The 119,585-nt window shown below is 30.8% G+C and overlaps 6 protein-coding genes and 1 long non-coding RNA gene across 8 annotated transcripts; 6 read left to right on the top strand and 1 right to left on the bottom strand.

Moving 5' to 3' along the window:
- The first annotated feature begins 19,396 nt into the window (after nucleotides 1–19,396).
- On the top strand, nucleotides 19,397–38,760 carry LOC119687224 (protein pinocchio). The gene is made up of 4 exons (XM_038101480.1): nucleotides 19,397–19,436; nucleotides 32,730–32,793; nucleotides 37,671–37,920; nucleotides 37,985–38,760. The coding sequence occupies exons 2-4, from the start codon at nucleotides 32,747–32,749 to the stop codon at nucleotides 38,294–38,296; spliced, it is 609 nt and encodes a 202-aa protein (XP_037957408.1). The 5' UTR covers nucleotides 19,397–19,436; nucleotides 32,730–32,746; the 3' UTR covers nucleotides 38,297–38,760.
- A 3,130-nt stretch (nucleotides 38,761–41,890) lies between these two features.
- Nucleotides 41,891–42,581, top strand: LOC119687223. The gene is made up of 2 exons (XR_005253117.1): nucleotides 41,891–42,253; nucleotides 42,321–42,581. It is a non-coding gene; the product is annotated as an uncharacterized LOC119687223 (long non-coding RNA).
- A 1,221-nt stretch (nucleotides 42,582–43,802) lies between these two features.
- Nucleotides 43,803–44,573, top strand: LOC119688220. Its single transcript, XM_038102902.1, has one exon. The coding sequence runs from the start codon at nucleotides 43,803–43,805 to the stop codon at nucleotides 44,571–44,573; it is 771 nt and encodes a 256-aa protein (XP_037958830.1).
- Nucleotides 44,574–47,235: 2,662 nt separating this feature from the next.
- LOC119687222 (antigen 5 like allergen Cul n 1-like) lies at nucleotides 47,236–52,188 on the top strand. Its single transcript, XM_038101478.1, has 4 exons — nucleotides 47,236–47,427; nucleotides 49,187–49,563; nucleotides 51,645–51,737; nucleotides 51,836–52,188. Exons 1-4 carry the CDS (start codon nucleotides 47,278–47,280, stop codon nucleotides 51,996–51,998), a joined length of 783 nt encoding a protein of 260 aa, XP_037957406.1. The 5' UTR covers nucleotides 47,236–47,277; the 3' UTR covers nucleotides 51,999–52,188.
- A 908-nt stretch (nucleotides 52,189–53,096) lies between these two features.
- LOC119688219 lies at nucleotides 53,097–53,483 on the bottom strand. Its single transcript, XM_038102901.1, has one exon. It carries the CDS (start codon nucleotides 53,481–53,483, stop codon nucleotides 53,097–53,099), a length of 387 nt encoding a protein of 128 aa, XP_037958829.1.
- A 1,872-nt stretch (nucleotides 53,484–55,355) lies between these two features.
- On the top strand, nucleotides 55,356–57,346 carry LOC119690054 (major centromere autoantigen B-like). Of its 2 annotated transcripts, XM_038105038.1 has the most exons (4): nucleotides 55,356–55,497; nucleotides 56,461–56,528; nucleotides 56,597–57,002; nucleotides 57,075–57,346. In XM_038105038.1, exons 2-3 carry the CDS (start codon nucleotides 56,505–56,507, stop codon nucleotides 56,969–56,971), a joined length of 399 nt encoding a protein of 132 aa, XP_037960966.1. In that variant the 5' UTR covers nucleotides 55,356–55,497; nucleotides 56,461–56,504; the 3' UTR covers nucleotides 56,972–57,002; nucleotides 57,075–57,346. The 2 variants fall into 2 exon arrangements, with proteins under 2 accessions (XP_037960966.1, XP_037960967.1); XM_038105039.1 differs by lacking the exon at nucleotides 56,461–56,528.
- An 11,255-nt stretch (nucleotides 57,347–68,601) lies between these two features.
- LOC119662362 lies at nucleotides 68,602–111,503 on the top strand. Its single transcript, XM_038071968.1, has 5 exons — nucleotides 68,602–68,688; nucleotides 87,227–87,393; nucleotides 99,424–99,560; nucleotides 106,443–106,619; nucleotides 111,073–111,503. Exons 1-5 carry the CDS (start codon nucleotides 68,602–68,604, stop codon nucleotides 111,183–111,185), a joined length of 681 nt encoding a protein of 226 aa, XP_037927896.1. The 3' UTR covers nucleotides 111,186–111,503.
- The last annotated feature ends 8,082 nt before the right edge of the window (nucleotides 111,504–119,585 follow it).

The following is a 119,585-nucleotide window of genomic DNA, read 5'->3' as shown; positions in this document are numbered from 1 at the left end:
ATTCGCTAATTAATATAATTAAATTCATATTTTGTGCGATTTCATGTTATAAAATATGTTATAATTGTTTGTTGTTGATATTGACTCAAAACGGTCTAATTTAAAATATTTACAGTTCATTGATTTTATATCAAAAATAAAATCAACATAATATAAAAATAAATAATATTATTGTAAAAAAACTATAAAAAAACGAAAAGCCTTTTAGACTTCAGCAAACCTTCAGTTAGTCTACTTACTGGAATCCTAACGGGGCACTGTGCCATTGCGCCTATGCTCCAACGGTGGCGAGTTCCAACAAGTGGATTATGTAGGAGTTTCTAAGATGAGGAGGAGGTAGAATCCATCAACCACTTCCTGTGTCTCTGTCCAGGAGTGCAGACAAGGCGACTTCAATGTCTTGGGGATCGCTTTTTCACTGGTTTGGAAGAGATAACGAGCGCAACCTTATCGGATCTCCTCAACTTCATCTGGAAAACCAAATGCTTTAACAATGATCACAAAAGTTAGCAACTCGCCTCTCACGGCAAAAAATTTGAGGGCATCACAATGGGGATTATATGCCCCCGACTGGAAGTGCTGACAACTGTCAGCACGCGCCTTCTGAACCTAATCTAACCTAAAAAAACTTAAAAATGAAGTCGATAATTGTTTACCAAAATATCTATTATTGTTTTTAGCAGAATATTGAACTGTGATTGACTTAACAGTACAAGTATATATGAGGAATTGTATATATTCTATATATACATATAAGACTATATAATATGATAATTACTCTGGTCTCAAATGGCTCATATTGGTCAAAAATCAAAAATGAGAAAAATGAGAAGCAAATGACTCATTTTTGCATACAAAATCTTAAGCTCAAATGAGATCCATTAGATCTCATTCTGTATAAATAAGTTCCAATGAAGTTAGGATGAGTTCCAAATATGTTCCAAATGCAAATGAATACATTGAGCTTTTCATGGCATTTTGACAGTTTGACAAAGCTGTTTTTGCTATATTCACAAAAAAAAATGTAAATAAATATTTGGTGGTTGCATTTCCTTCAAAACGATGCACCTCTTTTTGGAGCTTCTACTTCCCAAAACGTACTTAATCGAAGCCAAAAACAAGTTTTTAGCTTTTATTGTAACGTGTATTTTACCTTAATCTAACTTTTTTTGGCATAGGCCAAAAATCATATTAACAGGCACGTTTGTAAATCAGCTGTTTGAAATGAGAACAAGTTAATAACAACGAATGGAAACACTTTCAAATGACTGATTTGAAATGAGTCATTTTCGGCCAGTGTAAACGCCATATAAGAGTCTATTTTATTCTTTGTTACAATTGTATATTTTGTCTTTTTTTTCTTAACTCTTTTTATTTTATAATTTACCTCCTATCTCTCTGTTTAATTTTTCACTATCTCTGAGTATTTGTTCTTTCATAAAAGAATTTTTTTTTTGCTAAATATCTGTTTATTTCACTACGTTCATATTTTTTCTAATTCGTTTTGTGTGTTAAGTTTGCGTTTTTTTCTATATATCCACAATGAAAGTATATATTTGACAGCAAGTGAAGTGAAGGAGCTTGACTCGTAATTTATATAAATTTTCAATGTATGGTTTAATTATTATGTTAAGAGTTTTTCTTAAAAATCGGAAATCTGTTTTCAATTGCTGTACATGATTGCTTAAACGATCACACGTCAAGACCATAGCCATGGGCCATATTTTTATTTTAAAATATTGACATGGGGTAGGGGGCCGTTACCAATATATCCTACGTCTATGATTTTATTGGAAAATTATAGTTTTTGAAAATTGTTATGCTATATAAAAAACGTAAAATTAATATACGAAAATATATGTATATTTGTCAGGCATATATATTATATCAGCTTAGTAAAGTTGAAGTTGTGTCCTTCAAGCTACAAAAGATTCATATTATAAATATTAAACCAAACTTTAATATCCTGTGAATGGGACGGACAGACGGATATAAGGATAGGCATAAAATCTGCATAAGCACGGTATAACATTAAATAAAGGAATCTACATTCGAAGATTATATATAAAATATTTCATATTTAAAATCTATATATATATGTTCATATGTTTCGGAGAAAGTTTTTTAAGTAAATCAGCGACGTTAACTGATTACTGATTGCTATCAATTACTAAATAACATATAGTTTGCCGTGCAATTCGCAAAGCTCACCGTCAGTTTTAACACTTCAACATATCAGCGTTGTTTTCTGTATTACTGTTGACATATTTAGCTAATGGTCAAATAATTATTTCGTCTATTGTTGTCCTTTTATGCATCGATTCGTGATCTTTTTTCTTTCCTTATCCTTGTCGTTGGTCGGTATAAAGCCTAAATATTTATCTAACAGCATCCACGTTTGCATTGAAAACCTCCTTCACACTTCCTTCCTTAAGTGGACCTGTCCACAATATCAATGACGTCTATGTAAACTATGATTTGTGTAGATTTGTGGGTTATTGTATTTCATCCATGAATGCAGTACACACGTTCAAACCCAATGAGATGAATCTTAGTGTATAAGCCTTCAATTTAAAATATTAATTTTTCTTGTTTTTGTATCTATATACAAAATTGTATACTATTTCACATAATGAAGATCAAATAATTAAATAAATAAATAAGAAACTTGAGAATTAATCATATTTAAACTCTAAAAAGACAACATTAACTCCTTAATTTTATATTGGATAAATTATGACTTGATTGAAATGCTTGTCATATAGATTTTAACCAAAAGAAAGAATTTCAATAAAGCTTCAGACCTTACAAAAAAAAAAGAAAATTTATCATTGTTTTTATTGTGAATTACTTACAAATTTTTCAAAAGAGACCAAAAAAATATAATTCATACGTTCTTATAGACGTAGGAAGTTATCTTCTTCTGCTAGGTGCCTTGTCTCCGCTTCGAACGTTGGCTAACATGAATGCGACTTTGACTTCATCTACAGTCTCTTGAAAAAGTGATCTTGTACTTTAATTGAACCTCTGATGCAAATTTTTTATTCATGATTAATGATTAATCTCAGTAGTCTGTACTCTTTTCCGGATGCCTCATAATATGACTAAATAACTCTAACTTTCGTCGTTTTATTTTCTTTAGTATTTTTGTATCTTTGTTCACACACCGAAGTACCACTGCATTTATATATCTTTCAGAATCTCTATGAGTTTACCATGTTCCGCAGTATCGAAAGCTTTTTCGAAATCAATAAAACATAAAAAGACATCTCTGGTATAAGCTCGGCATCCTTCTATTAGGACTCGTATTCCATACAAGGCTTCCTTTGTACAAAGTCCTTTGCGAAAACTTAACTGAGTATCATAAGTGTGCTTCTCTTTCTTCTTCAGGAATGATTTATTGGAGATTGCAAATGGGAATTGTTACCACCTTGGAAACGGTCACTAACGAAATGTTGATTTCGTTAGCAGTGGACTCGGTATGAGTAATATTATCTCTGTGTAATTATCAGCTAACCATTGATTTACTAACGAAATGTAGACTCTGTTTCTTCTTCTATCGTCGCCACTGCAGTACACATCATAATTGTCTATAGTACAGCTTCCACGGTCTGGCCATCGCTTTTAACTTACTCCCAAAATACCATACCATTTATGTTTTTGCATTTTTCGTATTGTATTATTAATTTTACCGCTTTAAAGCATACTCCTGACACTCCAAGTGCCAATTTTATAGGATTTATTATTTTTGAATACCATCTGAACTGAACGGGAGATTCTTAGCACCCCTGCCCCATTTAAGGGGCGTCCGTACTCGGAGCCGTTGTTTTGATTCACAGACATGTTAGATAGCTTAATTCATGTTAAACCTGGAAAAATTAATTGTTGTGGTTTTCCGTTGTCTTCCACTGCTGTGCAGATACCATTTATATAGATACCACTGCGCTATCTGCTGATTTATGTATAATCAACTTTTGCCTACACATGACACTGAGAAACCAGCTGCCATTTCCCAGCACCATCTGTTACTTTCTATCGATACTACCTTCTAAAAGCTTACAGCGGTGGTTTGTAATGAAGTTTACCATCTCCCAGCACTTTTGTCTGTGGGAGATATTTCCCTTCTACCACCCATTACTGGGAGGCTTTCGCTACCCGTCACCTACGACGCACCCTCTAGGTGTTACAACCTCTCCTCGAATGAAATTATAACCATTGAAAAGAAGAGCTCCTAATATTCACATAAACGTAAAATTGTCCATTATTTTATTAATTTTATTTACGATTTTACAAATGCCACACAATGTTTTTCAAATTTGAGACTTCACCAGATTATTGAGCTCATATCCGACTGTTGATACCGTCGACATTGATTAAAAAAGGTATAATCATTAAGATTTTATGTTTTATTGCTTTAAATGCATCTGATTTCTAAACAATCAATAATTTCTTAAAATAAGAATAACTTTATCAATTTTGAATCAAAAAGAATACAAATCCTTAGTAGAGATTTCAATAAACTATCCCCCATATGGTTGGGAAGAACTACTTCTATAAGACTAAATTATTTGAGGTTGAGGTAAAAAACAAATGGTTTTTTATATAATAAAATTGCAACATATCACTAATATTTTATAATATTTAAAAAAATTGTTCAATTTCCTCTTTCAACTTGCAATCCACTAAATCCATTACAGCGTCTGGCTTAAGCGGACTATTCGTATTTATTTTTTAAGATTTTTGCTTGAGGCTGTCATATTCGAATGGACACCTTTTCATGTTGGCGTTGAAACTAATTTAAAATGATAATATCATTGAAATGTTCAAAATGTGCAGTTTGATATTTTGACTTCCCTTCTTGATGAATCTAAATTGAAACATAAAAGAGAGGAAATCTGTTTTGTATGCGGTCATTGCTGTTCAATTATGAAGGTGTCACCCCGGTTCGGTCTGTTTTCGCTTCAGTCTGGCCGCGCAGTTCAGTGCACGTAAGCAAGATTGTACACTTTTGCTTTTTGAAGGTTAAGGAAGAACAAACACATCAAGAATTTTTTGCTGAAAATAAATGAAATAAATAAGTTTTGAAAAGTTATTCACTCAATTAAAATACAATATACATCAATAAACTGGAGAAATAGATAAAAATAAATACTATAAATTAACTAAATAGTTTTTAAAAGTCTTGATAGTTACTCTAAAAACAAACTAATAGAGACGGAAATATGCGATAAGTGACATATGTAGAAAAGGCTCAAAAAGAGGGGAAAATCTATATTCATTCTTTACGATTTTAGTTTGTCGTAGATATAATAATAATAATAATACGAATAACATTTTAAACTATAAATATTAACTCATGTGTACAATAGAAATAGGAATAAACGGGGTACCAGCTCCCAACGAAGCGGAGCACTGCGACAATGGTGCAACAGACTAACCGAACAGAAGACATTCCGCCTTCCGGATTAAAGCCAGAATGTCGGCAGTTGAGGACCTCCTAATATCATAAGCTCTCTGTTTTCGACCCAGTGACATTCTCCTGGCCCAGTTCAAGGCTGGGTAGTCAGAGAGAAAGTGACTGGAAGTCTCGTCTGCTTCTAAGCAGAGTCGATAATCTATCTCTTCGAACAGACCCATTTTGTTAAGGTGATAACACAGTTCATGGTGACCCGTTAAATATCCCACCAGCAACCAACTCATATGTACAATATATATAATAAAATAAATTTAACTGATTGAAGTGGTACCAGAGATGATTTGTTTAATTTTTATTTCTTAACAATTATTTATATTATTTGTTTAATGTACCTAACAAGAGATACGAGAATAAAAAGCGATCGAATCGATTTCGAATGTGTGAATAGTTGTGCATAAAAATGAGTACCAATGATTCTGCATAAAATATGACGCGAATAAAAGGAACACAAAATGCACAAAGCTAGTTAAAGTTTTTTACTTTGTGATATTTTCTACTCTGCAAAACTTCTATTCATTTTCAATATTACCAGACCAAAGCAAAGTACATTTCTTTTTATAAAATCATTTTTATTTCTCAATTCTATATTCTTAACACTATATTCTTAATAAAAACTACGGAGCGCCATCTATTCTCTAATATTAGACATCATTTTTATATTTTATTCTTCGTAGGATCAATTCAATTTAATTTTATTTGGAATTGTCAATTCATTCTTTGTTTGCAAGCTATTTAAAGTTGCTATGTCAGTGTATTTTTAAACAATAAAAAAATTGGACAATGGGTCGGTCGTCACTGTAAATAAACATTAACTAATAATGAAACTTTATACCGAATTGTTCAGTATGATACATTTGTCCTTCATTACAAATTGCTTGTAAGAAGCTTCTTCAAAAGTGGACAAGCTATGGTTTCGGAAGGTGATCAATTGATCGAAAACGACATAGTGAGCAATATGTTAAGCCAAGTTTTGTATTTCAAACCCTACAACCCTACCTGTAACGGTGATTCACTAATGGTGTAACAAAAGCACATTCGTATGTCACATTGTTAGCAATATCTCAAGCATTCTATATAGGATATGCAAGATTGTGTGCATCATTTCATTGCATTAAAACTTGATTTAAAATCATAATCCAAAACAAAACAGAAAGCTAAGAAATACTGTGGACTTGGTTTCTCGTCCATAAGCAAGTTCGATCCCCACAAATCGATTAAGAAAGTGTTAGTTTCAGATTTTGAAATATAAAAGACCTTTTTGTTTGGAATATATCCTGCAAACAGGTAAAAGAATAAATTTGTGTTATTGTTGTTGATTTAAAAGTCAATTGACTTCACCAAGTCGTTGAGGAAAAACCGGCTAGCTCAAACCAGAAGGCTTAACTATGTATTGGTGCCAAAAACCGATGGGTTGCTAAGCTTAATAGTAATGTATAAAATTCATGCCGCATGTGTTCCAAGAAAATGTGATCATTACATTTCTGCGGTATTTGATCTCTTCGAAGTTATTTTGTCTCATCAGTGAAGTCAATTGCTTTGACTGTTCTTTATCTCAGGCATGTGGAATAGATTCATGTTTCGTTTATTGCATAAACTGACAACTGTATTACGTTCATAAATCGTTACATGATTGTTCTTATCGACTACAGTAAACAAACAGCACGCATTACACATAGTTTTTTCGTACTCAATTGTATGTGCAAAATTAATATCGCTATACTATGTGAGACTACATTCTTTGGCGATATTGTATGACTTTCATATACTTTTCTGCTATTCAAGTCTCAAAGTCTCTTAATTCATGATCTGAAAACATGAAACCTGCATTTAAGCTTGGCCTTGAGTGTCGCGAGTCAAAACCTCGCCGGGAATGATGGCGCGACTAAAAAGTTTTAAAGCATCTCTCAATCACAGTACAAAAACTTTCACATTTGATCTCAAACAAATTCATTCGATTAATAGAGCGATAATTTGTCAATTCTGAAGCGTAATTCTATCTACAAAATATTTCATAAATTTAGAAATTTAACAGTCATCCATAATACGAAGTGATTATTGAAATTATTGAAACATCTTTGATTCCCACTCAATTAAAATAAACCTTGAATCACTCTTAGTATTGAAAACATTTATAAACAATTTAGCATTTGCACTTTATTTTTAATGTTATGTTGAAAAATTGAACTATTAAATCAGTGGAAATAAAATTAAAAAAATAAAATAAAAAATGAAAAATTTTAATAAAACTCTAAGTACATTTTGGTACCGGCTGATCTCTTATCACTTTCTCAGACATCTTTTGAGAACCATGCGGTCAAGTTTCTAAAAGCGTTTGTCGTGTGATTGCGGGAGCTTTCGGCTGTCCATTCAAAAAAAACAAAAAAGCTATAAATAATAAAAATTTATTAAAAATATTATTAATCAAAATAAACAATTTGAGACTCGTGGCCCAATTTATAATATACGCCCGCTAAATTGTTGCCAACCAAAAAAAATTGCCTAATTAAATTCATAATATTTGAGCAATTTTTTTTTCGAGGTGATAAATACCGCTGCTGTTCAGCAAAAAAACGAAACGTTTTTAATTGACATTAATTAATTTTAAACTAATTTCATAAATTAATAAAATTTAATTTGTTTCATAATGTTAATGTAAGTTTTTTTCAATTAATTTAATACTCGTATGCATACTCTGTAATAGTTGGACTCAATAAAAATTTTTGCCAAGATAACACAAATATAACCATAATACTCTGTAATAGTTGGACTCAATAAAAATCTTCTCAAGTTACTACAAGCAGACTAAAATATATGAATCATGCTTCTTTCTTTTCTGTTGAATGAATAAAGTGGCTTCTAAAATCTGGACTTTACTGAAACTAGTAAAAAATCATAGCCCAATTTAGAAAAAGCTTTCTTTTGTAGAGGCATACAAAGAATTTTAACTAGCCTTGATCCTTCATCTTAAAACCGTGATATCATTGTCCTAATGCAACAACAATTTATTTCGAGTTTCCATGATTGCGCTTTCGAATAGCTTCCTATCGATTTGTGTTTCGATTACGTTCCCCAACTATGAAAGTGCTTTGTTTTTTTTTTTAAATTTTTTATTATGTCACTCTCTATGAATATATATAACTTATCACCTTCACCTATAATACTGCTCACCTTCTTTTCTGTCAATTGCTATATTTCACTCCCATATATAGCTGACAGCTGTATATGTTCTATTGGTCTTTCTAAATATCATTTTGAACATAAAGTTACTTTCAAACTATAAAAGGTTACATGAAATTCTTTGGAACCTTGTATTGGTTCTGCATATATTGTTAAATGCCGCATTAATAATACCGCATAATAAAACTTTGTATGTAACAATCATATGTTTTGTGATATTGTATATCGGATGGATATTGTAAGACTCCTGGCGTAACTAGGAATTTAACGAATATACGAGGAAAATTATTATGTTAATATCTTAACAAATTTGTATGTATTGCATAAGGTTAGAATAGTGATCTTAAAAATATTTAAATGCATGTGTAGGTTAATGTTATTCATAGTAATTTAAAACTCTTATTTAATATCTGAAAAATCCCAATACTCATACTGTCAATTACGTTTGTTATCTGTTCTAAATTTTTGTTAAATTTTTATCTTAAATTTTTTTATCTTTTACAAATTTATTTACTCTCCAAGTGAGCCACCTGACAGCATCTCAAGTTTAAGGTACTACTATCTTCTATCTGCTAGATGTTCCTGCGGCAACGTTTTTAGAAGACACGTTTCTTTCGAAATATTAGCAAATATTGTCTGATAAATCTCAACTTGATAAATATTTTGAATACCTAAAAGCTTATGAATACTTAAAAACTTGAGGTTTTAAATATATTGTGTCGCCTTAAATTTAATAAGAGTTAAACAAAATTTTACAATATAACATATGTGACGTTATTTTACTTATATTTCATTCCGAGAATTACTAAAAAAATAAAACAGTTTTTTTAAAAAATTAAACAGATTCTCTTAAAAAATTGAAGTATAATAAGTATAGAATTTTATTTAGTTCGGGTAATAAATAAAAAATAACAGAACTTCAATTACATGTTTTGTAGAAAATTTTTTTAGTTTAATATTCAAATCACTCTATATGTATTTATATTCATTTATATTCATTTATATTGGTGTATAAATTTTTAATTTATATGACTTGACCAAAAAATTAATTTTAAATATAAATGTACTAAACTGTAAAATTTTTCCCGAATAAAATATTTTTCCTGTGATGTAGCGCCACCACAAGAATAATCACTAGAATTTGACAAATCAACTTTTCAAAATCATCAACAGATGTCTTCGGATAATTCTGGGTATTTGGTGGCCGAGAGTGATCTCAAATGTGCGACTAGGGCGTGTAATTATACAGGAGCCCCTCGAAAAAGAAATTCTACAACGGAAATATAGGTGACGTAGCACATGCGGTTCTAACCTGGAATCCGCAAGGCAGTAGAACCCGTGGACGACCAGGCAATTCTTGACGTAGAACCATAAACAATAAAACGAATAAATCGATAGCTGAAATGAGATATATCGCTCGAAATAGGAAAAATGGGAAAACTTTTACAAAGTCTTTGTGAATAGGCCAAGTTATTGTACAGAACATGCATGACATATTAATAATACGAACTCTTTAAAATATATTATTTTTTGAAATAGAATAATTTATGCACATCCCGTATGTCGACAAAATGAACAATTTCATCTAATTAAAAGAAACAGTTCCCTTCGCGATAATTCGAACTGTCAATAAAAATAGGAATCAATAGATTATTAAAAGCAGAAAAGATGAATATTTCACCTGACTCATGATCGTTTACGGATGAAATGGTTTCTTATCGTTCTGTTCTTAAAATATCTTAATTAAAACTTTTAAAACAGATGTTTCTATCTTCAGAATTAGTGTAGTATTAACTTTACTTGTATAATAAGTTAATATTCGTCATCTGAATTTCGTAATACCAGCATTGCATTTATCCGACCTTTATCCGACAAGATAAAAGGTGATAACTGAATGTTCGCCTGGTTTTCAGATTTATTCTTTAACATTTTTTTCTAATTTTCTAATTTGATGTTCATATTTACAATGAAATCACGCCAAGTATCGGTTTCGTAATGCTTGAATAATATATGATAGTACTTAATAATATGAAAGATAAGTATGTATCATGTGTGCAATAGGTTGCATTCTAAAATTTCGCATTTATTGTTTTGATTTTTTAGGTAAAGTATAATTTTTTTTTTGTTCAAAATGCTGAACAATTGTTAAGAATTTTATATATTTTTTTATCACTTAGGGCTTGCCCAAACTGTAATAAAAATCAACTATTAAATTCTTATTATTTGTGGACTGTAAAACAATTTACAAGTAGAATTTTTTATAGGCGTAGCACCGCAAAGTAGCATCTCTGTGGCCGCAAAGCATCTCTTGACTCCCATTCTACCATTCTATCATTCTACAATTCATCCAACGAACAGACGAATCTATCATATTTGTAGAAAATTGCCAAATATCATGGTGATTATGGTGATCAACGGAAAAATATGGGTGAAGTCTTCTACTTCTATTGATGCGGAATAGCTAGTTTTCTTTCTTTCTAGTAAAAACTCTTATTACAACAACACATCGCTGCACAACACCGAAAACAACAGCAAGCATCATACCATGTATGCAAAAAATGTTTCTCATACTCATGCTGAGAAGACGCTTTGGTTGACTTCATTGGATTTCAGTTGTGTTTTGGGTTTCTGTTTTTCGTTTTACTGTCGCACACTTATCAGCAGCAAAACCGTCACAGGCGTCGCTTGCCGTCGCCGTCGCCATTCCATTTACCACCACAAACGTATGCGCACAACTGAATAGCATTTCTATCACACATTTGAATGCTTGACAGCGATACGCTAATCGGCTAGTTACTCATACGCAGGGGTGAAACGCAAGTGCAAATGCAAACGCAAACGCCAATTCCACTAAGCAAATGCATTGCATTTCTACAATCATAAGAGAGAAATCATTTCATGTCAACCAAACAATATATTGGGGTTCCATATGTTGATTGCGATTCGGTCACAAGTTTTATTTAAAGATATCGTTTATGATATATTAGAGTTGTTACAAGAAGCATCTCTCATAACAACAACTGATTAAAATGAAGAAGGTCATGACGCATAAACCCGGCGAAAATGTCAACAATATTCATTGAATGAATTTAGTTTGCACTGCATGAATGCGCAGTGCATTAATGTCATTATTTTGAAATGCATATTTCATATATGGTAGCTTGTTTATTTATCATAGAGTTTACCTAACGCGAACATTTTTTCAACACCCGCTCGATTTTACAGACATAACATAAATCACAATATTAACTGAAATCATGATCAAGTTACCAATTTTGTCAGCTTAAATCTTACTTAATTCAGTACCTTCAACTTCAGGTACGACTAAAATTGTCATTGAGTGTGTTTAGTACAATTTTATTGATTAAAAACAAAAATGCGTTGTGTATGCATTATTTTATATATTATTTTATTTTATTTTTTATTTTTATGATAAGTATTGTATATTTCTTATGTATATTTTCATATATTATAAAGCATATTCTTGTCTTGTTCCATGCATACAGTTGTTAAAATATTTCTGTATTGAGCAATTTATTACTAATTTAGATTTAAAGAGTTAACAATATGTTGACATCCGTGCGAAGGTGATTTATAATAAAAAAAAAATTTTTTTTAATCTCATTGAAAACTGTTGTAAAGATATCAATCTTATAGTATGTTTGTTTATGAGTCACTATACGTTAGGTGATCATGCTGTGAGTTTAAATCTTTCCTACAATGATTTTTGTCGCATATTTAGGAAGGACAAAGAATGTGCGTCATATTTGCTCTGTTAGCATCTAGCACATGCGTATAGTAGATAAAAAAGGTTCGAAAAAGTTGTAAATTCTTTGACTTTTACAAAACAGCAATAATGGACCTATATGCATAAGTGGAGTCTTGAGATCACTATTACTTCTAGTATATAAGGTAATGATTTTTTGGTTAAAGAAGTATGAAAAATCTCATGAATTCATTTTAAACATTAATCAAAATATATATGGTGTTAAACTAATAAATTACAAAAAACGAATAAAAATATTTTTTTTGGGTCACTAAAAAATATAAAAAATAAACAAGAATCACGTAAAGAACCATTTGACATATTAAAAGTTTATGTATAAAGTAAGCTATTCTAATTGGTTTTATTTAAAGCATTGATATTTTCATAATTAATAATTTTTTTCTGAAGAATTTTCCTTTGCCGCACAATAAATCTATTAACATTTCATTCAAATAAAATATAATGTGAATAAAGCTAAACAACTTGTCAGTTTTTTTTTATTGATGAAATTTAAAAAAAAGAAATAAAAATCAGTCTTAATTATAAGTTTAAAAACTTTTTGGAGACACATCATTTTCCATACAAAGAAATAAACTATGCATTTGTATGTAGAAATAAAATCAAGTACATTATAATTTATTATTAATAATATAATTTTTGAGAAATTAATTTCATTAGTTGTTAGGGTTCTCCATGAAATATACACCCTAAAATTACGGTTTCACTTTGTATGGCTCTATGACAATTACTCACAATTTGCTCAGTGCGCTTGTACTCTATTTACAAAAACAAACTGTTGCCCGTTAACCTATACAAAACGAACATGTCTAACGGGGCAAGGGCGGAAGTATATCAGCTTCGTGTTGGATAGTTCGTATTTTCTTTGGCTTTGCTGTGGATTGCTTGTGCCATAAAAGTAGCGCGTCAGTTGAAAAAAGTTTCAAAAAAAAAATCAAAAAAAATGAAAAATGACGGAAGGATCATAAAAGACACTTCATTCAAGTCGTTGTTAAGTACGGTTGTGTTTTTTTAGTGCTCGTGCTAATTTTCAACTCGCAAATCATTCATTCGGCAATTATAGTGTAAAGTGAAATTAAATTCAAACTCGCGGTAGAGATATGTTAGTGAAATTCAAAATAACAAAATAAGTTAATAAAAAAATAAAAAAATTTTGTACCTGAATTTAAAGTGCAGTGCATATCGTTTACCTGTAGTGTGGTTTATTAAATAAGCAAACAATCGCCAAAGACGATTCAATTATTGTGTATACCTGCAAGGGAAAAAATAAAAATAAAATAAGGTTAATAAGTCATTACAAAATCGAAAGAGACAATAGTAATAAAGAAAGGAAAATAAAAACAAAACTAATTATTTAAAAAAAAACAAAAGAAAAAAGTGTGTCTTTAAAACTATATTTTTATAACAAGCAGTCAAAGGAAGTTTTGTGCATACCTGTTAAAAAAAGGTATCCAATCAAAAATAAAAAATTTTTTTTTTAAAAATTGCTTACTGGTGAGTGATTCATTTTTGTGAACTTATTAAACAAATTGAACATTAATTTTGAACATTATTAAATTTTGTATTTTGTGCTTATTTATATATATTATATATATATTTTTATGCACACTTGTATATGGTATTATATCTTTTAATTATATTTTAAATTAATTTTCTTGTATTTTCGTTCTGTCCGTCTGCATACCTCCTGTTCCTATGGATGTGGAGGGTGTAGGTTCAAATAGCGCCAGTAGCTCTGAATCGGAGCCTGACTCCACTATTAAACGGCGCAAAACATCTTCGCCTAAAAAAGATGAAAAAAACATTAGCTACAAAAAAAAATTTTTAGTCCTTTCTAAAAGGTTCAATGAAATTGAAAAGCTTTATCAAGCTATTTTGCATGAAAATGCATCTCTAAAACAAATGCTTCACGCTGATTACTCTAGCGATCTAGAAGTTGATCCTCAAGAAGAAGAGATCAGTACTCCATCTAGCCTATCGGCTACTACAGCCACTCCCGCCTCTTCTGATGCTGCTTTCGCAGCAAATTTCCCAGCTCTTCCAGTGCCCAAATCTAATGGTATTTTAACTAATGCTCCCATTCATACTACTACGACATCTGCCGTTCGTCTTACTTCCTCGCGCCCTTTGCCAGCGGCTGCCAAAGATAGTGGCAACACGGCCATTCCTCTCCCTTCAAGTATGCCAACTAGTGGCAAAACTCCCCCAGCTATCACTGTTCGTGATGTTAATATCAAAGAACTTCGCAGCAGCATCAAAGCTGCTCTTCCCAACTCTGCATACGAGTTCAAAGCCATTAATGGTAAAACTTTTCGTATCCTTACTAAATGTAAAGATACATTTTACAAAATAAACGCGGTCCTTAAAGACCTCAAAATTCCGAGTTTCGCTCCCATTCCTTCAGAAGACAAGATAACCCCTGTTCTTTTGAAAAATTTCCCTTCCTCATTTGATGAGGAAGATCTCAAGGCAGCATTAGCTACGGATTTACCTCAGTTCAGCTTCACTCGTGTTGCTAAATTTAGGCCTCCAGGGCGCTTCATAGCTAAGAATCCTGAGAGATATAACTCCACAATTTGGGAACTTCACCCAGCCCCTAATATGGACCTTCTTATGCTGCTTAGCATCACCAAGCTTCCATCATTAAATCTTATTGTTAAATTTGAGCGCAAAGCTCATCTTGAAGCGCCTCAGTGCTCAAACTGCCAGCGGTACTTCCATACCGCCAAATTCTGCAACTTTCCCTCTCGTTGCGTCCGTTGTGGTGGCTCGCATTCTAAAGGGGCTTGCACCCTTCCGCCTAAAGCCTTTGATCCAGTAACAAAGCAACAAATCCCGGAGACCCTTCCCAAATGCTGTAACTGTGGTCAGACTGGCCACCCAGCAAATTACAGGTGCTCTAAATTTAAGGAGCTTCGTGCTTCTCGCAATGCCAAATCTAAAGCCTCAACGGCTGAAACCCCTAACCGTCTTCCGACTAATTTTGTCAAGCCTGGTTCCTCTTTTGCTTCTATGGCTGCGATTTCTAGTGCTCCTCCGCGCACTGTTGCGTCCTCTGCGTCCGCTGCTCAGCCTCTCAATCCAAAAAAAATTGTCCACCCTGCTCCAATTAATAGCTCTCATAAATCCTCTGGCACTTCAGGCGCAAATATTGGCTCTCATATGCCTGATATTGAATCATTGTTTTCGTTTGCTTTAAGTATTAAGCAACAATTTTCCACTCTCACCTCACAAGTAGAGCGTAAGGCCTTCCTCACTCGTAAAGTATTTGAGTTCGTTTTATATGAATAATCTTAAGATTATTCTTATAAACGTAAACTCTCTCCGCTCAGAGCTTAAGCGTGAAGTTTTTCAAAACTTTCTTACGCATAGTAAGCCTGATGTTCTCCTTGCTGTTGAAACCAGAATCAATCCTGGTTTCACTCTTACTTTCTCTGGTTACAATGTCGTCCGTTTCGATAGGGTTGGTCCTGGTGGAGGGGTTGCAATCCTTCTTAAGGCAACATACGCTTTTTCCGAACTTCGTATTCCTCAACTCTCCTCATTTGAAGCTTGCGGTATCACTCTTCTCCTCGAAAATAACTTTAATCTTGATTTATTCTGCGTGTATTACACGCCCTCTATATCCCAATCTATTGACCCTAATGACCTCACTAAATTAATAAACCTTTCTTCAAATCCATTTGTTATTGGAGGTGACTTCAATAGTAAACACTACTTTTGGAATAACGCTCAAAACTGCATTAATGGTACCAGATTATACAACTGGTATATAAACAATTGTATTAACCTCAATATTAATCTTGTTGCCCCCAACGAGCCAACACGCTTCAATGCGACACTCGACTTTTTCTTCACTGACAACTGTCTCTCCGACATGATTGGAAATACTTCAGTCGTTGATGGCGTTGCTGACCATCAGGCTGTTGTTTTACCTCTCACAGGCTGTAGAGCCCTCCTATCTGCCCCTCGTACGTATTTAAATTTCGCTGCCACCTGCTGGGACAGCTTCAATTCCACTCTTGACAGAATGATTTCCTCCCTTGACCTTCCTGTAAATAGGAACCTATCACCTAATGAAATTGACTGTGTCACTTCACAACTTGAGAGCATTCTTTCTGCAACTATCGAAGAGCATGTCCCACTGACCCTTCTTAAAAAGTGCCACCAGGTTCCTCTTGATCCTCTTACTGTTGATCTAATCCAACGTCGCAAAGTTCTTCGCCGTAGGCTATATCGCCTCAGGCAAACTAACTCTCCTCGATTTCAGCTCATGCGAGCTATAATTTCCACTCTTGATAATATCCTTACCCAAAGGATCAAGTTGGCTAGAAATAATCATTTCAATGCCTTAGTTCGTTCTGCTAAATGCGACTCTGATGTCTTCAAAAAAGTTAAGCAGATCTGTGGCATTAAAAAAGTCACTCCTGACATCACCATCAATAACAGAAGTTTTTCTGATGACTCAACCAAAGCCAATATATTTGGCGAAACCTTTGAGCTTTATCATAAGGTCTCCCTCGGTGATGGAAATCCAAATTTCAATACAACGGTCTGCAATTTTGTCCGAGACCATTACGAAAACTTCGGACAAAGCATTACTAACTTCAGCACCAGCTACCCAGCCAACAGTGCTAATACTCTTGACCCAAACGGGTTCATTACTCCATCAGGTCTCTTCACCATCCTTAAGTCAAAAAGACCTAAAAAATCTTCTGGACTGGATAGAATCTCCAACCACGCTATGCGAAATCTGTCTCCTCTCTTTTTTTGCACATGTGCGATTATCTTTAATCACTCTTACAACATTGGTCACTTTCCCAGGCCTTGGAAGAGAGCCATTGTCATACCTGTCCATAAAAGCGGTAAGCCTCATACTCTCCCCTCAAGCTACCGTCCCATTTCCTTACTTAGCTCACTAAGTAAACTTTATGAATCATTCATTGCTAGTCAACTTAAGTCCCACATAACAGAAAAACGACTTCTCCCGAACTTCCAATTTGGTTTTCGTAACAAAACCTCAACCACAGACGCGCTTAGTATTTTCCAAAGTGATATCTGTGTAGGTCTCTATAACTCTCAACCCACCGTGGCTGTGAGCCTAGATATTGAGAAAGCTTTTGATACTGTTTGGATTGAAGGCCTTGTCTACAAGCTCCACCAATACAATTTCCCCCCGCTCCTTTGTAGCATTGTCTACCAATTTGTGTCAGGAAGAAAATTTATGGTTCGTGTTGGTTCTAGCCTTTCTAGGGAATTCCTTGTAGCAGCTGGTGTCCCTCAGGGTTCTGTACTTGGTCCCATACTCTTTAACATCTACACTTCAGACATTCCTATCCCTCCCCCAAATGTCAAGCAGCTCTGCTTTGCAGATGACTGTCTAATATACTCCAAATCGTCTTATACTCCCAGGGTCTCTAACTCCTTAAACCAGCATTTAGGAAATCTTTCTTGCTTTTACCATAAGTGGAAGCTCAAATTAAACCCCCTCAAAGTCTCTGCCATTGCCTTCACTGGCTATGCACGAAATCGTCCAAGCAGTTATAACCCCTCTAACATTAAGCTTAAACTTAATGGGACCCCCATTAAACTTGTTGACAAGTTTAAGTACCTTGGAGTTATGTTCTCTCCCAAACATAACTTCATTCCCCACATCGATTATATTGTCAAGAATGTGTCCTTCCGCCATATGAGCCTTAAAAATGCGTTAAGACGCCACAACCAGCTAAATATTCAAGCAAAACTCTTGTGCTATAAACAACTCATTCGCCCTCTTTCCACCTACTCCTTTCCCATCTGGTCAGGCATCTCCTCGGCTCAAATGGAACGCCTACGTGCGTTAGAAAGAAAAATTCTCCGCGACTGTATAAATTACAAGCGCAAGCCTAATGGCAAACATCACCGTATAAATTTTGTTTACAAATCCGCCAATATCGAGCGGCTTGACGATTATCTATTGTCCCAAGCTCGTCGATACTTTACTAGGGCCCATAACCTCCCCCCCGACGTTCTGAGATCTGATCAGCTACCAACTGATCTGTTACTCGCTATGAGGCATAAACCTCCCCAGTTCCTATCCCTCCTCCTGGACGACATTGCCCAATCTCCCCCTGTAATCCCGTTTTACAACCGTGGTTACAGTAATCCCCTTCAACGTGTGTACTTATAAATAGCCTCCTCAAACTCAATTTAAGTAGTATTCCGTCTCACCGTTTTCATTCTTCAAATTTCATGGCTTAGATATATTTACTATTGTAAATGTTAAGCCTTACTAGTAATTGTTTTCACTCCAATCGTTGAAACTGGAATGGGGTTCCTAGTCCTGGACCTTCACGGTCCCTTGCTTGGAATCTATTCTCTATGCATTCCTAAGAGGTGGTTTTAGTGGGTTCAAGTCTCACACTGTGGCTTTTGATGCTTTCCACCTACTGCAAAAAAAAAAAAAAAAAAAAAAAGAAAAAAGTTTCAGTCTTTTGAGTTAAATCGTCTATGCCACTTCTGGTGTAAAACGTAAAGCAGAAGCAGGAAAAGTGCGAATATCAAACAAAACAAAAGCGGCAAAAAATCATAACAAAGAAAACAGTGCAATTTAATAATAATAAAAATAAATAAATTGTAGGATTTAAAAATTTAAAAGAATTTAAAAATATTTAAATTAATAAAAAACTTGAAAGTGAAAAAAAAATTTTTATGCAAGAATTTGTTTTTGTTAAAAATATTTCATTGTGAAAAAATTTCAATTAAAAATTTTACCAAAAAAGTTAAACAATAGCAAAAAAATTGACTTCAAAAAAACTTAAGTTCATTTAAAACAAATTCAATAAAAAAAGTTCCAGTGCTCAGTAACTAAGTGATTTTTATGCAAATACAAATTTTATTAATATTTGTATTCGAAATAAAATATTAAAAGAATACTATATATATATTAATATATTTTAAAAAAGGCGGCAATTTTTTCTAAATTTAATTAATTTTTGTCTTCTCAATTTAATAAAATATGTAAGTATATTAATAATTGTTTTTATAAAATTTCGATCTTGTTATAAAGAATTAAATTGATCAAGCTCGAAATAAAAAAAAATATTTTTGCTGAAGAAGTTAATTTATTAAAAAATTTATCGAAATAATTAAAATCAAAAACAAATTCCCACTCCTACTAAACTGATACTCAATTATTTCAAAATACTGCTATGTAATTGTTATATTAATTGCTTAACAAAAACAAAAATTTATTTAAAATCATTACGAACTCATTTAAGAAATTATTATTTTTATTTTAAGATAAGCATAAATATGTTTTTTAATTTATTTGTTGTAAATTATACATTATATAAAACTTAAAGAAAATAAATTATCTTTGTTTAAATTTGTAAAAGCAGAACTAAAAAATAAATATTATTATTAATTAGTTTTGAATTGGCTTTATTAAAATCTGTTCGATAAATATTCACAAAAAACATGTTTTTTAATAGCGGACTCAAGAAATTCTTTAAAGAAACCCATATTCTGCTCTATTCCTGATTCCTTGAAACAAGTGGTAAAAATAAAATCCTCAATGAGGTTTTATTGTTTTTATTCCCAAGTCTCAGTACTCATCCACTGTTTATACAAGTAAAACAATGAGAAATCCGACTTCTGAAATATAATCAAAATATATTATATAAGCTTATATATTAATGTAATATACATATATATAAATACACTTACCATTAAAGTGGAAGCGCATTTACAAAACTTTCTTATCATTGTTATATATTAATATAACTAACATATAATAACTATATATTAATTATAATAATCTTACTTTGATATCGATAAAAATTTATATTATTAGTTCTCCATTTTTATATAAACACTTGTCCTTCCTATATCCAAATGTTGTCTTATATAATTAAATTGAAATTAATATAATATATTGTTTATTACTTTCTAAGTTTTTAATATTTAGTTGATTATTTTTTCTAATTTTAATTGTAAATTTCTTCAAAACAGTTTTCAATTAAATTAAATTATGGCTTTCATAAAATTTTATTTTTAATAACTTTAGACTAATACAAAATTATATTTTTAAATTTAATTATAATAATATTTATTACAAGTCTCAGTATAATTAATATTTTAATTAAAATTTCGGTTTACATAAATGTTAATTTCATTTCTAATAATTATTAATTTAATTTATTTCTTAAATGAACTTTTTTTTTAAATTAATTTTCTATTTATTTATAATAATTTTTGGTCTTTTACTTTTTTGTTTAATTATTCTTTTCAGTTGTTACATATAAATTGTTTTGTTTTACATAATATTTACAAACATTAATTGCATATATTTTACTACTTTTTCTTTTTTTTTTGTATAAGTAATATTTTAATTAATATTTTTAATAATTTATTTAACAATTTTAAAACAATTTTTTTTATAATTAATTTTTTAATTATTTTTTTAATTAATTTTGTTAATATTGTCATTAAAAAAGTAATTATTTTTCTCAATATTTTCAAAATTTTTTTCAATTTTAATTTTAATAAGAACGTTACAATAATTTTTGTTAATATTTTTATTATTATTTTCATTACTATAAATTTTTGTTATATTTTATTCTTAGGAATGCATATGTTTTTAAATGTTTCTTTATATCATTAGTATTCTGTTATGTCTTTTATGAAGATAATGTTTATAATTATTTTAATATAACACAATATAGAATTGCAAGATACAATAAATAATATAAGACGGTTTTATATCTTTCTTAAACGTTTTGAGAACTAGCTGAATATCTATACCTGTTCATCATTAAATAATAAATTGCATTTGTGCGTCAAAGATTTAACAGGAAACAGAAAAAGTTAATAGCATAATATGAATATAAATTACTGCATCTATAGGCTTTAATTATATAATATTAAACATATGTATAGAGTTTTTAATAAAAGCAAATTGAGAGGAAACACTTTTTTTATTAACTTTGTTTAATTATATATTAATTCTATCTATTTCTTGCCATAGACGTAGACACCTTTTTTAAATTTTCAGTACAAAAAAATTTAATTAAGGCTGAAATTAATTATTAATCAAAATAATTACTAAAATGATTGTGTATAGTATTGAGATTTTCATTTTATTTTATTTTGTTTTTTTTGTTGGTATTTTGTAACAATAAATTCATCTCTGTAAATAATAACTATTATAATTATTTTATTATTCTCATATATACGTTACTCTAAAGTTAATACCATTGGCTACTATTTTTATTAATTCATGAATTCATTAATTAATTAGTTCAGTGTATAAACTATTATATGTAGATTCTTGGTAGTAATTAATAATATTCAAGAGTGTTATTATTTACGACTTTTTTTAATCTGTTAATATGATATAATATAAAATGATATCCAATAATGATTCCTACATTAATAAAGAAATAATGACTAAAAATAATTTAAATGGTATTTAACTTGACTAAATATTAGTTAAGTTTTATTAACATATATTGCCAACAATAGACTTGGAGTAACAGAATAGCAGAATATATGGAAAATCGAAATATGATTGGCAACAGTTTGGCCTGGTGGCCTTGCATTATCGTCCATAGTAAACCTTAGCGCCCATGTGTATACGCTTCCAAAGAAACAATATAATTCATACTGTTCATATCTTTATCTTAAATTTTTTTTTTAATTTTATATTCACAATTTTGGAGTAAATATGTGTATGAGTTTCTTAATCATAAGACACAAAGCGGAAATTGTGGGTATTTGATTCATGTACTTACCACCTACACGCGTATTTTACTCATTTGTTTAAAAACATCTATTCTTATCTCGGAAGCAATATTCTTTTTTATTAAAAATCGATTGAAAATTATTACAGAAGTCAATAAACTCATAATTAAATAAAAAAAAATAAAATTAAAAATAAAATATCTCACCCTTAAAAATGAAAAAAATTTAAAAATGCATTTATTATTCAATATAAAAGTAATTTTTGTTTATTCTTTGTATAATTTAGGTTAATACAGTCTTAATTGTATAAATGAAATGAAATGATTTTGGTATATTTAAAATAATTATGCTGGCAATAATTACAAAAAAAAAAAAAACTAAGTTTAATCAATTATAATAATATAATAAATATTAATATAAAAAGTGTATTACATATAGAATATATCGGTTGAAATAAGTTGTAAATAAAAAATGTAAAGTACTATTAAAAAAATATATACATATATAAAAAAGTAAAAGCCTATACAGAAACAAAAAATATATAAAAAAAAATTACATAAATAAAAAATTAACTAAATATAAAATAGACCTAAAGAAGAGATAAAATATATCTAAAAAATATTAATATATATAAAATAAACTGAAACTAAATATAAATGAACGTATACCTTTGTACGTACGTATATTTTACATTTAAAAGCAGATTAATAAAAAATAAAAGCACAATTTAGAAATCTTCTTAGTATATTTATATATGAAGAAAAGTGTATAAATATAAAATGAGAAAAAACTATTAAAACCTGTCCTCACCTCAAACTCTCTGGACTTTTATAGCAAATTCTTTTTTCTGTCATGTATTGTATTAAGAATGCAAGCAACATTATTTCCGCGCTTGTCTCCAGCGCCACACTCCTTTACTTCCACCTTTGCAATACCGAGTGATATGCAGTAGTAGTACAGCATGTGTGTGTGCCCCGATGCGTTTCCGTTCACGTTGGTGTTGAAAACTTTTTTTTCATTTCCCTTACAGATTTAAATTTTCTGTTTTTTGTTTTTTTTTGTATTTTTGTTTTTCTTTTTGTTTTAATAAAACTTTTTAGTTTCTGTTTTTCATTCTTATTGCTCTTTTTTTATTGTCTAGCTTCATTGTCATGCCACAATTTTTGCAACACCACCTTCTGTGCTGTTTTGTCATCGGCTTCATGTGTTTTATGCGTACATACATACGAGTATGCCTTGCGTATATCAAATATATCATCACATGCATTATATGTACATTTGCATATACGTATGTACGTACGTATGCATATGTTTATACAATAGTTAATATTTCTTTATTTCTATGGTCTATTAAAATGATCAACTAATTTGTTGTAGTGCATAAATGTGCGGTTAGTATGAGTAGTAAGTGAGCAGTGTTTGTCTGTTAGTCTGTTTGTCAGTTTGTCAGTTTGTCATGTAATTTGTGTGATGTGCAATGATGGGGGCTGTGGTGTGTATAGATACAAGTGGTGTGGTGAATTTTTTTCGCGTATGTGTTTATTTAGGTCAATAAATATTTTTATATATTTATATTTGTAAGCTTTTGCACTTGTGCGTATAATTTGATTTTATGCAAGCGAGAAGGAATTAAATTAGTCGTTAATGTCCCAAACATAGACGTATGCCTTCCTTCCTTCTATGTATATTGTTTTTAAAAATTAATAGTGTTTTATATATTACATACAAAAATATGTACATATGTACATATGTACATACTTGTAGTTTACATATATTGCATTATTTTATAGTTGATTTTAATTTAATATCACTTTTATTTTTATTTTTATTGCATTGAAATTTTCTTTTAAAAGCATTTTCTGAAATCTAAAAAGTTAAATGCACTTTTTGATTTCTATTTAATTCATGATTTTCTGATGGAAATGTTTATATTTGTTTTGGTTCTATAAATGTCAACAGGATCATTTGATATTCTTATCAAACAATAATTTAAATCAAAAATAATTAATTTTTCCCCTGTTGCGATATGATTTATTTTTCAATCCCAAAAAAAAAATTTTTAAATATATGCACGATAACCTTTTCACTTGTCGCTCTTATTCTGTGCTCAACAACTATGGTACGAATAAATGAGATTGATTTTGAAGTTTTCATCATATTTAAGTAATCCACCGCTGAGGCGTAGGTTTAACCCCTAAATTGCATAAAACAATAGCAACTCAAAAATGCATGAACTCTCGTATTTGTGCATTTTTAAAATAGCAACTAGTAATGCCATACTTAATTAACTTCAATGCCACTCTTCAACCTTTGACCTTAAAATTTTTTGGCTCCACAACAGGTAGTCAAATATGTACACGTGTACGAGCTTAAATGCGGGGTCTGCGAAAGGTTATTGGTTTGTTAGTGGGTACTACCATCCAAAACTGTGGTTTGCAGTAAAGTTGCTCTGTTTAATTATGAAATTTTCTGAATAATTGAGTGTTGTTTTCATCAAACTTCAAACCATAGACAGATTTAATACATGAACTGTTGAACATTTTGTTGCTATTCGTATCTACGTTTAATAACCAATGACATTATCCTTCGATACAAACTAACAATATATGTATCCATACAAATTTACAGTGAATTGAACATTTTGTGAGAGGATAACTTCGTTTTTATATTATATTCAATTATATGTTTGCTATTATTACTAATTCCTTATGTTTGGCACACTAATACTAATGCAATACGAATGCAGCTTTAAGCATCAAGCGTATCAACTATTTACTATTGCCATTACTTTATTTTACTTTGGTGTTGGTACGTATATTGTGGGCCCACTATATGTTGCGCAGCCTAGCAAATGATAGTCGTGCTTTTTCAATGCGGCTATTGATGTCCTTTTTCGCACCTCCATCCACCGATAGAATATTCACTAAGCATGCGTCAAATCGGTATGCCTATATGGATCGGAAACCTGGCTTGCTAACTTCGAAAACTAAAGAAGATTGCAATCATTTATCAGTCGATACCTGCGCAACATGTTAGGCATGTGGTGGCCTGGAATAATTTGAAATGAAGAATTATGGAGAATAACAGAACAGTCTAGGCACAGAGGCAGATCAGCAATGACCTGGAGAAGGATAGTTCAGCAGGAGAAGGGCAATTCGTTTAACGAGTTGAGAGCAATATTACAAAATAGAAACCAGTGGAAAACTTTTGTGGACTGCTTAAGCTTCTAATGGAGTATGGAAATAATAGTAATAAATTACTTAATTATGTTGCTTATTCATATGTTGGTATTGAAAGCAGAGAAGAAATTTTATTATTACAAAAAAAAACAATTAACATTTAAAATTTTTAAAGCTTTAATGTTTATAAACGATTTTATTTATGAGCAAAAATTATATAATTATATTAAAATAAATAAATCAATAGGGCTAATTTTTGTTTAGTTGATTGGTTTTTACATCTTTCTTAAGTGGTATAATAATTATATTTTTAATTAAAATTATTTTTTTATATTGTTCATGTCATTTTTATTTATATTATTTTGTATCATATTATTTTTAATTATATTTTATTGTATTAATTGTCTTAATGATCAAACATTTTTAATAATAATTTTGTTTTTTTAATTGGCTAATTGCTCAGTTGTTAAATAATACACTTTTTTAAAAATCTATTACATGATTTTTTTTTTTGATTTTATGATTTTTGTTTGCTTCCATTTGCTTTAGTGTTTCTTTTACGATTCTGTTGCGATTTACGATAGTCACACTTTAAAATTTGAATTACTCCCTGACCTGAGCGGTTGCAATTTAGATGTCATATTCGGCGGAAGGAATACCAATTCTATGCATTTGCACAAATACCAGAAGCAACATAAGAAAGAAAAAATTAAACATTTTGTTTGGAAAAAGGGACTTCCCTCAACACAAAAATGCATTCATATCTATAACAGAAATTCGACTTATAGAATGCACTTTTCTATATTCCTATTAGTACGTCACAATGTTTTTATTCGAGTTATAGAGAAATTCGAGTTATAGAAGTTCGAGTTATGGAAGTTTGACTGCATTTGCATCTCTTAAAGTAACATTCAATCTTTGCTGCGCATTCTAAGCAATAAATACCATATGTGGTTAGTATTAATGGCCATACATCGGTTAAAAGATACATACGAGTAAATCAATTTGTATGGGAAGACAATCTTGATATAACGAGCATTTTCAATGCTACAAATTAAACAATTGTAAAAATAATAGAAGATTATTTAATTGTTTAAAATGTGTTTTTTTTAAATTTTACTGGGCTTAGGTCGTTCATTTCTAGAATAATAATTAAAAATGTTTTTTTAAATAACAATCAGACTTATAAATTTGGATTAAGTATTTAATTATACTTTCTTTATTTTTATCTTAAGTATTATTATTACTTAAATAAATATAAAAGTCTACATAATTATTCTATAAAAATATGTTTCAAATCTTATTATTAAAATTATACATATGTATGTATATTATCCATCAATATACATAGTATGTATGTATGTCAACTTTATTTCACTTTTTGTCTATTACAAAAAATAAATATTTATTATTATTAATTTATTAATATTTTCGGTTTGGTTTAGGAGTAATATTTTTCTTTCTATGAGTTTCTCTTTCGAATTGTATATGTATGTTGTATATTATTGTTTTTAATACCTGTTATTATATTTATTATGTTATTGTTTTTATTTTCTGTTTTGATTATTTCTTTATAACACATTTATAATTTTTTTTATCTTTGTGCCAAGGTTAGTCAGTAAAAATTGTCTTGACTTTTTTTTTTATTATTATTATTATTATTATTATTATTATTATTATTATTATTGTTTTGTTATTGCACGCAGTTTTATTAAAAACGTCTTGCATTTTTTATCTTTTTTTCTCTTTAGTTCATTATGTTTTTAGTTTTTTGTTTATTGTTTTGAGTTTCTTGTTTTTTGTTTCGTTCGTGAACAAAAATATTTAAATAAAAAATAAAAAAGTTTGAATGCCTCGTAAACTGATTAAACACCCAGCAGTAAAAAAGTTGGACTATGTACATATATTCAATAATAGCAAAATGTAGATAGGAAAAATTTGAGAATATACAGTGGCTCACAGCTTATTTCGTGCAAACAATATTTTTGTAGATTTACACGTAAAAATCTAAGATTTTATTTAAGACAAAAAAATTTAAATATGCAACTTTAAAGAATGTTTCATTTTTAATTATAAAACAAAAAAAAATTTAGCAAAAATATCAATATCCAAGAAGTTAAGCGAACAAAAACAACACACATCAAATTCTGACCTCACAGCTTATTTCGTGCATAAAAAAAGTTACAGAATAAGGCGATATTCATGAGACCGCAATAAAAAGCCAGTTGTAATACACTTAAAACAATTTAGAATAAAACTGGTCGGACTAATTGCTAGTTTCTAATAAATAAATAGTTAACTAATTATAAATAACTATTAACACACTATTGGAAAAGTTTATTAACACTTAAGACAGTAATGATAGTAACAATTATATATTGTTATTAACAGTTTAGAATACTGCGACCTTAAAACATATCTTATAGTTCATCCAACTGCAGTAAAATTTACATTTTATACAACGTTTTAATTATATAATATTTACTATGCAATTGAGTTTTCTAATTTTATTAATCATAATATTATTATTTTCTAAATTACAATATTTAAAATATTGATTATCAGCACACTATTTTTTAATATATACAGTTATTTAAAAGTTGTTAAAATTCAACGAAGAAGAAGTAGAAGCCCCATCTGCCAGTTTCTATATTCCATATATTCTCGTAATTAACCTGTACTTTATGGTTTCAAACTATAAATTGTATTCGGAGTTGTGATTATATTTTTTCAATAATAAAATCAATTATCATATTTATTTGTTTAATATTTAGCCGCAATAAATGTTAACTTTGTCTTCAAATAAATAGTTGTAATATTTATACATATTACCTTCTTTGATTATTACTCTTTTATTATTATTACAACAAATAGTTGCATATATTAAAAATAATATTTCTTGTCAAAACTCATTACTTAAATTTTCTGCAGGGTTGTTTATTGGAAGTTAAATCGCCATGGAGTTCTGCTATTTAAAACATTGAAGTATTAAATTATATCGACTTTTCCATTAAACCCACCGCAACTAAGTGCAGTAAAACCAAAATAAATTTATTCTCTTTCGCAGGTTGGTACACTCAGATACACATACTATGACTGGTAACATTCATAGTTAATAATTTCAGTACGCCATTGAACGGAAAACTAATAAATTTGTCAACATTTTGTAGTCTGTGCCCACCCACATCTGTTCGTGCCAGATTCTTGATTCAATTATACACAAAAATAGATTCATATTTTGCATTCCTCCCACTGCTGATATCAAATCCTAACCATTCTGGTACATATGAGTGGTATACGAGGTTAAGTTAAGCTACCTACCTGAACTACATTGAGTCGAATTAACTAACACACTTAGATTCTAAGGTCCATTATGAAAACATTACTTAACGTAATGTAATTGCGCCCCAGAACCCTTAATAGGCGTACCGTGAAAACAGTGCTGATATCGTATAGAGCTGGCAGAAAAATCTTAAGCAACCTGTGATCTTAATATCACAGGTATTAATACCTGTGGTCTAAGTTACTATAGACTCTATACAATTTAAACAATACACTTTACGTGCAATACTATGGTTTATTTTATACTAAATAAAGTACTTGTCTGTCCGTCCATATACTATAATCATTAAATTATAATTTAATTGGATTTGACATAATGTAATTAGCTTCATTTTATTTGTTTATATCGGTATAGTACACCTTCTATTTGCTCAAAAAGCCAAAACAAATTTCAGTAAACAAATGTTGGACTTAAGATGTAAAGTATGGTGTATAGATACATTAAGTTATACTTGCTCTACTCTAGGTTTATATTTAAACTTTTCTTTATTGACAATGAATTTGTTTATTTGCTTTTTAATTGACGTAGTTCAAAGAGCAAATAAGCAAAAAAAAAACTCTGCTGATTGACGTGAAAGACCCATGTGAGTTTGCTATAGAGAGCATGTCATATACATTTCTTTCTTTAGAAAATTAGCTATTAAGAACAGGAGTATAGTCCCCCGTCCATCGAAATATATACATATATATATATATATATATTCTATTGTATAAATATATACACATATATATATTTAGATGGACGGAGGATTATAAACTTTATTGTTACATTATATTTGTAAAGTTTATTTCAAAACAAAAGAAAAAAAATTAAATAAATTAATTATTATAGTAAATAAAAAAATTTCAAATTAAACAAGTTAAAGCCGGCATTGAAAATTTGTGGCTTATGACTCAACTTTGTGATTTTGGTAGCAAAAATGTTGGCAATAGAATTTTTTGGGTATCGGTTGAGTCACAATACAAATGTGTTTTCCGTTCATAAAATTAATTTATACAGTTATTTATTAGTTTGAGTAAATTATTTATAAGAGTTCAATTAAGTCTATTAATCTAAATTGATTTTTTTCATTTTTAATATTTTTTTTGTATATTTTTAACTTATAAGTCTATAAGTAGGTTAACATTACTGTTTTCATTTTCAATATATATATATATATATATATATATATATATATATGTATATATATATGTAGGTACATTTATGTGTATATAAAATGAAATACAATAAATTCTAGTTTATACGAAAAAGAAAATGTAAACTAGTCTTTATATAATAAGACAAAGTGTTCAACTTACTCAAAAATATGTATTTTCCATACTCCTTTTCCTTTAAAATCTGATTAATTGTTACTTTTAATATCTCGGTTAATTACATATTATTAAAAATGTGATTTTATCGTTTCAAAAAATTTTGATTATTGTATTAATATATTATACCTATTTAATATGATACTTTTATATACTAGAAATTACTATAGGTATACTATCTTGAACTCTAATTACGTAAAGGTGATAAGATTCATTGAAAAAATAGTGTTTATTTTTTTGTTAATTACTATTGTTATTTTTTTTGTTTTTTGATCATTTGATCTCAAAATTAGGTGTGTTTTTTTTTGTTTTTTGCACAACTTAATTTATATTTAATTATTATAAAACCATGTGATACACCCCATTTTTAATCGGTGAATAATAAAATAAAGATACAACCACTTAACACGCAAATCACAATTTTGACTCACTCAATTTATTATATGTAAATTACAAGATATTTTGAGAAAACAATAACAACAACAACAACAAATTATCAAACCACAATCTCTACAATCAAAGCGTACGGGGGCCAATAAACTTTTCTGAGGTTAATAAGTGCTCTAAATTTTTAATTTTTTATTTCCCTGTGTACTATATACACTGTGGTGCGTCGTATGTACTCGTATATATTGTAGAAAGGAAATTATATACTAATAAATAAAGGTTATAAATGTTAAATGTCTACATAAACGTTATATATTAAATATGTATAAATATTATACTGAGTAAATATAATATATAATATATATATAAATATAATATATAATATATATATAAATATTATATGTAATATATATATAAATATATATGTATATATAATCATATAACAAAAAAAAAAATATGCAAAAACGATTGTGATATGATGTATATTAAATCTATTGATATTAGAAATGTTTTGTTTTTATTGTTTTTAATGTTTATTGTTTTTAATGCTGTATAACAAAAGTTATATTTTCCTTCTGCTACTACTATTCTTAGTATTGTTTTTATTGTTGTGATGTTTGTACGTGTGTTGTACGTGTGAATGCGTGAATTTGAATGTAAATAAACTCATTAAACGATATATACAAGGTGAGATGAAAAAACTGCAACCAACTTCAGACTGCTGTCATTTCTAAACCGCTCGTCCCACAGCTGTCAGATTTATTCTAGTGACAGCTCATTATATTGTTTACAAGCGCACAAAAGCATTTTGGTGGGAATTTTTCAAAAAAAAAGTTATTTGTGATGGAATTCAAGCGTGATAGTGTGATTGCTTTGCATTTGGCTGGAAAACCACAAGTGGCTATCGTTAGAGCCCTCCAGCATTTAGAAGTGAATAAATGTTTTGTGTCTCGTACCATCGCTCGTTACCATGATACTGGTAGCGTAGCCCGACGTCAAGGAAGTGGACGAAAAAAAACAGCAACATCGGCAGAAATGGTTCGAAAAGTGAAAAAGCGAATTGAACGAAATCCGCGTCGCAGTGGACGAAAAATGGCTCGTGAGCTGAACATATCGCAATATGCCATTCGGCAAATATTGAAAAATGAGCTTGGACTAAAGCCATTCAAGTTCCAAAAAGTGCAAGATCTTACTGATGCGCAAAAAAAAGTTAGACTCGAAAAAGCTAAAGAGTTGTTTCGCTTGGCCGAAAGTGGTGAACTGCCGAATTTGGTTTTCTCCGATGAGAAACCATTCGTTATCCAGCAGTTTGTAAACAAACAAAATGATCGTGTTTACTTGCCAGAGAGGTCAGCTGAAAATTTGCAACTTCGGTTGGCCATCACAACTCAAAAGCCGGCCATGGTGATGGTGTGGGCCGCCATAACAGCCGATGGTCGCTCGCCGCTCGTATTCATCGACCGTGGTGTCAAATTAAATGCGCAAATCTATCGCGAAAATATTTTGGAGGGAGTTCTGAAGCCCTGGGCACGCAAACATTTCGGCCGCAGACCTTGGACATTCCAACAGGACTCAGCACCATCGCACTCAGCACGCGCCATCCAAGAATGGTTAAGAAATGAGGTTCCTCGCTTCATTTCCACCGCACAATGGCCACCAAAATCTCCGGATGCCAATCCGTTGGACTATTGTGCCTGGGGTATTTTGGAAAGCAAGGTTGGAACTAAAAAATACCAAAGTGTCGATCATCTCAAGCAAGCGCTTCGCCGAGAATGGGACAAAATACCGCAGAGCCACTTTCGGGCAGCGTGTGATGGTTCATTGGCCGTTTGAAGGCCATAGTTGTGCCAAAGGTGGCCAATTCGAACAAATCTAAACCGATTCTCAAATTTGATGTTATTTCCGACATTTTTTGCTTTCATTCAATAAAATTTAAAAAAAATGAAAAAATTATGGCGTTTTACTTTGTTGCAGTTTTTTCATCTCACCTTGTATATTATTTTCCATTCAGTTTTGTCTACTAAAAGTAAATTAAACTATCTTTATTATTAATTTTATTTTATCTCGTAACATCTCTTGTAATACCAAATCTTATCCTTAAATTATTATTTTTAATACTTTGTGCGGTTTGTGAACTTCATTTATTTTATTCTAAATTTTAACTATATTCATTATCATAAGCACTTTAGTCCACTACGTTGGAGATGTCTAAATTCGAAAATAAATAAACATATACATAAATACGCATATATGTATATATTTATTATAATTAAAAATTAGTTATACTTTTAATAGTTCATTATGTATATTATGTAGTTATAAATATTTGTTTTTTCTTCTCTTCTTACAGCTAAATCTAATTCAAATATGTCTCTCGCCAGTTTACAAGGTCCTCAATTTGATATTCCTATTGGGTGAGTTGAAATTTAAAAGAATTTTTTTTTGTTATTATTTAGATATAATAACTTAAAAAAAAAATTTGGTGAAATTTATGGTATTAAATTAATTAAATAAAATAATTTTAAATTGTTTTTGATTAAGCTTTTTGAGAACTATTGAAATTATCTCTAAAGTTGATCTTAATAGGATTTCTAATTGGGTTTTCTTTGTTAAGTCGATTTTTTTAACATGATCGTTAGCAGATTTGTTCTTTTTTTTTATTAGATTTCGTTGATTTTCATCGAACTGTTTATACCATTGTAATTTAAATTTAAAAAATAACCCAATATATTGATACTTGCGTGACAAAATTCTTATTAATTTCTTTAAAAATCGATAGTATATATATTATTAGAGCTTTTTCGAAAAGTGGTGAACTACAACCACAAAAATTACATTTTTATATTATTTTAATTAATTGAATTATTGGCTGACCATATAGCTGTAGAGTATTGCCCAATAAATATATTATTAGTAACTATAATAAAAAATCTCCTTATTTAAAAAAAAATGTATTTATCGTAATATATTTGAATATATTACTATTAAACAAATAGAAAAAGATTTAAATAATTTAAAAAAAAAATATCTCTAGTAAATATATTTAAACATACAAATCTTCGACAAATAATATATTATAAAAATTTTTATATGGCAATCGATAAGTTGTTGATTACAGTTTTTGTCAACATTTTACAATATTAGACATATGTATATCTAAACTTTATAAAATATTTCATAGAAAATTAATAAACACATTTATACACTAGCTAAAAAAACGGTTTTGAATCCACAAAACCTCGTAACATCGTAATAGTGGCCAGAGGCATTTATAGAGACAAGAATCTGGTGCTGAGGCGGCACGGGGCCTAACAAATAGCAAATTATCGATTATATTATTAAACAAGTGAACTCAATAAAAAAAAATATGCATTAAATAGATTGAAATAGTTACATTAATTTCTAATTATGTATTTTGGCATACAATATTCATTTATTATAAATTAAAACCTATTTTTAGTCTAATCTTTCCGCTTGATTATTACAATCAATGATTTATTGTGTTTATTTTTCAATAATCGCTTTACCACGAACTGCGTACTCAATGACAGTGGCGTTATTGTTGTTGCTTTTGTCACTGTCACTGGATTTGTGTAGATGTCAACATGACTGTGTCATGGTCAATAAATCAAGTTTCTATGTTGCCATTTGTTGGTTTTTCCTTTACATTAAAATCAAACGTCATTTTAGCCAACAACGGCTGTGTTTGTAAGGGTGTGAGAGTGTGAGAGGGTGAGAGTGTGAGAGTGACACGCAGGAATTAAGTCCGCAAATGCAGTAGTTTTTGCTGTTTCCTTTGCATTTCAATGCATTTTACATGCGTTCTGGCGCCAATTTGAATTTGAGTGCTACCATGCATTCAAACAACCGCACCACATGCAAATTCACCACAGTGTAAGGCATATGTCTCCATATGTTAAACTCCACTTGCAATTTCATTAGCATGAGTGGCGTGGTCTCCTCAGCAAATCGTGTAGCAATTTGAATGGCTACCGCCTGCCTGCCGCCAATCTGTGTAATTTTAGAAATGGACTTGTATTTATTAATTAATGTGATTAAATAATAAAGTACATTTAACATAATTGTTTTAACAACGATAACAATATTATATTTTATTTAATTTTTTGGTTTTTTTTTATAATATTGTTCTTTATAAAATTAGATTTCAGTATATAAAGTTGTACATATTTCATTACATAGGTATATTGCCTCGTTATCGCTACGTCATTTGCAATGTCAAATATTGTCAGTATAATGCAAATGGGTAGTCATATAACGTCATATTCGCATTCTTGTCATGTAATGAAAACGGATTTGACACACCAGTCAATTATAATTGTCATTTAAAATGACATAGTGAAAACATTTTTTATATTTAACCAAAAACAAATAACAAAGATTTTATTTCATTATTCATACATGGGTCATTTCCTGAACCTTGTGTAAAAGCTCTATTCTATAAAATGAAATAACAATGAATAGAGATAATGATTTTATAGTTACCAACATCCAGTGTCAATTTTCGAAGGCACTTGTTTCTTCTTAACAACCGCTTTAATATTTAAGTTGCTATAATCTGTATAGAAAGAAGTATACAAAACTTTAAATTGGGCGATTTTACAATTAACGATTTTTGACCGGTTTTTTACCATATTTCTCGTGAGAAACCTTAACATATAAAAAGATAGAAACTAAATCCATTCCGTTAAAGTTAGATAACTTAATACATTTTTTGCCCTCACCGATGTATACTATGACAAACTATCAAACAAGTACTTCCGTTAAAATCAATGTCTTCTGTAAGCCAGAGCTGCACATTCGAAGAGAAAATAGCTAATTATTTTTTTTTCCTTTAAGTTTCCTCAACTGAGTATCAATGTATATTAGACAAGAAATGCAAAGTTTCTTATCGTGGGTGGTGTTGCCTACCAGTGATGAAAGAGAACTGCACTAAGCCTTGGAATATTTACACGCAATACCATATTTATTGTACGCAATACCAATATTCTTTACCTAAAACTGAGTGTTATTATCCACCAATATTGAGCGCCATTTAAACTGCCTGACCTGACCTTTCTCTCTCATCTATGGTTTTAAACACGATTTTCTTTTCTATAACCTAAATAATAATGTGGTATTTCCTTAATAAAGACAAATAGTACTGTATCTACATATATGTATAGTATTCTTATTCGTATTTTTATAATATATAACTTAATAGTATTTTTATTTAATGTCATAATCAATTAACTTGAACTTTGTGCTCAAGAACGTGTGAATCAGTTTGAGGAAACAATCTATCGATGTGTATTTGCCACAATGCCGTCTAGTTGCTAGTTTTTACTCATTCATTGATAAAAAAAATTGAATTTTTATTCATAATATCATTAGTTTTTGTTGTTTATAAATTTTGTAATTAAAATCTTTTATTCTAGGAATTTCAACTCATTTTAATTTACTATCTAAAACACAAATTTGTCACTAGAGTCACATATATGTATACAATGGCACATTACTGAATATCTAGAATTAGATAGTACATCTATTTACATGTGTATATGTAGTAGGTATATGTTCGTATTAACTTTGATGATAATATTTCCGCCAAATATTTTTTTTTTTGAGTAATTATTGATTGATTGACGTTAAACAGTTCACCAGTTTAGCAGTTGAGCAGTTGAGCAGTTGAGCAGTTGAGCATATATACTATACCCGCATTTAAGCGTTTCAAGTTCTTAGTTATTTGACTCATGCCTTGCAATATAAGGGGAAATTTTAATAAAAATATTTATAAACAGAATTACAAATAAATATTTTAATAAATTTTTTCCAAAAACATTTTTAACATTTTTAAAATATGTGCTATTATCACTCGACACACTATTTAATGCATATTGAGCGAACGTTGACTGATCGTTTTGACCGAATACGTGAGGGGCAAAAGGGTTATTTAAATTGCTTAAAATTACCTTAACTGCGTTTTAAACTATTGTATTGCATAATATATTCAATAATTAATAACTGCGAATATATAAATATTCTCATACTACGAGTAGAACAATGTAAATGTAAATCATTAAAAAAGCGTGTTAATTCCGGGTAATTACTTTGTGAACACACTTTTAGCTTTACCCACACTTGCATGAAATAATTTATAGTAATAATTATTGTTTTAATTTCATATAATTGTTTTTTTTTGTTGTGTTTTTATAATTAATAAATTAATAATACGAATATTTTTTTAGAATTTTATTTTAATTACGTTATGTGATACATATAACGTAATTAAATAATAATTTTTTTTTATTAAATTTTTATATTAACTATATACGTGTCTTTGGTGGGGTTCCATAATTTAATATCATATTTTTTGATAATATGATTTTTTGGTAATAAATAATAACTGATTGCAAAGCAGATACTCGCAGTCGGCTTTAAAATCAGGGCAACGACTGTAAGTGAATTCATTCATTATTTCCACTAGAGGTTAATATTTTTTCCTATTTTGATTTTTATTCCAAACAATTTTTTAATCTGTCTTGCATTTAGCATTAATAGAATTTTATATGCCTAACGTCGTCAGAGTTTAATATTTAAAAATTGATAAGATTTCTTAGTTGAGCGCGTGAGTTACGTTTATTTAGCTAAATTTTATGCTATAAATCATTTTAATCTGCACTAAATCAGAAACGATTTAGATCATTATACTGGAAAATAATTAACATATAGGCGTGCTATAGCCATAATTGAAATTGATTATAGCCCTAAAATAAAATGTTATAATTTTATTGATTGAATTTAACTTCTGTTTTTGTTTTAAAAATATATTAAATACTTACAATTTAATATTTTTTTTAACATTTTACCATTTAACATTTAACGTTTTCTCTTTAATATTTTTTTATGTAAAAAAAAAAAAATTAATAAGTAAAAATCATTTTAATTGAAGATTGAGTATATTTTATTTTTTTTAAAATGATTTTTATTTATTTTTAAATTATAAAAATTAAATTAAATTTAAACATTAGTTATTTTGAAAATTATGTGTCATTTAAAAGAAATTAATAGGAAAAAAATCATATATTCAATTGTGGGTTGTATTTTTATTTTATAATAACTTATATTTTTGTAATTTATTTAATTATTGTATATAAATAATAGAAAAAAAAACATAACCAATTGTAGATTTTGCAGCAAAAAATACCTATAATATCCCAATGTTTTTAGTAGAAAATTATTTTAAATATAAATACAAATAATAATATAATTTGTTTCATTATTAATTTTGTAGACATCACAATATGAGTGTCTCATCAATATCCGATATGGTTCCTAATAATCCATATGAAGTTAATGGCGATAATGTGGTTTCCATTGAAGAACTACGTCAACATATGGGTACTTGCTTTTCTTGTGGTGTTTCCTGGAATGATGAGCACGTCTCTCTTGACTGTTCCGAATGTGGCGGTTATGCATTGACACGTTCATGTCCAGTTTGTGAAGGACGTTGTAATATAAAGTGGCAGCGTGATTTCACCATGGTAAGCAACAGTTTAATTTAAAAGTAAATAGTAATAAAAAACACATACGTTTTCAATTTTATAGAGTCATGCTCTTGGTAAAGCACGTTGGCAAGGAACTTGCACTATTTATCCAGAAATACTACCACATTTACTTGAATCACCGGAAATAACAATGCACAGTAAATTTGCCTTGGCACCCTTCTCAGCAGCTGGCATTTCTTCTGCTCCTGCTACAACTGAAACGCTGAATAGTAGCTCTGTTAGTGCCGATAGCATTACATCATCCTCCAATAACTTATCAGTTCATGCAACAACTCAAACACAATTACGTTTGGCTCAGGAGTTATGTGCACGTCTTGAGAAACTTCAAGCTGGTACACATTTGATGTCCTAAAAAGTCATTATTAAAACTTTAAAGCGCGCAAGCAGAGTTCCTCTTCCATCAATTCCACAACCACAACCACCACCACCACCTCCACCAACACCTCCACCAACACCTCCACCAAAATCCACAGCAACGCTATGTATACCACAACCCATAATCATCGCAAACCCTAAAAAACAAAGTCTACATACACATCAAGATTTAAGTACGATTCACACGCACGGGACTGCATGTTTGGGAGACTTCCAATGTTTGGGAGCAACTCTTCAGGGATGGATAAAGCTTTAGGATTTAGTGAATTGTATTCATCTATTCATACACATTTCTAAGGCATTATTTTGGCATTATTTCTTAGTACATAAATGTACCCAGAAAAGAATGTAATTAATTTTAATTATTGATTTAATGGATGCACTACATATATAAATAGTTAATATGTGTAAAAGAATAAAAGAAGTTTACAAATTTAATTTTAATAAAAATTAGGATAATAATATAATAAATTGTGTGGCTGTTGCTTTAGGTCTCTTCATATATGCTTAAACCATATACAATATATACGAATATTATATGTTAATTATTTACAATATAATATATTTTTATATACACGTAATTTTTAAAACTTGTTCACTTTTTCTTCTTTTTAAATTTTTTAAATTTTTTAAATATTTTAAATATTTTAAATATTTTAAATTGTTGCATTCTAAATGCAATAAATGTAATAAATGGACAAGAAGATGCAGGGCACAAGAAAAAAATTGGTTTTTGTTGGCATAAAGTGTATAAGAAGAATTGTTTTTTATTTAAGCATTTATGCTAATAGCATTAATCAAACTTAATGGTTTTAGCAGAGCAGAGTTTAGGTAATAAGAGAGAGAGCCATTTTGTTGGTAAGCAAAATCTGAAGAATGTAAAATACAAAGAAAAGATATTCGATTTTTATAGTTGATGTTGGTAAGTTAAGAAAGAATTACGAGATAAGCACATTTTAAGTAATAAGAATAAAATCAAGACATTTTTAATTTATTATTTGTGTACAAAATTAAAAATTTTTATATATTGCATCTTTAAAAAAAACGGGCAAACTCTTATAGATTTGTGAATGCATGTGAAAAGAAAAGAATTTATAAAAAATATGTATGTGAATAAAATGTAATATGACTTATTTCTGATATATTGAAATATTTTCAACACGCTCCAAGAAAAAGACTATTTATTGTATACGTAAAAATATATATGTTATATAAAATACAAATTGAAATAAAACACAAAATATATGTATTTACTTATTACTAGTACACAAAAAAAAATCGAAAAAAACAGAAAGTAGAAAAGAAAAGAAATAGTTTAAAACTATAATTAAAAAATCAAAAATTAATATTTAAAAAAATATTATTATTTTTAAATAAAGTATTACTTGCGGTTTTAGTTTACTTTTGAATTCGAATTTTATATATTAATTGGCTTATTAATTGGCAAATGACTTTTGTTTTAAGTTAATAATAGTTTTATAATTATAAAATAAACTGAACAATTACAAGAAATTAATTAATTAATTTCAAATATATTCGAAACAAATGAATTAAATGGTGAAATGCCATACATATTATTGACAAAAATATTTAAAATTGGAACTGCAAAGAAACTTTTCAAAAGCTCAACATATATAGTTATAATTTATTTAGAAATGATTCTTAAAGAATATGCTGTGTTGGTACTTACCGTTAAATAGCAAATAAGTTTTATAATTATAGATGAGAAAGATATTTTAAATATACTTTTATTATATATTTAGAACTGAAAATCGGAAAAGCCGCAAAAGCAATCGATTCTTAACTTATACTTATAATTACTTTTAATTTAATTCATTATGAAATAATATATTTAAATGAATTAGTTTCTTATATATATATATATATATATATATATATATATATATTCTCTTTAAATAAAACTTCAATCAATAAAGTTTATTCCAGTTTTTTTTATTTGTCTTATCACAGATTATTCCGGGAATATTGAGTTGTTCGGTTTGTATAAATTTTTCAAAACTATATATATATATTTATCGAGATACTTCAAATGAAAGGCACATACAACATTTATAATTTAATATTGACTTAGTTTGAACTTAGTTGGTGTTGTTACAGCCAGAATAGAAATCTTTTAAGTCCTTCCAAACCATTCTTATTTTGCCTCTGTGCCGCGCGCCTGAAACTTTGACTTTGGCGGTAGATGATAGTAGCGCATCTCTCAACAGTTGTAGGGGATAAGGAAAACTTGGACTTAAGTCATATCCTTTTGCGTACAAACGCAATTATCTTTTTCAGCCTTCATGAAATGATAGTTGGTTAGTTGTAAGTTTTTGGTGATAAAAAAACTAAATAGACACACTATGGCTTATAAATTAGGAAGCACGGAATATTTATTAAACTATAGCGCTTTTATATTTTATTTGAAATAAAATGAATGAATTATTCTTCTTAATATTAGACAATTAATTATTGAAGTAGATCATGTGTTTTATTTCCTTCATCCCATGCCATTGTATTAGTTTTGTTAATCTTTTACATGTTTACTTTTCAGATCAGTTTGACCTAGAAGAACCACAACAACATAGATGCTGTACAGACGTACGCATAGATGCTTAGACAATTCACAGCTACTAAATTTTCTTCGTGACAAACTCACCATTTGCAAACCACCTTAGGACTATCATTTTATGATGAGTCAGTTGCGTGACATATCATTGTACATTGGAATGGATGAAATGGAATAAAATAGTAAGGATAAAAAAGAAGATAATAGTTGCTGCTGCCATATGCAGTTATAAGAAGGCAGATTTTTAGTGTGTATCCGTACATACTAATTACAGTTGTGGATCTAGTCATGACACGAAAATATGTATCAGCAGAGGGAACGGTTGGGATACTACAGACAAAATGTTGTAAATAGCAGATGATTGTGTTTTTTACAACAAGCATTTTACATATCGCTTAGAGATGAAAAGCATCCCACACACTTTGATGATCAGTTAAAAGTACAGCTTTTATTTTGGCATAAATAAACAAGATCTGCTACGTATCCCTAAACTGGAAGGTCTATATTGAGTCAGCACAGGTCACAGTATTGGTTTCTATTTACTAAAGAAGAATTTTTGTGGTTTTACTATAAAAGTAGTCTGTGAGAGCTTTCAACACGTTAATATTGATTTCTCCTATCACTTAACAAAGTAAGATCCACATAAATGATTGTGTTATTATTTATGATAACACCCGGTATTTTAGACTTAAAGGTTGAACTGATTTCGATTTCACCAACAGAAATGGGTTGAATGCATAATACCTCTGTGGTTCAGGAGAACTGAAGGGCAAGTGAAGATTTGAATGGAGAACAGCAGAGATTATTAGGAATCGTTAAACAAAAGAAACAGGTTTTTAGTGGATTTAAACAGTTTTTTTTTTCAAAATGATACATATTGGTCATGCTTTCATGGAAATTCAGTTTTTCTTAATCACTGATGAAATCAATCTAATTAACATAGAAATTTTAGAAAATCAAATTTTTATCTGTAAAGAAAGTAAATTTTATTGTAGTTTGATTTCATCTAATTTATTTTATATGGTTAATTTACTTGGATCTACCAATCCGTTCCAAAAAAGAAATTGATGTTGTAAACTAAAGTGAGTATGCGAATATTGAAGTAGAAAAAATATATGTGTTTGTATTCAAACGAAGAAAATTTTGCTCATCGTCAATTGGAAAATATTTTCGGAGCATATACAACATGTATGCTAGCCTGCGACCCTTCATCAAGACTATTGAGTTCATATGGGTTTCCGAACTGTGTCTGGTCACTAAGCTGGTTTGCATCTTTATGTTGAGCTTGGTGCTTACATTGGCTGTTTTAATCTATCTGTCGATGTTTGTGTTATTATTCACCACAATTCAATTTGTCCTATCTAAGTAAGTTGTGAACTATTTTACACTTCAAATTCATATATAATAATGCTATCTATAATTTTATTGCTAGTGGCTTGAACATTACTTTTCCAAAATATTTGGATCTATTGAAACTATTGGAACGCATAATTTAAGCTCAAATCAATACCTGTTTTCCGGCTTCCTATTTTCGGATGCTTCGCACAATTTTTGTGGAAGGATTTGATCTTTTTGGAGCAACTCGGCTGCATAAACCAATTTTTAATTATGAGAAGACAGTTTTTTAAATTAGATTTCTCGAGAACCTTAAAATGTTAAACAGTGATATATCAAAATCCTCTGTGAAATTTGATTAATTTTTTTTTTGTTTCAAGTAGATGTTTTTTAAAATTTAATTTGTCAAATTGTCCTGTACTGCAAATTTTAATATATAATTTTATTAAATTATTAAATATTATTAATATTTCCTAACTTGGGTTGAGTTATTAATATATAATAAAGCTTTTGCCATTTTGTTTTTCCTTATCATTATATATCTAAGTATCAAAAACCTTTGTTCAGTATTCAGAACAGTAGCAGATTTTTTTAAACATTCCTTCAATGGTTTTCTTATGTGTGGATTCTATGTTTGATTATATTTTTCTATTATTATCATCTCATATTAAAAGTAAAATACCTACAAAAAATTTATAAAGATAAATGCTTTGAATGCGATAGACTGGCTGGGGAAGTGAAATGTACTTTTAAATAATTTGAATGTTAACTAAGGACGTGTTGTTAAAAATATTTAATAATCTAATAAAATCTCATTCATTTATTGGTTTGGATAAAAATTGGAAGTTTATGACACGACGATCTAGTTAACGACCACGTATCTCAGCCCTATAGCAAAGTAAATTTTACACATGCATTGAAGTTTCTGACCTTAGTCTTGAAATCCACGTTACTTTGCATTTCTTTACACAACCCTTTACGTCGATCACAGTTCCATCATCACTGCTTGCCATTCACCCAAAAATTCCAACTGCTGAACATCTTCAATATCTTGGCCATTTAACGAGAAATTTAATATGTTATTTGCCTTGACTCTCATGGATTTAGTTTTCGAAGAATTTATATTAAGTCCTACTCTGCAAAACTTGCGTGTCTATTACCATGTCATCAGCATACTCGAGATATCCAAGCAGTTGATTGAACATTCAATTAATGTCTGCTGGCGTTTTTTCAATCGCTTGCTGGACGGTATTAAGAGTAGGTCCTAGGTACAGAACGGTATTTTCTTTATATACAATATATATAATGTATATATTATATTTATGCGCATATTTATACGTGTATATATTATACGAGTATATCATACCTAAAAGTTTAGGCTACATTTCCCTATTTAAAAACTTGTTTATATTTAGTTTTATCCATTAAATCACATAACCAAAAAAAATCAAATCAAACTTTTACATAATGAACTTGAAATTATATTTTTTAGTTCATGAATTTTTATTCTTCAAAATTATTTTGTGAATTTTTAGTAAGATTTTTTCTGTAAACTTAGCAAAATTATCAGTTATACAAAATGGCTGGAAACGTCGAATCAACTTATCAGCGTGATTATATCCCACCAAGTGTATTTTGGGAAAGGCTTAGGAGACTTGAGAAACATGTAGCGCCACCTCCATTGCCTGAATGTCCACCACCAATTCAAAGAAAGTGTTCAGACTTCAAAGAGTCTGAATGGACTGGCATATCACCAATGGGTGGGCTCATTAATAAATGTATTGTGCCTCCACCACCGCCACGCCGAAAGAAAAAGGTTAAAATAGAACCTGATATTGCGCAGGAGTGTCTGGCTCAAAATCCATTTGAGTTCATTCGAGTCTTGCGAACTTTTTATCCATATTTGTATGAAAAATTGAAAGGATTGCCACCAGATAAGTTCTATAAGACTAAGCACTTTTACGGCCCTTATACAACTTATCAAATCGATTTCGATCACAAAATTGAACTGCCCGACGAAGACAAGGATGAGAGTGTAGAAATTGCTTGCCAAAATTTACGTAAACGGGTTATGGATATAATAGATAAATGTGCACCAATACCTAAGGAATATTGTCCTATTTTACGACCTAAGCCAATTCGTAACTTCGAGTACTGTGGTGGTTATAAATATCAAAGAGTCAACAAGGTTAGAAATGAACCTTTTAGGCCTAAATATCGGTCTGAATACAACACAACAATTAATAAAACGGCTTGTCTTATCGTGGAAAATAATCTAAACGATCACAGTAAATGTGTACCAACCTGTCGTCATATACTAGAGCACCATTGTCCTCACTTAAATGCATAACTTTACAGTCCTTATATAAAAACAAAATAGCGGTTGGAAAGGATTCAACTGGCATATCAAAGAAAAAAGGTAATATTAAAGACTGAAGAATAAAGAGGAATAGAAGAGGAACAAAATTCAAATAAAGAGAAGAAAAGAATAGAAAAAAACGCAGGAAAAATAATTAAAAAAAACATAAGAGGATGAAGAAAGTTCAAAGAAAAAAATAAAAGAAAAGAAAAAATGAAAGGAAAATAAAAGAAGAGATAGAAAGAGAAGTGGAACTGAAAAGGAACGAAAGGAGAAGAAAACAAAATAAAATAAAATAAAATAAAATAAAATAAATAAAGAAAAGAAAAAAAAGAACATGAAAGAAAAAAGTAGAGAGACAAGAGAAGCGAGAAAAGAGAAGTGAGGGAAAGCAAAGAATATGAAAAAAATCAGAAAAAAATAAGTAAAGAAAATATAAAAGGAAAACGAAAGACAAGATGAAAGAAAAGATAAAGAAAGGGAAGAAAGGAAAAAAAGGAAAAAAAGGAGACAAAGAGAAAAGAAGGGAAGGAAACGAAAATAAAAGAAAATAAGGGAAAAAGAAAAAAAGAAAATGAACTAGTGTAAGAATAAGAAAATAAAAGAGAAGATAAAGGAAAAGAAACCGCATGATAAGAAAAGAAATCAAAATAATATAAGGAAAAGGAAACCATATGATAGAGAAATAAAAGGAATGAAAAATAAATGAATTAAACAAAAAGTAAAGGAAACAATTTATTACGACGTGTGAAATGAGAAGAAGAAGTTACAATGAAAGGAGCTGGGTGCGGATACACATGGTACAACTATTGATATGTAAAGTGGGTGTGGATATAATTAGACGTAGAAGTACATTCTGGCTTAATAAAATATTAAAAACTAACAATATATTATAATATAATTTATATGTTTAAAAAAAAATTTCAAGTAATGTGTTGCATATAAATAACAATTGACAATTTACATAGCAATGGTTGTACTTGCCTGACGAGAACAAAAGATCCTTACTTTATTCAGGCAGATGAATCATTCTGCCATAATAGGTATTCACAACTAATTGAGATAATAATTAAGACAATGGTGGTTATTTGGTGATTTATTTGGCTTTGTAAAGAAGAGAACAAATTTCACATGATGATTAATTCAAATATAGCACAAATAGCTACCAAATCCGATTGTCATGCAAGCATCAATAGGAGACATAATTGTAGACCGGCTTACTTTAGTACTATAATTGACCTCTACAATAAACTTTATTATATCATATCTTTTTTTTGCTAAAACTCAAAAACTATCAAAAACTAACTTTTGATACACTATATCTAAATTAATAATGAAAATACTTTTTCACCGTACACATTTTGTTTCGGTTTTTGGAACAAAAAAACATGTTTAACATATATGCCATTTGTTTTGATATACCCAAACACTCTATATACCATACATATGCATATGGCAAAGAGTTTTTCAGTTTCCACAATCCTGCCGTAACTACTAACGTACTACAGTACTAAGAGAGCACTGTGATGTGGCGTGTACCAACGAACTATGTAGAAGTTGCCATGATTAAGAAAAATTGGAATCTATCAGTCGCTTCTTACGTCTAGAAGATAGAAGATCTATAGCGTTATACTTTATTTGCTAATTATATATTTTATTGGCAACTTATAACAGTAGTGTATAGCGATAATATTAAAAGGAAACTGTGGCCTATTAATTTACTTTAATACAACTATGGATGAGAAGCGTTCTTCTTTTTTTCTTTCTTTCCAAATGAGCCAGAGATCCCATCCATTTAAATATTATTGATGAACCACAGATCGTTTTATGCTGGCCTGGTTGAGTTAGCAAAAGTAGGTGTTTTTCTTTTAAATTTAACTTTATCTGTGTTTTATAAATCTTTTTTGTGTTCTTTCATCTCTACAGAACACTTCCTTTAAGATTTTCCTCAACAAACTTATTCATCACATTTTAACCACATTCCTTTTTATCGCTATTGTCATTATTATTATAAAACGACCTTTTTATATGATAATTAATCACAATGATATTTATTTTATATTTTCATTTTTTATGTGTTTGTATATATGCATTTAATACTATCTATTCCTACTTCGTTTTTATTTGTTTTTATGTTCTCCCTAATCCTTTTCCCAATACGAGTACTGCGACAGAAACTCTTGTGTACTCCTGTGTACTTTGGAACTCTCGCTATATTATTATTAGAACTAGGCTTTTTCAATCCAATTTTTCCAGTTTGTATTGAACCCATTACAGTGAACATTGATCCTTTAATTTCTGTATCCCATCTTTATAGTGGTCTTCCGAAAGGCCTGCAGAATATCTCCCACAAAATCTCTAACATCTTTGGTTTTGTTCAATCTCTTATTTTTTTTTTCATTCAGAGTTACGGGAGTAGACCCAAGTCCTATCCATTGCGATGAAATCAATCACCGATATTGACTTATCAGTAGATTTTTCTTTTCAAACTATTTTTTGTCTTATGTCGCAGTTTATACTTATATACTTTGGAGGGTGAGGTGCTCTGCATATGTTGTGTGCTTGCATTAAGCAAACAAATGGTTAAGCAAGCTTAGTAAAAAGTTCAAATTTGGAATAATTAAAATTATTTATAGAATCAAAAATATAAATTTTATTAAATTTAAATAACTGTTAGAATTTTTTGCCAATTATAATGGCATCCCACATTGAACTACTTTTCGGATTTTTTGCTATAGTTGCAATATTTCGTTATGTCCATGGCTACAATTACTGTGAGGGAGAAGACGCTAAGAAACTATGTAAAGGAAATGTTACTCATTTCATGTGTGATCCGGATCAAATCGTAAGTTGAAAAATTTTTCACCTCTGTGTACGGACCAAAAGTAATATTATCTAACGGCAGTATTGTTACGAATTTTGAATTCACAGAAGTCGATGACCGATGAGTCAGCAAAGTTCGTCAATTGAAAACTTGTTCCCTCGTTAGTTTGCTTTATTGTTGTGGCCGTCAATTTTGTCTTGAGGTTGTCTGGTCTCAACCTCAAAATGACCACTCGCCATGTTTCTACTTGTGAAGAACGTCGCGCAGTAAATATCCCCACAACAGTAGGTTTAGCTTCGTTTGAAGCAGTGGACCCGTGCGCTTCTTGTTCAATTTAGACCAAATAAGTCCACAGGTATTTATTTAAGTATTTATTTAAAACAGATAAGTTTCGGCGAGCGGCATGTTTTGGTTTGCTAGCATACTTTGTAGTCGCCCTATATTCTATTAGAGATGTAATCGTAGTGCTTATCAGAAACTTGATTGCAGCTTGGCTGTCCATAAAAATTTATACGGAAATTATAATGGAAGCAAGATGGCAAGATTTTATTTCTTAAAAAATATGGCACTGCGACCTCTGCTTGTTTTGGTTGACAGTGTAGATATCAACAATAAAAGAACCAAACTCCTGTGCAATGTTTTGCATATCATTATTCAGTTAATTTGGATGTTCTATGTCGGTTCTGGACCAGTAGACAAGAACGCTTCGTCTGAGCGTCGCTAATTAAGCTTGTTTCATTAGAAGTCTTGACGACAAACAATGAAGGTACATGAAAGCAATGGTACAACTTAAAGCTTCAGTAATTTGTATGGAGGAATAACCTCCGATTACATGTGTAGCTTAAAGTTAATTATGTTTCTAGATTAGTTTAATGACGGGTGTGTAAAACCAGAAAATAATTCAAGCTTAAAGACATCTTCTAAAACCAACTTCACTTTAACAGTTAGTATCATAAATTGCTTCGGACAAATTTATCTTCCTGCTGAGTTTAGAGGCAGAAATAAGACCCAGTTGACTCTCGTGCTCTAAGTGGCGTAACATTATTTCTAGGTAAAGAAAATGTAGGAATTTTATACTTTTTAGTGAAGAACAGAACTCTTTGTTTGGTTGGTTAACCCCAAGACTGAATTCAACAGATTATTTTGTTAGCGCTCCTGGGAAAATTTTCTCTATCGAAACAGCAAACACCTCTATTCATGGACTATGCCTTTCGGTGTTTTTATGTGGTAGAGTCTGACTTTGAATGCTCTATTACTGCCCAACACATATTTGTTTTTCTAACTTATAATATACTCTACAAGGTATCAGTTGTGAAGATCTCTTCAAACACATCGCTCAAGCACTGTGTTGTATCTTCCACATTCAAAGAATATATAATATATATTCTCAGCAATTTCGTTCCTGTCATATTTACAGTAATGATCCTATTCTTTTGAAATTTTTGAAAATATAACTTAAAGCAATCTTAGTTTTTGCGCGAGATTTTCCATCGCATATAGCCAGAGCCAGAACAAATTGACAAAACAAATTTTAAAAGTTGCATATAGGATTTGATTTTAGAAGGATTTGCCATCGATATCCAGCAAAGCAGCAAGTGTATATACCTTAAACGCAATAGATTTGTCAACTTGTGCAAATATAGAGTAATGAGCGGTCTCTACAGACTAACCTTTAGAATATTTGTTACTTATAGCATTTTTTATGATAATTCTAACATTTTAGGTTGTACTCTGCATTAATTTTGTTATAAAGTTTATAACTTTTAAATATTTTATTTAGGGAAGAAAAGGTAAGTTTGTGAGTAACCCACCTTTAACAAGATTGATACGTGACCAGCTCCTCTTCTGTCACAATACTGCTCGTAATAAAATCGCCAGTGGTTTAGTTGGATTTCCGGCAGCGTCGCGCATGCGAGACTTAATATGGGATGATGAATTAGCATATATCGCCACCATTCATACTCGGCAGTGCATGATCCAACATGACAGATGTCATAACACTCAGCGTTTCAAATATTCCGGACAAAACTTAGCATATTGTGCCTCTTCAAATAGAATGACAATATCGGAAGTCATAACTCAAGGCTGCGATAGTTGGTTTGATGAAAATGCATTGGTGACGGACAAGGAAAACTTTAATGTAAAATATACGCCAGAGTAAGTTACTCCTTATTTCTTTACTCATTATTACTTGTAAAAAAATTTCAATTTAAGTAAATAATAAGTTAATAGTTAATAAGTTAATAGAATTTGAAGAAGGTTAGCAATGATTGGAGGATAAACAATGAAGAAATAAGAGAAGTGAAACTAAAGTTTATTACTTAAGGTAGGACAAATGAAATGAGTAAGGAATTGAAAGTAATCAGAACTAGTAAAAGTAGAAATAATAAGATAAAGTACAACAATTAGACAAAATAACGTGTAAATTAATTTTGTTATATAGGTATGTCAAATTAATATCGAGGGGATTAGAAAGGTGAAGTACGTAATACAGTTTATGGAAGTGTTAGGGTAATAAGATTTAGATTAGATTAGTTATTTGTGGAAAATGAGTTTCTTCAAAAGTCACGTAAACATAATATACGCTTTTTAATTGTACAATATTAAAATGTGTTTTATTCAACCTAATATTCCAAATCTAATATTGGAAGTGTAGTGTAACGACTTCCCACTCGTTATATCGCAACAATTCGACTCCGATACCACTCGATCAGAAAAACTACGATAAGAGGACATGAATTTTCTTGTGATTCAGAGATTTGCATGGCAGATATCACAACAATATTAAACATGTTATAAATATATGAGAAAGGAAAGCGAACTAAGAAATCGATCTTATTTTATGGATCTTTGACATGTGTTCGAAAAAAAATACAACGTTTACTCCTTTGATGTTAATTATAATGACACCATAAAAAATTTACCAAAAGATAATCTAGTGGTTAAATAAAGTATTTTCTCTTAGATGACGATCTGATCTGAGATCGAGATCGAGATCACAAGCCCTTCAGTTTGTAGATTAGCATCCTTGAAACGTCGAATACAGTAATGAAAAGGAGCGGGGATAACACATATTCTTGTCTTACATCTGTGTAAATTTTGAACTTCTGGCTCTGTTTTCCCTTTAAACGTGCACTGTTACAGGAGTTTTTGGATTAGTTTTTGATATGGTCTATTATCTTCAAAGGGATGCTGCATCTTATTAAACATTTCCAGGTAAAGCTCGACAAAGAGTAAGTGGATTTTGTCACTCTATAGAGTGCCCCAACATTATTCGGAGCGTATGTATGTGGCCGACACATGGACGTCACGGTCAAATCCGGGTTTGTTGCTATGCGGTTCAAAATATCGAAGGCCAAGATTATCTGCAGTGTGTTTAACAATTTAACTCCACGCCAGTTGCGGCAGTGACTTTATTTGTCTTTTTTTTGGAATGGAAACTATTATTCTGGCTTTCCGTTTTTCCATTACTACGCAATATCCATCGAAATAATGGGTCTTTTGACTGGGAAAACACAATTGCGCCATATTTTATTAATTCGGGTTGAATATTGTCCTCGATTTACGATTTTTTAGCTTTTTAATCCCCTTCTTAACTTCGCACCAGTGTGTAATCAATTCAATTATATATCCCAATTTTGTAGGGTTTCATTAATTTGTAGTATGTCGGACAAATGTATGTTAACTGAACCAATCAAAAAATAAATGGATTTACAATATGTTCTCGACAATTCGGATAATTATGTTTCAAGGGTTGTTTGGATTGCTGAAATGTTTGGATTGTCGATCGATTATTATTGTTACTAATATCGTAATAACCTGCCGTTCATATACTGTAACATATTTATTGTATCTTATTATCATGTATATATAAATAAACAAGAAAGATCTATGAAATGTTGTGTCTGGATTATTAAAGAATAATAATTTGTTGCATGATTGAGCGTGGGAAATAAAACAAATAGAAAAATGATGAATACTTTTTTCGTTCCCCCTGTTAATATATTGCAACATATTGATAGAGAGTGTTAGGGAACTATCAAGTTTTATAGAATCAATTAAGAGAAAAACTAAACATAGAAAGGTTTCTGGATGAGATTATGCAGCATAAAAGTCGTAGAAATGGGGCAGAAAAAAAATTTATAGGTTATTATCAGTATTGATGTACACAATATGAAATATAAATTGAACTCTTAAACGTATGAATAAATAATTTCCCCATATTTCTTTATACTTAGCATGCATGAGTTTGGACATTTCAGTGTAATGGTCAATGAAAAGGTTTCTCGCCTTGGCTGTAACGTTGCTTATTGCACAGATGACAAATTTCCGTAAGAACTATTTTGTACTTATTTATATATACATATATACATGTACATTAACATATATATATTCGTTGTTAATTTCGAAAACTTTCGAATATTTCCAGGTATCAATACTATCTGACTTGCAACTATGACTACACTAACATGATAGATCACAAAATTTACGAATCTGATGAAATTGGCAATAGATGTAATGAATATGAAGCGGAATTGGGTCTCATTTTTTCACATCTCTGCAGGAACAATGGCAAGCTATATGATTATTAAAAAAAGGGGTAGTACACTGCGTCCTAAAAAAAATCTATTGTGCTAAGATATATAATTAATATATATAATTTGAATATTTTTTATTCTAGAATAGTGATGTTATTATCATTCATCAGCGTAGCAATAAATATTCTATTATTATTGCTCATACATCGTTATTTTGTAGACTACATGATTTATAATAAAATTATACGTGTTTAATATTTCTTAAATGAAATTCATTTTATTTTGTTTTTGCAAAGAAAAATACATAAACTAAAACAATTCGAGAGGTTAATTCTTCATATATCTAGTTTGACTATCACAACATGAGATTTGGCAAAGTAACTTCAATAAAAGTCAACTACAATTATTTGGAAGTCATAAGGTGGCCGGATTAAGGCTAGCTATTGGGTGTCGAATCGCTGAAAAATTAATAAAAAATTATTTCAAAATGACACAGCCTTCACGTTGCGCCTCCTGAATAGCTACGATGACCCCTATTTTTATTTTAAGCTGTTATGTTAAGATGTTATTATTTATGTTATTGTTTCTCAATATATTCTCCTTTATGATTAATACACTTTTGCATGCGTTAGAACCATTTGTCGAAGCATTTCTTCCAAACTTTTTCAGATACCTCCAAAACATGGCTTTTAAGTGCAACAACGGCTTCGTTCGCTTCTGTCGACAAAAATCGTTGTCCACGCAATTTATTCTTGACGTTCGGGAACAAAATGAAGTCATGGGATGCCAAATCATAACTGTACGGCTGATGACCCCTCTATTCGAGTTTTTAGATGTTCAAAATGTTGTCTCGTTATTAGACGTGATGCGTGTGCACTCACATTGTCTTGATGGAGATGGATAATGATCCGACGACGTTTGTTTATTTTTCGTAGTTCCATAAAGTTTTCCGGTGAACAAATGCTTTTATACTAATCCGAATTGACAGTCTTGCGTTCTTGTAATGGTATACTTGTCACGTGACCAGTTTTCTCTAAAAATCAAGTTACCATTTGTTTCGAACGGCTACGAGCGCGAACAACTTTTGTTGGATTTGGTTCATCTTGAAACCAAACACACCCATACAGTCGACTGCTGTTTATGTTTCGGCTCTTACGCATATATCCATTTGTCACCTGTTACAATCTTATATTCGTATACATCTTTTGAAACACCGCGATTGTACTTCTTGAGTATTTGTATGTACCAATTGAGCACGACACGAGCATCTTTTTGAGATTCTGTCAAATGATAGAGGATTAAACGCGAACAAACCTTGTTCACGTGCAATATGTTATACTCGTATATGCAGGTGAAAATAATGCCTAGGGTTCCACCAGCCTCAATCTCACAGTATGTTGCATGACGATCTTGCATTGCACGTGTCAGTTTTTGCACAGCATCAATGTTTCCAGGCACAACAACTGACAACTGATTTTGGAGGACCTTCAAGAATTCCAGTGAGGTCAGTGAGCGAACTCTGGCCAAGATTAAAATCATTGTACCAGGGCTTCACAGTGGCAAAGGATGGAGCTTCATCGGATGAAGCCAAATGTGGCAGTAAGTTGATCCAAGTGGAAAGTCGTAAAAAATCATCGAACGAAAATTTTATCGTGTTAATTTCATTTTTTCGCGAACACTCAAATTATAAATCATTGTAAATACCACATATAACGGACTTTTGACAAAAAGTCTAAGGTAGGTTGTATTTAATAATGTCAAACGTTCATATGGATACGTCAAATGACACCTAATCACAATCAGTGTTGCCAAGGCTAAAAACATAAACAGTGACCCTCGTACAAGTATACATGCGTAGTAAACTACTGTGTGCCGCAAAACCTTTTAGATGGTCATATGAGTATATCTGGTTGGATTGGATTTTACTATATTCCAAAATATTCCAGGATTGGAAAATGTTCAGGTTAATATGCAACAATTAAGACGCTATTGAGTGAATCAGACGTGGAGTGACTACATAAAGGAATGACATTCTCAAAAGCAGTCAATTACTTCCTGACGACTTAATTGGGAAGTTTTTGTATTCTTGCAATATTTGAGAAAGCTCTTTCACTAACAGCTTTCTCATTGACTGACCGTAATATTACGGTCTCTTCTACAAATATTATGTTCTGTGTTAGCTTATTATAGACACAAACCAATTGATTGAAATTTGACACAAAACATAAAACGCAATATTTTTTAATTATTTTTTAAAGAGGTTTTTGCGAACAGTGGTGACGTATCATCAGTGGTCTTGGAAATAATTCTTTTATTTAATTATTCGTATTAATAATTATTTTTGCGACTGCAAGTACCAGGAATCGACTTGGGTCCTGCCAAATGTGAAGCTCAGAATCATCGCACCTAAGCCAACTGATCCCAAGCCGTACTTGACTTTATTTTTTTTAATATTTTTTATATTTTTTTGATCCATAAGCCTTTTTAACAATAAAAATACAATAAAAGTACATAACAGTAATATCCATTATTTTGTGGAAAGTAACCATAACAACGTTATTGTGTAACTGTTATGAGAACTTAGCTTTTATGAACTCATTAATGTACATAGTAGAGTGTGTAGCCTTCATTTTTACATATTGTAAAATTGAAATATGCCAAATATTAGCTTAATTGTTTCCCTTCGTGTTCTTTTTATTTAAATAAAGCATTCATTTAGAAACGGTACGCGAAAATGCGAAAATGTTGTGAGAATCATTCATTTTACGCGGCCAAGAAGTTATGGCCGCAAACGAAATGTCTTTATAAAGATCGTAATATATTACGGTCATTGGATTTTGCACGTACTGCAACGACTTCATAAGAATACGGTATTCGTTAGTGGTGGCAAAAAAACAAGTGCATGAAGAGACCGTAGCAATGTGAGGGTGAAGATTGTACTTGTACGATTTTAGTCAATACACAAATCAAAGTTTATAAATATTACGGTCTTTGTGTGGCTATGATTACTTTCGAGGAATACGTTACATAGCATACTAGATACCAATGGCAGACTGTTTCGCTGAAGTCCGGCATCACCTATGCCCTCATTTCATTGTTGAGCCCTCATATGGATTATTGTTGTAGCACATGGTCTAAAGATTGATAATGTTGCCCATAAGTTATACGAAATATGCGAAAAGTACGTCAAATAGATTCAAATCTGTGCCCTGTAAATCAGTGTACTTTTCGTGGGTATTTGGCAAACAATACTGAATACAAATCTATAAATCGGTAGTGAAAATCTATAAAAATGAAACATTTTTTGTAGTATGCAGACATGAATCTATTTTTTTAAATAGAAATAAACCATTTGCCATTGATTTTTGAAATGTGATTGTTTTAAGGTAAAATAAAAATATATAATTTATATTATATTTTATTATGAGGAGTGTGTTCCAATTTCACTGAACATTTTTTGAGATTATGCAAGTTTTGTTTTGTGTCAAAATTTTAGTTAAGGTTATATATTTCAAAATATATCAATCAGATTGACAATTCTGATTATATTAAGGTAAGTCCTTAACGTGCAAGTATACCGAAATGGTTAATTGAAATAATTATAATAGATTTATAGGAACATATTGTAGTTACTTTCAAAATCCTTAGAAAGTAATAATTGGTTATATAAATAATTATTAACAAATTATTCCTTAAAATGTGTGGATCTTGGAAAAGTTGAAATCATCATTTCAAGTACTGATGGTTACGAGATTATTCTATTCTATTATAATATTATTCTATAGTACTGATGATTACGAGATTAGAAAAAACCTATCCGAAATAGTTGATGAATTCCTTATAATGCCTGTTTTTATTTTTTTAACTTGTTTATTACTGGAATTTTCTTTAACGTCCGTTTGTACAAGTTACTCATCATCTAGGATTAGACTGAACTTTGAGGAAGGTGATTTCTTCCAGATGTCCATATATATCTTAAATTTTGTGTAAACCTGTCTAAATATCTTTGACAATCCATTACTGATAACCACTATTTGGTGATCCTTATCTAGATCTTGTAATTGATATTTGATATTCTTTTCTTCTGTACAGGTGAAGTACAAGGTATGTATAATCTATTGTCATTTTTTAATATAAATTGCACCCATTTCTCTTAGATTCACTTATAGTAAAAAATTTATTAAATTAATTATTTAAAAATTTAAAAAATTATTTTCACTGCAATGATAAATAGAATCTTGAAAATGTATCCAGGGCCTATACAGTCTGTTCCAGATTAAATAAATCTGATTCCATAAAAATTCATCGATCACCGACAGAGTATGAAAAGCCTTTAAAAAGTTCCTTGAATGTTTTTAGCATTGAAATTACTGATGACGTGACTATAAAATAGATTATAAAATATAAATCAGAAAATCAAAATTAAATAAAGGTTGAGACTACTCCAATTCATTCCAAAATAAGCAATGTAGGTTCCCTTCAGCGCAAAATTAATATTAAAAATTTGTACTTACAGTTTCATTCTAAACGACCCTTCTCAGTAACTGGATATTTTTCGAAATGGCATACTGTTCGAGATGTCATGTAGGTCCTTAATTTAATATAATATTCAGTACATAATGTTATTTATAAATAAAACTTTTGTTAAATAGAAGTTGAAAAAAGACATGCCAAGTGATGATGGGAACGAGGAAGATGAATGGGCTGGTGAAGAACACGAGGAAGAAAAGGAGGAGGAAGAGGAAGATGATGAGGAAGAGGGAGAGGTAGAGGTAGAGGAAGAGGAAGAAGTTTACATGGAAGAAGTAAAAGTGGAATTTGAACCTCTCGAAGAGCAGGAAGAAGAAGGTGAAGAAGAATATTTATGGGGATTCTCTGAAACGGAATCTAGCAATTATTTTGTCCAAAAAAATAAGAAAAAACAGAATGTGAAAATTTATAGGCCAAAAAAGAATGCGAAGAAAAGGAAATATTATAAGCGCAATCATTACATGAAACCAATGAAGAAAAGACGAAAGAAAAAGTAAATTATGGTTTTCTCAATTATAATTTATAAACGTAAGTAATGAAATGGAGTTTTTAGTATATGCAAATTTAAATCGAATTTTTTTTTTATAATTCTTTTCTTAGGATGTCCATCGAAAATAGACTTACTTAGTTTCTGGTAAGTAAGAAACAGAGAAAGTTAGACGTCTGCGTTTCTTACTGGGTTATAAGTAGAAATCTTCTATTCCTAACACCAATTCGAAAAAAAACCGACATTATAAACTCCTCATATCCATAATTTTACAACCGTTTCTACTTTTGTGATCTCACAACATATAATTGGTTGCTGTGTGTTTAATTTTTTAGACATATATATTCTATTTAATAGTCACTACTATGTTAATTTTTTTTCTTGGTGTCAGTAAGTACATTTGTACTTAAATTGTATTTTTGTTAAATATACTTAAACGTTAATATCTTTGTTCAAGTATCTTGTTTTTAATCATTTTATTCGAAGTCATTCTCTTGATCTGTATAAAATCTCAGTTGTCGTATAAATTATGTGTTTATAAATAAGCTAATCTTCTGTAGATGGTAAATGATACTAATGGACGCTGAATCAAATGGTTTAGTCAGATATATATTTCAACTACTTCAGTACAAATTAACACATGTGAGTCAACGTAAAATAAGTGCCTCGTCTTGAAGAATTCTAGGAACAGCGTGTGAAGAGTAACATTTCTTAACAGAGACTTATTTGTCAAAATAACACAGTCATTATCTCTCATTCTTGATATGTCAGCTGGTTTCATGCTGGTTGCAGACACTTACAAAACCAATAGGTGTGAGTTGATATAAACAAGATTTGTGTTCCTAGTCTTAGTTTTCAATATATAAAAAAGTAATGAGTCATTAATTCCCGATATTTTTCGATTCTAAATGTAGAATTTTTTTAATTAACGGTTATTTTTTTTTGCCAATAAAATATTATATTGGATAAAAATTGGATTTAATCTTATATAGTTTGCTTTTTATTGCTTAATATCGGATTGTTTGCTCTAACCAAAACTATTTTACATTATAGAGAAGAAACTTCCATTTTTTTTACTTTCGAACTTCGATCTTTCCTTTTTATTTCTCATTAATCGATTCCATAGACAAATCAGAATACTTTAACTGCCACCTGTGACATAATCTAAAAAAATCTATTATGCTAACAGATCCTTCATTTGTAAAAATAATTGGCAATTTAATTGTATAAATTTCGAAGAGCTATGATATCGCTATAGTGTCCATGCAATTCTTAAAAGCTGGAGAAAGCAAATAAGCGCTGTACTAGATATACGTATAATACATATATACGGGTTTACATACTTTTTATCGTTGTAAAACAGTTGTTAACTCGTTTGGTGATGTAGTATTTTTATTATATGTATATAAATGAAAATGAGTATTTAATTTAACGACATTATGCTCACCTGCACTTTGAAACCAGATTGGCACAAATTCCTGATTCATTAAAAAACTTTTCATAATTTTGAAATAAATTTTTTTTAATAAAAATAATAAATTTATTAATAAGTATTGAATAGAATATATTAACAATATTCCCATTAGTACTATATACTCCAATGCATAACTTCCTCATTATCATCTTAGGCATAATTTCAGTGCACCAGTTTGTAAAGCTATTTCCTCCCTTACTTCTTTCAATATATTTCTTATTTATTTCTTATTTATTTCATTATTTATTAGCATCAAATTTAATATATCAGTAGCTTAAGTATGAAAAACTGTATGTTTCTAAATGAACAGGGTCCTGATTTAAGACAACTGTACTTGGATTGAACCCGTTCTCAAGCTCAAATATTTCCTCCTCTCAGAATTTATTTACATAACGATAATCTGTTCCTAAAATGCGAAAATAGCTTCCACTTAATAATAAGAGTTGTAATTATACATTGTATAATATAACGATCGGATTAACTCAATTGAAAATGTCATGCAATTCCACTCCAATTGTCCTTTATGCAAAAATCCTCCAATTGCTTAATAGTCAAATATATTGCAAAACTTATTATATGTCGAATGTGGCTTTAAGTGCAGGGATTACGGATCCACTAATTCCGCATTAGACGTAAGCTTCAGTTGTGTCGTTTCCCGCACAGCACATGAATCGGCATTAGTCGACAGACAGGATGGCAGGCAGCCTAAAAGGATTATTAATATTCATTTCTGTATTCAAGTAAAGAGCTGCAATGTTTTATTAATTTTTATACGTGTTCGCTAACAACAATGCAGCATTAACATCCAAAATATTATTATAAACATACTACATACATGTGTTCATTTATATACGAGTATACATATATACATAACATATCTATTTGTTTAAGATAATTTGGCATATAGTATGCATACGCAAAATTTCAATTATTAGAATACAATTTCATCATTTGTAATTCAATTCAATGCCTCGCCTCTCCTCTCCTCGCCTCGCCTCGCCTCAATTTGAGTCACATTGATACTGAAACGATTCGATTTGGTTGATAGAAATTCAGAAATTCAGAAATTCAGAAATTCAGAAATTGAGATATTCAGGAATTCAGGAATTCAGGAATTCATGGCACAGCGTTGCCATATCAATTTGAGGACGTGGTTTGGAATTTCATGCATGTCGCCATTCGCAAACAGATTCTTTTGATATTAAATCTAAAGAAAATTATTATACAAATATAAAAAATGTACGAGTTCACATATTTAATAAGAATGTATTTACAATATTTTGAGGCTTTGCGACAAAGCAGAGTTCGGAATTCCCGGGGAGATAATAACATATGACGGAAATAATAGGAGTACCGGCGTGTAAATGTTGAATGGAGAGTATGAAAATAAAAAACATGATAGGAGGCATTATAATGAGTTTGCATGGGGCATTGTATCCAAAAATTCTAAAGATTCAATTTACGTTTGCCTCCAAATGTAGTTGGTTTTCCCAAAAAAAACAGCGCTCAATAAGAGCAAAATTAGGCACAAGCGGCAGATGTGATTTCCTTAATTTTGTTTGCACAAGTTTTCAATTTATTCAAAAATTATATTTTTTTTAGAAAATATAAATAAGAATGATTAAGTAAAATTAATTACTGATCAATAGAAACACTAAATGTGAGTCTGTATTTTTTAACTTGATTAAATTGAATTATATTAAATAAAATAAATAATAAAAACAAAAATAAAAATAAAATTAAATGCAGGAGTATGAGGAAGGTGGGAATGAAATTAAGGCCAACAAGATAATGGATTATTTTCACATAGATGCAGCATACTAATTTCTTAGAGGTCTACAATTAAAAGGTATAAACGATACTCAAGTATAAGAGAAGACTGAGTGCAAAATTCGATGAAAGAAAAAATGTTGTATTGGAAGCAAATTTAAATGCTACCAACTAAAAAAAGCGATTGACACAGAGGGAATCCCAATAATAACCTATTTTTCCGGTATATTCAAGTGATTACAATGTGTATAAAGCATTTAGAGACAAAACAAAGAACGCAAATAATATAGTTGAAGAGCCATCATCCATTACCAACGGAAACAATACTTTGGAAACAATGAGATAAAGGAATAATGAGTATCAGATGATTCCATCATATTCAGATACAAAGTTTAAGATAATAATTCCATGGTAGTGAAACATATTTCCATAATAGAGCACAAAGTAGCAGAGGAGGCATCAATACAGTATCATATTCCTTATAAGCAGATACTATGTTTAAACAATATTTCCATTACGGCTAAATATGGATTGTATAAGTAACCAATGCGTCAGATGAAAACGTTATGCTCTTGGAGATGCTTTTAAAAGAGTTTGCAGAGGAAGTGATAGACTAAATGATCTTAAATTAAAAAATACAACCAATCAGAAAATCATGTAAATCAAAAAGTAACAAACTTATGACTTAAAATGTACTTATGGGAAATTGTATTCACAGTCTTAAGGTTGATGATACCATGGCTTAACTCTTACAGAACAATTTATAAAGAATACGTTGCGGAGAAATGCTGACCGTGCGGAGCACGAAGATAAATAATAGACTATAAAGGATGTAAGGATTTTGCTGCTACTAAATATATTGAATATTGAAGTATGTTATCTGATGTTGTTTATGGCAACACCATTCATTTAGATGTTTTAATTTGGTACAATAGGACTCTTCTGGTCATAGTATCGTCTGTTGGGTGATTTCACGTCAAAGCTTTAATAACATATGTTTTAATGAATATTGCTCAGTGGTCTTGCAAATAGTTTCTCAGATCAAATATTGATTAGTAAGTGCAGCAATATATTTTCATATCTGATACACCTTCATATTTCAATTTCGTCAGTATTATTATGATCTATTCCAATCTCTACTGTTTGATTCCATATACTGATATGAATTTTCTCTAAACCTTTGAATCGAAAAAACCGACCAATATTGCTTTGAAATTGAAATTGCCCATCTGAACAAATCTGAACTAAATATCATATTAAATTTTCAGTTACAATGGCTGATATGCTCCACGAATCTTTCGAAAAATTTTGAACATATTTTTATAATGCTCTTAAAACCTCTCGAGTATCATCGGATTGTACTTAATCATCATTTTCAAGATCTCCCCGGTCAGCATGGAATCGGCCGAATCAGTGGAAAACCAATGCATGGGACTCAATATAGGTCGCATTTTATGAGAAAAAAACGTTTTTATGACGTAATTAGAAATAAACTAAAATTAATCTATTGCTCGCAAAATGTACTTCGAAAATATTGTTTGTTTGAAGTTTTCTGTTTTATGTGGAAATAAAATAGAGTATCGAGAAATTCTAGTTTCAAGCATGTAGTATTTTTCCTCAACTGCAGTACAGATTTCACCTAACACTTAACATTAATGAATTCCGTAAAATCAGTTATGGACCCTTAACAAGGACTAAACATATTCTTTGATATACTAGCTGCTTATGCAATAAATCCTTACTGGGTACTCTCGTCTCAATTCTTTAGTGAACGCTTTTATAAGAGTCAGTATTGAGAAAAAATATTGAAATGGTTTTGATAGAATTACTTTTTATATTTAATGTATTTCCATTGAAGAGAGAATATAAAAGATAATAGAAAGTAATTAACTCAAATAAATTAAACTGTTTATTCTCTCTTGTATTGGATTTACTGTTCCCTTAGGACTCAAGCGGTTAATCGGAATGTATAGGGAAAAAAACTTTTTTTACTAATTTCAGGAAATCAAGTTTTGTATTTTATTTTTATTTTGGTTTTAGTCCTATATTTGACTTGAAAGAATTTGTCATTTCACTCTTCCGAGCTCAACACAAACAAACTATTCCCAAAGCTCCCGCTGTCACCTGGTCTGTGCTAGTGGTTCTGCGTCACTGCAGAACGTGAATAATTGAAATCCCAATTGCGGTGCACAGCGTAAAGACTCAACTTCCGAATATTCTATTTTATTATATTTAAAACAATATTTTTCTACGTGCGTAAAGCCGAGCTAAAGTATTTGGGCAATACTCGTAATGTGTGTAACTCTGTGTGAAGCGCCATTTATTTATGATTTAATTGTTCGCATTGTGTAATAATCCTTCCAAATATATTCCTTTATCTTCATTTCCCATCTGAGCATTCGCAAGTGATTTCACATTTACCTAAGCATATTTAATTAACTTTTCAGCTCGAATCCTTTTACGAGTGCAGCACCACTAGCACCGATGCGATACTGTGATTATGTCCTTATTAAAGCGGAAATGCGCGCGGATTTACAGCTACGGGCGTTCCACACGTATTTAAAATGCAAATTTAGTTGCATCCGCCTCACGTACTACCAGCAGCATTTTATGTAAATGACTGGGATAACGTGCCAACACCATTTATATATGCGGCTAATTAAAACGGCTTCACCAGTGGGGAAGATACCTAGGTGGCTAGGTGGCTAGGTGACTCGGTAATCAAACTCATTCCGAGAACACTCATGCAGCGGTACATGTAAACAACGGATGTACGCATCCATGGCTAATGTAAAGAAATGCAATGTCAAACGCTTGAATTATTTTGAACATAACCGAAAATATGTTATTTGTCGAAAAACAAAGAAGCAAAAACTGAAGCTAATATTTTAAATTATCATGTAATTATCATAAAGTATGCTTAGTCAGGCCTGGGAGTACAATTTGTACAAACTTTCATATTAAAATAATTTGTGTCATTATATATTCAAATGACTCAAATGATATTTCCTTACGATTTTGTAACTGTTGGGACTCGGAGCTATTTGTGTAAAATATCGGGCATACTTGCTCCATACATTATAATGTTTTGGAATGGAAACTTTGGATTATTGCCAGATCTGTATCTGCCACGGTTCTCATGTGTAGACACATATACGAGGAAAAGTGCACCAAGGATGTTATATCGTCTAGCCGAAGGAACTGTAGAACGTTAATTGGTGTATTGACAGGCCACTGTTTGGTCGCATCCAAAGCGCACAAACTAAACCTAATTCGCAGCGATGCTTGTAGGAAATGCATCGACCCGGACGCAAAGGAAACTCTCGAGTGTCTGCTGTGTAGCTGTCCGGCTCTCGCTCGAGAACTCGGCGAATGTACTTGGGGGCTGTCAGTTTTACAGGACTGGAGCACATACCTAAGGTTTCGGTTGAATTCCTAATAAAATTCATTAATAACACTCGCACCCTAAGTGACTTTGATCTAGTATCGCAATGAACCTTAATGGTCTACGCGTGGCCCTTTTTGTCTATCAGCATAACCTAACCTAACCTAGTTCTAAGATGACACAACATAAGGGTTTTTCCCTTAACGCATTTTTAAAACAAAATAAAATAAGTATTTAAAGGGTAAACTGTTTTTTAGTTTAAAAAGTTACTCTAATGACATATCTGATCAAATGTCTATGGAGTATCTATAAATACTGTACTGCAATATTTTTTTCTATACAACACTGATAGGTAGATAGATCTGACCAGTCTATGAACTTATTTAATAGTATTATACTTTTGGCGACAAAACTATCAGGAAAAAGTGCGCACAAAATTTGAATAAGAAATTGCTTTATTTAGAATCATATGTGAGTGCATTTTATTAAGAATTAAAATTTCTGCTTTATATGAATAAAATAATGTCATGACACCATCAAATCTAGAAATGTTAACACCAAAGAAATGGCTTCGGCTAAAAAACAGCTGAAAAGTGCGTCTGCGTTTGCATGGCTTGATAGCAACGTGAATAAAAGGAAAACTAGACCGAAAAATAAGCCAAACCGTGAAAAGAAAAGTGCCATACATTCGTTGCCATATTCACATCCGTTTCCGTTTCCTGTTCCCTTTTCTTCTCTCTGCTTCAGTGTTACTGCATTTAATGTCTATTTTTAAAGAATTTTTTTTAAGATATAAATTTCACTTTGTCTCTGTGCTAATGCCAACTTGACATACTCGTATATAATATGTGTTAAACATGTCTGTATGTCTGTATGTCTGTATGTCAGTGCCAGTGCTGTGTCGGGGTGTGCTCTCATATGTGCTAGATAACGCAAGTACGTAACGTATATCACAAAGAAATACTTGCTGTGCTCCTATCTGTGAGTATCTGTATCTGTGAGTTAACATTATCTTTATGGCAAGAGAATAATAAAAAAGTAATAAAGGCGCATAGACACACGATTTTCTGCTTACCTACTCAGATATTTATATTTGCAATATATATTTATATATATATATGATTCCTTATAATGTATGTATCTTCGTATTACGCGGCTCCTGTTCTATTATTCATTATTACATTATTATTTATTTTTCACATCGAAGTATTTCGCTTTTATAGTTGAACAATCATGGATTTGTTGTTCGTCCAATTATGGGTTGGAAGAGTTAAAATTGAAGAATTCTAAGTTAAATAAAAGGATGAAATGTAATTAGAAGGGGTATCTAACGTTATGTAGTATGTACAGATGTTGCTTATTACTTTTTCATTGGTCAAGTATAATCACATATTATATACTATACTATTAATATTACACTAGTGTGCAAATAATTAAAAAAAAATTTTTTCAAAGTCGAAACCTATTGATCCTATAATAAAACTTTCCGTAGAACGCAATCCCTGTTGCTATAAATGGTACGACGGAAACCATTGTGGTAGGTGCCACTATACAAATACAAAAATACATAAAATTGGACATTGTATTGTATGATATGTATTGTACGATATTTAAATAAATCATTTTTGAATTTATTTAATGTTGTGATAATGTAATTTTGATTCCTGCTCTTGATTTTGCAAAATTCCACAAAACAACTTTGCAATATAAAATTTTTAATGGAAGTAAGGCAAGTTCGTAAAAACCTCTATTTTGGGCAAGTATGGAACATTCAATATTTGGTATTGAAAATGTTTGTGTTTCATTCATCCTTGAATATAAAACGTTTTCACAATATTTTTTGGGGCGTTCCATTACTTTAAAATTTAAAAAGTAGAAAAATACGCACAAAAAAAAAATTGTACACATTTTAGCCTATGTTATCTTTTATCCTATTATATTATTATTATTATTATTATTATGTTGAGGCTAGTTGAGTCAGTGCATTTGAGCACTTTTACTCTCTATTAACTGCGAGGTTTCTTCTTAACCCCTCTCTACGCCTTGACTGGATTATTGTTTATCACTTCATCAGACTAAGCAATAACTGACCCCAGATCTGCATACCTTCCCGAGAAGCCTGTAACCATTCTGAGATTCGATTTCGATAACGCAGTGTTAGTAAACCTGTCAGTTTTCGTAAATAATTTCAGGGCTCTATCCTTTTTGTATTTTTTGATCGGATCAATCTTGAGGTCCTTAAGGATGTCATTAACAGAGATTGCTGTTAATAATGAAATAGCACACTAATTCGCAACTTTTTGTAGATAAAAAGAGTTTTGTTCAGCTATTATTATTTTTAATGATAATAATAATAGGGATTTTTTATGCTATCTCTGGTTAGCATAATAAGCCTAACAGTATTTCTGAGTTCAAAATTCTAAACCTCATTTGCTACAAGGGATGTCGAATAAGGCTTTATATATTATTAGTATTATTACTTGTTTTTATTACTTGGATCACAGCTCATGAATTCCAGTTGGTTCTGATCTTTCCGTCTTAAGTATTAAGACGTTAATATTTTTAGACGACGATCAAAAGGATCAAAAGTATGATCACTGAGAATGGATTTACGATTTTGTTATTTGGTTTATAGCTGATTGATGCTAGTTGGACAATGATATTTCTGTTTCAAAGATCGAGAAATAAAAAGGAACGGATTGATTGGAACTTTAGCTCATTTAAGTTACTTTTTCAATTTGTCTAAAGCAGCCAATTACCGATCATTTTAGCAATGCAATTTGTTGATTTTAATAAAATTTCTAAAAATATTAAAAGAAACTTTTTTCGCTGCTAGCCAAGATACAACAACTGATATCCTTTTTAAAACCAATCGAATTACTTCGATGAAAACTTTTTGAGGAAATAAAATTTCATTCCATTACGGCCACAATCGACTTGCTTGTGTTCCTTGTGTTCCTTGTGAGCGAAATTTTTCTCTTTAATTTTTAATGATTTTGTCAACCTCATGCGTTGCCATTGCCATTGCCATTGCCAGGAGGCAAACGGAAGCGAAAGGACGAACCACAAAAGCCTAAACTAATTACGTTGCGCATTAGGAGTTTAGTTGGTTGTGTGCTTTTCGTATATTTACCAACATTGTATAAGTTTGTAAATTATTTTATTTATTATCGAATACTTGAAGAACTTATGTGGGATAATTGTCCTCGCCGCTATATAGTCTCCAGTGAACTTCCTGAGTTTTTGTGTCTTTTTGAGATAAACACAGAAACAAAAATACAAAAAAAGTGTACAAAAAAGTTGTAAAAACTTTTGAAAAATTAAAAATTGAATACATTTTATTTAATAATATTATCTGCTCTCTTCATATAATATTCCATATAATATTCACAAAAACTGTCATGTATTTTCACATTTAATTAATAAATATTTTATTTTTGCAATTTTTTATGCCTTTTTGTTTTTGTCTTTAGGTTTTGCAAATATTTTGCATTTTTTGGGTATTTTTTAAATAAATTATATTTTTTATTCCATACAAATTTTTTATACTTTATAATATAAACTTAGTGAAATGCGCAAATTGTCGGTCCGTCCGCATATCTTTTTTATTTGAGCACACTTTGTGGCGCTTTTAATGTGGTCATTTAATTACGCTCGTTTAACTTGAAATCCTTTATTTTTAGTAGTCCTTTTTTATATGCTTGTATGGGTTTTGGTTGTTTAATGAAATTAAATTGAATTAAATATTTGCATAATAAACAAAGGAAATTATGTGCAAATTGCATTATTTGTTGCATATCATTGATGTGGCTTAACCACTGCGAATGCTATGCTCATTATCTAGTAAATTTTTCAACGATTTAATAATGATTTAATAAGTAGTAGATGGATGACTAGTCCTCTATTACCAAAATCAAATTTAAAGAGCAATTGACTTATTTTTGAAATTAATAAAGTTCATTCATAAATTTATTTATTTAAAACTTCCAATTGTATGAACTTCTTCAGTCCTCTGCAGGGTATGTATCTTCTTCAGGAAATTGTTTCTTTTCAACTTACATGACCCGAACTTAATTCTAACTGACAAAGCCATTACCAAAAAGTTCATATCTCCAACTATATTTTAGTAGGAACTGCAACAATAATTGGTTCAATTAATGCATAAATTCATAATTACTAAAAAGGAAAAATATACCAAAAGGATATTCGAAAAAAAAGAAAATAAGTAAAACAAGCGAAACTTGTGTAAAATGGAAAATTGCAATTATGCTTTGTGCATAACAAATACATAAATAAATACAAAATAAATAAAATTAAAAATTAAAGTGCAGAAATTTGAAAAGAAAAAGCAGGTCGTTGAATGCGCCACTTCCGGTGCAGTGTCAACCTTAGTCTTCCGTTTCCGCCTTCAGACATCAACGTTGCGGGTTGTGTTGGGTCATGTTTATTCACTTTTGGAAAGCGAACGGCAAACGGCAAACGGTAAACGTAAATATGAAAACACGCCGAATAGCTTACAAGTAAAGTCAACATAAATTCAGCGCGTATTCAGCGCGTATTCAGCGCATATTCAGCGAAAAGTTCACCCAGAACTGCAGGCGAGCAAATATGTAGGAGCGCGAATTCGCTCCTGCAATGTGGTTTCAATCGCTGTATTTAATCTGTCTTAATTGTGATTTACGATTAAATGGAATATTTTATGAGATGCCAACTGCAGTGCCCGTGAACCATTTATAAAAGCAAGAAAAAATTAAAAAACTACTTTTATAGTGGAAAGCGCGGTGAAAGTGTAAAAGACACAAAGCAACAGAGCAGAAAAAATCCGGCGAATGAATTTCGCTTTATTTTATTTTGCGTTGTGTTTTCGCAATTAAAAACTTTTTAGTATTTCGAAGAAAAAATTAATAAAATTAACGAAAAAATCAAAAACGCATAAAAAATTCATAATAAGTTTTATAACGAATTTGTTGTTTTTGTTGTTGTTGCTGTTGTTGCTGTTGTTGCTGTCAATATGTTGACAACACACCATTTACATCATCTGCATCATCATCGGGGCAGTACAAACCTGGAACTGGATAAAATCACTAATCTAAATACGGTAAGTGTATATATTAGAAAATTTATATTAAAAATGAGAATTTCACATTAAAGGCCTCATAATGGATCTCGGAGATTAAGATACTTGGGGTAGTTCCATAATTCTTGATCACTGAATATAGAATATTCTAGATATCCTTTTAGCTAAAGACAAAGATTGTATCAAAATTTGTATTGGATACATGTTCTACTCTATTGATTTACTTTGTTTTTAATGTATTAATAGTTTCACAAAGATGAGGACTGCACTACTAACTTAGATGAAAACTCGAGAGTTACGTTCATGTTTCATTTTCTTTTAATTCTTGTTGTATTAAGATACGTAGAGATAAGTAATGACTTAATATACAAACAACATTAGTAAGCGTCCTTAGAAATCTTCAAGGCCCTGTTTTCATATGTTTAGTAAATCTTCTCATTCCTCTATTCACGTTAAACGTCATTGTAAGATCTTTCAAATTTTCAGAGAAATCTTTCTTCATTCTATGATATGTGATGAGATTAACTAATGATTGCCCCAAAAATGGATGTCCTACTGATATTCTATATAGTATTACGTTATCTCACAATTGTTCTTAACAAAATGATAGACTGCAGTAGAATTTTCTTTCAACAAATGACCACATAAGTTTAAATACTTTATCTACACATATAGGTTATATTATTGGAACACATAACTTTAATATTAATGAACGGATTAAATCATTTAACTATTCTTACAAAACGTAATAATTTGTATTAATATAATTCACATTCTTTCCCTCTTCGGTTTGACTATTTATAGTCTTGTACAATGCCTTAAGTTTTAGACGTCACATAAAAAAGTACGTAGCATAGAAATGCTTTCTTGCAGCACTTTATATTTTAAGTTGCATGTTAATATATGTTTAATGTTTGAAAAGCGTGTACAAGGTTATCGAAAGAAACGAATTTGCAAATTTCTTTCTTTTGAAAGCATTTCATTCAATAAATTTTGAATAATTTCAATAAATAATATCTTAATTTTTTTTATGAAACACATTCGTTCTAGGTAAAAGCCGATATCATTCAAAAAGTTTTATTTTGTTTGATTTGAGTTAATGACAATTTCAGTAATTAAAGAACATATAGTGAAAATATTTTACTAAATAATTTAGAAAGTTGTGAGTTGGGCTGATATTGTTGGAGAAAGCAATTTCAGTAAACGAAAAACAGGGATGTACATAAATAAGACACTAGTATTCGTTATTTCAATGATTGATTTGGTTTTTCAGTACCAATAACTTTATGATGTCAACTTTAAGAATTTAAAATGAATATATAAACTTAAATAAATGAGATATATATCCTTTCTTACTCATAGTAAAAATCACGAAACTGTTTGAGACAAACCGTTTTTTGCAAATATTGCTTTGAAGTAGGGAAGAGAAATCATTCCCTGATAAAGGTGACAAAATGTATCTGTATTTGACCAATGTTTTAGATTGTGCAGGATTTGTACAAGTAATTCATTTGTGATTAAAGACGGTGAGTTCAAAAACGTTAGTTTTCCTTTTAAGGAATACTGCAGCTGATGCGGTCGGGAAAAAAAATTTTACATATTTGTATTCCAGAGACTTGACCATTGTAGAATTCTCAAAGAGTTCTTAAATTTAATACTTTGTGCTTTGCATAATGAAAATAATAAAAAATTTTCAAATTTGCAATAACGTTTACATTTCCAAAATTTGGAATACTTTCAACTATTTTCCTCATTTTTCACAACAAAATGGAAAATAATTTTGCTAAAAGCTCTTTATGAAAAAAAAACTTGCTTACAGTTTTATTAGTTTAGATACTTTTCAACATATGTGCAGTCATAACACAGCATCAATATCAGTGAAGGGGCACTAGGGGTGTGACAGGTGGAGCAGGCGGAGAAGGTGGAGAGATGGAAACCGATTTCACGTAATGTTTTCGCAATTCATTCGAAGTTAAAAAATGTCATTTAACTCAGACATTTATGAGTGGATATGAAAATGAAAACCTCTTACGGCAACATGCATGAAAATATTATAAAAATTTCCTGTAAAATTTGAGAATTAATATAATGAAAAAACCTTGCAAAAAAACTTAAAGAAATAACACCCAAAATACATAAAAGTGAAATAATTTGCAAAAAGTATCGTAAAACAAACATATTTCTCGCCCCACTCTGGTTAGCCACTCCTCATCCTCAGGAGCGATCGTTCAGATACTAAATAAAATCGAATAAAATGAAATGTGTGCCAGCAAAATTCAAAAGTTTAGCAAAATTGTTGGAAAAAATATGCGAAAGGGCATAAAAATCAAACACCAGCACCAATTCCAGCAAACAAAATTCTGCTGATGAGCGTTTCAACTATGTTTCATGCGTGAAAATCGCATTTCCGAGCCGTTCAAATCCTTTTAATGACGAACAGCTGAACAACTGAACAACTGAACAACTGCGTTCAGGACGCACTCAATTGTTCGGTAGGTGATTTATGAGCCGCTTCGCCTCGTCCTCATTCTTCACGGCATCTTTGCTGCTCACAGTGCGAAACACATTTGAAGTCCTTTTTGCTGTTTTACGGGTCGGGAAAAAGTCCATAAAAAGGAGTTGGGAGTTGGTGGTTGGTGGTTGGTGGCTGGGAATCGGAACACAAAACGGCGTACGTGTATTTAAAAAGTTTTCAACAAAAAAAAAAAGAAAAATGCTAATGACTTAAAAATTACGAAAATAAAACCAAATTAAATACGAAATCAATAATTTATTTATGATAAATATTATCATTGAATGCTCTACACTTTGTTCCGCCCGCCATGTCCCAGACTTTTAGGATTTCTACTCAAAGATAACAAACGATGTACAGGCACTTAAAAATATTAAATATTATTGGAGTTACAGATTCTTATAATAGAACGTCATTATTGATGTCAGTCGAACTTATATTGATAGTATTACAATATATTTGGTATTAATTTTTTAGCAAACACTACTTTAGCAACAGTAAATGGAGTTTATGAACAGTTTGTAGTGTCTCGTAATTTTCCCACCTCAAATTGTGTTTCAATTTATGTCCGTCTTCTTGAAAAGTAAGTGACTCCTTAATAATCCTTAACTTCTTAACGCAAATTTGTGAAATAAAGTTTTAAAACCTTTTAGACACATTGCCATATGTTCTCAACTCGAGATTTTTTAAAAAGCTTCTCTGACTTTTTACGTCGTCCTATTCGTTCAAGCCCCGTCTTTTGGTGGATTTTCTAAAAACAACTAAATATCCAATCTTCTATTTTATTTTAGATGTGCACCTGAGATATTCAAACACATCACCATTTTGACAATATAATAGGATGTCAACTAATCACGCCGTCTGTCTATTAGTTTGGACTTAACACTGACATATATTTCAATTTCAAAATGATCAACGGTTTTTTTGAAGGAGATGAAATAAATAATTAATTAATTCAATCTATATATATTTCAACAAGTTTTAAATATTTTTCGCCGTTCTATATTTGCTTTATTATAGCAATTATTTGCACATAGAGTGTTTATTAAAGAACATAAAATAATTGCGAACATCAAATCTGATTGCCTATTTTTAATATGAATATAACCTTACTCGATGATCTGTGGACTTGTTTTTTTAACCTTCCTTCCAAAGAATTCGAACAAGGATAATTATTTTAATTCCTATTTATGGATACTTTGATGTTCTCTTGTTGTTTATTAGATATTTATTACATGTACAAGCTTCTGTAAAAAGAAAGATAATGTCAGATAATGTCAGTAGGTGTAACTTGATAAGCTTTTCTCCATACAGATTTCTATAGATATGTTAATACAAAAAGAAAGACTTATATCTTGGGCGTTGCCCAACAAAATCCTTCGCTTCAGTATAAGAGCACTTTATGAAACTCCCTCATTCAGCTTGACATATTCTATTTGAGAGTTCCTCCACTCCACAGTTCCAACCAAAAATGTACTCTTTTTATTCCTCCTTGAATAGTTTTTGTCGAATCCTGAATTCGCATTCAACGACGCCAACTGCTTTATAAAATTTTATTTATTTTATTTAAGTGAAGCTTTGTCCTTGTTTTCTTTTTCGTTAATCTCTCAGCAATGAGACCACGTACTTTGTACGTCATTTCAGCATTTATTGCGTTTTTTTAAAAGTTTCGCTAAAAAATATGATGGGCAATAAAAATTGTAAATAATATTAAGCTGAAATAAATTGCACGGAAAATTAATCAAATCCGAATGCAGTTCTATAATTGGATTAAACACAGTCAACAAACACGAACAATTAAATGCGCAGGTCATCGCATACTGGAAACTTTGATGAATCATTTAAATGGAGAAATAATTGAGAGAAATTCAAAATTATAGTTGATTAATTTTAAATATTATATGAAATTTGATTAATTTTCATAGCTCTCATTATATTAAAAGCAATATTAATAATAAATTCAAAAGCACATTGAAAGCAGGATATCGGAAATCGGTAATCGGCAATTGGCGATTTCAGAAAAAATCCGATACTTAACTTCATTTCCGCACCGAGTCACTCCCGACATACGTACGATTCCACATTGTTATTCATAATCTAAAACCTTAATTATTTCTCACTACTTTGGTAAGTACTTCCAATTCCTCAACCTTCCTACCTACCTTACTCCATCTGTCTTTTGTGAACTATGCGATTTTACAATTCCTGATTAAACTTGGCGGATTATCTAACAATGCCCAAACCCAATACAGAGATACGCGCTTCTTCTTATCTCAACATTGTGATTTGTTTTCTGAAGGTTCTTCCGTAATTCAACTTAACTGAACTATAGCTTATAGTTTAGCGATTTCAACTGATGAATTAGACACTGAAAAGCTCTCTTCTCGAGGTGTAGACCCGCAGTTATCTAACATAATAAAATCTTCCTCAAATACACACACATACACACATGCAGTGAATCCATGCAATTGCAATTAAAGACTTTCGAGTCATGAATTTCCGAATTTCAGTTCAAATTGGTTTTGATGTGTAACAAAATATGATGATGACCTCGTCCCCTCATTTATTGCAAATGAGGAGAGTAGGAGGAGCAAGGACACTGCTGCATCAAATGCTAAACAGATATCGGTGAGAAACTGCATAAATTGTAAGGCAAATGTAAATGTTGAATTTTAGGAGTGTGGATGAAAGGAACCGTATGGACGGGTCGTTGTAATTTACCACTTACGAGTATTACTACCTCCTTACTTAGGATATCTATAACCTTATATAGAAAGGAGAGTGGGACACAACTGTGTTTTGTGTTCTTATTTAGTAAACAACTTTTGAAAATAATCTACAAAATAAATAGTCACGCATAACTGCAGATGTCCTTACTGGCTTTCAAATTATGAGCAGAAAGAGTAATGTCCTTACACGTCGAGAAGAAATTATTAAAAAATGAATAAATAAAAATATGTGGACAAAAGTTAAGTGACATAAAATGTGAAAGTGAAAAAAACCAAAAAAGGAATTAAAAACTTAAATTTCCTTTTAGTTTATTTCACAAACAAAATATCGCTGAAGGTAAAACCTCGTTCAGATTTGTTGAACTCGACAATCCGTCCTTAAACTATAGCCTTTGCTCCATTTCTGCTCCCACCTCTGCACTTCGCAACTCATTTTTGGGTGGTTGGGTGTTGTCAAGGAGGCTTAGGAAGCGGAGGAAGCGGAGGGGTAGGTACCGTAGAAATATTTTCAATTTCATTTAAACATTCGTACGAAAGTAAGAACATTTCCTGCTTAAATTCACATTTATATATTTAATATTGAATAATTACATAAAATGAAGAGCAAAATGCATAAATTGTGTAAATACACGGAGCAATATCGAGTTGAATTGAATCATTCCGTGCAATTCATACCTGTTGCCCAGTTCGACTGCTTTCATTGGACAGCAGTGGAAAGGACATTTGATGTTTGGCCCAGCGCGTCCAAACGTTAGGGTACGTTAGGGTTTAGGTCAGGGCGTATTAGGATTTCCATTTAGTTAAAGTGAATGATTTAAACGTTGTGAAACTTGATGTGAATCAACCTGCTGACAGGTTAGAAGTCCTTAAATTTACTGTAAGAATAGAAGGATTCATAACCCGTGCACATTCTACACACTCGTCCTAGTCAGGATATAAATTTATTCGCTAAATTTACGAAAAATTATGTTGAACTAAAAATTAATCAATTTCAAGACAAATTCGGTTTGTTTGCACACTAATTACTTTAAAATTAAGTTATTGAACTTGTTTAGTAGATAGAGAAGCACTAAATTAAATTTCTATTATTTATTTAAATTATGCATAAACATTTCTGAGAGACGCAGGAAAATTTTGGTGCAATTCCATTTTATAATTTCGGAAAAAGTTTTCGGAGCAGAAAATCTTCAATTAAGTTTCGCTATAGAGAAATATGGGGAAGCTATGAAATTTCTCGTATTTTGACAAACTGTCAAGACATTACCTCGATTAATGTATATCACTTAAATACAAATTATTTATTTTTCCATTAAAAATTTCTTAATGGATTTAAGAACCGATTATATATCAATACTTTTCTGTGCTCATAACTAATCGCAACTTATTAAAACGATTAACACAAGGAAGGAAAATACATGAAAGGATCTTTGATAAGTGAATATGTTAAGGTGAAGTTGAATTAGAAGAGTAAGAGACGGGAGTTAAAAATTCCAGAGGTCAAGGGAAGAAAATAGAAGGAAGAAGGGATATGTCCTATAGTTAAAGAGAAAAGATAAGAAAGTAAGCAAAAAAGTAAAAAACATGCGATAATTAAGAGGAGAGGGACAATGGAGAAACAAAGATGGGTAGAAAAGAAAAAATGTTAGCATTTAAAATTTGATGAATACTATATGGTATAAATTATAGAAAACGATTCTTATTATATTATTAAAAGAAGATATTAAAAGAATAAATTCCATAAACAGACACAATATTTCAAAACACAACAACATGTTTCCAAAGTCTTCGACCTTGCTAAATGATACTATATGATGGTTAAATTGTTCTTGTATTCAATAAGAAATAAATAAATTTTAGAACCAGTTAGAATTTGAGGAGTTGTTCATTCCTCTCTAAATATTTATATGATAATTCTTTGAAGTGGCACAATAACCGATCTACTCTTATTTCTGGTCTAAGCCATAGTGCGTACCAGAATAACAACTTATTTTATGAAATGTCAGATATTTCTTCATTATAAACATAAACATAAAATTCTTTAAATATTTTTGATTTCCGAAAAGTTCTGATCACATTGAAGACGAACTTATTTAGATTCCAAGAAGTTACAACGAATTACAAAGAATTTGGGATAGTAATACTTCTATTCTGGTCAACAAGTTATAGTGTCGTTTTAATAAAACTCCTATATCGCGGATGAGGTATAGATAGTTGACAAAGGTAGAATGTATACCAATGATGAACGTGCTTTCCTTTCTTCTGCGACAGTACAGAAGCCATTGTGTGGAGTCGCTAAGTAGTCAACATAAAACAGTTAGAGACGATTAGTCCAATATAGACCATATCATACATATAGCGCAGATATACTTTTCGTGTTATTTTTGTTACTTTTTTAAAATATTCTGTTCACAAGGTCAGCTTAAGTGAGGCTAACTGTATGAACATATCAAGTATAATTGATATGTTCTTAAAATAGGACTTCTTTAGCACTGCTGAGTAATCTATTGTCATCACAGTTTCCAGAAATGCTCCTGTGACCAGCACTTCTAATGAAACTCCACAAAAATATTGCATAGGTCATATGAATTATAAATTTGCTTCCTCTATTTATTAAAGTATATAAACAGAATTGTATAAAAATATTCTCTTCTTTACATTGACAAGAGAATATGACATGACGTTGTGATTTTATTTTTGACAAGCTGAGTAAGTTGTTCTTAAATCAAGTTGTTGCAGAATTTGATTAATCTGATTGAACCAGTTTGATTTACTTATTCTGTTGTACTATCAATATATTATCGAGCAAGGTGCCTCACATATTCTCAGTTACATGTGATGATCGTCCATTTTACTTTAATGCCTTCTATATATAGCAGAATGGATAACTCTTTGTCGGTTCACTTACTTTTCTGATTATTGTTACATACATAGGGATGTATTCAGGATTTTATAGAACTTTTTTTAACATGTCAAATAATCTAAACAAATTAAAAATAGTCCAAATAAGAAAAAAATGAATTCTTCCTAAACTTCTTCTTAAATATTTTACTGATTTATTGCTAAAATTAAAATATGAAGCTTACTTTCCTTTGAGTTCGTTTGTTACTTTCTTTGTTGCTGTTTTAGATCTAAACTTTTTACTTTAGTTTTGAAGAAATTTTAAAGAACGAAAATATTAAATTTGGTTGCCAATAAATCATCATTAAACTGTTGTGCGAGGATGTTTCAAGGACGGAACAATACTCGCAACTCTCGTGTGTTCCTCCTTTGTGCGAACGAGCGCGTGCCTCCGTAATTATGTGTGCGTTCAAGTGGTGCCAAAAGGAACAAATAACGAGAGGACAAATAAAAAAGTTGTAAAATCACCAGCTGAGATGGAAAGGACATAAAGCATAGGAATTTGTGAGACGGTTAACAATGGAGCAGGAATACGACGACTTAAAGACTTACCTTTGGAGTGTTTAAGAGAGAAACAAAATCATAGATACCTTAATGTATCTCTAACTGCTTCCACTGCTTCCACTGCTTTCACTAGTTCCTTATGGTCCGTCATTCGTAATAAAGCCATAATCATGTGATTCGCTGATTAACTGATGTTCGGCAATATCATCGAAATTAACTGATCAGATTATAATCAAAATAATTGATTTCGGTTCCAAAAATGTCTTTTCAACTGTACAATATTATTGTACGTCCATTGATTATGTACTTATCTTGAAGTTGGATCATTATTATTCAATAAAGGCTTCGATAATACAAAACTGTATAGTGATTATCGAGCAAAATTGCTTCGAAAAAGACAATTTTCTTATGTATTCACAAAATAGAAAAATAATCCACACTAAAAATTCGACAATGCCATCTAATATAACTGAACTGGTAGTCACATCCTGTAAGATGACAAGAAGAATATATGCAAGGACAACAATTGTACAGAGCAAAGAGATTATACCTGGAAATGAGTTTTTAGCTCAATATTGGAGAAAGTACCTGTAACATGTGTTTATATTAAAAATCCAAACGACGGTAACGATGGTGTTAGTATATAATATAAAATACAATATAGTATCATTACAGATCCTTCAGGCATTGATTTGATTTTCAAACGGGCTTTAGATAAGAAATTATTTTTCAATATCCAAAAAAAACTGAGTACATCGGTAAATCAGTAGTAAATTATATAGATTCTTAACGCGTATGTTACATTCTTAAGCGATAATTCAAAAGAAATACCTTAGGTGAATATAGATTTACAATGAAGTCTTTAAGTTCTATTGTAGCTAAAAGCTCATTTAAAAGAAGATTTTACATTTTTATCAACAGCAAAACAGATCAATTATGAGTTTTCAGCTAAAACCAGAAGAAAACAGAAGGTGTTGAGAGATGTCTTAAATATAAATCACCAAGTTATGTTTCCCAATACTCAGTTTCAGAAAAAAACGACTTCGAGTTGGAACGAGAATTATAGTGTGGAAACTTCAGGATTCAAGAAATATTTCTGAACTGAACGTTCAATCATTTGAATATTTTCTCACTAATGTCCATTTCCTCTTATCTGTGAGATGAAAATAATATGATAATATTAATAAGTCTTCCCACACAAACGTGTACCAAGACCATTAATATATTTGTAACACTATCGGAATTGAAAGCAGACTGAATGAAACTGAGAGAAGATATTGAATATTATCCGTACATACCGAACACTCGATTTCAACCAATTGCAATCATTCCCTTTATATAGTCTTGGACTCATTTGTATCAATCTAGAAAATATTTTGAATGCGTAAGAATTTTTTTAAGTGAAGCTAATCACAAATGTTTTTCGTGCAACGTAGATTCTTTTATAGCTCGATTAAATACAGATACTGAATGCATTTAATACTGAGTCTTCAATTCTTTAGCGTTTGTAGCTGCTATTCAATTATTCTTTAAAATCAGTTTCGATAAATAATCATTATTGTTCAATTGCTTATCTATTGGCAAAAGGAAAAAACCCTGACATCAAATAAGAAAAATCCAGGACCGCCAACAATTTTCAGTCCCACGATACGCAGTCCTCAAATGATGGCTCGAGTAATAGAACATCAAAGCAGTGAATAAATTGAAATGATTAATGTTTGTTCGCAAAATGTTGATTTGATGCCAAAAAACAGCGCAAGTAATAAATTGAATACCCCAACTGTTTTGACAACTGAAGAGTCTCGATGCTTTTTTTAAACAACGTAAATTTCCGACAATGTATCGAAAGGATTTTTTTGGTTTACTCGATGCTTATTTAAATGTAACCAAGTTTGAATTCAATACAAATATCCTACTAGAATACAATAAGTGTGTACAATCTACTGCGGAAACCTATACCTCCATATACACCTAACGAGCAATCGCCACTTGAGTATCTATAAATCCTTCAGCTGTTAAGTCTCGAAATACGATGGCTAATCACTGACAGGACGTAATTGTATAAGTCAAAGTGCACATGAATAGCGAAACGTCAATTAAGCAACAAAACAAATAAGACACAAAAGCAGTTGTTCTGAAGCGGAACGCAAGGCAGTCCGCCATCTACTAAGGATGCGAAATGATTTCGAACATTTCGTGAACGTTTGCGTATCGTCTTAAATTTCGTATTCAAGTTCTTATCACGCACAAAACTGCACATCAATCTGTCTGGTTGCTTATCTCACAACTCCGCCATCCTCGCCATCCTCGCCATCTTCTTCATCCTTGGCATCCTTGGCATCCTCGCCATCTTCGCCATCTTCGGCATCTTCGCTTCCTTCTGTGGACGTCGCACGCCTTTGCAGTTGAATCAATTGTATTTGGTTTACGAATATTTATTGAAGTCAAGAGTTTGCTCTTCAGGGCCTAATGCCTTTTCTGCTGAAAGCATTTTTTTCAGTGTACATGATTTTATCCACATAAGTGCCGTGTACGAACTTTTGTGGTTTCAGCGTTTTCAATTTTAGTTTTATTATTTTTTCAATTTTAATTTAAAAGTTGCATTTCTGCTCTTGACTTTTCACAATAAATTCTGCTTACCTTGGGGGAGTTGAAATCCGAGATTCTGTGAACTGACCTAAGTCGAACACCACATTTGATTTTCAACAATCATTACAGACTTAGCCCACTAATCCAAGCTATGCTCACCGCAACTAAGGCAGGAATTAAGTTTCCGTTACTTGGGATGTGTGTACATTGAGGGATGGAAATATTAAATGCTTTCAATTGATGAAAATTGATGAGATAATCAATTTATAGCAATGTATTAAACGGTTTACTAATATTAATTGAATACTGGAAGTCAATTATTCAGAATTACACATATATGTATGCACAGTGCCTTGTCTACAGCCTTTAAGGCAAGGGGTGACAGGCTGTGACGGGTGGCACACATAGTCCTTCGTAATGCTTATATAAGTACTTAACAATCATTACTTAAATTAGTAAATTATAAATTTGAAGTGAAAAAATAATATAGTCTATTGATTGAAAAGTTACAATTAGACAATTCAATTCATAGAACTTCTAATCAGGGTCTCAGGGTCAGTTCACTTTTGTGAAGTTCTTTGCACTAACTTATGGCTTATGGTGCTATGTTCAGCATTGAGAATTTTGAATAAAATTAAAAAATAAATTGTGATTATATTGACTCTTGGATGAATCTCTGTATACACTCCAGTGTATTCACGTCTACCATTATAGATATCATCACGTTCACCTACTGATATCTAAACATAATTGTAGAGCTACTCGTTTTTAATAATTTTTTCACTATCATCAGAATGTCTCGTTGGACGTATAAAACTAAGTACTACGTATATCATCAGTATATTAAATAGAAATTTAATATATCGCATATCCTGTTATTCTGTTCTTGAGTTCGAACATCTGAGGATGGGATATGTTTGTACTCATTCATCCTAAAGTTATGTAAGTATATGAATTACTTAGTGCAAAATTATACGCACATGTCCATAAATATATTTGTTTGTGTTTACACTACAGGTACATACGTGTATTAATATATATATACATACATAGTATATACTTGTGGGTAAATATTTGTACTGTTGCTGTTTATTTGAAATGTTTGATTAAATATTTAAATTTAACAACATGTTCACTTCTCAATGGCACAAAACTTTTAATTCCGGCAATGATATATGCACACAATTGTAAATATTTCATGCGCTCCATGCCAGGCGCTCCCCTCGACATTTATCCAGAAGCCCGTATACTCAAGTGGAAGAATATTAACTTAATTCGGTGTACACGAGGATCCGCACCAATGCCCACACAGTCAGTTTGGCTTACGTGCCGCGTTCTCTTGTGCGGTTGCCACTCGTGAACCGCCATTCGAGCAGGAGACGGCTTTGCCGAAATCATTTTATTAAAATGAAATTTTGCATTTTTAAGGAAATTTTCACTTTTTTTAAAACTTTTTACCCCTAAATTGATTTAGCAGGACTCAAACTTGTCAAATATGTTTTATGAATATTTTTACGCAAAGTTCAAAGGCAAGTTTTAATCAGTTCGACGCTAGTCCAAAATCGCTGTAGTTAATGTTTTGCTCTCTCGTTCTTGTCATTTTGCGGAAATCTTCCGCAGCTACTGATGCAATTGTGCAGTCCTTTTTCCTCTTTCAACACCGTCCTTTAGTATACTTCGAAAATTATTGTCGTATTGTGCTGTATGTTGTATTGCAAGTTAGTTTTTGGAAAATATTCACACATTATTTTTATCAGAGCCACGGTACGGGAATTCAATTTTTGACTTAAGCACAATGACGCAAGGCAACCTATTGAAATACCAACAGCATGATGGATGAGATTTGTGGATATACAGAAGCAGCCTGCAATCATCATTACTTTGTCTCGAAAGAAAGGAACAACCTTTCTTCGTGAAATTATTTTTCGAATTTGGCCCTGCAATCCGCTGAGCTCGGATTTTGGAAATCTGTGAAGGTGAAAATGGTTCAGTACTTGGTAATATTGAACTGTAGAGTATTGTTGGAGCATTTCCACTTAGCTGGTGGTCTAGAATTTATGTCTGTCTGTACAGACAATAATGCTTAGCCGTTTATGAATACAAATTGGTTTATTCGTTACTACATATATGTCCGGTGAATATAATTGATTGAATACGGTGAAGTGTGCTTGTCAGTGCACTAGTGCACTGCTGTTCAAAAGCAATTCCATTGAGTTCGAAAAACTCAAAATTTCTCAAAAATTGTATAGACCGGATTCTTTGTGTCCGCACGGGAGGTGGAAATGCATTGAATGCTTATAATATAGTTCCTTTCCGCTTCTATTTTTTGGTTATTACTACTAAAATATGATTTATTGTTCAGAATTAAAGGATTATTAACAGTTTTGGATGTACAATATTTGTAAGATTTGTTTCCCAAACAATCTAAACTTCTATTAAACTAGTATTGAGCAAGTGTCACAATTTATTAAGAATTATTTGGTTTGAATGTACTTAAATTAAATTTGTCTAATATTGGGAATTGAATGTAATAGGAATTATCTAAGATAAAATAATTCAAAAATAAGTGTATCCTTACAGCAGATTATGCAGATAAGATACTGCAAATAAAAAATAGAATCACAAATAAGTGAAAGACAAATAAATCAATTAATATTAAGTAATATATTGAATTATTTTTCAAATATATTCACTTTTTGATGAAATTCAATGTAATGTACATATTTAATAAATAAAATCTTGCATTCAGCAAATATTCCTATGTATCTTATACGATAGAGTTAATAAATTTTATTTATTGTTGTGTCAACTGCTTCGATTCACTGTTTTTATTGTAACTGGCAAGTAGACAGTCGGTCATCATTAAAGTATACGGGGGTTATATAGTGGTCAGAGTCACATTTGTTGAATTGATTTGAGCAAAATCAATTGAGAGAAGTTTAAATAAGTTGTGTAGAGTCTGAGGAGTTGACCTCAGGTATTCCGTAAGAGAGAATATTTGATTTAGCTTTGTAACTTTACCCTTAGTTTTGAGCAATGGCTTCCAGATATTGTATAGTAAAATGGATTTGTGGATCGAGTTAAGGAGGTAGTATATTGTTTAAGCTTTATTGTTCCATTTTTTGGCTATAATTTAATTGCAGTTGTAAATTACACTAAACACCTGCTCCCTACATTACTACTTCAAGTTTTCTATCTAGAATTACTGCAAGTCAGTTTGCTGTGTTAAAGAATTTCAGTGCATACTCGTTTCATATGTATGGACGGTGAAAAGGGTGACTAATTTTTTCTGTTAATTACCACATCTTATAGATTCACATTTTGACTAATGTCAGTGCATTTTGTAACTAAAATATATATAGAACGTTGTTGGAGTTTGCTTTATTGTATAAAAGACAATATAACTTTATGCTTATAACTTCAGATCATTTTAAATGAGTATTCCCCGAACTAAAAACCGTATTTTAAAGTAAAGTTTTAATAGTCTCTAAAACGTGTTTTAAAAACTGAAAATTGCCTTAATTTTGAATGGATCCTTTTTAAGTGAGTAGAGAATGATGAAATTACCGACATATTTCTATAAGCTAATTATGTTGTACTTCACACATCAAAATTAGGCGAAACACCATTCAGGCTTCGCTGTCCTTGTTCACTTGCTCTTATTATTTTAGGAAAAATTTGAATTAAAAGTGAAATATTATAAAGGAAATGACTAAAAATACTCAAACAGCATATAAATAAAATACTCGTTCCAAAATGTGCGAATAAATGGAAAAGTTACGCATACGCCCCGGTATACCGACTTTCACATGCGTGGGCATTGTGTACATTAAATATTTATATAAAATGTGTACAAGCGAGTATGAGGGCAAATGTGTGTACGTATGTGTGTGTGGCTGTTTTTATGAGTACACATACATGCATAAACTAAAGCCATTTTAATTACCATAAGTAATTACCCTAAGCGTTCACGGCAGAGGGAGTGTGGTGGTGTGTGGTGCGATGGTGTGGTGTACGTGAATTCATTTCATGCAAACGAGACGCAAGCCGTATGGAGTTTGTTGTATAGGTGGCAGGCGCCCAACCTGATGCCTGATGCCTGATGCCTGAACCTGATGTATCTATTCATTTTTTGTGAATTTTCTCGTTTTTAGGAGGGCGCAAATAAATTGTTTGTGCATATTCGTTACCAACTCATATTAAGTCAAGTGCAAACCACAAATTGGCCTTGTTAATCATAACAGAAAAAAGTTCACTATATGTATATGTATAAACCCAAACGAAACATACAAAAAGCTTGTGCTGTGGTTCTACTGAAAATGTAGAAACAAAACAGAAGCCATCAAAAAAGTGAAAAGTAAAATAAGACACGAAAATGCTGTGTTCCGAAATGCCACAATGCGTTCAAAGTCTAACATTAAATGTCCGCTTCAGGTTTACTTTGGCGGAGCTGTTACTTTGAGGTGCATATACTCGATAGGTTGAAGAGAACCAATGTTTGTGGGAGTCTATGTTTACGTTTTGCTTAAGTTTGAGATACTTAATGTGTTACAGTTACGTTTTATATGTTGTTGAAAATATATTAATTCACATTGCTCTTCTGCTCTTCTGCTCTTCTGCTCACTGCAACCACAAGCATCCTCTGGTCACAAAAAACGGATTTGTTTCACTTTCTAGTTGGAGACGAGCACGACAATGTTGTGTGTAAATAAATTAATACTAAATTTAATATCTAAAAATAACTTCACAAAATGAGACATTAAAGTCAGGCAGTCAGTCAACTCAATTTCAGACTCTATTGAACCTTAAGTAGTGTGTGTGTGAATGCAAGTCGAGATAGAGTTTGATTTTTGGATTTTTTGTTTTGGTTTTGTTGTTGTTGTTGTTGTTGTTGTTGGTGGTGGTGCTGATGTTGTCGTTGCTGCAAATAAACACAAAACCTAATATGAGCATATTTCTGCTGTTTATCAAAACCCGCCCTGAGTTGTTTACCCACAAACCTTAATCGTATCCTTACTTCGGAGTTGGCGTAGCATTTGCCATTTTGACTTCACAAACTGTTAGCCAGGATCAACTTGCTTCTGACATTATAGCTATGCCCAGCAGGTGAGCTCTAAGCTGGCACATGTCTGAAATATGAGTGACAATAGTTTTGTTAATATTCAAGTCTGTCACTTTAATGGTTTCGGGTTGATTAAATATTTTCTTCTACGCAACCCATTAAGCATTTAAGTGATAATAAAAATAATAAAATGAATATTAGAAGTTTAATAAAAAATATTATTTGAAATTAAGTGTTAATTATTACTACTAGCAGATAAATAAAAAAATAAAACGATATTAGAGATAACATGGATAGTTTTAAAATAATCGTCTAAAATAGTTGCAATTGCTATCCAATAATTTTGATTTTAATTACTGTATACTTGTATTAGTAGACTAAATTTTTATTGATGTAGTGGAAAGCATTAAACGCCATATTGTGCCTGAATCCAGTAAATTCACCTCTTATGACTCTTATGAAAAGATATCAGCCATCTGACTGTGAAAATCGCATTCCAATCATTTTAAAATTTATCTAAGTTGGGAATGACAACGTAATATACGTTAACTATGGATGGCTGTTTACAAAAGGTTAAGACTCTTTAAAAGCATACTCTATGGATCGAACGGATATAAGTGTGATTGAATAACAAAAAAATATGTGTGGATCACTTTCATTTAAATAGAGACCAAAGAATTGGTAAGTCTACGGAAAAGTGCTTAGAGAAGCTCAGTAAGAAGTTGTACAATATATCTGTGTGCAGAATATCAGGAGGGAGATTATGGCAACGATGTAGATATTGATGTAATTTTTCTCATAATTAGTTCATATTCTACTATTATTCCTACCATTATTTTTTAAAAAGTGTGAAGAGCCTTCTCTTCAAAAAAAAAAAGAAATAAAAGTTTCTCTTATTAAACCGAAACAAATTATGTAAGATAATCCCCTACTGAAGTTATCAGCGATTTTCGTGGTCAAAAAGTATGTGAAATGAGTGTTTTAAATCGTTTACCCGCGAAAGGGGTTAAGTTTATTCCCCAAATCAGTCTCCCACTTATTGGGATACTGTTGCAACCAGGATCCGCATGAAGCTGTAGCGGAGGAAAATGTCAGTCCATGTCACACCTCAGTGATTATGAGAAAATGCAACCCTGTCAAGTCCAAATCTCCCGCAACACAGAAAATTTTTTGGATGGAAAGGGTCTTTGACAGTTGCTTCTAGACTTTTAATGCTCCACTGCTTCAGATGCTACAGTTTCGTTTGTCCGTTTGCCTCATACCTTAAGAAAATTCAATTAAAAAGATTTCTTCTGCTGGATTGCCGTCTTTTTAGTAAGATTTCACAGTTTCAACACAGTTGTTGGTTCCTAAACGTTCGTGGTTGTAATGTGACCATTCCTAAACTGAACCTATGATACATAATCCAAAGTCTCTAACATAGTTTACTGTAGTATTTAATAATTATTCTCATTAAAATGTTTTTAATATTTACACAATTTACATAAAATTTAAATACAATTCAATAGGAGGTGACGTCGTCCATCTTCTTCCATCATCTTCTGTCTTCTTCTTCACTATCATCAGTCACTATTTGATTTATTTGTCGTGTTGAAGTTTTGTCGAAGATTTATTTGTGTCATTTACTTTCATGGTGTACTCGTCTACGACAAATTTTATTGTTTTGGTGTGAAATAAAAAAAAAAAGGAATACATAAAACATAAAAATCAAAAAATTTGGATTACTAATACCTATGTCTAAGCTATTTAAAAGGGCTGACCAAAAACTGAAGACTTCTTTAAGGCAGTTGTAGAGAAAAAGATTATTGATAATATTCGTGGAAATGGAATAATTTCGAACACTTTCCAAGTGTACATAAATATCCTTACAAAATCTTATATAAAAAATTGATTAATATTTGTTGTTGTTTGCTGAAGCGGCATTGCTTAATGTGCCAAAACATTGCGACATTAAGAAAATGAAGGCAATTTCCTCATTTTTGCTGGCAATGAATTGTAAAATGGCAGAGGAAATATTTTGGGCTTTTGTGATAGAATTTTTTTTATTTTTAAAAACAATTGTTATAATGTCTGTAAATGATAATATATGAATCTGTGTAACATGCAACATGCAACATTTTGTTTTGCTTTAAGGACAGGATACTCTGGTGGGCAAGATGGGCAGAAAAATTTTATTCATCGAAATAAAATAATTTCCATCGCTTTTTTACATACTCGTATTATATGCCAGCATATTAATTATTTTATTCTTTTCTGTTTTTTCAGCTCATTGTAGAAATTAATAGCCATGTTGCTTTATTTCGTGATATGCTGATACATGTTGGCCAATCCAAAGACTGCCCGGAATTACGCGAGAAAATTCGAAAACTGCGAAGAACCTGCGTTGAAGCATGCAAGCACACGGCGCAGATAATAATGCCGCAGGTGAAGAGGTGAGTAAGAGTTCCTGTACACGTGATTTATTCTCCACTCGAATTGATTGAATGTGAGGGCGATGTTTCCAGTTCAATGGTCTACGAAAAGTTGATGTGATGTGATGGATTTATTAAGAGTCTTAAGAGTCGCAAAGAAAGTGAATTATAGATAAATTTTATGTTCAACCGGTCAAAGCTGGTAATTCTTCTATATAAATATATTTTTGAGTTTGATACTAATATTGACATGCATAAATTGACCTATGGGCGAATTGATGAATGGTTGTACTTCAAAGTATGAACTCCAAAGTTAGAATGCTTTCGAATTTGCTTTTAACTAAAGCCTAACAATAAGTTTTAGAATCTCAAAGGCTAATGACATTACATAACAAGTTATTTTATAAAAACGTACTAGAATGAATTATATAATGATTTGTAAATTATTTTATGGTGGCCTCTAAATAAGTACCCAGGGCTAATTTACTAGATATCTCGACGCATAAATTGAATTAATCAGGATGATATTTAGGTAGTCAAGATGGCAGGTCTAGCATTGCGTTTCAGTCTAGAAGAATTTGTCATATTAGCAAGAGGTCTAGCCAGCGGATTTACATGATTTTCAAAATTTGAAATATGTTCCACACTTTTTTGTTTCGATATGCTTCCACCAAGTTAGGCGTTCCACCAAGTTAATGAAGGAGAATACCAAAGTAAGTCACTGTTTCAATTTGCGGAACTACAATTCCAACTATCACTCGTTGGTGAAGAGAATCTGTTTAGAGAGAATGTTGTATAATGACATTTTTTCTAATTGACTTTAATTCGCCATAGTGACAACCTTCTTTCTACGAAGCTTAAATGGTTTTGGAGTTGACTGGAAGCTTTTCCTTCAAAAAATATTGATGTTACTAAACTGGTATTTCTAGGGATGTCCGAAGTAAAAGCGCTTCTTATTTCGTTAGTTATTCTGTTCAGTTGTTCGATAGTATCATGTTTTTGACGAAATCCCAATTGATGGCTTAGGATTAGGTCTCGTTCTTGGAAAAAGGGCAAAAGTTCTGCTAGTAACACTTTCTCAAACAATTTTGACAGGTAAGGCAGCAAGTTTATAGGTCTGTATGATGCGGCTAGTATTGTATCTCTTCGGGGTTTATTATAATTAATGTTTTTTTCCATTCCGTAACTGAATGACTAACTTTTACATGGGCAAACAGATTGATATCAGTGACCTGATCAAGAATATACATATATACTTAGTGTGATAGTGAATGTTTATTATTCCGTACAAATTTTTCTATGAAATCATATCAAAATTTAAATGACTAATTGCATTCTTATTTAATACGATGCAATCAATACTTATAAAGATAAGAAACTAAAAAGAATATGTGCAAAAGTGGAATGAAATCATTTTCTAGTAAATAATAAAGACATGAATAATGTCACTATAATAAAGTGGACTTATGACACGTAATATTGCAAAAAAATTCCACCACAAAGTTAAACTAATGAAAATGGTGGAATGAACTAAATGCATTGCTTCAAGTGCTAAACTTCCAGACTCAAATATCCTCTCAAATGATATTTTTTTATTTCACAATTCATTTAAAAAAAGGTAATTAAAATATAATAAATTTACTTTTCAGTCAAGAGAAGTGATAAAAATTGAACTGAAAGCCCTTAAGCATACTTTTAGAGTGTTGGTCTATTAAGCTAAATATTTATTCCCTTCGTATTGGTTGCGGAAAACTTAGATCACCATTAGACTCGCACCGCTTAGAAAGCCTGACGGATTTACGGCTCGCAGAATAAAGGTAGTGTTTCAGCAGAACATCTTTAGACCGTCTATCAAACAAATCCAAAAATAACAGATTTCCAACTTAATATTGGGTCTCTTTCTACTGTTGAAAATCCCATTACTTTACGCTTAAATGAGGTGCAGAAGCTATCCGGACATTTTCAAATCTAAAAAAGGCACCTGAGCACGAAAACCTTACAGGTAAAACTATTCTGCAATTGGCCAAAATAGCAATATCGTTCCGACGTTTCAGGGAAGGATCTCTCTTTGCTATCACCATACAGATCTATAACTCTTCTAGCTCAAATATCAAAATTTTTGAGAAGAATCTATTGTCCAATATGATGCTTATAAATACATCAGTTATAACAAAGACACGTTAAAAATTTTCATAGCTTTGCCTTTAGAGCTGGATATAGGGCTATAGAGCAAATCCACAGAATTGCCAAAGAAATATATACTGCATATCAGAACAAAAAGTACTGTGACTCAAGTTTTTGATGAAGTGGGGTATGTGGGACTATTGTATAAAATAAATCAATTTCTTTCTAAACAGAAGCATAAGCTCTTTTTCTTAATAAATCTTTGCCAGAAAATTCCAATTAAAACATAATTACTTTAAATTTGAAGCGAAGTAAATATAATGGATGGTGTTCCTCAAAAAAGTATGTTGGAATCGTTTCTTTACTTAATTTGCTTAGTTGCTATATTCGCGAATGAAATTGCATTTTCCAGTACACACAACCCCCACAAAAGTGCACCCCGAAGCCTCTCATTGAACTATGGAGCTCGGCGTGTTGCTAGAATAATGAGAAAGTAAGGAGAATACAAAATAAACTGCTTAGACAAATAACTAGTGCTAAATGATATCTTAAAAACTACTATATTCAGAAGGATCCTGGGATTGCATGTTACTAATGTCATACATACTTTAGAAAATACAAAGCGTTATTATGTCTAAAAATTAATAAAATAAGTTAAAAATCAACGTTACCAGTGTATTTACATAGACATGTCAACTCCTTCCGCATTTAAGACCGTGAACTCATCACGAAGAAGCTTATTTTAAGGAAAATGTTTAAGACTTTTTTGAAAAAAAAATACTGTGAATATACATCGACAGCCTCTTTTGCTTATTTAAGTTCCGTATTATTTGTCTGCATTGAAGTTATCCCTTTAGTGGGGTTTAATTAAGTTTCCATGGCTTTGCATTGGTTCTTGTTTTAGTTCCGTTTGGTTTGTGCTCGGCATGAAGTTGGCTGAATTATTGCGTGCTAATTATGAAAAGCAATTAATTTTCCTACTATGTAGTTGTGGTGTATGAACTGTTTACTGCAATCTTATTAGATCCTTTGGAAGGAGCTCTTTCATTCGTGAGTTCTTGTGAGTATAAATAAGCTTATTCATTTTTAATGAATCGTTCATTGAAACCCATAAAATGTGCCACTGAATGTAAAAACCAAAAAACCTCAGTGAATAATTTTTAACCAAGGACAAAATTCAGTCACTGTTGTTCGATTAAATCGTGGCTTCTTTTCGTCTTCAACATAATTGGCAATTTCTATCCGCTTGTCATGCTAACATGACCACCTGTTGGGATAAATATGGGCACAAAAAAAGTAACTAAAATTCCCAGGCAGACGACAAGAGAACGATGCGACATCGTTTGACTATAAAATTGGTTTGTGGCCAGTGTCCCTTGCCTCCATTTCTTCTTTTAGCTACTTTGTTCATGTGTAGTTGTCCCTAACTTTTACTCCATTTCTACTGTGTTGGTTTTTCTTTCATTCGCTTTTCCTCATGCATTTTCGCATCCTTTCAGTTTCACTTTCACTACTTTCACTTCGACTTCGTTCGACTTCCTTTGACTGGGTTCCCATTTTTATGTGCGCGCTAAGATTAATTTGCAATTTATTCTCTTTAATGGCGAAGTAACGACATTTAAGAAAATAAATGGTGGCTTGTGTTGGCCATTTTCAAATTCTTTTCTTTCATTCTTGGTATATTTAATATCTCTCGGTCTCATTTCTGTCTGTAAGCGCTGTGCACACTACGTAAATCAACACGACTCAAAACGACTTTCAAGTACATTCTTAAATTCCAGCACGAGTTTTAGTAGCGAATGTCCTTAACGAACTAAATTAGCTTATTATTAAAATCAAGCAACACGAGTTTCCTAAATTGAAATGACCTACATTCACATTATTCACATCATGAATTTAGAAGATTAAGACTCGATTATAAAGCAAAATATTTTTCTTCTTCCCTTCTTTCACTCAGTTTGTGCTGATTATAGGAATTCTTTAAAAGTAACTGCGGCAAACTAAATCGCGGGTCTCAGATAAACCGATGCATGAATTATATATAATTTTTTTCAGTCATGCAAGTTAACTTATCTTACCTTTATGATCTGTATACGGTATTTAGTTGAAGGGACGTGGGTAAATCACATTCGTATATAGCTCATGCTTTCCATAAACTTGGTTCATGCTTTCAGATTTTGATTGGTTCCATGGGAGTGGAATGAAAATGTTGAATTCATTTATAAACATTTCCATTACATCATTATAATATGGCTGGATTTGATTCGATTTGTATTTTACAAATCTGAGAGGTGTAGGCGTTTGTGTGCCCTTCTTTCGGTGGGTCTTATTTTGTGGTAAGTAACAGAGAGTAACAATATGTTTTATGTCAGAATCTCCCTTAGTAATATAAGTTATATATACTAACATCACAGATTGATGCTTTTTGATATAAATTGTAAATGAGTGATCAGAAAATTTGCTTAGAGTAGATTAAGAGCACAAGTAATTGTATTATAGTGCTATATGTTAGTACGATTTCGCTTCAGTTACTTAACGTTTATTTCAGAAAACCGTGTAATATAAAGAAGTACAAATTATTTGGTACATAGTTGGTGTGTAATAATTATTTATTATTATCCTTTACATCCACATTTTTCACGTTAGATTTATTATATAGGAATGGTTGTCAAACATCCAGTTAAACACCCAGTTTGAAAAGTTTAGTCCACTGATGCATACCATAGTTCATGACTTTATAAAATTTTAACTGTAAAGACATAAACGTCACACCTTCTCCTAGTTTATTTTGAAGGGTACTTTCATTTAGAAAATATAATAGTAGCTGTTAGGATATTTCGTACTATGTTCTTTGGAATCATGTATTTGATGTAGAAGCTCTCAACCTACTGCAGCAGTCAAATAATGAAATAAAAAATCAAAATATGTCATTAAATCTGGGTGTTCTCTGGGATTCTGGGTGGTGTGATTGGAGGAGTAAAGTTCTACAAAAGTGCATAGAGCAATAAATTGAACTAGCGCTCAGTCAACATCTGAATCATCTGTATCATCTGCATCATCTGCAGATTTACGAACAATGGACAAGAAATTTTATAGAGAAATTGTAAAATTGTAAAGTTGTAAAATGGTAAAATGGTAAAATTTCAAAATTGTAAATTTTACTTGTATTTTTTTTTGCTTATCATTCACAAAATTGATTTCACTTTTGTGTGAGATTTTTATGCGACATCTCGCCATTGTCAATGAGTTCATTTGTGGTTTTTCCTGATGGTTGATGCACTTGAATAATGATGAGCAGCTACTGTCGTCAGAAAACTCAAAAGACGACAGTAGAATGCAGTGGAATGCAATGGCAGTGTTGTGCATGTGCATAAATTTTCGTGCGTATAAAAGTTGATTATTTGCTCGACTGCAGCGATTCGCAAGCGAACTTGGGCAAAACTGAACACTGACTTTAGGGTTTTTATGGGCTTAACGGTTTAGTAAAGTCAAAAAATCTATTAGGAAACGTTTCCACTTAGAATTGGAAACTTTGGTCGGTGACATACTGTCGTGGTTGTGTGACACTGGATGGCTAGAGCGAAATCACAATTGCCAGAGAGTTGATGTTGAATTTGCGAACGTTTCATATTATTTTACATCTTTTAATGTAAATATACAATATCGCAAATATTTTATTTATTTTCTTTCCAAAGTTTTTCATTTTACTAACTTTCGTTATTAACTTGGTTTTGAACTGAATAACATATTTACATTCTTATGGTTAATTGACTCGTTCTTCTGTTATTTGACAACATTTGGTTGTAATTGCTCAACATATCAGCATGTATTATATGCTTGGGGGAAGTTCATAGTGAATATGTGACCATTTTTATCTTCATTATCTTCAGCCATTTTTCCCGGTGGGAGTATCATGCTAACTTGAGCCACCTTGAATTAAGGAGGGATAAAGCTTTTTGTGACGATAGCATTAAAAATGTAGTAGTAATATTCGTAGTAGTAATATTGCTTGATCCGGTAACTCCTTAAATAATTTTGAAGTAATTAAGTTATAGCCGAGTGGTTTATTAGTTTTTAGTTTATTAATTTCGACTTTTAAGTCGAAAATCGAGAATTTTCCTATCGGAAGGTCCACTTGGTGCGTTTGCTGTAATACCTCTCTAATCTCTTTAATTATACCCTTCGGGGCTTCATTAATGTTTGAAATAAAAATTCTAGACACAGGTTTTTACTGGTTGGTTTTTTTTTGATTGCTCACCAGAGTGAGTAGTTGGTGAAAGTAGTTGCGTCTAGTCGTTGAGGATTTCTTTGTACTTCCAAATTACTGATTGCTTACAGATGATTTTTTAGATTTTTGATCAGCGCTTTGAAAGCTTTTTTTCATTTGGGGATTTGGTTTTTACCAGCGCCTTCTCGTTGCTCTTTTGGCTGTAATTAGTTCTTGAGTCACGCTACATAATGGTGTAGTGAGTTTTTGCATGTTTAGAGGCGGGAATCTCCAGGTTGATAGTTGGATACTCCTTATAAGATGTTTGGTTGCAAACGCAAATTCTCCGTTAGTTTTAAGAAACTTTTTTACAATAAGTAATGCTTTAAGTGTATGCCTAAAGGCATCCCAGTTGGTAAGTTTGTTGCACAGATAGCATTTTTGAACTTTAAGTTGCATATTCGATTTTATGCTTACTAAATCTGGCGAGTGGTCTAACGAAAGTTCAAAACTAGATTTACAAGACTATCGTTTTTTTGCACTCCTTTAGTAACACAAAAGTCTAACAAGTCTGATCTTTATATGGGATGCGTTGGCCAATAAGTTGGTTCTCCAGACGAGATAGTTGATAACTTCTTATTGCTCCAATCATCGGTCGCCCTTTGGGTGTTGAAAGCCGAGAGCCCCAGTCAACATATTTGACATATACATAGACCGCTATATTTTACGATACTGCCCTAGAAGCTTATATTGAATAAACAAATACTAAAATTGAAACACTACCGCTAAAAAAATCGGTTCACTTTCCTTCTAGTTCATTTTTAGTTAGATATTTAAAAAATAACAATAATTACAATTCGTAATGATTTTGGTTCCTAGTAGAGTTTCCGAAGCAATATTTGAATGGAAAAATAATCTCATAATTTTTATATAAACTTTATTTTTTAACCGTTTAAATTGGTGCTATCTAATCAATAATCTTGTGCTATAAAGAATTATTAAACAATCTATTTCTTTTAAATTTTATACAATTTACTTCTTTTTTCAACATTGCACTTGACCTCACCTGCAACAAGGAAATACTGTATCCAATTGTTTGCCTCCAGGAACATAAATTATTTAATATTTTTCGGGAAATTTAAAGATCTTCAAATTTATTTAAAATTTCTGAAAACACACAAAGATCAAAGAGCTATTTGACTCGGCTTTTTGGCGGTGTTGGCATACATAATATGGGTGCCCACTTCTTCAGCTCGTTTTGCATGTAAATTTGCTTTTGATGTTCGTTACAAAATGGCGTAACAAATACGCCACGACTGCCATGCATGTAATTCCACTTATCAAACTTTTTTCCAACACATACACACACACACACACACACATATGTATATATACATACACACACACTTGCCATGTATGCATACACAACTACATACGATACATTCGAGACATAAAGTGTCTGTGTGCGTTCACTAATAAAATAAACTGAAGAGATGCGCGTGATAATAGAAAAAAGGATATTGGTGAAGGAGCTAAGGGAAAAAGACTTGGAACTTTTAAATTTATTTGCAGTTCATGTGGATGGCTTACGTGTATCACTTTTTTTGATAACTTCATTTGTTAGATTTACGAACTTATTTTTCTAAATGTCTATCTTGGCGCCCCACTTACATATTTTCTTTTGCTCTCCACTCAGTCAACTTTGTTCCAGATGTGAGTTTTCTTCTCAAAGGGAAAATTTCATTTAATTTTTTTATCATTGTGTATTTTAGAAATGTCAACTGTTAGTCTGTCTTATCTTAAACTTTGTCTTGCTACGTTATACTAATGTTATCTTCTTTTATCTGAATCATCATTCACGTTCTCTGTCTGCACTACTCGCTATAGGTACTTAGCATTCCTATAAAAATTATATACTCAAATATGCTCAAACTCTCGTACTTATATTGGAGACGAGTATCTACCATTTTCACAGTAAATCTGCCATTATTGACTTAAGCACTCATTCAACTTATTTCACAAACAAACATCACTCATACGTCATGTGGACTTTAGTGTTGACTCCAACTTTTTCCAACTAAAATTTTGTCTTATTTGCATTTTGAATTCTTAAATTCTTGAATTCTAGAATTCTTGAATTTTTATGTTTTTTTCACATTTGAGATATTTTTGTGATTTTCACATAAAAAAGTAATCTTCCTCTATCGGAAGCATACAGTATACGCTGAGGAAAACTTAAATAAAACTTCAAAAATTTCTTCATACTTTCGAGTGGAAGAATTTTTTTATGGAAGATTTAACGTTTGTAGCTTTTTGCATTCCTTTGTACGGTGAACTTTTCTCTCCACTCACTCGTGTTATGACAATATCTTCACGTTCGCAAGACAAGTGGTAAATGGTAAATGGTAAGTGGAGGAAAGAAATACAATACAAGACATACAAACAGTTTCAATATCAATGCCAATGCCAATGTCAGGCACACGGAATGTATTGAAAGTTTGTATCTGGCAGGTTTGTAAATGATTCAGCCGATTTTGGTTCGGTTTGGCCTGTTAAGGTTTATTAAATTTACTTTCAGATTAGCAAAGATAAAAAGTTGAGAACTTTATATACGCGAGTTTGTGTATTTATGTATAGAAGTAGCGACACATTAATACATACATGTCTATCTATGTGTATATACGCTTGCATGTTTGTTCACTAAATTTGTTGTTTGGTTTTGAAAAGTTGTCTGTACTCTGCAAAAGAATTTCGACCTTATGAAAACAGGAAACACATTTTCGTATTGGAAAATTTATAAAAATATTTCACTTTATTACAAGTCATCGGAAAATGTTTTACAACATTATTAAGGTGTATGTAGAGCGGATGTGATACTAAATGTTTGTGTTCAGTTGCATATTCAAGTCATTTACTGTACTGTGTTGCACACGTTCACGTTCACGTTCACGTTCACGTTCAGTTTAAATACCAACAAGTTCAGTTGTGAGTGTATAATTATATCAAATAATTATTTTAAGATTTAAAAGTTTGAAAATATTAAGAATTCTTCATACTCGTTTAAGTGCCATTGTTTTCGACAATACTAAGCTAAGAGATGGAGTGGCAGAATTATTTTTTAAATTCCCACCTTTTGTATATTAAATTTTTTATACTCAACTCTATAATTATACTTTCAGAAGTGCTTGGATAATCCAAAGGGTGTGATAAGTTCACTAGCAAAATTTATTACAACTAAAGCCCTTTCGTTCAATTTAAAGATATTTCTCATTCCTTAGGCTTACATGTAGGAGTGATAATAGGTAGGAGTGTTGTCTAACCATTGAACAGCAGTAGATTTGTATTTCTGATTATACACTGTAAACTTACATCAAAATTACTTGGTGTGAGATGTTCTTGCTTTTGTAAGAATATGGTGTAGGCATGCTGTAGTATTCTTTGGTTGTGTGATATTGTTTTTGGAAATTTCCTTTCGGTGTACCCTATCTTAGCCTTCTTGGACTTTGATGACAGACTTTGATGATATCAAGTGTATATATGCATCTATGTCTATATCAATATAATTTCTTCCTCTATGATGGATAACATTAATGAAAAGGGGTCAATTTAAAGATGTTGATGTGAATAAAGAATAGATTTAAACAAATAATAATAATGCCCTGTTAGAGCTGGCTTACTAATTGGCTTACTAATAACTTGAGAGCTTTCTCAACTCATCTGAGTGACTATGCTGACACGCGAAAACACTTCAGTAGTTGCATGTCCTGTTTAAATTTTACTATGTCTTCTTCACACTTCATTTTATTAGTTACTCGTAATAACAAGAAGTTGCTATATGCAAGCACTAAAAGTAAATATTTCGTCTTAAAAATCGGTATATAATCCAAGTGTTTTCAGTTATTGATTACAGATTGATGCGGTTTTTCATCAGTTTTCATTAATATCATCTGCTATTCAGATTTAAAAGTAACTATCAAGTGCATACCATTTCTCAATCACTAATTACTGAGAATAGAAATAAATTTACGATCTGTAAAAAATTTATTTGGTGATGGCTTGAGATATTGTTATCCTCATTTAGGATGTTATTCTTTTCCATTTCCAAAATTTAATGTTTTGTCAGCAATTTGTCTAGTGTTTTGCATATCTCTTATTCATTTTTTATTTGAATAAAAGTATCTAATATTAAAAAAATAAAAATGCTTTATTTTTAACGGGAAAGCTTCATTTACAGTGAAATTATCATTAAGCCAACCATCTTCATCCTCCTTCTTACTATATTATACGCTGATAACTAAGTTCCATATGGAAAAGAAAAACTAAAACCAATACAAAGATCTGGTAATTTTTTCTGGTTTCCAACAAAGAGTCGCCGAGGAATTCAAAACATTATGTTTTCCCAGACACTGTGTTTGAAAATTAAATCCGTAGATCTTGTCATCTATTATTTTGCTGTACTTACCGGTCAATAAAAAAAAATGATTTTGTAGAAACCATTTTTGATTTTGGAATGTGAAATGTAGAAACTGATCTTGTTATTAGCAATCCAAGGTCTTAAGTTATCCTCAGCTTTTAAAACTTAAAAATACTTATTCGGTTTCACATACTGAAACTGCCTTACTTTGTGCATTACGCCACATTTATAAATAAAATTCTTCACTTTCTGAGTACCTAACTAAACGATGTACTTTGGATGTCTTATGCCACTGATGAGCTAGCATACAAGATGTTAGTAAGGTGTCGGTATTGTAGCCCTCTTAAGTCTGAGTAACATTGTTCAAAAAAACGAGTGGTAACAAATGTTAGAAACCAAATAGAGTTTCAGTTATCAATTTCCATTTGCAAAAATTTAATGACAACAAAAATGATTTCCTCTATGAAAATTTAATCCTTAAACATGTTATGGAAAAATATCAGGCTTCGTGTACAAACTCATGCATGAGGAGTTCATATTCATAACAGCTGAACCCACTACAAAAACTCCAATTGCTGCAATTAAGAAACGCTTAATAAATTAAACTATGTCTGCATTTAAATAATCAATTCCGGTTACATAGACAACTTTTTAAAAATATTTCTGCAATATTAATATTACGTAGACCTGCACTTGCGCAAAAATGCAATATCGGATTCGATGAAATGTAGATCTATCTGTCTAATCTCTAATCTGCATGGTATATTTCTCTATTATTCTGTTGGTTGGTTCCCTCAGGTTTTGTATTAAACGATTGAAATTTTGAAAAAGGATATTTTGTAAATCCAGACCAATCTTGTTGATAACTGTCGGAAATCGGTCGATTTTAACACATTTCACATGGTATACGTATACTCCACCTTGTCCATTAATTCCCAATGTAACCAAAAAGTGATTTACTAATTCTTTACACTCACACAATTATCTGTGTGAAGAGTATGACGTCAACTTTGGTTTTGCCAAAAGTTAACGTCATTGATCTCTTTTGTTTTTACACATAATGTCAAATGTTCTCTAACAATCTCTCCTTCACATGATAAACTTCAGACCTTGTTATGACTTCACATTTTACGCACTTCACATTTGCTGTGCAAATATCTTCCTATCATTCGATGCAGTGTGTTCCAGTGTGCTCAAGTTAATAATAAAAATATATTTTAAAATTCATAAAAACAATAAAAAAGTTTTTATGATTTCATATTAAAATTGTGCTGAAATATCATTCTGTTTTCTTTTATCTTTGCAGTGCTGTGGCCGATGGCATTCCTACGGACAATCCTCACTTAGTGTTGCTCTTCTATTTGGCGCAACTTTTCCTCCGCGAGTTAGTGAAAAGCTACCGCCTGGTGCAAGTGGTGCCAATGGACATGTCCGGCTACTATGGTAAGTAAACGACGCTCAAGTCGTGCAAGCTCTTGTGTGATAATGGCTTCACATGAACGTTTGCCATTCAAAGTGCAATTACCACAAGGCAAATGCGCTGCATTACGTGCATGTGGAGCCATCAATGAGACCGCAAATTAAAAACACATGTTCGCATTGCAGCTGACAACTGTTCGCTTAGTCTGCTCAATGCTCTGCCACAATGTGTCTTCTGATGGGTGGAGATGGTAAGCAGCATCAAGAAGTGCTTTGAAGTGCAACACCAAATTAAATGAAACAAAATGTTCAAGAATAATAACACCTTCTACTAGCTTCTTTGTTCTGCAATTATTTCGATTGTTAAAGAGACAATCCTCTTTTCAAGAAGATTGCATTTTGTCATCTAAGATGTTTGTAATACTTCACCATATTTCTTAGAGAGTAAAGCTGTAAAATATGCCTACAATCAAGTAAGGCATGAAACTGTAATTAAATTATAGTGATAAATGGATTTCAGTCGTAATCAAATTAAGCAATTCTTTATTCTCCGTTTACAACTTTTTGAAATCTACTCAATAAGAGTTAACGTGGATCTCAATTGCTTTCATTTTTGATCAGAATTGTGTAAAGAAAATTTTTATCTAGCATTACTTAATTTTCTAGTCATCGGTTCATCGGTAGATGTTTATCGGTTCACTTTTTCACTCATTTCAATGTCTTCAAATTTTCAACTACTACTTCAGGTTCCGACTAATCAACTGTGCATAAAATTTGCGGATCGATTGGTTCTTCACCGTTTTGCATGTCCTGTTTTAGAATTTATCCAATCTTGTTGCGTCACTCTCCCTTTCTGTTCAATGGAACTGCGGAGTAAATTTTACAGCTCGTCTATTTGTGAACATTTTGTTAGCACATTTAAGAACTTTCCATACATTCCACCTAGAACGCAATCAGCTTGTAAGTATTTTTGCATTGCATTCTGCTTTCACTTGTCCAACTTGGGAGTTTCCTTGAAGGATACGTTAAGGATTTTTACTGTGAACTGAAGCGCAATTTACATAAACTAACAGATTGTGCACTTCTCACTTCTCACTTCTCATTTCTGATCCAATCGCTCCCCGCAAATGTGAAATGCATAAATGTTTGCTTGCATTTCTAAAGTTTTCGCCTGAAATCTGTTCGCCCGTTTACGTTTGTGGCATATGTGTTTCTATATTTTCGTCCTTTCACTTAACATATCTACTTTAAATCATGCACTTAAGCCACAAGTGCATAAAAGAACTTCGACATATGCGCAAAAAAAACTATATATGTTATTCAGACAATGAAATGTACATAATTGTTGAATAGATACTTTTTATAAACTACGCTATATGCATTCTTTAAAAGATACTATACGATTGTGTATGAGGACCAATATTGAAATGGAATATTATTTATATGAAAGTTATTTCATACAAATTAGTGATTATTTTTTCCTGAAAGAAGTTTTTATCATTATAGTCACTTAAGATATAGTTTCAACAATAGCTTAAAATGGACGCGACACTATATAAAATAGTTCCAAGTATCATAGCAGCATTAAAGTAATTTGAAAAACTTTTTTGAAATACATTGAAATATATTAGAATATTAATTGTGTTTGTAATAAAGTCACTTAGTATTACATTTATTAAAATTTATTTCAATAAAATAAAAAAAGTATTTAAAAATTTACAACTGTTACAATATTTGAGTACATCAGTTTCTTTCTAAATGAATGAGTGTAAATGAATTTACACAGGCTTTTGTGACCAAAATTCAAGCTTAAACTGACAGCAAATGAATCCAACCCACCCCGAGGAAGAAGTTAGAGAGTACTTTCAAACGGCGTCTACATAATATCAACAAAACATCAACTCATAAATAAATGTTTTAATTCTTATATGTTTTGTTCAAAAGCCAGGGTCAGTTTAATGGCATGGAATACTTCCATTATAATAAGATATTTGTTTCTTTAGTCTTCCCACAAATATATTCAAACAATAAAGAATCCAGATCGATTTCATGCGGTAAAAGATATAAACAAAAACGAAGATATAAGCTAAGGTACAGTACAGTGCTCTATGCATCTCTAAGCATTTGTGGTGTATAGGAGTACAGATGTAGATGTCGTAGTATATAGCGGTACAGTACGCTTGAAATTTACAGAGTATTTATACTGGATCAAATACAATGTTTGCGTACGGTACATAGAAAAAATATGTATTATGAGAGAGAAGTAAAAGGAGAAGTGACAGCTAAGCAGTTTACATATGGTTCTTGTTTTAACTTTCATTGACGGAATAGAAAAGTTAAGATGTGTTGTACCGCTCTTGACTGTTTGCGTCAAAGGCGATCGTAGAAAGCGACCAAAATCCCGGTACCACGCCTACACTTGTGCAGGAATGTGCATGGTAGTAAGTGACACAGCACTTGCGAAACCTGACCAGAGGTGTATCTGGTACTACGAAGGTCAGTGGCCCACAGCTTCGGCTGTGCTGACCAATTGAGGTTGGACTCGTAGTGGCTGTGATTGATACCCAAACTTACGTTAAAAGAATGTTCAGTTTTACTTCACATTCGGCGTGGAGTTGCGTATTCACCACCGGGTGTTACAACACACATTGTAGCAGAGGTATAGGTTGGCCTCGAATCAAACCAAGGTGGAAGTCATGTCCTGCTCACATTTCTTCATTGGTAACCGGCGGAATTACTAAGGATATTCCAATGGGGCGTTCATCGACGCAATGTACCGATGCATGTGTAAAGAACACCGTGATGTTAAGCCATCACGGCAGGAAATCACGCTATTAATTCTGGACGTACCGGTTTTGAGTCTGTATCTTTGCGCTCGGTGATTCTTAGCTTTAAAATGAAATATTTAAAAGTTTTAACGACTTTAATGAAAAGCTTCTATAAATTATAATAAGGGACTAAAACACTGATATATAAATTATTAAAATTGCAAACACTGCCATTTGATTTTGTGTAGAAACACTCCTGTATTATTTTTATATTAGTTAATTAGTAAGTTGACCTTAACTGTTAGTTTCTCGGCTTTTATATATTTTATGTAGATATGTAAATTATGATATAATGATTTTTAACCAAGAGCAGTATATTCTTAGGTGTTTATCAGCTTTCACTTTGGAGCAAAATATAGTTGTAAGTCAAAATACACAACTTTCATACCTAACTCTCTTAACATAAACTGTTTAACATGAAGTGATCTTAACAATACTTTCTTAACATTAAACTTGTCAGAATGCACTACAATAGCCTATAGTATTGCGGCTTTAAAGTGACTGAGAAACACTAAGGGTGTTAAAACTTTTGTAAGATTTGAATTAACAGAAGTTTAACTGGCGACTGTGGAACTAGACACTATTTTATTACATGAAAAATATAAAATTTCAGTTCCAATTATATGTAAAGAGTTCTTAAAAGATAATTACGCATTCATCATTTGTATATCGCAATGGAATGATTTTCTCATTTTTACAGAAATTTCTCATATTTTTAAAGATGTACAACAATGTACCATTGACCACAGCAATTTGATTAGCAGCAATTAAATGCATAATGACAACAACAATAGAAATGACGTTAACAGTACGTAAAGGCATAACTGTAATATTGATTACAATCACAATATAAATTCATAAAAAAATGTATATTTCCTCTTCAACTTCCTACACATTCCCCTTTTTACTATTATTCGCTTTTACTGTTTTACTGCTTTACTGCTTTACTGCTTTCCTGCGATTGCATTTCATTGCTCTGATATTGTAGTTGTAATAGTGTTTGTGGGTGTTGTTGTTGTTGTTGTCGTTAGTGTCGATTTAAAAATGTCAATACCTTCAACCCGTTAATAGATTGAGTAAAAAAAGTGTCACTGATAAAAAAAATAGTGAATGTTTTGCGGTAATGAAAGAAAATCAACAAGAAAGACAAATAGCAAATACAGCAGCAGCTTCAATAAAACAAGCAGCAAAGCAGCAGCAAAGCACAGCAAAGCAGCAGCACACTAAACCTTGTTGGAGACCCGCAACAAATCAGATGTGTGAATGAAATGTAATTGTGGGGTACTGCACTGTTGTTGGACTGCCGTGTGTCTGTATTGGTGAGGTTTTTGTACTTAGTATTTAGTATTGCAGAAGAGAAGTCATTTCAGCGTGGTCGTTCTCGTTCAAGTGTTAAAGTGAATAAGCAGCGAGTGAATGAGAACAGAATGGTATGCTATAAATGAATGAATAGAAAACAAACATGAAAAAAAAGAAAAATAATCCGATTGAATTAAATTTATTTCAAGGTCAAGTGGGTTTTTTTCTCCTTACTTTTTACATGATATTTTTCGTCTAATTTGAAAAAACATTTCAATTGGAATTTTCCTGCAGTTAATTAGTGCTTTTTCTGTTATTTTTTCGACAAAAATTCCCCTATTTCGCTTCACAGATGTTGTTTGTAGATTGGTGAAAGCAGTCAATTGGTGAGCAGTCAAATATCAAACAACAATAAATAATAACAGAAATACAAAATTAATATGATTAAGTGTTATTTAATGTAATTTCAATTCGCTAATTGTTTAAATGACAGAAAGGCAATTAAGAGTAATACCAAACTAAGTCAATTTAATCAATAAAAAATAGAATAGACCGGCAGTCTATTCTATTAAAAAATTTAAGTAATAGTTGAACTTCACAAATTCTAAATAAAATAATAGTTTACTAATAATTTTCTGCAAAAAATACAAATTATATGAATATTATAAAGTTTTAATTTTTTCACTCGATCATTGTCGAGTTGTTTTCAATGACGTATGTCAAACAGGACTCTCATTCATAACGTTAGGTGCATTCGCCAGTTTCGAAGTCTGACAAAAAACAACAAGTTGCTTATTATAGTCGCTAAGTTAAATATTGAAATCATTGTTATATTTTGTCAAATGCAAGCAAACTACACTTTGTATAAAAATAATTAATTATAAATAATTAATATAAAATTGAAAACTAAAATAAATAATCAATTAAAAGCAATGTTAAGAATATAAGAAATTTTGAAATAATTTTTACAACAAAATTAGTTATAGTTTAGAATACTTAATAAGTATTAATCTGTTAAAGCGCTTTTTAATTTCATTTTCATTATTTTTGCACATCTATAATTTTCAAATTGTGAAACTTTTAATTTTTGTTTGAATTTTTGTTCACAAGCTTTTAATAGATGACTGGGATATCTCTTGAAGATTGTTCCAATGAAGGTTCACAATAGATCCTTTATCACTTTGGCAATAATTTATTCTACAGTCGCTAAAATATTTTGTCTTTTTATAACTAGTCGCTTAGATAGAGAAAGTAGTGCTGTTGTTTTTCGTAAGTTTTAGCAACTTTTACAATGTGTTGTTTTTTGTCACACTTAAGAGCTCTAAATATATCCAGTATATTTTTAGTTTAATACAGCATTTACATTGACTGGACTTTGGTAAGTAAGAATAGACTTACTATGAAGTGGAGTTACACAGAGAATTGTGTTTATGGGAACCATCCTTAAAACCTTGAAACTTTAAAAATGAACAAATAAATCTCCTCAAATATGAGAAGAAAATTCCTTCACAAGGATTCAGTATTGAAAGATATTCCTTGGAAAACTTTAAAACTATGTTGTATTTTATACTCGATGGCAACAAACTATATACAAATATACAAATTTAATCGTGATCTTGAATTAAATTTTATTAAATCAGCAAAAGGTGATGTTGGTGATGTTGTTCACATTATGGTATTAAACAGTATTAAAACGTGTTTAAACTGAATATATTTCGAATATATTTAAATTTAATATATTTTGAACTTCAGTAAAGAAAATTAAAATTAGTATCTTACAGTTTTTACTGGCTATGACATGGTTAAAGATTGTACACTTAAAGTATTCATCAATTAGCATATTGCTGGGCAACGTATCGGCTGGGTTAACGTATCGCTTTAGTCGCATCCTTAGTTTAAAATTTTAATGAAATAATTAAGTTTACAACTTTCCACTTGCGTTGCTATTGATTCTTCGGAAATTGAAATTAATTTATTTGTTTAATGCAAGTTGCTTTGGTTGCAACTTCTTTGACCTTTTCATCTCAAATGTTTGCACTACTAAAAGCGGTTGCAGCTTTGTATTGCAGTAACAGTGCCACAATTTATTCAAATTCAAATTCAAATTCAAATCCAATTACCGATGAAGCCATGCTGAGCATACCCGCAGCTGCATTGTCCCATTTGCCAGCTTTGAGTGCTTTAACAAATGTCCTTTTCAAATATTTACGATTTTGTTTTTCATGCATTTTCGACATATTTTCTTAGACATATTATGAGGTAAATATGTGGTTGTATTTTGCGAAAATGGAATACAGCCATATAACCGAAATAAACAATGAGAAACGATGAGGTTGAAATAAAAGCAACCTCATAGTCACAACAACAACGAAACTTGAGTCAGCAAGCAAGGACTTTTTATTCTGTTGGTTTGAAGTTAGGATATGAGCAGTCATGCACGGCTGAACCTTGGGGAAAAAATTTCATTTATTTGCAAATCCTGCGGTATGTAATATAATAAGTGGGTATGCAAGTAAAGGAAATGCTGTTTTAAAAACTGCATTTCTTGCTGTTGCCTTTGTTGTTGACGCTATAAGCCAAAAAAAATATATGAGGAATTCAATTTGGAAGATTTTTTATTTGCAGATTTTCTTTTTTCTACTGCATTGTCTTCTTTTTATTGCTGTTGTCGTTATTTTTATTATTGCCGCATATACTACAGAACTAACTAAGTTCTTTTTAGATCTCAGTCAATTTGCATATCTCTTTAATCAATGGATCTACTCTTATTTTTTTGTAGAAAATCGCGCTGGCCCTTCGAATCTCGGCAATGTTATAAGCCAAATTTTGCTTTGCAAGCAAATAACTCCGGATTTCAATCAGGAAGAATTATGTAGCATCACAAAAGACTCACAGGAAATTGCAATGCTGCTATCGGAAATGCAAGAGTACATGCCAAAGCACGAAACATTTCTGGGTGAGTATTCGAAATAAAGCAATCCAAGCAAAAATATATGAGTTTTTTTATAAACTACTCATAAAATATTTAATAATAAGCAGTTGATAAAGCAAGAATGCTTGAAATTAAATAAATTACTAAGGATTAATTTGTTGAAAAATAGTTATGCTTGTACTTTTGCTTCATTTTAAAATTTTTTTTTTGCATTGAAACTCAATTGAATGCAGTGTTATTGAAGACGCGCTTAAGAGCACGTCTTCATGCAAAAAACAAAATTAAAATTATTATTTTAATGCTTAAGAACATGTAATAATTGCGAAAATATATCTTATTGTTCTTATTCTGACAGTAAAGCAAATTTATGGGCCATAAATGCTTAACATTGCAGTGAGAACGACATAAGTTGCGGCACAACATGACGTATGAGTGATAAATCTGCGCAAAAATTATATTATAAACTTTTTCAGTAATTCAAAACTTTATTCGTTCTTAGGCTGTGGAAATATTGTTAATAGTGTGCACATTTTAGCTCTACATTTCACGCTTGTTAATTCGAATCCTTAATTAATTCTACTTGGTTACATATAATAGCACTTTCCTACGAAAACTTACGTCAGAAAAATTTTACATGAAATGTTCGATAATACGTGTACTGAACTGTGAAACGATAGAGTTAAATATATCTTAGTTTAGTAGAAATTCTAATCCAAGAAAAATTGATGACGATACAAGATTCTGGACTACACAAGAGACTTAATCCAATTAACATGAAAGGGTATTTATGTTAATATATATTTGACAGTTTTTTACTCTTTGTCACTACGAATTCAATTATTGTCTAACAATTGTTAACTACATTTCTACCTTAGTTTTTGTAACATTGATTTTATGGACCCTTCCTTATGAAGACTGTTTTGTTTTTTGACAAGTTGTTGCGATCAACCACCACAAATTAGGATTATCTTATCTTAGCAGCCAGATTTATGATGACTTATTTATTCCAATATATTTAATGAGCAGAAACAGGATAGAAACACTTACTACAAACCTGAATGGTCATAACATTCCGTTACGGGTTGCAACTTCACTTCGTTATAGCTGGGTGATGGAATTTTAACATCATCACTTTTTATTAGGGACGACAGCATTTCTTCAAAGGCACAGCTGATGATGTTATCGCCAGATTGTAGTTTAGAGAAATATTCTTTTCATACTTTCTCTGCATTCTGTGCATCCGTAACCAGATCATATTTTTGTCTTTATAATTGATTCCGCATGCTTACAGCCTGAGTCAGACGATTGGCTTTTTGGTAAAACTTAAGGACAATATTTCTGTTCTTACACACCTTGATAAAAGTAACTTCAATAAAACATAGAATCAGGCTAGGCATACCCTATCACAACTTTTATACATGGTTTTTACTAGCGCTTGAAGATGGGACACAACATCCCTATCTACGCATATCTAGATCCATACTTATGTACAGTTAACTTAGAATTGAGTCAAATACTTCCTATAATCATTACATCCGACAATTTGGAATCAAAGAAGTTTTTAACAAAATTACACAATTTTGACCTCCGTTTACTTGTCCAGCACACGTTCCGCCATATTCCAATCTACTTATAATGTACTTAGGTGTAGTAATGGAAAGTGTGTTTGGTATGCCATACTTTCAATAAAGCTTACTATTTTTTAATGCAATTGCGTGCCACATTTGTTTTACAACTGTAGACGCCACTGAGTCGTGATCACACAAACTGATGTAAAAGTGTTAAAGGATAAGTATAAGCGATATGGAAGGCATTTAAAAAGAAAGACAATTAAAATGCATTTAGCAATTAAACTGAAGCATTGGCGTCGAACGGATTGCATTGCGAGTATTTAAAGTTTTACGAATCGACAGTTGTACGCAGTTGCATGCAGCACGAGAAACCTTTCTTTCGCGTTCTGGAAACGGAGAAGAAATTTTATTCAATTTTAAAGAAATTGCAAAAATTTAAATGAATTAAAAACAAAAGAAAGAAAATTGTTATGAGCGCATAAATGCATTTAACATAACATACGCTTGTGCTTTAACAGCATACATACACACAGATGCCTACTCATGCACTCAGTTATGTAGCTTCACATGCAAATCCTGTCGTTTGTCGTTCGCTTTACCCTGCACAAAATCGCTGTAGTTCCAGCTGTGATATGGTCTCAACCAATTTTAGTAACAGTCCGCTGTTTGACGACACTGATCGTTACTTATCGTTACATGAACTCATTATTGAAGTAAACCACTTGGTGCAATATAGCATTACTTGGGAATAGTTTATAAAGTTAGGCTATGTTAGGTTTGGATCGCAGCCTTGTGCCCAAAAGCTCTCATCAGCTTATATAATGGCCACTTGTGACGCCAAAGATTAGTTGACCTGACCTCTTGCCTGCGTATGAAGAACGCAAAAAGGCACGACTCACCCATTCAAGTGAAAGTGAGCCAATCTGTCAGGTCGGTTGGAAAAAGGTCTTTAAACAATTTAAATCTTCTCCTAGCTAATGATGGACACTGACACATGAGGTGGAGTGCAGTTTGCTCCTTATCTGCCCAATTTTGCTAAGGATATCAATATCTGAGCAATGAATGTCAGGGAGTAATGTGGTTGTCTTGGCAACCTCGTCTGCCCTGGAGTTGCCGAGATGTCCCTGTTTTAGGTACCCAATATTTGCTGGACACTGACATGCCTAATTTCTCTTTGAGAGAAGTTTGGTATTTTCAAAATTTTAAGCATATGTATGAACAACTGTAGCGCCTGTCGGAGATTTGATGGTAGTTTGGCTGTCCGAGAAGATCTCGGAAACGTACATTATGCATGTGTGAAGTATTATTATCAAAGTGATTACACCTAACATATTATTAGTGTTCACTTTAGTTTTTGTTAAGTAGTTAAAGTATTTTGATGCAAACCAAAGTGTATGTCAGTTGAACAGATCAAGTGGTCCTCAGATTTGTGCATGGCAGTTCATGCAGCCCCACACATGCAAAATGCAAATTAACTTTAATGCAGAAATGTAAGGAAAAAATTACTTTATTATTTGTTGCGCCATTTAACATTTCTGTTATTTGCATATTTGCTTATTCACTTTTCTTTTTTGAGGATGTTTTGCATTTATTTTTATTGCTTTTAATTTGTTTCAGTTTTATTGCAGCACGGATATTTTTGCAGTGTGCAATGTACTTTTTAATTATTTCGTATTTTGCTTCTAGTTTTAGTATTTTCTCTTGCATAATTAGAATAAAATATCCTTACTCCCTTCCCTTTCCATTTCCATTTCCATTTCCGCTTCATGTTTTGATTTTATTCACGTGTTTGCTCTCTGCATACAAAGGGGAGTGTGAACAGACATGCAAGTGAGTCATAAATGACGTGGCGGCCTTCTTTATGGGCATATTATATTTCAATAAACTTCGGCTGTATTTTTCATGAAGGGAACATGAAGGGATCCTATGGGAGATTTATATATAAGGAATATTTTCACTATTCCACTATGACCCATCAACAAACCTACCACTTGAGTGATATCTTTACTCTTAAACTCTTACTCTTACTCTTGCTCTGTCTTCTTGCTCTGATTCACAAAAAAAAGACGATAAGAAAGATTATCGTCTTTACGATACGAGAACTATCGTAATGTATGAGTATTACTTTGTAGCGCGATATAAAAGGAAATTTTTGGGGTTGCTTTAAATATCCTAAAAAGCAGCTTTTAAATATCGATGCAGATTTTAGATGCATTAACCAAGATCAAGGATTAACTACATAATAAAAAGTAATTTTAGACAGGAAGTTATTAACTTTCGCAGATAATTGTCTCCAGAAATACTTAAAACTTATGATACATTTAGGAATTGAATTAAAACAGCAGTGTTAACAAGATATTATATTTTGGAATGTAAACAAGGATGTGGACGCAAGTTATTAAGGAAAGGAAAAGCGAAATTTCAGCGTCTCCGACTGAAATATACGTTTAAAGGCAAATTATTATATGGGACAAATTTCATTACTACCTTTAGACTTAAATATAAATTATAAATATAAATTATAAATTACAGTGAATATTTCAATGTTAAGTTATGCTTCTGAAAGAAAGTAGCATTGGAGTTATATTGATCAATTGCTGGTGTTTCTTTAACCGCTTTGTGACTGTCTATTATGACTGCAGTTAGGGTTTTAAATTTAATTAAAATTTTTAATTAACAATTTTAATTATAATAATTATATTAATACAAAATAATCCATTTTGCTGAATTAATGGCTAATAACAATTTTTATTAAAATTTTTTACTATTAATGATTATATGCATTGCATAAATTTTTATTATTATCAGTATCAGTATCAGAACTTATTTGAAATAATTTTTAAGGAAACTGAACTATAATTTATTCATAACAATTGTTTCTTTAATAATTTTCTTTATTATTACAGAACGTAATGCTGCTCTAGATACTACTGGCCCATGGACAACGAAACGTAGACGTAATTCGATATATAAGAATATGGGTTTGTTATGTTGCGTTTCGAGACCAAATTATCTCTGAGATGAGGCCTAAACAAACTGAAACTAGTAAAGTATTAAAAATAAATATTCTTCAAAATCAATTTTAAATAGGTCAAAAATATTCATGGAAAAACAATTGTGCAAAGACGAATGACAGGAATACAAATATCAAAAATGAAAAAATTATAAATTATAAAAACTATTGATTACACACCAAAAAATCAACAATAATTATGAACAGGACATCAATTAACAGGACTCACTAGTCACAAAGTAAGAATATGTTAGTAGCAACAGTGTTTCTAATAATTAATAAAATTGAAAAGGAAATATTAAGATAACATTTATTTAAGTCTAATTGTTGTTATAATAAAGTTTTGCGAACTGTTAAGAAAAAATATGAATGAGTAAAATTGTTAATGCTGAAAATAAATTTTATTAAATTTTTTTTTTGTATAAAGTTTAAAAAAATTTTGTATTGTATATGGCTGATCGGAGTACACGGGGCGTATGAGTGATTATTTGCACATGTATTGATTTTGTAGGGTTTTTCAAATTTGGTATGTGCTTGGTTTGTGTACAATTAAGTGTATTGATCTTAAAAACTAAAATATAATAATTGTTAATTTAATAGAATTAATGGAATATTTTATAAAAGCAAAAAAGCGAGAAATAAGACATTGCCAGCGATGTTTTATAACAACTCATAGAACAAATTGAAATTCCTTTCAAACATCACATTACTCCACAAAATTTTCCTTTAAGTACTATTAAATCTTAAATTTAGCATTCTCTTCCACTTCAATTTACTACAATCACAATTATGATACAATTTACCAAGAATTTACTAAAATAACAAAACCGAAATTCATATCAAGCCCATCGAGACTGGTGAATAGGAGTGGAGTGGGGTGGGGTGAGGTAAACACCCATTAGCAGCTGTCAAAATTTCAAAAAGGATTTTTTCTTGTTAAATTTTAATAGCAAGAAGCACAGAGAAATTATCATTGCAGCTATTTTTGTACATTTCGGTTTGGCGTACATAATTTGACGTTTAAATTAAATGTCAAAAGCTTTATTGCCTTGAAGGCAATTAAATAAGAGCCTTAAATATTAAGACAAAAAAACAAAGAAAACAAAAATAGTTGCTAAAATGTTAAAAGTATTAAAGCAGTGGCAAATTGTTAAAGAAAAAGGGAGGGGAAAAATTTTCCAAATGTTTGAGTAGAAGAAAGTCTGTAAAAGAATGCGATAATCAAGCGTTGACATGTTAAGCACTCCATTAGCTAATATGAAGGGAAACTGCACAACAACTGCTGCTACTGCCTTAATTATATGAAGTTGATGGAAAATTTAATGAGATTATGGAAAATTGTGCATAAGGAATAAATAAAATGAAAAGTATCCATATCGCATATTAAGCTCCATGTCGCAGTATATAAATACATTGGTTAAAATGCGACACATACATAATTCTATGCTCCAAATTATACAGTACTGCATACAAAATGACTTTTAATACCATTCATCATGGTCGTTCTGCCACTCATTACAAAGGCAAGAGGAGTTTGCAACAACGTGGAACGAAAATTAGGAGATTTCTTAGCCAATTAAAAAAGTCACTTCACACAGCTGCTTTGTTGCGTAAATTGGCGTTGACATATAAAGAGACATTTTGTATTATTCTACTACATTCACCTATATGTCATGTACCTATTTTAAGTTATGATATATAAGTAGTGACTTAAGTCACAGTTTGCAACTAAAGACGGAGATTTTAATGATTTTCGAAGACATTGCTTCAACACTGTTCAGCGTATGTACGATGAAAATTAAAAGCCTTAAGAATTCACTTTCTACTGATCTTTATTAGCTACGAAACTTCTTCTTTAATACTGTATTAAGGGTTCCAAATGATTTATGATTTATTGTCCTTATGACACTGAGGCAATGGGCCTAAGTGGCTCCATAGGATGCGTAATGTTATTCTTTGTCAAATTGAAAAAGCTTTTAGTATATTAATAATTAAATTAGCTTAACAAATAATATCGGACCAATGAATTTATACAAAACCCTTTGTATATCTATTGTAATAATCTATTGTAATATGGGCAGCATTTTCAGCAACATTCTGCTTATAAAATGTTTTCTCCTCCTGATTTGTGCAATGTGTTGCTAGATCCAATTTTCGGTCAATAGATAGGGTATTGTATAGATCACATTATGTTTGTGTACCAACATAAATCTATTGGCTCCGTTATTTCCACAAGGGACTATATTTGAATTTTGTTTAATTAATAAAAACACAGCAATACTGTAGATGTACCAAAATATCTATTATAAATAAGTAAATAAGTAATTCCTGTTTGAAATTAATAATTCATATTAGTGATTTTTCACATTTTTCAAAATTATTAAATGTAATATAAAACAAACAAAAGAACCAAAGTCCACAAAAGAAATCTTATAACCAATTAATGTCGATAACAATTTTTACGAAAATATGAACATTATTATTTTGGGGACACATACGATAATAGCATTCCAATATTTTAGCGACATAGGCTTCTTCGAACTCACGGTAACTGGTGAAACTCAGGCATTTGTATGTATATGTAGGCAAGCATATAGATAGCGTGAATACAGTAAATATTTTTGACAATGCTTCGATGCTTGTTACTTAACTTTTTTCTTCCTTATTCTTATCAGAAGTACTCTGAGGCTGTTAGGGTGCGCTCTGATAATCTTACCTTATTAAACCATCAAGCAGGTCATTCATTATTATGCTCGTGATGTATTCAAATAATACTCTCAAGAACTTTACTTTTGCGGACTTTTTTAAACTTTAACTAATAAATGATATCCCTTTTGAATATAAAACCGTTGTACGTTCTGTGGTAATTCGTTGCAAACTTACTGACCTACAACACTCCAGGTCTTATAACACTCCCTTGAACACCCACACGTATTATTTTTTTAATTGTAATTTAAAACGGAAACAGAACAGTGCCTGATAATGCACATGGAATAAATGGAACTTTAAAAACTATCCTTAATCCATGGCCTTAACTATTGTCAGATTTATGCGCATTACATGACCATTACAAAAGCACCAGCGAACAATGTTTTCCCACAAATGTCTCGAAAAAAAAACAAAAACAAAAACAAAAACAAAAACAAAAACTGAAATAACATTTAAAAAGCAGCAGAAAAAACACTTAAAATAAGGAGATAATAAATGTCAAAATAAAAAGGACACAAATAATGTGTGTTTGTTATCTATGTGTCGCAGCCATTATAAACTGAACAAGCCATTGAGTTAGAGCAGCATGTGTTGGTAATGAAAGAGCTCTGTTGCTGGTATAATCAGTTTCAACGAATTAATTGCACTCTACATCAATGAAGTAATTACATTCTTTGTTCGCTTGTATTTTTCTGTGCTACTCTCTAATACTTATAAGTAGATTACGTGGATGGATTTCATATTTTCTTACTCTGAGAATGTTCCCGCTTTAATGTCAGAATGTTAGAATGTCATATGCTTTAATTTAGAAATATGTCATAAAAGTATTTCTAAAAGATGCTAGATGTTCATAACTAGATAAAAATATATAACACCATCTAGTCATTTATGTTATATGTAAATTCCTGAAAAGTTACGATATCAATTTTTGAATAGTAAATGGAAGTCAATCAAGTTTTGAAGCATATTAAATGTAGAAAAGTCTTCACAATCTACTGAATATGGTCCAATTATTTAATCATTTAAAAAAATATATATTGTGTTTAAGTGTACCGAGATTCATTGAAGTGGTATCTACCATGTTTTTATTTCGAAATTTGTAAGTTTGACAAACCCTAGTTTGGTATCGGACAAGAACTTCAAATGCTTCCATAAATACTTGCAAAATCGTCATCAAATCGCCCCGTAAATATCGGGGGTTTGTATAGCACAACTATTTAGAGCGTTTTATGTAGTATTACTCAAAATTATTTTTAAGTAATTTTCTTTTCAAATCTTGTTAAAATTGTTTTCTAAGGCAATATTTTATTGTATTTTTAGTAAATGCTATTCTATTAATTAACAGTGGTGTTATTTCATGAGGTCATGCATATACAGTACGGATAATTTAGTTAGAGGTGCATCTGAGTTGATCTTGTTGAGTACTTCTACAATACTAGCATTGTTGAGGTGAGGAGAGTTTTCGGTTTTAAAGATATTTTTGACATGTATTATTTTTTCCTAGTGTAAACATATTGTTCTTTTGAGAATATAGTTCATTCTGATTTATAATATTTTTAAATGTTTTGTAATTGCTAGATATTATGTAATTTGTAATTTATTTTTGATATTATGTAAATCAATATATAATTTCTTTATGCCAAATTTTTATTATTCTTTGTTGTGATTAGCTACTTACATAATTTTATATATGTAATTATTTATGTAGTCTGTTTCATATAATTTTGAAATATCGAAATTTACCCATTTTTTATATTTTATATTTTTTAATTTTATAAAGGGGTTTTTTCGAATAGTAGTGACCTATAGCAACAAAAATTCATTTTATGTTATTTTAATTAATTGTTTTGAGTATTGCCAAATACCCATCCCCATAATTCTTGTATTTAATTATTTGTAAGTAATTTTTTGAGACTGCATTTACCAGGAATTGAACTCGTGCCCTGCCAAATTTGAAGCTCAGAGTCAGCGCATCTTAACCAATTACCTTTTTAATTTTATAAAACGTTTTATTGCTAATTTTCTCGAATGTAGTGTACTTACTGGTTTCAATAGCTTTAAGTATAATTTAAAGAATTTTTATTATAAAGTATTAACTTTGATTATATTTCGTATTCAAATTATTTTTATTCACATTCATTTATATCTAAATTCTTTTATTATATATGTTTTGCAATGTTCACAAGTGGTCGTCAAAGTGCTTAACGTACTGAGTATATATAATTGTCACATTCTGTATTGTTAAAGCCACATCAGAATAAAATGGTTGGAATCGGAAATAAAACAACGGACGTAAGGTCGCAATTATGTATTAAACACATACATTATAACATAAAAGCATTATATATAAAATAGATAAAAGTATGAAAATTTTAGTTGGTAATGCATGTACACATGCCTAAGCACATACAAAAAAATTCAGAGAACGTTGAATATTCATATAAAAATAAATAAAAACAACAAATTACTAAAACATAAATTAAAAATATAGAATTATATACATAAATATATATATACACATATATATATATAAATATGAAATAGAATAATTGCAAAGCTAGAAAACAAATAAGTTTAAATAAAGAGAACAAGAGAAAGTATATTTTATTTTGCAAAGTAATAGTACATGCAAATGCAAACTATATTTGGTAGAGGCAGAGTACATATATAAATATATATCATAAAGAAACGTATAAAAGAACAATTGTAATGTTATTAAGAGGACCAAAAGTAGTTAATTTTTATTAAAAAATAAAGCAACAGAAACAAAATACTATATATTAAAAAAAAAAAAAAATAATAATTAATAAATGAACACTTTTCTTTGCTCAATACACAGATTCATTAAATTTTAACGGGAAATGAAGCCATACAAAATTCGGAAAAGTCAATTTACATTTAAATGAAATAAATGAAATAAATGAAATAAATTAAATATATGAAATATTAAAATATATGAAATATTAAAATATATGAAATATTTAAAACAAAAAGTATAAAAAATTATATATGCATATAAAAAATTAATATAAGTTTAAGAAAAGTTGATTAAAGGTTTGAGATGTGAAAGGTCAATTGTTAAATTTTAAAATAGTTTAATATAAAGTGCATAATCATATATGTATATACATCTATATATAAATATGCATAATTAAATAAATATGAAAGTATACATTGTATAAGTAATTTTATTGCATGTGAATGTGTAATATAAAAAAACAAAATTACACTAGCGTTATGTTTTTGAAACAGATTCATACCCATATAATATATACTAAATATATATATATATATATTTATTATTTTATATAAATGTTCAAAAGTATTTTAAATTTATACTTTATATAGACATACATATAAAGTATGACATAAAGTATATGTATTATTCATATTATTTAATATTTATGTACATTTGTATATAAATATATATATATGTATATAACATATTTATGCACTTAACAGCTAAAAAACTTTAAAATTAAGTGTTAAAATATGTGAAACGACTTGTTATATTAGAAATTAATTACATTTAATTTAAAAAAAAAAATTATATTGAATAATACTGTAAGAAAGAGAAAAAAATTATCAATATTATTAATTAAAAATATATCAAAGTCGGTCTGTACCGATTAAATTTATTGTCATTGAAAATTAATTTAACTTCATTGCCAAGGATCTGTGAAATGTTCCTACTTTAATACTCATTTTCAGGTTTCAAATTGTTTGAAGGGTGAATGGTTGATGACTATCACTTCAATTGAATAAATTTACATGCAATTTAATAAAATACATATTTAAGAAGTCCAAGACGAGCTATCTCCAATTTCATTCAAAATATTTCATTTTAGTTTTCGCAATTACAAATGATTTATGATAAAAATACAACTGCCACATTAGTCAATGTTTAAGATACATATTCTCAATAGAACTTTTTTGTTTGTAAGATTGACTGGGAGCAACAATTACAATTATGAATGGCACAAGATTTTAAGTACTCAAAACATTCCCATTACTTATGATATCTGACTTTCTAGAAACTCATATTGCCAGTCTCCAGTTAATTTCAATTTATTTGCATACGGATATAAGTAATAGCTAATGTGTTGGATAAAAGTATGTCTAATGTAATATGTTTTTAAGTAGATACCTACATACATCATTCTAAGAAAAAACAAAAAATAGTCTTATGAATACAGTTGGGCTATGTTTGTAAGACTTTCTTACTGCTTTTTCTAAAAGTTGAAATCAAGGTTAAGATTTTTTAAGCCCGTTAGAGAAATTCTGAATGGTGATCTGAAATAGTTAATCTATTATAGAATAATTGTTAAAGAAGTTTGAAGTTTGGCAATCTCTAATTTTTAGTAATTTGTGCATTATTATTGCAATTCGATGCAATTACATTTTAATACTTTTAGTATTTGAAATGTTATTATATCAGCAAATCTTAAAACTAAACATTATGTTCATTATATTTGCAAATTTTAGTATGAAGGCCTTCTATTCCAAGACGAATCCACACATGCCATACATGTTCCTATGTAATATTCAATTTTTTATTAAAAAATAATTTATTAGAGCAAATAACGAGGGCTATACATATTTCAGGATAGCAAGCCTAATATGTTGATTATCGTAAATGAAAAAGGTGAATATTAATGGACCTTATTCTATTCCGTTCTCCTGAAAAGAGTTCAAAACAATGTTCTATGCTTCCGAATCTTTACTTTTAAAGCTTCAGTTAGGTCTTTTATTATTCATACAAAAGTAAATCGTATATAAGTAAATAAAAAGTAGACGGCATTGCTGCAGACATGTTTGACTGTCTGAACTGTTAGTACTTCTCATGTGTTCCAATGACAATTTTTTAGTAGAGAATTAGCTCTACATTTTATACACATGTCGAATATATAAGTATAAAGAATATACTAATATATACTTATATACTTTAATATATATATAACATATGTAACTTATTTGGAAAATTTGAGATATAACATATAAGTAATTATTGTTTCAAACTTTTAATTTACTTCAGTTTAAGGAGAGCGTTCGATATTCTTAGAACTAAATTTTGGGGGCAGATTCTCGCAGTGTAGATTACGAAATATTTGAAATACCACATGACGTTTTCATAAAATTTTGTTTAATTATAAAAGTATAAAAGTTAAACGTAAGATTGAGGAGATGTGTAATTTAAAGTCATAATTCCACGAGCTGATCTCTCGTTGTTATCACACCGTAAATAATTTTATCTAAAGCTTAAGCTTTATTTTTAATACAAAATTTGGAAGATTTTTAAACGCATTGTATTTCATAACTATTTCAACAGAAGACTGTTCTTCTCATTACTGATTGCTGGCTATATCCAATATCACACCTTAACTTCGATGGTTCCTATATTTTGCATTGTTATTTCATTAGTATTGTGAAAATGACTTTTTCTTCAATTTTTCTATTGAATCAGAATTTCAAACTGTATAAATTTCAGCTATATATATTTTCTTTTAACATCTTCTTTCAGTACCAAGATCCCTTCTAGACTCGTCAACAATCACATAACCTTTCTGAACGATTGAATCATTTCCATCTAATATAATAATTCTATGCAATTAAAATGTGCAAATCATATGTCTTACAAAACTCATAATTAAAGAAAAGAAAACAATCTTAATTTGACTTTCAGTATAAAATTTAGTG

This window comes from Teleopsis dalmanni, chromosome X, assembly GCF_002237135.1.
Source record: "Teleopsis dalmanni isolate 2A chromosome X, ASM223713v2, whole genome shotgun sequence".
Lineage (NCBI taxonomy): Eukaryota > Metazoa > Arthropoda > Insecta > Diptera > Diopsidae > Teleopsis > Teleopsis dalmanni.
Note: the sequence above shows the minus strand (reverse complement) of the source record. Positions and strands in the feature narration are given on the sequence as shown.

Coding starts and splice junctions, on each gene's coding strand:
- LOC119687224 (XM_038101480.1), top strand. CDS start 32,747: ATGTCTCTCGCCAGTTTACAAGGTCCTCAATTTGATATTCCTATTGG. Junction 32,794..37,670: donor CAATTTGATATTCCTATTGG/GTGAGTTGAAAT, acceptor TTAATTTTGTAG/ACATCACAATATGAGTGTCT. Junction 37,921..37,984: donor GGCAGCGTGATTTCACCATG/GTAAGCAACAGT, acceptor TCAATTTTATAG/AGTCATGCTCTTGGTAAAGC.
- LOC119688220 (XM_038102902.1), top strand. CDS start 43,803: ATGGCTGGAAACGTCGAATCAACTTATCAGCGTGATTATATCCCACCA.
- LOC119687222 (XM_038101478.1), top strand. CDS start 47,278: ATGGCATCCCACATTGAACTACTTTTCGGATTTTTTGCTATAGTTGCA. Junction 47,428..49,186: donor TGTGTGATCCGGATCAAATC/GTAAGTTGAAAA, acceptor TATTTTATTTAG/GGAAGAAAAGGTAAGTTTGT. Junction 49,564..51,644: donor AATGTAAAATATACGCCAGA/GTAAGTTACTCC, acceptor CTTTATACTTAG/CATGCATGAGTTTGGACATT.
- LOC119688219 (XM_038102901.1), bottom strand. CDS start 53,483: ATGATTTTAATCTTGGCCAGAGTTCGCTCACTGACCTCACTGGAATTC.
- LOC119690054 (XM_038105038.1), top strand. CDS start 56,505: ATGGCATACTGTTCGAGATGTCAT. Junction 56,529..56,596: donor CATACTGTTCGAGATGTCAT/GTAGGTCCTTAA, acceptor TTTGTTAAATAG/AAGTTGAAAAAAGACATGCC.
- LOC119662362 (XM_038071968.1), top strand. CDS start 68,602: ATGTTGACAACACACCATTTACATCATCTGCATCATCATCGGGGCAGT. Junction 87,394..99,423: donor ATAATGCCGCAGGTGAAGAG/GTGAGTAAGAGT, acceptor TTATCTTTGCAG/TGCTGTGGCCGATGGCATTC. Junction 106,620..111,072: donor AAAGCACGAAACATTTCTGG/GTGAGTATTCGA, acceptor TTATTATTACAG/AACGTAATGCTGCTCTAGAT.